General features: G+C 48.1%; 6 protein-coding genes across 12 annotated transcripts; 2 read left to right on the top strand and 4 right to left on the bottom strand.

The window, feature by feature from the left end:
- Positions 1-46,726: 46,726 nt before the first annotated feature.
- Positions 46,727-49,137, bottom strand: LOC120683422 (golgin-84-like). 2 transcript variants are annotated; one of them, XM_039965504.1, is made up of 4 exons: positions 48,146-49,137; positions 47,612-48,053; positions 47,365-47,532; positions 46,727-47,283 (listed from the first exon to the last, which is right to left on the bottom strand). In XM_039965504.1, the coding sequence occupies exons 1-4, from the start codon at positions 49,124-49,126 to the stop codon at positions 46,847-46,849; spliced, it is 2,028 nt and encodes a 675-aa protein (XP_039821438.1). In that variant the 5' UTR covers positions 49,127-49,137; the 3' UTR covers positions 46,727-46,846. The 2 variants fall into 2 exon arrangements, with proteins under 2 accessions (XP_039821438.1, XP_039821437.1); XM_039965503.1 differs by having other exon boundaries at positions 46,727-47,286; positions 48,146-49,135.
- Positions 49,138-54,406: 5,269 nt separating this feature from the next.
- LOC120680968 (putative cyclin-dependent kinase F-2) lies at positions 54,407-55,486 on the top strand. Its single transcript, XM_039962531.1, has one exon. It carries the CDS (start codon positions 54,407-54,409, stop codon positions 55,484-55,486), a length of 1,080 nt encoding a protein of 359 aa, XP_039818465.1.
- An 89-nt stretch (positions 55,487-55,575) lies between these two features.
- Positions 55,576-60,966, bottom strand: LOC120682894 (thylakoid lumenal 15.0 kDa protein 2, chloroplastic-like). Of its 5 annotated transcripts, none has more exons than XR_005678634.1 (6): positions 60,674-60,729; positions 60,373-60,476; positions 59,856-60,191; positions 59,112-59,180; positions 56,442-56,551; positions 55,576-55,821 (listed from the first exon to the last, which is right to left on the bottom strand). XR_005678634.1 is itself a non-coding variant. In XM_039964918.1 (6 exons), exons 1-6 carry the CDS (start codon positions 60,936-60,938, stop codon positions 55,832-55,834), a joined length of 669 nt encoding a protein of 222 aa, XP_039820852.1. In that variant the 5' UTR covers positions 60,939-60,966; the 3' UTR covers positions 55,576-55,831. The 5 variants fall into 5 exon arrangements, 3 of the variants coding, with proteins under 3 accessions (XP_039820852.1, XP_039820851.1, XP_039820853.1); XM_039964918.1 differs by having other exon boundaries at positions 55,576-55,861; positions 59,856-59,946; positions 60,674-60,966; XM_039964917.1 differs by having other exon boundaries at positions 55,584-55,821; positions 59,856-59,946; positions 60,674-60,966.
- A 1,078-nt stretch (positions 60,967-62,044) lies between these two features.
- LOC120682893 (vacuolar protein sorting-associated protein 54, chloroplastic-like) lies at positions 62,045-81,022 on the bottom strand. Of its 2 annotated transcripts, none has more exons than XM_039964916.1 (19): positions 80,087-81,022; positions 79,403-79,465; positions 79,126-79,205; positions 77,700-77,817; positions 77,092-77,166; positions 74,399-74,555; positions 74,216-74,304; positions 73,687-73,940; positions 73,300-73,471; positions 73,119-73,202; positions 72,379-72,716; positions 71,947-72,100; positions 66,494-66,575; positions 65,836-65,915; positions 65,552-65,713; positions 65,240-65,307; positions 63,733-63,813; positions 63,371-63,619; positions 62,045-62,519 (listed from the first exon to the last, which is right to left on the bottom strand). In XM_039964916.1, exons 1-18 carry the CDS (start codon positions 80,858-80,860, stop codon positions 63,481-63,483), a joined length of 2,970 nt encoding a protein of 989 aa, XP_039820850.1. In that variant the 5' UTR covers positions 80,861-81,022; the 3' UTR covers positions 62,045-62,519; positions 63,371-63,480. The 2 variants fall into 2 exon arrangements, with proteins under 2 accessions (XP_039820850.1, XP_039820849.1); XM_039964915.1 differs by having other exon boundaries at positions 74,399-74,564; positions 80,087-81,016.
- A 3,227-nt stretch (positions 81,023-84,249) lies between these two features.
- LOC120682300 (GDT1-like protein 2, chloroplastic) lies at positions 84,250-89,424 on the bottom strand. Its single transcript, XM_039964130.1, has 10 exons — positions 89,182-89,424; positions 88,172-88,328; positions 87,913-88,087; positions 87,347-87,394; positions 86,283-86,379; positions 85,934-86,094; positions 85,644-85,709; positions 85,480-85,530; positions 85,284-85,388; positions 84,250-84,530 (listed from the first exon to the last, which is right to left on the bottom strand). The coding sequence occupies exons 1-10, from the start codon at positions 89,309-89,311 to the stop codon at positions 84,465-84,467; spliced, it is 1,056 nt and encodes a 351-aa protein (XP_039820064.1). The 5' UTR covers positions 89,312-89,424; the 3' UTR covers positions 84,250-84,464.
- Positions 89,425-101,062: 11,638 nt separating this feature from the next.
- LOC120682187 (ABC transporter C family member 4-like) lies at positions 101,063-124,708 on the top strand. The gene is made up of 12 exons (XM_039963966.1): positions 101,063-103,203; positions 103,745-104,065; positions 104,557-104,643; positions 120,061-120,584; positions 121,429-121,540; positions 121,639-121,803; positions 121,931-122,225; positions 123,045-123,259; positions 123,338-123,643; positions 123,753-123,816; positions 123,951-124,190; positions 124,333-124,708. The coding sequence occupies exons 1-12, from the start codon at positions 101,134-101,136 to the stop codon at positions 124,446-124,448; spliced, it is 4,515 nt and encodes a 1,504-aa protein (XP_039819900.1). The 5' UTR covers positions 101,063-101,133; the 3' UTR covers positions 124,449-124,708.
- The last annotated feature ends 17,251 nt before the right edge of the window (positions 124,709-141,959 follow it).

Genomic DNA, 141,959 nt, shown 5'->3' with positions numbered 1-141,959 from the left:
CTAGTGAGATTTGCCATTAAATATATCACCATATTTGTGAAAAAAATATCCCCTGCGATTTCAAGGATATCACAAGGGATTCTAGAAATACATCATCAATGTCACTCAGGAATTGTTTGTCGGATACCAAGCTACCGAGGGAAACCCGAGGTAGTCAATTTGTTGGCAGGGTGTCACCAAGGTTAGGAACTCAATGGTGCACACAACACAAGATTTAGACAGGTTCAGGCACTGAATAACATAATATCTTACATCATGTTTGGTGGTTTGTATCGCATGAGGTTGATGATTTGCCTATTTAGCGTTGAGGTGGTTCTGGCGATATATGTACCCCTGCATTCCTTTATATACTCCAGGGGGCAGATCACTAGTTGATTACAAGGTATGAGTCTTAGTAGAGTTATAGGGTATGAGTCGATTCCCGCAGACCTCGCACATCATGCGAGCTTCCAAGGCTTGAAGTGTCTGCACGTCAAACTTCTTGAGGAGGAGATCAATTTTCATAGCGAGCATATCGGCCTCCTTGACGGAGTGCATGCCTCACTGACGTGGTTGGAGACGATCATCGCTCCAACCTTGGTTGGACTCCATCTTCTTGATTAAAGCTATTGCTCATTCAATGGCCAGCGAGAAGAAAGCTCCACCCGTAGCAGCATCCAAATGATCGCGGGATGTACGAGTCAACCCATTGTACAAGTTCAGAAGAATGAGCCAATTATCCATCTCATGGTGTAGACACGCAAGGATGTACTCCTGAAATCTCTCCCGAGACTCAGGAATTGACTCATTAGATGCCTATTGGAAACTCAAAATCCTTCCACGAAGAGCATTGGTTTTGCCCATTGGAAAGAACTTCGCGAGGAACGACTTGGCACATTTGTCCCAGGTGTCCACAACGATCTTGTTAGCATAGAACCACTGCTTCCCTCTCCCCAGAAGAGAGAACGGGAACATACGGAGCCGGATCGCATCCTGAGATACACCCTTGATAATAAAAGTACTACAGAGCTCCAAGAACTGCTGGAGATGAGCACTGGCATCCTCATTGGTCTTGCCACAGAATGGGCTGTCCTGCACCATCGTGACAAGACCCATCTTGATCTCAAAATTCTCTCCCCCTAGTGTTAAACTCAGGTTCGGTGGGAACCTAGTTAGCAGAAGGAGCAGAGTAATCACAGAGTGTCTTCTGGGCCATAGCTTGAGAAGCTGACGGTGCTTGAATGACTAGTTCGGCTACCGAGAGTTAGATCTGAGAAGGCACGCCACGAGGATGAACTCTTCTCAAAAGTGACTCTGGATTATGCGTGAAATTTTGCGGCAAGTCGAAACCGGTCATACACTACCCTATTTTCATATCAATGAAAGATAAAATAAAGTCAAGTTAGCCTATTTAGCAAGCGAATACCAATTTTTTATTTTGTTTATAACTTTTGCCTATGTAACTTCAATTTATACCTGCCCGGCAACGGCACCAAAAATGCTTGTTGGCGCCTACCAATATCACCACTAATTGACCAGCGATGAAGCTCACAGACGCTAAGGGGGTGGTAGGTATTTGTTGGGTATTTTTACATGTATACCATTACAAAAGTTGGCCCCGACGTCCATGCCACTAAAAAGTTTGGAGACACCTCTATATCAATGCGTTTTTTTATTTTGACATAAGAGATGCACAAAGACATTGCTACCCTTCTGCCTTCTAGCCCCCGACTGCACGCTATGCGCCCTGCCCTGCTGCCCGCCACACAACAGCATGCCGCGGCTGTCAACGACGATGGCTTTTGTTCGGCCAAGGGCACGACCAAGCGCCAGCCCGTGCTCGAACTCGGTGAGATCCTCGCTGAGCAGCCAGACGACGGCACACACGACACCCCACACGTGCAATGCCTTCGCTGGCGGCCTTTGCTCGCAAGGTCGAGGCCGCCCGGCGAGGGAGCACCGCCGGCTCGATCCGCGCGCACCCGCGGCCACCTGCATCGCCCGGCCTCTGCTCTCCTCGGCGTGCGGCATGGCCGGCGGAGCCGAGCTGCGCCGAGGTCTAGGCCGGGGCGCGCGCCGGAGAGGGAGGCAAGAAATGGGAGCCGGTGGCGGGCTCGGGCACGGGTGGCGTCGAGGAGCGTGGGCGGCGGCGGCGAGCAGGTGGTATTGAGGAGTGTGGGCCCAGCCTAGAGGTCGGCACCACCGCGGACACGCGGGCCCTCGCGCCACCACCCTCGCCGCAGCTGCTCCTTGCCTCGCGCCGGCCATGGGCACCGCCACTGCTCGCCGCCATAGGCCTCCCTCACCGCGCGGCGGCCCTACCCTGGCCATCCTCTCCCCAGCCAGCCTCTCGCGGCCGCCCTCACTGCTCGGCAGCCCCCCCCCCCCCCCCGCCCTCGTCACGGCCGCCCTCCCCGTGTGGCAGACCGCCCCGGCTGTCGTCGCCGCGGCCGCCCGCGCCCTGCGGCGGCCCGGCCTGGCCGCCCTCGCCACGACCGCCCTGGCGGCTGGGATTCGAGGGTGTGGGCCAGTGAGGGAGGGGCCGCACAGTGGCCTTGTCGTCGGTGGCCTCGTGCTTCTTGGCAACGGGGGCCTCGGCGGCCGGGACACAGGCACGGATGCGCCCTTCTTCTTCCTCTTGCTCTTGGGCGGCGACACAACTTCTTCTTCTTGGTCGGCGCTGCCACAGGGGACTGCCTCATGGCCAGGAGCAGGAGGCAGAGGACGACGTTGTTGCCCATGCCATTGGTATAAGCTCTTGGCAAGGGGCACAATAGACAATTCCATAGGGGGGTCCCACCTGTCAGGACTGAGAATCCGTTAAGTTTTAACAGCAGTTGGACGGAATGGCGTGTATGTCAAAATGAAAAAATGCGATGATATAGAGGTGTCTCCAAACTTTTTAGTGGCATGGACGTCGGGGCCAACTTTTGCAATGGTATACATGTAAAACCCTCCTGTTGTAGCTCTCACCTCAGAGTATTCCAAGGGTTATCGAATCCACAGGGAATGTGTGTGCACTATCTCCTAATCTAATCGATACAAGGACACACCGTGATAGGTAGAAGGGTAGAGAGGATTCCTAAGATAGCACTATAGCTAAGTTAAAGGTCGATCTCTCGGGCACAATACTCGCTTTGAATACCGTCTTACAACTGGTCTGCCAGTTGACTCCAGCCAACAGCTCTACGCTATATCCGAACGTGGAGGATTACAAAGGACCAATAGGGCTGTCACCACCTACGGCCTACCTCTAACAAACCGTGGGATATAAGGCAAACGAAGGATAACCCTTAGCCTAGACACCACATCTATGCTACTGACTACTACTGCAGTCTAACTATGTTTGACATCCTGGCACTCCGTATAAATACGGAGCGACGAACCCGCGAGTAAGAGAACTAATCTCACTCAACTACAAGCACTACTAGCATCTACTATACCAAGTAAAATACTAGAGATAGGAATCACAAATACTTACTAAAACCTGAAGAATGTAGCAGCATCCGTAGAGGTACAAGCTGGAGCAGAGTGCCGACACCCTGGCACTTCTCTCGAACTACTCCCTTACTCTCATAGAGGTACAAAATGGAGAGGAGCGCTGAAGATCGGCGCCCCTCCTGAGTACCTCTACCCTCTCCCTATTCTAAGACAACTCTAAAGCAAGAGAAGGTGTGAAGCTCACACTTGGTGGATGTGTTGAATTGGAGCCCCTCCCCTTATATATATAGGAGGGAGCCACCATCTCCTCGGGCAAGGAATGCAGCTATGCCTCTTGGAACTGACCTTGGGAGCTAGTGAGGAGCTGTCACACGTCAAAGTTGAGGTAGTGGGGCCAATGGGCTTGGTCGGCCGACCATGGTGGTCGGCCGGCTTGCCCGGGGCTCCAACCGGCCCAACTCTAGTCCTTGGGCTTTCCTAGTGTCTCTTGTCCTAAACACATGTGTAAGGCCTTGTCCTAAACTGGTTTACTTTGGTACTTGGGCCTCTTTGATCAATTTGAGCCTGATTCTCATGCTCTGATTGGTTGCGCCTTTTGCCTTGATGTGTGGAGTGTGTTTCCCTACTCATGAAGTGTGTTTTTAACTTTATTTCATCTGCATACAAATATTTACCAACACTTGTAGAAATGATTAGTAATAAACCCCTACCACTAGGTTGATGCTCACATTCTATGTATTTGTGCAGGAGTTGACGGCCTAAATTTGGTACTTTTTTTTTGCTCTCCTAAATTTGGTACTTACGAGCCATCAACAGTATTTCATGAATCACGAATAAATCCGCAAGTGCAAGAAATACTGCTGCAGCATTTTACCCGGGAGTATACCAAGGTGTCATTTATATTTCCGCAGGGAATGCGGTGAATGGAAGTACATAGGCTAGTTAATGAACCAATCTAGATTGGATATTCAATTGCATAAATAGGGGTAAAATAAATAACTGGTAGGAGGTAGTGTGACACACACACACAAACTACCCTCAACAATAAAAGTATATATTCTATAGCCAGAAGTCAGAGCTCGAGTCAAAGGTGCTAGGCTAGCTATATCTATGCTATCTTATGGTTAGATCAATAGAAGATTAAACTGGTACAATAGGGAGACCACCCTATAGCTGACGGGAGAAGCCCGTCCAACCATGTGGCTTTATGCACCTCCTACCTCCCAATCCGAACATGGAGGATTACTGGGCATGGACAGGGCTGTCACCACCTACCGGCTGCCTCTACAATCTGTGGGAAAGGGCGACATCTAGCAACACTTAACTAGTCTAGACACCACATCTACATTAGCAAGCAATACTCTAGTGTCCCACGCAGAGCACCCACCCTCCGGATGGACAGACATCACACTAGAGCAAACATACGAATACTGGAGTAGTTGCCAGAGTTCTAAAGCCAATATTTTAACCATCACAAGCATAGGGCGATTATACAATGCAAGCATTGAATGATAACGCAACCAGATCACGAAACATAAATCTGATAACTCGGAGTATACATCAAGCAGATATCGGTAACCATAGTATAAATCTATTACATCTCTCGGTCTGACTTGAACACGCCATGCAGCCGAGCGTTCCTGTGCAAGCGCCACGAAGCTGGCGGCCTAGCTGAGTCACCATTGCCAACTCTCACCCTCTCTACCAATTTTCAAAGCTCAGGCAACTAGTGTCTGTCTGCATGCTCAATCCCCTCGCGCCCGTGCTTGTTATAAACCCCAGCTGAGCTCCTTTGCCGAGCCATTCTTCCTCCTCTATCCGCCATTGCCGCGGCAAGCTCGAGCTCGCTGAGGAATCCACTCTCTCCGTCCCACATTGCCTAAAATCAGTAGCCCCAGACCTTCCTCACCTTTCTGAAAAAACCATCGAGTCTAAGCTTGATCTTTCCCCTGCGCCGGAGCGCCATCGAGCCGAGCCGACTCACTGCCATGCTCATCCTAACGCCGACCGGCCACCTCTGATTGTCTTCCTTCACCTCAAGTCCTTGTGTAGGTGAGCCTTGAATCCATGAAGCTCCTCTACCCCCTAGCTCGCAATGCCAGTAGCAGTGCTTGCTAGAACTCAGCCATGTCTTCTCTGTTCTTTTGTCCCAGACCCGACCAAGGACCTTTTGCTAGAATTCGAATCTTGTTAGGGTCTAAAGTAGAAGTTTTCTAGAGCCTGTTTGAGAACCTGAACCTAACTTTGTGAATCTTATACTACGAACTTGCAAAATACTCAGTAAATAACAGAAAAAACCTAAAAATGTAAACTAGCATGTTTTGAAATCCTTGGTTTGGAATCTGTACTTTAATCTCACATGCATGCTCGGTTTCTGTGTTTTCTGTTCTATGTTTAAAACTTGAGCTAACTGAAACATAAATGTTCTAGTAGTTCTGTGCATAAATTGAAACTAATCTCCGCATGGTAGTTTTACTTCCATAAATAGAGTCTTGCATGTTTGTTCTCAAACTAAAATCAACTAGAACTAAGTGTTTTAATCAAATCTGGTTCTAGGCTAGAGTTAGGTGCTACTTTGTTGTCTGCATGTTGTTTCTTGAAATTTTTCAGTAAGTTGTTGTCAAGTCTGAAACCTGCATAGAGGTTTTTACTACTAGCACTTGCATGCACTGCTATGTGTAGTTTGACCTTGCTAGAGTAAGCCGTTTAAGTTGTTGTCTAGTAACTTGTCTTTTGACTTGCCTCATAAACAAACTATGTTTTGTTGGATGACAACTTTATAGTGAAGAAAATAATGAACCTTTATCTTCCGCACAACTCATGCATCTGCATTTCATATAGATACAACTACTTTAGCTGACGGGACATACGAAGAAGTTGGCCGTTAATGACAAATCCATGGAGACCATCCATGCTAAGATGGATGGCTTCTCCACTGCCATCAAGAACCAGCTGAGTTTCAACAAGATGATTGAGACTCAACTCACTCAAGTGGCTGCCGCCATGCCTGTTATGGAGAACGTTAAGGTGATAACGACAAGAGGAGGTAAAACCACTCAAGATCCGCCTTATCCTAACCATGACGATAGGAAGAAGGCAAGCTCGGTGGCAGAAGAACCATCTCGAGAGGATGAACCCAAGAAGGTTCATGAAGGGAAAATGACTCCACACGAATTCTATGATACCCAAGTATTGTTGTTCCCTATGAGGACAAAAAAAACAACTGTAGATGAGCAGTTCAACCACTTTGTTGAAATGATCCAACAAGTGAACATCAATGTGCCTTGGATGGATGCGATGAAGGTCCCAACCTACGCTCACTACCTCAAGGACATAATCAACAACAAGAGGTCATTGCCAACTACTAAAGTAATCAAGCTTACTGAGGCATGCAGTGCAGCTATACTTCAACAATTGCCTGAGAAGAAAAAGGATCCAGGGTGCCCCACTATCAGACGTTCAATAGGGGCACAGAGCTTCGACAAAGCCCTATGTGATCTGGGTGCTAGTGTCAATGTGATGCCTAAGACAGTCTTTGATCAGCTCAACTACTCAGTGTTGACCCCAACACCTATGCAGTTGCAGTTGGCTGACTCCTCGCTACGACATCCAGAGGGAATTGCTGAGGATGTTCCACTGAGGGGTGCAGGACTGTTTTGTCCCAGTTGACTTTGTGGTACTTGATATGGATACGCATAAGGAAACCACCCTCATTCTAGGACGGCCATTCCTGAATACAGCAGATGCATACATCAATGTTGGGGCCGGAGAAATCCGACTCCATATCAATGGTAAAGAGGAGAAATTTGACTTCCGACCTAAAAAGGAGCAATGCTTAATGATTCGGGTGAAATTTGGGCCACATCCTCAGAAGATCAAAAAGTTGAAGTTACACATTCTCAGAAAGACAGCCTTATCTCTTTCATGAAGTTGTTCATAAAGGATGCTCAGACAAGATCAAAAAGATCTAAGAAGAAGGGTAATTCAAAGGTCGCGAAGATGGAGGATCCTACTGCTGCACCATCTACGCCACCAAAGAAGACCAAGAAGGTGTGGCGTAAGAAGAAGAAGACGTCATCGCCGCTACTACTTCTCTAGGTATGGACGAAACGAACTCAACCTGATCAGGTATGGAGAAAGGTCTGCTTTACGGACCCTAAACCAAGAGTTAGCTTGGGGGAGGTCCCCTCCCCTATGTCAATTGTATCCCTATATTTGCTTTTGAATAAATTTGATAAAAAAAACTTTCGAAACAAAATAAATATTTACTGCTTTATTTCCTTTTATCTTGCGCAGTAAGAATGTTTTAACTTCTTATGAAAGTTGAAAGGATGAGTTTTGCTTTGTTCTACCTTGTCTGTTGTGTCTAGTTTTTTGCTATAAGAGTTCTCTTAAATTTAAGTCTGTTGGCTATGTAAATGTTTTCCCATGAACCTGAAAGTTTTGTGGGTTGCATATGCTTCATCTAATTCTAAGTTGTTGCGAGTATAGATATGTTAAATAAAGTCGTACAACCTTATTCTAGTGATGCTTGAAATCTGGAGTTTTTGTTTTCAAAAAATTTTAAAAGGCAAGTTCCGCAGTGATAAGCAAGTACACATCCCCAAAGCCATATGCCATACACCATGAGAAATCTTATATATATGTTGCTTTCTATTCAGTTTTGTCAAATTTTGTGACCCTAGCGAGAATCTTTTCATACTTTCTCGATCATAAGCATGTACACATCCCCATCCACTTGTGACATTCCTACATTGGGAATTAGCATCACCCCCATCCACCAATAAATGCTCCATGTTTTGGCAAATTCTCTCATAGAACATCCCTGAAATAAAATACAGTGTTAGATTATGGTTGCCCCACCCCCCAAAAAAAGAGAAAAGATGGCATGCCAAAGAAGCATGACCCAAAAAAAGAGAAAGAGGGAGAGTAATGGTGCTCCTCACTGGGAGAGGGAGAAATTTTTGTGGGAGCAAGAATAGATGCGGGAATGGACCAAAGTCCAATCGAAGAGACAAAAGAAATCTAAAGTTTCTGGCTCCGCTAGACGTGTTCACTTTGCCACAAGACCGGTTCAACCTTCACCGACATGCAAACATCAGCCAACTCCATCTCCTGATTCGGTCACTATTGGTGCTTTCAAGATCCCAATCTTGGTTAAGGTTTCCTCAGTGTTTGATCGAATTCGATCAGATCTTGGTGTTCTTCCTTTTTGTTCATCACTGATCCGAAATTTCAGGATGTTTCAAATTCTCCGACTACCCAGAATTCAAATTTTGAAGTAAACTGTGTTTGTGCCTGTTGTTTCGCTCTGGATCACAAGGCCCAAGATTGTTTCAACCCTCGGCGTTGTAAAGTCTGCTTTAATTATGGACATAAGGCCCACTGGTGCTTCACCAAATCAAAACCAAAGCTTCTTTGGGCCCCAACAAGTGCTACACGGCCCTGCTGGTTGAGCCTTCAGCAAAGACTCCGCTGACTGTAGAAACGCCTCCCCTTGATTCTCGTGCAGCCTCTCGAAGAATCCACACTTACCATACGACTCTGCACCTTCCCCAAGCTACAGTGTAGATCGATCGCTGCACTCACCTTTGCCATCGCCGCAACCTTCCTCCTCACCACCATCGCCAGAGCCGCAATCTGCCCCCCCCCCCCACCGTCACCAATGGTGAATTTCCCTTGTAACCCAGCACTCCTCATCCCTCAAGGACTGCATGTTGAGCATGGTTGGCAGAGACCAGCTCGGGCGAGGGTAGCTCTCGTCGGAGAACCTCCTCGGCGACACGAACAATATGCAATCATCTCGGTAGAACCGGAACCTGAGTTGGCTGAAGTACCGGAGCTTCTCCAAGAGGTGACTAATTTTCTTCAACACGAGTTCCCGGTGAGAGTGCTCTCAGCTTTCCCATCTCCCCTGGGATTAGGACTTTTCCAGTTTGAGAATCCAGTTCAGCAAGAATGTTTGCTTGATGCCTCGCCTATTCAGTTTGGTCAGCAGTTGCTACTTGTCCAGAAACATGATGAAGCTAGGAATCTCAAAGCCTGTCCATACATTAGGGAAGGATGGATTATGTTTCTTGGTTTTCCTCTAGATTATCAACTGCCGGAATTTGTTTGTGCCGCTATTGTACCCTTTGGACGTTTGTTGAATTAGTTAGAAGGTCCAAACAAGTCTCATGTTCTGGAAAAATGTCTCTTACTTTCACCAGAACGTGTTCCTAGAAGCCTGGTAATTTTGCAGGGTACCCTTCTTGTTGGAATGGGTCGTTCTTGGTTAGTACCTGTATTTATTCTAAATGGTCAGTTTCCGGATGGTTTTCCTCCGAATGAAGAGCTTGTACCTTTTGATGATAATCCCCACCCAGTAAATGGAGTTGCTCATGATGCAAACCCTAATGCTCCCCAGGGCTGGCAGCATGACTTGCATGGAGCAGCACAACAAGTTCAGGCTGATCATGGGCTTAATGATATACACATGGCAGATATTCAGAATGAGCTTCAGATGCCTCTAGTTGAGGATTTACCTGAAGATGAATGGGATGCTTGGCCTGAAGTTAATCATGAAGAAGTGGTGGATCAGAATCACTTAGTCCAAGATGATATTCAGCAACAGGAGTCCATCTCTTTTGATCAATCTGGGTCTAGTGCAGAATACTTAAGGGCTTCTGGTGCTGACATTACACTGAATGTTGATGATGTTTTGGCTGGAGTCTACAATACTCCTTCACTCTCAGCTCCTGCAGAAGTCTCATTGTGCATTCCAATTGTTCAAGCGCATCCAGCTTTTTTACAAGCTTAAAGTTCAGCATTCCAGAGGCTGCATGTTGCTAACATCCCTAGGCCTTTATGCTTCCCAATGGTTGTTGACAGATTTTCTCTGCCTTCACTCAGGATTGATTCAACCTCTGCAACTCATAATACCTTTTGTGCTGCAGAGCCAAATGTTGCTCTTGCCTTGGTTCCTTACAGACCTAGTCTCCATGCAGTGCTTATTGCAATTTGGGCTACTGCTTAACCTAATCCTTTGGATGCAGAGTTGACTGAACAACATAGTGATGCCATTGTTACTGAAGACTCACTTCCTGTAACACAAGCTGACAATGCAAATCTGGCTTCTTCTACACTCTTGGCTTCTAATCCCAGTGGCTTTGTCTCCTCTGGCTCAGTCTCAAATGATCATATTGCTGCAAAGAAATGCTTGGCTCCTTTTTGCCCCCTAGAGCTACATGGAAGGTTTCTCTTCCTACTTTGGTTTCTAAAACCAAACCCAACAAGCCCCTTTCTACAGCTGCAAGTAGAAGGCGCCCAAGACTTCACACACCAGAGGGTTTTCATCATGTTCAGCTAGAGAGTACCCCACGTAAACGCAGAAGACTTCCCACCTCTACTGACTTCTCTTTGGATGCACCTCCAAAGCCCACAGATGTTGTCCTGCCTGCTCCTGTTCCCCTGGAGATTCTTCAAGGTTGGGGACTCCAATGCAATGTCCCTCCTAGTAAGGTGACACAAGATGCTTTGCTTAAAGAAAAGATGCAAAATGAAGATGATGAAGCTTAAGCTCTTTGTCCTTCTATTTTTTTTGCCTGGCCTTTTAGTTATGTGGTGAACAATTTTTCTGGTTGTGATCTCGTTGCTCTATACTGTGACCTCCCTGTGTTTGTGAGCTTATTAGTTTGGCTCCTATCTTTTGGTTGCCCTTGCATGTCACAGTTGTGCTGGACATGGGCTCTATCTCCAAGATTTTTTGGTTAATCAATGAATACCAGAAATTGGAATGTGTTATGCTGGAATATCAGAGGTCTAAATGCTAGTGATAAACATGATGCAGTCAGAAACAAAATAGAGGAGAGCGGTTGTTCCATTGTGTGTCTATAGGAAACAAAGATTCAGAGCTTTGAGTTTCCGTTAATTAAGAAATTTGCTCCAAAGTGTTTTGACAAGTTTGATTTTGTTCCTTCGATTGGTGCTTCTGGTGGTCTCTTAATTTTATGGAATAGTGTTGTCTTCTCAGGCTCTACTATTGATAAATGTTCTTTTGGCCTCACTATTACTTTCACCTCCCTTCTCAACTCGGACACTTGGAAACTCACATAAGTTTATGGTCCCTGTCAAGACCCGGCTCATACAGAATTTGTGCAATGGATCAAATCCCACACTATAACAAGTGATGAAAATTGGCTCTTTCTAGGTGACTTTAATTTCTATCATTCGTTAGAAGATAGAAATAAACCGGGAGGTAATGTGTTAGACACCTTAATCTTTAATTATGTTATTGACCATCTTGGACTTGTGGAGCTTCCACTTAAAGGCTGGGCCTTTACTTGGAGTAATATGCAACATGATCCCTTGTTGGAGCAATTGGACTAGTTCTTTACATCTGTTAATTGGACTCTCTCCTATCCAAATACCTTGGTCATGCCCATGGCTAAAATCACATCAGATCATATCCCTTGTAAAGTGGTGATTGGTACCAGCATTCCTAGAACCAACATTTTCAGATTTGATAACTTTTGGCCAGATCATTGTTGGCGGTTGTTTTCAATGATTTCTACCGCCAACATTCCTTCGGATTTCAGGCTCTCAGGACCATAATACATAAATTTTCACTAACATTAATGAATTCCACGAGTTTTGGTGCACTTATGATCTCAGGAACGAAACATATGAAATTGAGCCAAAATGGGAGAAATCCTAGTCCGGCCTTCCTACCCCTGTGCAATTTCATCGTGCAACTCCTCAGTGATGGTCCTGAGCACATTATCAAGCAAAGACCAAGTGCTTGACACAAGTACAATCAACTAAGACCGAAAGGCATGCACCAAGTCCAATTGGGTCCACTTTCAGTGACAAACCACTCAACCAAGACCCAAATCGACTTGAGGAGTAACACAAGACCCTGGATCAATGTGAAAAAGCAACGGAGGGCCAAGATTTGCCAGAGACAGGCCGACCGGCCTAGGTGAGGCCGGCCGGCCTAGGAATCACGTGGAAAATGCCGAGTAGCTCACAACCAACTCCAGGACAAAACGCAAGCCATCCAGAGGAAGGTCGGTGCCAGATGGCACGATCCCCAGGCCAGCCAGCCGGCCCCACTTGTCATCCTCTGAAGCTCCCCCTTGGCATGGAAGTTAAGCCCAACTGCCTTACCTGCTTGCAACTGACGCCAAACTCTGAACCGACCCTAAAGCACTATATATAGAGCTCCACCTCTCACTTGTAACACACACCACCCATTAAAGAAGAGTGTTCACTCTTGTGCTCTCTTTGTATTATAATAGGGAGAGAGTGAGGTGAGAGCTTTGGTGCAAACCAAGCTTAAAGGAGCGGACTCGAGTTCTCTCAGTCTTACTCCATATTTTGTATCCACTTCGGAGGAATATATCTTTGAGTAAGATCCTCGTCTCAACTTCAGTTTCTCGCTAGCTTTACTTTCTGCTTTAGTTACTTGTTTAATTAATTTCTTTGATCTGCGGGATCCTGAGTTTGTGTAAGTAGCAAGTTCTACTTATTTGAGGTTGCTTTCTATCTAAGTACACAGTAGGAGCAAGTAGCTCGATAGTTGTGGGCATGGTGCCCAGGCTTGGTTAGCTATCTCGGGTTGTGTTCCACCTCACGAAACTGTTGTGGTAGGCGGCAGGTGGTGACAGCCCTGTCCATCCCTTGTAGTCCACCACGTTCGGGTGTTTTTATAGCAGAAGTGCCGACTGCCATTGGACTCCCTGCTCACCCCAGTCTGAGTCCTTCCCTGAGGCCGCCGAAGCAGATCGAGTCAGTAGTTAGCTTGTCGCTAGGTAGAATAGTAAGTTATTTGGAGTTAGACCCTCTTACCTTTTCTCTTTTGGTGTGTCCAGTTGAGTAGTTCTAGGTTTGATCGAAGCTTTAGCGTTCCTTGGATTCGATATCCCAGGTATACTCCCTGGTGAAGGCTACATCGGTCTCTGTATGCTTGTGGAGTAATTCGTTTAGACTAAGGAGGGCCAACAAGCTTTCTGGCACCGTTGCCGGGGAACGGTAGCAACACTAGATTTAGAGTTAGTCAGCCATACGACTTTCCATCTTATCCCATGGAGTTTTCTCCTAGTTATCCGGTAGTTCCATCTAGCGAGTATTTGGAACCACGACCATCCTGCCATCCCATACTATCTGATGGTTATGAGATCCGTCCCAGTCTCGTAGCCTTGGTTCACGCTCAGTCCTTCTCTAGTAGAAAGGACGAATGCCCCTATGCTCACTTGCAGGTCTTCGAAGAGAATTGTTCTCTTCTGATTATACCCGGTATGACTCAACACACCCTACGGTGGAAGCTATTCCCGTTCTCTCTGACGGGAGAAGCAAGAATTTGGTACAACCGGAGTACAAGATGAGTTGGAGGAGATTAGATACAACTGAAGGATGAGTTCTGCTTGTTCTTCTACCCTATCTCCAAAGTGATCACTCATCGAAATCAACTGATGACATTAGAGCAAGGCGATGAATCACTTGGAGTAGCGTGGGCAAGATTCATGCATCTGGTAGAATACGGGCCACCACATCAAATCCCGAAGGAAATACTGATGCAACACTTCCTCTACGGTCTCAAGCCGGAAAGTGCATATTTCCTGGAAGTGTCCTCCGAGGGGTCAGTCATGTACAAAATAGTGGCCAAAGTCAGGACTCTCTTGAAGAAGGTCCTGAACAACACAGAATATACCGGCATATATGATGACCCCCCAGAGACAATAGAGCAGCCCAACGAGAAGCGGCAACTTCAGGTTCTATCAGCTGCATCCTCTCCACCTCCACCATATATAGAGGAAATTACCGAACCACCCAAGTCCTCAGATGAAGAGCCTCTCCATGAAGATATGTTCATACCAGATCTCTTCACAGAAGAGGAATACTTGGAACTCGGCAATGTTTCAGGCATGCTGAAGGAGCATAAGTGTGTATGCTCAAGATCTGAGGCATTCATTCCAAAAGCAACATCGCAGATAGAGGATATTTCTGCGATCATCAGTAAGGAATGGACAAAGGAAGCGGAGGCCAGCAGTAGTATCATCCAGACTACCACCGACCCAGAATACTCCTCTGTTCTATAAGGGACGCCGTACCACAAGAAATTTTTTATGATCCGAAGGTCGGGGTGAATGTGATGTCCAAAACCTTGGCAAATCACATTGCACCTGAAGAACCTCTGACCTTCTCTCGTAAGCACCTAAAGTGGGTAGATGGCCAAATAGTGGAAAGTCAAGGAATTCTGCGAGTGGTGTCCATGAAAATGAGTACCAACAAAGTCTTCCTGGACTTCCACGTCTTCGATATCCCGAAAGGTGAAGAGTTTGTGTTGATTGGACGGCCAATAGAACCACTTGTCAACCCAAATGGAGACCGAGCAACCCTCGAGATTAAGGTTGGCAAAGAAAAGATCCTGGTTAGTCTAGTCCATTCATGCAACACCATTGCAGAGGCTAGACCGGAGCAATACCCATTGGAGGAAGCAGTGAACATCAGTCAGGAAGAGCAAACTCAGCCCATTCCCGAAGAAGTTGTCTCACACTTCACCCAGGAATCAGATCCGATCGGCAAGAGTAAGCTCAGTGAAGAGGAGACACCGCAACCTCCTCTCCTAGAGCTAAAGCCGCTGCCTCCTGGTTTGAAGTATGCCTTCCTCCACAACAACAGAGCCACGCCAGTCATCATCAGTGAAAAGCTGACAGAGAGTGAGACTCGGCGGCTCGTTGTAGTCCTGAAGAAATGTAACACCCTAAAACTTTGTATTTACAACTATGCAATTTTCTTTGGATCGGGATAAGGCGCGACCGGTCGCGCTATATGCGACCGCGCGACCCTATTCTATCCTGTGCTCCCACATCTAACCAAAGCATACGCAAGCGCACCTCCCTCCCTCCTGCTGACATGTGCTCATGCATGGTTGGTCCCGGTTGATTCTCAATAGCCGCGCAGCATCTAGGAGAAGCTATCGCTTTCGGCTGACATCATTGCTGATGTCACCACTACGAAATAGGCATATTAAGTTCAAATGAGCATAACTCTCTCATCACACATCATATTTTAAATCTGTTTGTACCATTGTATTCTTTGCGAAGAGATCTACAAAACTATATCCATATTTGATATATTTTGAGACTATTTTATACAACTATCAATTTTTGTTGAATATGTAATCACAACATATGTACAACCTATGTAACAATTTCTGTTATATTTTACAAACAATAATTTGTCCTTCATGTGCACACACACATAGCAATTTAAATTAAATATATACTTTGTATCAACTTATTAGTATTGACTTATGTAGAGAATGTGTTACAACTTCTATTGCTTAACACTCATGAAAATATAGTAACAACTTATGTAGAGATAATGTATCAATTTATATAAAAAGATGAATGGCATAGAAAATTGTTACTACAATTTGTCAATGTGAATACACAAAATGATAGTCATAAATATGTGTAGGTCGATAAAATTATTAGTCAGAAGGGATGTAGGTTGATAGTCAGAGCATACATAAATTTATAGTGAACAATCTATACAAGTTGACATCAGAATGAATGTAGATTGATAGCACAATATCTAAAAAAAGTTGTGTTTGGTATATAGAACTATATAAATTATCAAATATAACCACACAAGTTTACATAATATATGACTGTAAGTTGCTACTAAACTTGCAAACAAACCATGAAAAAAAAACATGAGAAACACAAATAGAAAATTGTCATGTGTCCACATAAGATAAATCTTGTCAACCTTGACCCCTTCAACTATAGAAGTTGAGCTTGTAGCATCTCCAGATTTACCTTGATAGTCCTACACTTGTTTGCTGCATCTTCGTTTATTGAATTTTTCTTGATATTTGACAACTTGCCCTTGTCACCCTCCTCGAGGAGGGAGCATTTTTGCTATCTTGTTGGGTCGGTTGAGTTTCCTCAACTTTTATCCCAGACATTGCTCTCATCTTCCTCCACGGAGAGGGAGCAAATCTGGCATTTTAAGTTCTCTTTCTTGCCATGCTGCAAAAAAAAAATACCAGAATATATTGGTGATAGAAAAAAGACATGCAGGTTGTGATAAAAATGAAAAGGTTGTGATAAAAAAGAAAGACGTGATATATTTGACATAAGTTGACACATGACATATGAAATAATTTATATATCAAAAAAGTTAATTTGAGATTACAAAAATGATTAAGTTGATACAGGTGTACCGTAACTCCGAGATCTCAGTTGCAGTATAAAAAAAGCACAAACCAAGGTGTATCATAACTAAATGTAGAAAAAAAAGAATAACTTGATACCTCAAATAACTTAACTTGAGATTAGAAAAAATTTCCTAAGTTGATACAGGCTTACCAATAATTACAAGTGAAAATAGAATATAACTTGATACCTCATATAACTAACTTGATATTACGAATTATGTAAGTTGATACAGGTGTACCATAAAAAATTCGACACATCTCATTTGTTGTCTAAAAAAAGCACGCAAAAAAAATAAAGACCTTATTGTTCAAAGCTAGTTTTTTTTTCTAAAAAAACTCTTTGGCGAGGGGGCATCATCACTATCATCTTGTGCCTGTGAGCTCCCTCCTCTCCCACTACCACCAGCACCAACTCCCAAATCTGATTTAGAAGATGCTCTTATATTCCTTCTCGATGGAGAAGGATGATCCAAAATTTGAAATTTCTGTTTTCGAGCCATGCTGAACAGACATAGAGAAAGAGTAAAAACATGTCACTATAACACAAATAGCTTGTGGTGCAGAAAAACAGTAGATAAAAAAATATATCTATGTTGACACTTTATATTGTAGCTTTTGACGGTGCCCTTACCCTAATATGACACTATATCACGACTCTACAAACTTGATGCTACAGCGTTATGTAACTTGACACTATTAATATGCAAAAGAATAACACAACTTGTAACATTTTTTCATGAGGGGATGTTGTTCGCTAAGTGGATTAGGGCATTAAATTCACTAGGATTAGGCATCAAAATCCCCGGGAGAACATTATTCAGTTCTTAATAGCTGAATCCAGACGCTATTTGTGTGCAAAAAATTCACATAACTTGACACTAAGAGTCATGGGAAACAAAAAGCTTGCCACTGAGAGTGGATTTTGTGCATAGGTCTATCCGCTAAAAATAACATCCATTATAGCCGGCAAACCCAACAAAAGAGTATTTGAGTAACGAGTACAAAATATTCTTTGAGTAAAAAAATAAAACAAACTACAAGTCATGCTGCTCCTACAACATATAATTTGGTAAGATACAGTGAACAATTTGATAAAAAGAATTAAAATTTGCCAAGCAATTTAATAACTAAGAGTAAATACCTGAAAGCATGGTTATATATCTTAATATCTAAAATTGCTCAATGAACAAGAGGAGACTCAAGCCGGCATGGCTACTAGATCGCCATAAGGATGAATTGAAAAGCACTCTCTAGAACACAAGAATGAGTTATGTGATCAAAATTATGAAAAATTATGTTAAATTGAGTATACGACAGAGCAGAGTTTTTGGATTAGTTTGGACTTGATCTGCTGACCCCAGCAGTTTCTCCAAATCAGAAACCTAGCAAACTTTACACCATATAGTAACAATTGCTAGTTATGTCTTGTCAGAAAAAGTTTAAAAATTGATATAACAGAAGCAATTCAATCGGTGGTGGTCACTGGTCATTTTATCACTGGCACAAATTCAGCCATTGCCATTCCCATCTACGGAACCATGCAAAACCAATAGACGTCCTCACGTTCAGTTTTGCTACTTGAGCTAGCCTGTGGGTTCTAGTCCAGATGCTGCCGCTTGTAGTCGCTGGAGCCTGGAGGGTGGGCGAGCAGAACTCAAAAAGCAAAAAAGAGTTGATGCTAATTATCGGTAAGTACATAAGAGTTGCCTTGTATTGGCCGGAAGTGCAGCATATGCCATGGCCCCAAATCGGCATACCCTGTAGATCCGCCCCTGCCCCTCCACGAGACCGCGGTGGCACTCCAGCTCGGCTACGGCACCATGGCGGAGGAGGAGGGCAGGGTGAGAGGGGGGGAGGATGGGGGATTACGACTCACATTGAATCCGCAGCGGGCACGGGGGTAAGCGATCTCCCGATCCGCTCCTCAACGGGGGGACGCCGCCGCCGCTCCTCGCCGGCGGCCGGGAATCACCTCCCGTAAGGCTCCTCTCCCTACTGCTGCAGGAGGCAACCCTTGCCCGTTGGGGGAAACCGAAGGGGAGCGTGGGGCGATCTGCACCCCAACGGCCAGTTTGTGGTCTCGCTGGGCTGCCTCCGTCGAGGCTACCTGCACTACTACAGAATAGGCCTTTGTTCCAGGCCATTTGTCCCGGTTGCTTTTGGGCCCGGGACAATAGGTGGCTTTTGTCCCGGGTCCAACAGCTAGCCAGCCCAGCGGGGGGGACAGGGGCCTTTTATCCCGGTTGGTGGCTCCAACCGGGACAAAAGGATCCCCTTTTGTCCCAGTTGGTGGCTCCAACCGGGACAAAAGGATCTGGACATTTAGTCCCGGGTGGTAACACCAACCGGGACAAAAGGACCATCTTTTGTCCCGGTTGGTGGCTCCAACCCAGATAAAAGGGTCCTTCACGTGTTAGTTTAACAGGAATGCATTCATTCTAAAGTCACATGTGGTGCGTAGGTGGGGTGGTAAAGAAATTACATGCGAGGCAAGACATCTCGAGTTCGAGTTCTGGGTTGCACAAAATATTTTTTTACGTTACACATGGCCTTTAGTCCCGGTTATTTCACCCGGGACTAAAAGGGTCCGGGCCTTTTGTCCCGGCTTCATTGTCCCGGTTCCAAAACCGGGATGAAAGGGGGATTTGGAACCGGGACAAAAGCTTGTTTATGTAGTAGTGCTGGCCCGTCGCATTGGCCTGCTGGGCTGCGGGGGTCGCGCGCTCCGTTGCTGGCGCGACGGGTCGTCTATTAGACTTTGCGATTTTCTTTGTGCATTCATGTGTGCATTCATGCTGGATAGATGCATTAGGCCTTTTTGTTTTGCAAATGTGTGATCATGTTAGGACCTCGTTTATGTTTATCGTAGTGGTTAAAGCCTTGTTAGGGCCCAACTTCCCATTTCTATCTTTCTCTCTTCTTCTTTCTTTTCTAGCCAAAACAAAACCTTCCTACTGGGCCGAGCCCAACCTTGGCAGCAGCAACAGCTCGATGACCCCGTCGATCTTATCCCGCGTACGGATGTCCTCGCCGTAGCAACAACTCACAAAACTGACGCCCGTTTTCCTCTCGCTCGTGCGCGCCCACGGTGGAGGTTCCGTGGCCCTCTCTCTCTCTCTTCAAAACGAGGCGCCGCCAGTCCGCCCCTGACCTTTTCCTGAACTGCATCCCATCGCCGAGTCGTCGCAGTCCTTCCTCTTGGCTTCCGTAAGTAGCCGCCGCCACCACTAACTCGCTGTCTACAGGCGTGACGCCGCTCCGGCCCTGTCTCATCCATCTATATCTCGCCTTTTCCTCGTAGGAGGACCTCCAGGAGGAACCGCCGCTGCTCGACGTCGCTCGTCGTCGCCGTTCCAGGAACTTCCAGTTCGAGCCCTCCACGTCCCGAGATCAGCCCGCACCGTCGTAGCTCTCGCGAGTGCCCTAGGTGAGATCCCCATCCAGTGCGCGTTTCGTTTTGCCGTTCCACGCAGTTTTTGGCGCACCATAGGCCGATCTAGGGTGTAGCAGGGGGAGAACTGGGCACCTGCACAAGCGTTGCAATGGAGGATATGTTTTGATCCTGTTCGTGACCATGCAGAGGTAGAAGAAGCACTAGGAGCCGTTAGATCTAAAATCAATGGTCCATATTAGATGTGTTACATACCCCTTCGTGTGGACCTGGTTCACCATAGACCGCAGTTATAACTCTCTGGTCTATAGATCATGTAGACTCAGTCTACAAAACAGTACCGCCACCTCATCAGTGCTGTCATCATCGCCACATCATCGTAACGTCATCACTTTGACCAGTCAATGCTGACTCAGAAAATCCCTTTTCGCATATTATTTTATTCTAATTTAATTATTGTGTCATGCTGACGTTATAATTAATCTTTTTCTTTCACAAAATAAATTCCATAATTATTTTAAATGCTTTTTCGTACAGTTTTGCAGTTAAACCCTTGTATCTTATAACGCTTATATCTTTTTAACCATAGCTCTGTTCTAAACGATTCTTGCGCTCACATGTTCGTAGTGACGAGTAGAATGCATTAATTTACTTTGTGCAGTATATTGAGAATGTCTGGTGTACTGTTTCTTATTGTTTTTGTGTGCTTCTCTTTCCGGTTTGTGCGCGCGAGTAGAAAGTGAGCCGTATACCAACTTCCAAGATCAAGAGTTTGAGGTGGAAGAGCATCCACCCGCTGAAGGCAAGTGTCCTTGATCATACTCAACCGATTTATTTATTTTTATTAGAGTAGTTTACTTTTATGCATGCTGAGTCTAAATTTGAATCCCATGATATGGTTTACTAGTACTTTCTTTATACCTTCCTTGAAGCCTCGAGTTGGGGGTCAGGTAGAGTCATGCTTAGTTTGCAGTCATGGTTGGGCTGGGTGGTTAATAATAACTTGATTAATGGTCTTATGCAACCGGGTTGGTAATTTTTGTAGCAACATGGTGAACAGAGAATATGAGCAGGGGTTTGTTTTGGTGGTGGAATATGTTTTGGTGGTTTGGGTTGGTGCTAGTAACCGCTTAGGTTGGAAGGACCGGTTTATGGACAAGTGACCTAGCTTACCCGCGCAACCATGAGGTCTATGTGGCTCTAGACCTGGCTGATTAATTAGTTGTCCCACCTGTTTACATTGTCGAACGGTTAAGTGGCACAAGAGGGGGCTTCTGTAGTGGAGGGACAATAGACTCCCTGTTAGCGGTGAAACCTTAGTGGGTTTTTTACCGGTGAGAATTCACAACTTTGCAAAGGCCTTGTAGTGTGACCCTGGCGGATCACCTCAAAGGTGTGATGCGTAATGGGAAACACGACTCGTGGGGAAAGTGTGCAACCTCTGCAGAGTGTAAATATGATATATCAGTCGTGCTCACGGTGGACTTCTTTATGATTAGTGGAGTTGGGAATGGTTGGTTGGTTGGTTCGTGGTTTGGTTTGGGAACCAGACGGAATCTGGTGGTGGTGTTTGATTGTCCGGATGGAAATCAAGGTGGTGTTGGTCGAGGTGTTGGAATAATCACATTTAGTAAATAGGTGCTTTTGTTGAGTCTAGGGTGTTGGCTTAAGTGCGTGTCTAAACTTATATAAGCCTTCCTTGCTCTCAGCCTCATGTCATGTTTTCCCACACTTGCAGAGTACATTTAGATGTACTCACCGTTTTCTTTTCTACCCCTGCTATGTTCTTCTTTATCGGCGCTCAGAAGCTAGAGAGGAAGTGGAGTATCAGGGAGATGACGACTTCGACCCGGATGCTCCGTACTAGGCAGGCAATCCACCGGACGACTGCCTGTGGAATAATGGAAGACTCGCTCTTGCTGGATGTTTTTATTTATATTTGTAATTTGTTTAGGCCTACGGGTCCATTTGTACCGAATTCTATCGTTATGTAATGACACTGTAATGGTACACTTAGTCACCGTATGTATGTTTAACTGATCCTGGCATACATATGGGATACATCCGGTTTGTCCTTTGAATTCGGGTGTGATCGGTCCGTCATCGGGTATTCTCTCCAAGACTTGAAGGGGATCAGCCCCAACTTATGTACCCATCGCATCCCTATGGAACTGGAACATAAGCCATCAAGAGAACATCAACGACGGCTCAATGATGCGATGAGGGAGGTAGTCAAGAAAGAGGTACTAATACTACTACACGCGAGTATCATATACTCTGTGCAAGACAGTGAGTGGGTCAGCCCGGTTCAAGTGGTCCCAAAGAAGGGAGGCATGACAGTTGTCCGGAATGAGAGAAATGAGCTCATACCTCAGCGGTCAGTCACCGGATGGAGAATGTGTATCGATTACCGGATGCTCAACAAGGCCACCCGGAAAGATCACTTCCCTCTGCCCTTCATTGATGAGATGCTTGAACGGTTGGCAAAACACTCATATTTTTGCTACCTCGATGGATACTCTGGTTATCATCAAATTCCCATCCATCCTGATGACCAGAGTAAGACTACCTTCACATGCCCCTATGGAACATTCGCCCGGCGAATGTCGTTTGGTCTTTGCAATGCACCGGCTTGCTTTCAAAGGTGTATGATGGCAATCTTCTCGGATCTGATTGAGAACATCATGGAAGTGTTCATGGATGATTTCTCAGTCTACGGCAAAGATTTCGATCAGTGCCTTGAGAATTTGGACAAAGTTCTCAAGAGATGCCAAGAGACACACTTAGTCCTTATTTGGGAGAAGTGTCATTTCATGGTTAGAGAAGGGATAGTCCTTGGACATAGAGTATCTGAAATAGGGATAGAAGTGGATCGGACAAAGATCGATGTCATTGAACAGTTGTCACACCCGACAAGTGTCAAGGGACTCAGGAGTTTCTTGGGCCATGCTGGCTTTTACAGGAGGTTCATTAAGGACTTCTCTCGTATAGCCAGGCCCTTAACAAACTTCCGGGCAAAAGATGCCCCGTTCAACTTTGACGAGGAATGCCTTGTAGCCTTCTATACCCTCAAGAAGGCACTCATATCAGCACCCATAATTCAGCCACCCGATTGGAAACTTCCATTCAAGATCATGTGCGATGCAAGTGACTATGCAGTGGGAGCAGTGCTGGGTCAGTGCAGAGATAAGCAGCATTATGCCATATCATATGCCAGTAAGATGCTGACTGGACCCCAGCTAAACTATGCAACAACAAAGAAGGAACTTCTGGCGGTTGTATTCGCCATGGATAAGTTCAGATCCTACCTGGTCGGTGCTAAAGTGATTGTATACATGGATCATGCAGTACTGAAGTACCTCCTGACAAAGAAGGATGCTAAGCCATGACTCATCTGTTGGATTCTGCTCCTCCAAGAGTTTGACTTGGAGATAAGAGATAAGAAAGGAGCAGATAACTGCGTGGCAGATCATCTCTCAAGAATGCAAATACAAGGGTCGGACCTGCTACTCAATGACTATTTGAGAGATGATGCTCTTCTGAAGGTTACTACAACCAGTCCATGTATGCAAATCTGGTGAACTTCATGGTGACTGGGTACATACCTCCAGGAGAAGATAAGAAGAAATTGATACACCTTAGCCAATTTCACCTATGGGACGACCCATATCTTTTCAAGGTCTGTGCTGATGGTCTACTCCGCCGCTGTATCCCGACGTGTGAGACCCACAAAATTCTTGAGCGTTGTCACTCCTCACCATATGGAGGACATTACAGAGCCTTCCGTACCCATACAAAAGTTTGGCAAAGCGGATTCTTCTGGCCAAACATGTATGGAGACGCAAATAAATTTGTGCGGCGTTGCCCATGATGTCAAAAATATGGGAATATCAATTCTCGAGACGCAATGCCACTAAAGAGCAATCTTCAAGTGGAGATATTCGACATATGGGGAGTCGACTTCATGGGTCCCTTCCCAATGTCAGAGCAGTGCGAGTACATTCTTGTGGCAGTGGACTACATGTCCAAATGTGTTGAAGCACTTCCTTGTTTTGCGGCCGACTCGAAAAGCTCGAAGAAAATGTTGCAGAAAATTATATTTCCTCGCTTCGGAGTTCCTAGAGTTGTGATCAGCGATGGAGGCTCACACTTCATCGAAAAAACCTTCAGGAAGTGCCTCAACGAGTTAGGAGTGGACCACCGGGTTACTACACCATACCATCCCCAAACAAATGGTCAGCAGAGACGTCAAACAGGCAAATCAAGAACATCTTGCAAAAGACGATCAATGCCATAGGGAAGGGATGGTGAAGCAAACTACCCGAGGCGCTATGGGCCTATCGGACGGCTTACAAAACTCCGATAGGGATGACACTGTACCAACTGGTCTATGGCAAGACCTACCATCTTCCGGTTGAACTCGAGTATAAGTCCCATTGGGTGATCAAGAGGTGGAATATGGATCTCCAATCAGCCAGGATCAAACGACAAGTCCAACTGGCTAAACTGGATGAATGGAGGGAGAAGGCCTACCACAGCTCCAAGCTCTACAAGGAGCGGACGAAAAGATGGCACGATAAGCGAATCAAGATCAAGCACTTCAAAGCGGGAGATAAGATACACCTCTTCAACTCCCGCATTCATTTGTTTGGTCATGGTAAGCTTAGAAGTAAGTGGGAAGGCCCATTCTTAGTACTTAACGCCGCCGACCACGGCACTATAACCCTTCAGGATAATGACGGGAACATTTTCAAGGCCAATGGCCAAAGATTGAAAATATTCCTCGAGCCCGAAATACCGAAACTCGAAGAGGTAGATGTCTACGAGTTATCCGAGTTAGAGCACGCATCTATGGTCTTCGCCGTACCTTAAACATGTTGTATCCTAGGTTTAGTGTCTCTTCTCTTCTCCCCCATGCTTTTCTTTCCTTTTCTGGACCAAAGCACCCAAATGCCTGAAAATAGAAACTCTGAGGAAGAGCATTCTAGAAGCCCAGAGCCACACCTGACAAGGAGGGGCCGACCGGCCTAAGGGAGGCCAGCCGACTTGGCTCTGAGTCCGTTCGCCCTCATCCTTTCGTGCAATGTTCCAATCATTGTAAACGTTCATCTCCTGGGTGTACGGATCGATCAGAGTTGATTTAAACCGAGAGGCTTCCCCCTTCTTCCTCATTCCAACACTCTCCACTAGATTTCTCTTCGTTCTTCCACTCCTCCACCGAGATCACACCCATGGACTCGCAAACCTCTCCAAAAACTCCCAAATCCGCGTCCATGGAGCCTTCCACTCCAAAAGTGCCCTCGAAGTCCAGCCACTCGCGAGCGTCATCCAGCAGCGTCAGGATCCTTGGATCCCTGGAGATCGCCGCCCTCTCTCCGTCGCTGCTTGCCGGCCAGGGGCGCCAGCCCTAGGCCGGCTGGCCTAGAGGAGGCCGGCTGGCCTCACCCCGAGGCTGGGCATCTCCCGGTTCGGCATAGAGCGCTGTCTAGGGGCCAGGAGCAAGGGCCATCGTGTGCTCCCGCGTGCGCAGCCCGGTGCGACCTACAACAGGGGTTCTTTCCCCTAGAATGGTTGTTACCAAGTGCGCGGGAACATCTTCCGCGGGTCGTGTCGCACAAGTTGCTGCACTTCAAGTAGTGCAGATCGACTCATCGATGTACTCCCCGGAGTACTCCCCTGCCAGTCCTAACCCTCCACGCTATCGCGTGACCGGGGCCAAGGTCGGGCGAAGGAAGGTGCTCACCCCGCCATTGGATCGCAGCGGTGTGGTTTCCCCACCGGACACGGTGCGGCACCACATCAAGCCGCCACCGATCCGTGGCCCTCCTGAGATCCATGCCTACACGGATATTGAGGATAAAGCCGACGACGATGAGGAGGAGCCCACAGACGTCGCCTCTCTCTGTGAACAGCTCGCTGCCCTCCGGCTATGCCTCAACAACATGGATGAGCGCGTAGCCAAGTCGGAGAGACCAGATGGAATTGGGTGATCGGGTAGACACCCTTCGTAAGGCCATTTGTTCGAAGATCTAACGCCTTGCGAAGGCGATCGGGAACGAGGATCTATATCGATCCCCGGACTCGAAATAGGTGTTAGGTTTAGAAAGAGTCGTAGGTCTAGGTTTTGGTGCTGCAATTTAAATTCCTTTATTTCATTTATTTAGTTCATTCATTTGTATGCAGCAGCACCCCACTTTGTTTTGAATGAAATAAAAATAAAAAGTTGTTTCTCCTTGTGCTCTTGTAGTTGCTGCACATGTGTGTGCCAACCACACCCCTGCGCTGATCTTTCGATGAGTGCGTAGTGAATTCAAATGAGGAGAACTGAACCAACGTTCCAGAGAAATTTCAATGAATTCTAAAGGGAATTCAGGACGGGGGGGCTACATCAGGCCGGCACATCCTCTATCAAATTGGCCAAAGCAACTTCCCTGGAATAGTCTACACCGAGCCTGCACGTCTGCAAATGGGCCACGGAAATTGGCCACAGGTGCAGGCCAGCCGGCCTACCCTTCTCCAAGAATCTTCATGTGGTGCTGGTTCGACCCCTCTACTTCCCTATCCTTCCTGTTTTTGTTCAAATTCACCCTAGTTAATTTCAAATAAAATCTTGAACGAATTGCATAGGAAGAGTGAAATCGTTTCATAGAGTCGGCATGTACTAAGTCTTATTTCATATACAAGTACCTATCTACCTCGGAACACATGTTTAGGATCGCTCGCTGTCTTGCTTATTGATCTTTGCGAGATGATGACATGAGGTTGTACAAGCTCCAAATTCAAAGTCTTGGAAGTTTTTGTTTCGAAAACACAAAACAAGGCAACTCTTGTGCTCAGCTTGCCATATACCCATTCCAAAGCCTTCATATCATTTACATACAAGTTCAAACCTATAGTTGTCTTTCTCGTTCAAACGTCATGCCTCTGAAGTCGGTTATAGTCGCTCATTGCTGTGGATTATACACGTACACGATCGTCACTCCAAAGTCATCTATGTGTTCACATGAAGCTCTTCATCCCCCTAAAATTAAAAAAAAGAAATATATGAACGACATTCATGCTAGTTCAATTAAAAAATGAATGAATGAGAAGGGGAGGAATAGAGATGCTTGAGTACCACTAAGGACATACTATCCATCCACACTTGCACATGACCCGAGTGATTAACACTTTAACTACCAGAGACATTACGTTTGCACTTGCAATATGAATGTTGAAGATATGCAACCACCCTTACCTGAGCTCCACATACTCCTAGTGAGAAAAAGAACAGGCATAGTAAGGTTTGAATAAGATGAGCGAATGAGTGGTTTGAGCAGGAGAGTATGCCTTGGTTTTATAAAATCCTGAAAAAACCCTTCCAAGTGCTGAGAAGCAGCAGCTAGTTACAACTTTCATTGACTCATTCCGGAGATCAATGAGTGAAGACGGCAGTGCTAGACACCCAGAATCCATGGTATGGAGGGAAAGTTTTGAAATAACACTTATGCATACCCGATCTTATGAACCCTGGACTTTGCTTGATCTTCAGGATCTGTTTCGACTCTTTTTGCTCGGGACGAGCAAAGTATAGATGTGGGGGTGTGTTGGCGATCGTTTTCAATGATTTCTAACGCCAACATTCCTTCGGATTTCAGGTTCTCAGGACCATAATACATCAATTTTCACTAACATTAATGAGTTCCAGGAGTTTTGGTGCACTTGTGATCTCAGAAACGAAACATACAAAATTGAGCCAAAATGGGAGAAATCCTAGGCCGGCCGGCCTAGGCCAGGCCGGCCGGCCTACCCCTATGCAATTTCATCGTGAGATGGTCCTGAGCACATTATCAAGCAAAGACCAAGTGCTTGACACAAGTACAATCAACTAAGACTGAAAGGCATGCACCAAGTCCAATAGGGTCCACTTTCAGTGACAAACCACTCAACCAAGACCCAAATCAACTTGAGGAGCAACACAAGACACTGGATCAACGTGACAAAGCAATGGAGGGCCGAGATGTGCCAGAGCTAGGCTGACAGGCCTAGGTGAAGCCGGCCGGCCTAGGAATCACGTGGAAAATGCCGAGCAGCTCACAACCAACTCTAGGAGAGAACCCAAGCCATCCAGAGGAAGGTCGGTGCCAGATGGCACGATCCTCAGGCCGGCCGGCCAGCCCCACTTGTCATTCTCTGAAGCTCCCCCTTGGCGTGGAAGTTAAGCCCAACCGTCGTACCTGCTTGCAACTGACGCCAAGCTCTGAACCGACCCTGAAGCACTATATATAGAGATCCACCTCTCACTTGTAACACACACCATCCATTAGAGAAGAGTGTTCACTCTTGTGCTCTCTTTGTATTAGAATAGGGAGAGAGTGAGATGAGAGCTTTGGTGCAAACCAAGCTTAAAGGAGCGGACTCGAGTTCTCTCGGTTTTACTCCATATTTTGTATCCACCTCGGAGGAATATATCTTTGAGTAAGTTCCTCGTCTCAACTTCAGTTTCTCGCTAGCTTTACTTTCTGCTTTAGTTACTTGTTTAATTACTTTCTTTGATCTACGGGATCCTGAGTCTGCGTAAGTAGCAAGTTCTACTTATTTGAGGTTGCTTTCTATCTAAGTACACGGTAGGAGCAAGTAACTCGATAGTTGTGGGCGTGGTGCCCAGGCTTGGTTAGCTATCTCGGGTTGTGTTCCACCCCACGGAACCGTTGTGGTAGGCAGCATGTGGTGACAGCCCTGTCCATCCCTTGTAGTCCACCACATTCGGGTGTTTTCATAGCAGTAGTGCCAACTGCTGTTGGACTCCCTTCTCACCCCAGTCTGAGTCCTTCCCTGAGGCTGCCGAAGTAGATCGAGTCAGTAGTTAACTTGTCGTTAGGTAGAATAGTAAGTTATCTGGAGTTAGGCCCTCTTACCTTTTCTCTTTTGGTGTGTCCGGTTGAGTTGTTCTAGGATTGGTCGAGGTTTTATCGTTCCTTGGATTCGATATTCCAAGTATACTCCCTGGTGAAGGCTACATCAGTCTCTATACGCTTGCGGAGTAATTCGTTTAGGCTAAGGAGTGCCAACAATCATCCAGGCTTCCTTGATTCAGTCCAAGCTAGTTGGTTCCAGCCAGTCAGAAATCAATGAGATTCAGCTTCCATTTTGGCAGGGAAACTAAAGAACACTAGATATAGCTTAAAGCAATGGAGCAGAAGCCTTTCGAATCTTACTATGTCGATTGGCAACTGCAACAAAGTAATTTTCTTCATTGATGCCTTGGAGGATTGTAGAACTCTCTTTCTGCAGAATGGAACCTCAGGTTTATAATAAAGAAACATCTCCAGAATCTTTTGAGATACAAGAATATCTACTGGAAAAAGACATTCACTAGCAATAGGATTAGACTAGGTGATAAATGCACAAAATTCTTTCATGCTATGTGTAACAGCCCAACTCAGCATAACAGCAGCCAAGGGAATAGTCCCATATTTGCTTGGGCAAGGTGAGCTAGACCAGCTTAAATAGGTGGCTTGAGGTAGTTATTAACTCCGATTGCAACCTTTTGCGTGAAGCGAGGACGAAAGCGCAAGAGAGTTAATTAGCAGGTGTGATTCATTCAATGTGTAGAGTGGATTTTAGCCATTTCCTAGGCCAGGTTGTTACATTTGATATCAGAGCCAACTTTCGCTACGTCACAGGTGCGTACGGGTCAGATACACGGGCATGGTGTGCATGACGCGTGGACCCGGAGTGGTCACAGTATGGCACATGCGCCGGCACGGGACGTACGGACGTGGCCAGGAAAGTTGATGCTGAACCTGTGTCCTATTCGGGTAAGCTGGTTCAATAGCTCGACGAGGATGTCGAGTCCTTAGGGTGGGTGTGTTGTAACAGCCCAACTCAGCATAGCAGCAGCCAAGGGAATAGTCCCATATTTGCTTGGGCAAGGTGAGCTAGAACAGCTTAAATAGGTGGATTGAGGAAGTTATTAACTCCGGTTGCAACCTTTTGCGTGAAGCGAGGACGAAAGCGCAAGAGAGTTAATTAGCAGGTGTGATTCATTCAATGTGTAGAGTGGATTTTAGCCGTTTCCTAGGCCAGGTTGTTACACTATGGCCACTATGTCCTACAGGAAAAACACTATTACACAACTGAAAGATGATACTGGTATCATGGTTGCAGATCATGCTGGTAAAACTGCAATCCTCCTGCTAGCCTTCAAAAACAGGATGGGTGTTTCCTTTCAGCCATAGATGCTCTTTGACCTACCCTCCCTAATCACTGCAAATGTCAATCTGGGCTTAGTCGTTCCTTTCTCGAAGGAAGAAATTAATAGTATTGTCAAGATAATGCCTTTGGACAAAGCTCCTGGTCCAGATGGTTTTAATGGCATGTTTCTGAAAAAATGTTGGCCTCTCATAAAGGAAGATTTCTATGCTCTCTGTCAGGATTTTTATGATTGCAATATCAACCTAGAGAGCATTAATAATCCTTACATAACACTTGTCCCAAAGGTGCCCACTCCGGAAACTGTTAATGATTTCAGGCCAATTTCCTTGTTAAATTGCAGTATTGTTGACGGCCATTATTTCACATTCTGATCGTCAACTTCTCGGGAATAAATCGAGCTTTACACTATGTTCCATTCACATTTTATTTAATTCTAATAAGTTTCACAAGTTTTGGATGAGTTTTGATTTCAGGTGAATATATACAAAAAATGGGAAAAACTAGGCAAAATCCCAGGCCGACCGGCCTCTCCTAGGCCGGCCGGCCTGGCACCCCTACAAACCATGCCACATCTTCGATCTAGGGGCAATGTGACGTACTCAAGCGCCTCTGAGTCATGGATTGGATGCCGGTTCAATCGAATGGACCGAAAGGCTTGCACAAGGATCAAAGGACCCACAATTCAGTGCAAAGATATGTCCAAGTCAGCAATCCACCTCCTAGGAAGATCACAAGCATACAATTGCATCGTCAGTGCAACGGAGGGCGAAGGAGAGCCAGAGGGAGGCCGACCGGCCTCCCCTAGGCCAAACAGCCTAGCACGAGCCTACGTACAACCTAAGCAAGTTACACCGACATCCAGGAGTGATCACAGATGTCCACGCAAAGGCGGTGGCCAGATGGCCGCACCCCCAAGCCGGCCAGCATAGGGGACGCCGGCCGGCCCCACTCTGCAGCCTCTCAAGTCCTGGCTTCGCGTGGAAGCTAAGCACAACTGCCACAACTGCCTCCAACTGACGCCACGTGCTTCACCTGCTCAGAACCGACCTTGGAAGGCTATAAATAGAGAAATCATCCCTCACTTGTAACACACACTATTGGAGCTCATTCTCTCTTCACTTTCTAGAGTAGGATTAGTAGTTTGGGAGTTAGAGTCGAGTCGAGCTTACTCGGGATTCCAGAGTCCTCGAAAGTCTGGTATAGCTCTTGTATTCTTCTTTCGAATTTATTAATATAAGTTATCTTCTCTACTTTTCTGAGTCAGCTTTACTTTCCGCTTTCTTTTATCCTCTCGAGTTTGAGAATTCAGCTCGAGCGCGGAAGTTGTATCCTTTAGCTTAGGCTAAGTTATCTCTCTGATAATCGGGAATCTATCTTACGGGTTCTCTCGCCCGGACCAGAGTATCTCATGTTAGTGCTCTAGGTTGAGGGGGATTTCTCTCGAAGGCCTCGAGAGAAATTCTATCACTGAGTGCAGACATGGCGTCCGAGCTTAGTGTTAGCTAGAAAGTGTGTTCCACCCCACGGTACTGTTGTGGTAGGCGGCAGGTGGTGACAGCCCTGTCTGTCCCTTGTAGTCCACCACTTTCGGGTGCTTTCATAGTAGTAGTGCCGACTGCCGTTGGACTCCCTTCTCATCCCATTCTGAGGCCTTCCCTGAGGCCGCCGAAGTATGCTCTACCTTCCTGAAGATTAGTTAGATAGTTAGTCTGATCTAGAGATGCTAGCTCGATATTTCAAAAGTGTATCAGGTGTCTTATCTCGCTCGTTGTCCTCCCAGCTGCTACCTCTCTAAGGAGTTGAGTCTCCATGTGTCACTCGGTCATAGACTGGCCATTTATCCTATCGTTATATCTGGCTTACCCCCGTCTAGTTAGTCGGCTGATTAAGCTAGTATGGTTATCATTCGATTTACGATACTCTTTAACATAGTGCTTTCCTGAGGAAAAATACGATACCCTGGAATACTCCATGGCGAAGTGCTACAACGGTGATTCTGTGCGCTTCTGGCGCCGTTGTCAGGGAAGCAATTGGCTAAAGATATCGTAAATAGTTTGATAAACTTTACTAGTTTGTCACCGCTAATCTTAGCAGGCTTACATTGCTCTCGCTATCTTTTGATTGTTGCAGAGCAGTGCATGACCGGTTTCGACCTACCAAATAACTTCAACCCGAATCCAAAAAGAATTGGGAGAATTGTGAGACGCCGCGTCGTCCCACTTCAGAAAAGACTCACTTGGCCTATCAGTTCTCCATCCACTTCAGCCTCATAACCCATGGCCCAGAAGACTCTTCGTCAGTTCTCGGCCCCGTCCAGTACCCACATTCCTACTGGATTGAACCAAGACCAAGCCGACAATGACGGCTTTGAGCTGAAGACTGGACTAGTGAACATGGTTCAAGCAAGTCCGTTCTGTGGAAAGGCATCCGAGGATGCCAATGCCCATCTCCAAAATTTTCTGGAGGTGAGTAACACTATCAACCCCAAGGGAACTATGATTGATATCGTCTGCCTTCGGTTATTCCCGTTCTCACTGCTCGGGAAGGCCAAGACATGGTTTTACTCCAACAAGGGGGCTTTCACGACATGGGAAGCCTGTTCAAATGCATTCCTGGCCAAATACTTCCCGGTGGGCAAGATAATCCCAGAGGCCTGGGAGCGTCTGCAGTAGTACATACAAGCATGCCCACAGCACGACATGGAGGAATGGCTGATTATTCAAAACTTCTTCCACGGCCTGAATCAGCAAGCCAAGGACCATGTAGATGCAGCAGCGGGTGGTTCCTTTCTGTCTCTTCATGTTGCGGGATTGAAGACGTTGATTGACAAGATAGCCTCCAACCAAAGTTGGAGAGGTGACAAGCAGTCGGCCCGTCCAAGGGGCGTGCACTAGATCGACAATATCGACATGCTAGCTGCCAAAATGGACCTTCTCATGAAGAAACTGGAATCTCCACACAAGGAGGTAAACCAGGTTTCAGAGTCACGAATGACATGTGAAACATGTGGCGAGACTGGGCACTCGGGCACCTCGTGCCCCCTAACTCAAGAGGACGCGAACTTCGTTGGCACCAACAACAACAATCCCAATTTGGGATTCCATCCTCAGCAAGGTTGGAACTCAAAGCCCAACCTCCCCTTCGGTAATCAGCAAGGTATGAATTTTAACAATTTTCAGCCTTCATTAAAAGACCTAGTGTGCGGCCAAAAGCAAATAAATGACAACATTAGCAAGAAGTTTCTTGCTAATGACAAGATTTTGGAATCCTTGACCTCACAACTAGAGGGCTTTAGCTCTGTTATTAAGAACCAGTTCAGCTTTAACAAGATGATAGAAACTCAAGTAGCTCAGCTAGCCTCGTCCTGTCCTAACGCTAACACGGGGAAACTGCCCGGGCAACCGGAAGTTCCCTCAAAGGAAAATGTTAATGCGGTGACTACGCGTGGTGGTAAGTCCACATGGGAGCCACCTTTCCCACAGCATGCAGGAACTCGGCGGAAAGCTACATCCGCCAGCCATACTGATGCTGAAGACGAAGAGTAGGAGGAGGCCGTCGACTCCAACACAATTGCAGCCCAGGAAGACCCCGTGGAACCCCCTAGAACTTCACGGGATTACCACGACACAACTGCGTTACCGTTTCCAGAACGGATAAGGAAGCCGGTGGCCAACGAACAATTCGGCAAGTTCGTCGAGGTAATAAAGAAGCTATATGTCAATGTACCGCTTTTTGATGCTATGCAGGTGCCCACGTATGCCAAGTATATCAAAGATATTCTTGGAAACAAGAGAGCACTACCCACCATCGAGGTCGTGCAGCTAACAAAGGAGTGTAGCACCACTATACTCAATCCTCTATTGGTGAAGAAGAAGGACCTAGGCTGCCCAACCATCACATGTTCAATCGGAACTCAGCATTTCTCAAACGCTCTATGCGACTTGGGAACAGGTGTCAGCATCATGCCCAAGGTAGTCTATGACCGCCTTAACCATCATGTGCTTGCCCCTACTGCCATGTGTTTGCAGCTAGCGGACCAATCGGTTCGCTACCCCACGGGAGTAGCGGAGAACATTCTGGTGAAAATCCGGAATTTCCTGATTCCTGTTGACTTCGTCATCCTCGACATGGAAGTTGACACCAAGACACCTCTCATCCTAGGGAGGCCGTTCTTGAGCACTGCAAACGCAAGTATTGATGTGGGAGCCGGAGAAATTCAGCTCAACATCAATGGTCAAAAGGAGACGTTCGCCTTCAAACCAAAGGTCGAACAATGTTCTCAAGTCAAAGCAATCAACCGGAAGAAGAAATCCGAGAAAGAGCTGGAGAAGTCGTCCATCCCACCTATGAAGCCCTCATTAAGTACGTAGAAAGCCTACGGATTCAAGAAGAGGCGAAGCAAATCAAGCTTCACAACTACAGAAATGCGAGATGAAGAATCCAACGTAAGAAATTTCTGGAGTCGGAAAAGAAAGAGATCGAATCAAAACCCACACCCAAGAAAGTGTGGAAGAAGAAAGGGTCGTCGTCAAGAACTCCACCCAACGACGACAAACGAACCAAAGGTAGGGAGAGTCCCGCTCTGGACTTAAAACCCGAGCCCGCGCCATGAGGTTCATGGTACGTATCCATCATTGCATTGCATATAGGATAGTTTAAATTTTCCTTTTATAAACTTATCTCGTCTCTGCATAAGCATTTTTTTTGAACCAAAGCATGTTTGATTTCCCAAACTCTGCATTCAAAAGGACTTCACAAATTTTTGCGAAAAATTTCGGCAAAAATTTCAGCCCCACCTAGGCTGACCGCCCCACCTTGTTTTCATCTGGCCAGGAGCACCAGGGGATGGGGAAGAATGCATGCACATGGAGCAAAGGAAAAAGGGCGACGCACTGAGCACCCAGGAGCAGGCCGATAGGCCCCCATGAGGCCGGCCGGCTCCTCTCCACCGCTCACGTCCCGTCACCACCAACCAGTGCACATTCTTCTGAAAGTCTACAAAGTAGAGCACCGGTGTGGCTCGTTCTGCGCCGAGGAGGAGCCTCCCGGCCTACCCTAGGCCGGCCGGCGTGGCCCCTGCGCCCCTCTTTAAAAATCGATGATGGCGACGCTCCCCAATGCACCAGAAGCTCAGGTTTGCCTGTCTTAGCCCGAGCTCGTCCATCTCCACTCCCTTTCTTGAGTCTCTTTGCTTAATTAAGTTCTTTTGAACTAATCAAGTGGAGAACTCAAGTGCTAGCTCAACCAAAAACAAATAAATTCTGTAATGCTTAATGAAGTTCATAAATCTGAAAATACCAAAAATATATCCCTTGAATAAAGTCATGGAACACTGAACGACGAACGTTTGTGGCGGTGTTACACCCCGCAAGAACGACTAACCTTCCTCCTAATTGTTATATCCTTCGGGTATTGCATGCACTAACATTTTCTAGGAATCATGATCGGGAAGGCCAAAGAAAGAAGTAAGCGGGCACTCTCGAAGAGCTCGAGGGGTTCACGGAGCTCATCTTCCACGCGGGATACTATGTCGGTCGACTCCGGTCGCCAGACAAATGTATCTCGGGATGAAGAGGAAACTCCAGCAGTCCCAAGACCCCGTCTCCACATCAGGATTCAGACGATGGTTGAGCAGATCGCCGTCAAGAATGACTACGAACGGGAGGCCCTGGAGCTATTGAAGAAACAAAACTTCGGCCATGCCAAGAGGTTCCAAACTCACTTCCTCATAAAAACAGGACTCAAACAGGACATGAACAATGCCCTCACCGCTGTCGGATGGGAAAATTTTGCCGACATTGTTGAGCCAGGTTCGCAACTCTTAACCATGGAGTTTCTCATTTCTCTTGCCATTGAAGAAACCGGTGCTGAAACTAAAGTTTATTTCTGTCTCTTCAATGAACAATTTGTGATGAAACTAAAAGACTTTAGCATCGTGTTGGGCTTTCATAAAAGATGCATTCTTGACCCCAATGAGCTTGCTAAGAAACATCGTTATGATTGAAATGCATGGTGGAGTGCAATATCAAATGAACCTGTGAGTAGTAAAAATCTAAAGCTGAAGATGCCTGGGCCGCACGGGGTCATCACCGTGGGATCCACCTACTAGCATGCGTACATGTGTGAAGTGGAAAGTTGCAAGTTGGCCTCAGCGGTCCTTGCAGCTGAAGAACTCGCGCTAATCAGGGAAAGCATCCTTGTGGAGGCACCCAACTCAAATCGGAAGGTCGGGTCGTTTGAGCCCACGGAGAGCGCCAAGGAGATTTCTCTCGACCCCCAGGGGTTGGGGGAAAAGAAGCTAAGGGTTAGCACAACACTGACCCCCAAATAGGAAGGCGCGCTCGTCGACTTCCTCCGAGCGAATAAAGACATCTTTGCCTGGCAACCATCAGATATGCCGGGCATACCAAGGGAGGTCGCCGAGCACGCACTTCACATCAGGGCAGGCTCTCGTCCGGTCAAGCAGCGACTGCACCGCTTCAATGAAGAGAAGCGGCGGACCATCGGCGAAGAATTAGCTAGGCTGTTAGATGCAGGGTTCATTAAGGAAGTATATCACCCTGAATGTCTTGCTAATCCCGTTCTTGTAAAAAAGAAGAATGGGAAATGGAGAATGTGCGTTGACTACACGAATCTCAACAAGGCATGCCCAAAGGATCCATTTCCTTTGCCACACATAGATCAGGTAGTCGATTCAACATCGGGGTGCGAAACCCTCTGTTTTCTCGATGCCTATTCGTGGTATCATCAGATCATGATGAAGGAGTCCGACCAATTCGCGACTTCATTTATCACTCCGTTCGGCTCATATTGTTATGTCACGATGCCTTTCGGCATAAAAATGCTAGCGCAACCTACCAGACGGTGCATGATCAGGAACTTCGGTGATCTCATCGGGCAAATCGTGGAGGCGTATGTAGACGACATCGTGGTCAAGACAAAATAGGCCGACAACCTCGTGGCAGACCTCGAGTCAACGTTCGCTCGACTCCGCGCGAACGGAGTTCAGTTCAACCCCGAAAAATACGTTTTCGGGGAACCACGTGGCATGCTCTTGGGTTTTATCATTTCCCAGCGAGGGGTCGAAGCGAACCCTGATAACATCAACGCCATAAACAACATGGATTTTGTCGCAGAATGGACGGAAACCCAGCTGCCACCAGCCCCCATGGATCAGGAGTACTGGACTATGTACTTCGACGGGTCGGTCAGGAGGCCGGGGGCAGGGGTCGGCCTCGTTTTCGTTTCCCCACAAGATGTACAAATGAGATATGTCGTCCGCCTTCACTTAACGGCATCCAATAACATCGCGGAGTATGAAGCCCTCATCAACAGCTTGCGCACTACCACGGAGGTAGGGATCCGATGCCTGGGGATCAAATGGGACTCCCGCCTGGTCGTGGATCAGGTGATGAAGGAATCTTCTTGTCAAAGCTTGATGATGGCGGCGTACTGCCAGGCAGTGCGCCGGCTTGAGGAAAACTTCGATGGACTAGAGCTTGTCCAGATCCCTCGACGCCTCAACTTGGCGGCGGATTGTTATAGGCCAAAATTGGCAATAACCGAGGCCGGCCAGTCTGACCAGTTGGGCCGACCAGTCAGACCGGTCTGGGCCTGTAATCTGAGTAGGGTTAGGGTTTTGTGTTAAGAGTCCTATTGTAATCCGATTTGGAAGGGGTACGTCATCCCCGGCCTATAAATATAAAGGCTGCGGGTGATTGAGGATTTTCTAACCACAATCGAATAAATAAAATTGTTTTTACCCTTTTTCTCAAACCCTAAGCTTTTTCAACCTATTTGCTGTTCTTTGCTCGTCTCTACGACGTTCAAGGGCATGTTGAGTGGCCTTCCGACCTCAAGGCAACCCTAGATCTTCAAGCTCCGACGGGGTCAATCCCGAGCTTGAGGTTTTAGGTTTTCAGATGTTTCTGTGTCTAACCGGTCTGACCGGTTGGAAGGAGCGGTCTGACAGGTTGGAAGGAGCGGTCTGACTGGTCCTGTCTGAAGCCCGCTGGTGATGATCGTTTGCGATCCGCGCATTCTAGCGCGCTGGTCTGTTGACCAGATTAGCGTCAACATACTTTTTGGTGACTCCGCTGAGGAAGAAGAAGCAATCTACATCGGTTACAATGACCGGTGAAGTAGGAGATGCTTCCAAGGTAGATCCGGCGAACACCATCAATGTCAACTACGAAGATCTGCCTGAAGAACAGCGGATGAAGTTTGAGGCCGGCCTCAAACAACAGAACGAGGAGCTCAAGGAGAGGATGCTAGCGTGCTATGGAAAACTCGGCAAGGTGTGGTCGAGAAGGAGAAGTTCGTCATGCCGTCGATCTCATCCTCCACACCACCACCGCCTGTTCCTCAATTCGTCAATGTAAGTTCTTCCCCTCAAGATCTATACAGCATGTTACTATCTGATCTTGGGAAGAAGATCAACAATGCGCAACTATCCACGCAAAACACTTTGATCGATCTATCTGAGCGTATGGATAGGATGGAGAAGGGTAAGACTGTAAATACTGCATATTCTACTAAAGATCTTACCCCTAGTTCGGCAGCTCCTACATCTATAGTTAATGTGAAATTTGGGATGCCACCAAATTATTTCACTGGGCAGACACCACCGCCAGGCACCGTTCGGTCAACCACGGCCGAACCGGCCAGACCGGTCGCTTCGACCGGTCAGACCGCTGCCTCTGCGGCAGGTGCGGTCAGACCGGTCCCTCAGACCGGTCAGACCACTGCCATGGTGCTGGCCTCAGCGTCTACTCCCACACTTGCCCAATTCCGAGTTCGGCTACTGCTAGCCGAACGGATGAATTGGAGGGATTTGTACCGCCGTATACAACCAGATCATACGGCGAACCACATTTTCCACCCGCAATGCCACAGAATATTTGGGATGATTTGACGAAAAATAATCCCCATCATGCTACAGAGACGATGAGTACTACTGAACCAGCAACTAATCGTCTAGCAACCAATGCCCAAACATCTAGTAGTGGAAACTATGAGGTTGATCTTGCCAGGATGAGAGCGGATTTAAATACTTTGCTTGGTACTAAACTTAGTCAGTTGGGCATAAATCCTGGTAGAAATCGATTGTATCAAAGACCGTACCCCGATGCTTATGATTTTGTTCCTTATCCTACGGGGTGGCGCGTTCCTGATTTTATTAAATTTAGTGGGGACAATAATCGGTCAACTTGGGAGCACATAAGTCAAAATGTTGCTCAATTGGGTGAAGCTAGTTCTAGTAACTCTTTGCGAGTTCGTTTATTTTCTTTATCATTAACTGGAACTGTTTTTTCTTGGTTTTCTGCTTTACCCCCATATTCGGTCCGCTCTAGGAACGAATTAGAACAAAATATTCATGATCACTTTTATAGTGGGGATAATGAAGCAAAATTGACAGATTTGACATCGGTTAAACAAACTAGAGATGAATCGGTATCTGATTACTTCAACAGGTTTAAAGAAGTGAAAAATTGATGCTTCAATTTGTCAATTTCTAATAAGGATTTGGTAGATGTTGCCCTTAATGGTTTGCGCTCATACTTGAAAGAAAAGCTTGAAGGATTTGATTACTTTAATCTTAATGATTTGCAACTTCGGGCAATGAACCAAGAGTATAAAATTAAAATTCTAAGGATGCATATAAGCCTCATCATTCTAATACTCATGTTGTTGAATATGATTCCGATTCTTCAAACGATGAGGATAATGAGGTTTACACTGCTGAGTTTGTTTGGCCATCATCGGCCAAACCTTGTTCTTGTGCATCGCTTAAGCTGACTCAAAAGGGTCAGAAAGAAGAGATGAAATTTACATTTTATGTCTCCAAATGTGATCTTTTTTTGATGAGTTGTTGCGTTTGGGACATATTAAGATTAATCATGTCATACCGCCGCTTGAAGAGTTAAAGTGGCAAGCATATTGTAAATTTCATAATTCTCATTCTCATGCAACTAACGATTGCAATGTGTTCCGTCGCCAGGTTCAATCGGCTATGAATGAAGGACGATTGATTTTTTCTGAGATGAAGATTGATAAGACACTATTCCCTGTTCACACCAACACTCATACCATCGATCTGAGAAATGCAAAGGTGTTGCTTCGGCCTGAACCATCCGAAGGAGCAAAAGGCAAGAGCGTGGTGATTGGTGAAACAAGGCCGAAGAATGTCGATGACAAGATTCTGGCCAGGAAAGTGGTTCTGGAAAAGGCTCCTGATGGAAAGGAACTAATAAAAATTAATGTCAAAGCTCAAGTGCCCAGGGGGCAAGAAAGTTATTCCGCTGCTGCGAGTTAGTTTGCTGTCCAGGACTGACCGATCAGACCAGTTTCACCAACCGGTCAGCCCCAGGACCGACCAAGAACTTTTAAGCCCAAGCGCCCGGAAGAGGGTACTTGGAAGCAGAATGTGCCAAAGGTCCAATGGAGGATTGTTGCTTTGAAACCAAACTTTGGCCAGCTTCAGAATAAGTACTCGAAGGACGTTCAACAAGATCGGCCACTAAAAAGAGATCTTGGTCACCCCCGCATCGAGGTGGTTCTCCAATGAGGGAAGGGCCCAACAAGCTCAGAGGTGATGTCATTACCGTGTTCCCACCCCAAAAGGCATATGCTATTATGCCATGGATGCCTCTGGCATCAAATGCTACAAATCCAGTGTGCGAACATGAAGGAGTCTGGATGCAGTGTTTCCCCATGCCATATCCACAACATTATCAAGGGGAAGGCTCCAGAACGCTGGTGCATGACCGATTGGACCCACGCCAATCTGGTCAACAGCAACATGCTGCATCGGTCAGACCAGTCCAGCCCGACCGGTCAGACCGGTCTCAACAGAGGCTGGTCCAATCTCATCCTCCAAGGCAAGAATACCGTGTCAAAAAGATGGAGGATGTGCAACTCATGCAATTGGATTCTAGGAAGACTACCACCGATGATGTTGTGAAAATTGGTGATGTGAATGTGGTGGTCCAGGATGTTGGAAAGAAACTGAAGGTATTTGGTAAATCGATTCAAACTAATTTCCAGAAGCGTGTGTTGGCCAATGATCATGAGGCCGGCGGCGGCGGCTCGGCGAGCAAATATCACCAACCCAGGTGATGCCAGCCGGGTTTAAGCCACTCACAAAAGAGGACGTTGCAGCGCTTGAGGCGCCAGTAACAGAAGGATCAAGAGGCCGAGAAGCTCAAGGATGAGCACTTTAATAAATATCGGCCAATGGTTCCTCAGTGGAAAGAGTGGCGAGCCAAGCCCGCTGTGCAGTCAACAGGACTGGTCGAACCGCCCCAGGTGACTGGTCTGACCGGTGCAGAGGACCAGTCTGACCGACAGGCGCAACCGGTCAGACCGGTCGAGCCTATTGTTGAGCAGAAGGCCAAAGCAGCTACTTCGGTTTCACGCGATGAAGTTCCAGCAGTTCCTGCAGCTTTGGGTGATGAGGAATTGGTGGATTATGAGGCTTTTTCAGAACGTAGCAACATGAAGATAAATGTTGTGCGTTTCACCGAAGAATACTATGTTGTTTCAGAGGAGGAAAAGGCGGCTCATCTGGATTTCGAGCCACGTGAGGCCGTATTCCAGAAGCCTAAGGAATCGGACAATCACTTGAAGTCCCTTTACATGAGGGGTCATATCAATGGAAGGCCGATTTCTTATATGCTTGTTGATGGAGGGGCAATTGTAAATTTGATGCCCTATTCATTATACAATAAGCTTGGAGGGACGGATGAATAGCTGATCAAGACAAACATGACGGTCAGCGACATGGGTGGAGGCGACCCTATTGGTGCTAAAGGGGTGGCTTCCATGGAGTTGACCATGGGGAGCAAGACGCTAGCAACAACCTTCTTCCTCTCCAAGGTGCAAGGTAATTTTAGCTTGATACTTGGACGTGATTGGATTCATGCCAATCAATATGTGCCTTCTACCTTGCATCAAATTCTTATTCAGTGGATCGGCGATGAGATTGAGGTAGTCCATGGCGACACTTCATCCTTCATTGCAACCGCCGATTCCAACACTCTTGGTGTGCATGATGATATCAAGTGTCTCTCGGGGTTAGATTTGCCTGATTTCGAGCTGATCAGTTGCACCAAGGATGGGTTCGTGCCTGATTTCGAGATGATGGGAGAGGAGTTGGCATTGGTAATGTTCTTATCTCTCTAAGTGGTGCTGTTTTTGAGTTATCAAACCGATTGGAAGAATTTTGCACGAACAATCAAGTTGAGTATGAAGCACTTCTATTTGGCTTGGAGTTTTTGCAATCCATGGGCGTGAAACATGTTGAAGCCTTTGGTGATTCACTTATGGTGGTGCAGCAAGCATCCAAGGTATGCCAATGTTACAATGGAGCTTTAAATGCATATCTTGATAAATGCATTGATATTATCTCTTGCTTTGATGAATTTGTGATTCGACATATTCCAAGAGAAGATAATGAAAAGGCTAAAATGTGATGAAGAAATATTTCAACATTAGAAAGCCGATGCGGATTAAAGCCGAGTCACTAGTTCTGGACGAACTGGTCCGACTGGTTGATGAGACCGGTCTGACCGCTCAGACCGGTCAGACCAGTCCAGAGACTGGTCTGACCACTGAGAGCGGTGTGAGCAACAGTTCGGCTGAGATTCCTGCTCAAAAAGTTGAGGCCGAAGTGAAAGATTGGAGGGTGCCTATCATATCATATTTAAAGGATCCTAGTCGTGGTGCAGAGAGAAATATTCGGCATTTGGCATTTAAATATATTTTGGTTGACAATGAGCTTTATCGTCGAACTGCCGATGATATTCTTCTCAAGTGTTTGGGTACCGATCAAGCCTGTCTTTCTATGTGAGAAGTACATGAAGGCATCTGTGGTACACATCGATCGGCTCCTAAAATGAAATGGTTGCTTAGGAGAGCCGATTTTTATTGGCCAAGTATGATTTCGGATTGCTTTCGATAATATAAAGGATGTGAAGAATGTCAGCGGTTTGGTGATATTCAGTTAGTGCTCGCTGCGTTATTGCATCTTATCATTAAACCTTGGACATTTAGAGGATGGGGGTTTGGATTTCATTGGTCAAATTAACCCTCCTTCATCAAAGGGGCATTGATTCGTGTTGGTGGCGACGGATTACTTTACTAAATGGACCGAAGTGGTACCTTTGAAGAATATGACACATAGAGAGGTAATTGAGTTCATTATGGAGCATATTAGTCATAGATTCAGCATTCCTCAAACTTTGACAACGGATCAAGGTTCATCATTTATTTCAAAGGAGGTATGAGAATTTGCCGAATCTTACAAAATTAAGATACTCAATTCATCTCCATATTATGCTCAGGCCAATGGTCAGGCCGAGTCTAGTAACAAGATTTTGATAAGGCTCATCAAGAAAAAGATAGAAGAAAATCCTAGAAGGTGGCATGAGGTTTTATCCGAAGCATTATGGGCTCATCACATATCTAAACATGGTGCTACTAAAGTTACTCCTTTTGAGCTTGTTTATGGTCAAGAGGCCGTTTTACCCATTGAGGTAAATCTGGACGCTTATAGATTGGCTAAACAAAATGACCTTTCCGCTGTTGATTATCATAATTTGATGATGGATAATATCGATGAAGTAAGCGACAAGCGGTTGCAAGCTTTGAAGGAAATTGAGAAGGACAAGCTTCGGGTGGCTAGAGCTTACAACAAAAAGGTAAGGGCTATATCTTTTCAAGTTGGTGAGCTGGTTTGGAAGACAATTCTGCCTCTTGGGACAAAGAGCAATAAGTTTGGCAAGTGGTCGCCATGTCGGGAGGGTTCATACAAGATTGTCAAGGTTATCTTCGGAAATTCTTATATAGTGGGGACACTGCAAGGAGAACGTCTACCCAGGGCGCTGAATGGAAGATACTTGAAGAAATACTACCCAAGTATTTGGCAAGACACTTGAAGATGAAGATGGCCGGTATTTGGATATCACCCTTAGCATTATTTTTAGGCCAGTGATGGATTTGTAATTCTGTATTCTTAGAGCATGTTTAGGTATTTGCTTTTTGGCTTGCATAGCTCACCAAAAAGGCAGGGGGGCATGTGTTGGAGGCCAAAATTGGCAATAACCGAGGCCGACCGATTGGGCCGACCGGTCAGACCGTTCTGGGCCTGTAATCTGAGTAGGATTAGGGTTTTGTGTTGAGAGTCCTATTATAACCCGGTTTGGAAGGGGTACGTCCTCCCCGGCCTATAAATATAAAGGCTGCGGCCGATTGAGGGTTTTCTAACCACAATTGAATCAATAAAATCTCTTTTACCCTTTTTCTCAAACCCTAAGCTTTTCCAACCTATTTGCTGTTCTTTGCTTGTCTCTACGACGTTCAAGGGCATCTTGAGTGGCCTGCCGACCTCAAGGCAACCCTAGATCTTCAAGCTCTGACGGAGTCCCTCTCGAGCTTGAGGTTTTAGGTTTTTGCGAGTTTCTGCGTCTAACCGTTCTGACCGGTTGGAAGGAGCGGTCTGACCGGTCCTGTCTGAAGCCCGCTGGTGACGATCATTTGTGATCCGTATGTTCTAGCCCACCGGTGTGTTAACCAGATTAGCGTCAGCACGGATGAACTAGCAAAAATGGGGTCGAGACGTGAACCGGTCCCCAACAACATTTTCGCCAGCGATCAACACAAGCCCTCCATCTGACTCCCAAAAGAAGAGAAGCCCAAGGCAAGGTCCTCAGAACGCGATGTCACAGCCCCACCCGAGATGATCGTCGTACCCGACCCCAACCCACGACTAGGTCAATCAAAGGCCCAGAGCCCGATCCCAGCCGTTCTCCCCCCCCCCCCCCCCCCCGCAAGGGGCTCGGGGGCTGGGGGATCGGAATTTCCGTCGTTCGACCTCGAGGTCCTGGAATTAGAAGAGGAAAAGTGTCCGGTGCCCAGTGCCGTAGATGATAGGAAGCGACCTTACCTAGATTACCTCCTATGCGATGTCCTCCCCAGTGACAAGACGGAGGCGCGTAGGTTGGCCCGATGAGACAAGTCCTATGTCTTCATCGGGGAAGAGCTCTACATGTGAAGCCACACAGGAATCCTGTAGCGATGCATCCCCATCGAGCAGGGAAAAGAGTTGCTGATGGATATCCATGGTGGAATATGTGGACATCATGCTGCACCCAAAACTTTGGTCGGGAACGCATTCTGCCAAGGGTTCTATTGGCCGATGGCAGTCGCCGATGCCGAGCAAATCATGCGCACTTGCGAAGGGTGCCAATTCTATGCTCGGCAAATGCACATGCTGGCGCAGGCGCTCCAGACTATCCCCATCACATGGCCCTTTGCGGTCTGGGTGTTAGACATGGTTGGCCCCTTGACAAAAGCGCCCGGGGGCTACACTCATCTGCTTGTCGCCGTAGACAAGTTCACAAAATGGATCGAAGCAAGGCCGATCACGTCGCTAAAATCCGTGCAGGCTGCTACTTTCTTCCAAGACATTATCCATCGTTTCGGAGTACCGAACTCCATCATCACCGACAATGGCTCCAATTTCACAGGGAAGCATTTTCTTGAGTTTTGTGACGATCACAACATCCGTGTCGATTGGGCAGCGGTCGCACACACGCGCAAGAATATGCAAGTCGAACGAGCAAACGATATGGTCCTGCAGGGACTCAAGCCAAGAATATATGACCGGCTCAAGAAGATCGCCGGACGCTGGGTCGCGGAGCTCCCGTCCGTCCTCTGGAGTCTAAGAATGACCCCAAGCCGGGCAACTGGCTTTACACCATTCTTCATGGTTTATGGCGCGGAGGCCATTCTGCCCACCGATTTGGAGTATGGCTCCCCAAGCGTGAAGGCCTACAGCGAACTGGGGTCGGATACCACCATGGAAGACGCTCTGGACCAGCTCGAGGAAGTGCGCGATGTCGCTTTACTTCGATCAGCCAAGTATCAACAGGCGATGTGACATTACCACCACCATCGCATTAGAGGATGCACCTTCAACGTTGGAGACCTAGTACTCCGATGGGTTCAGAGCACGAAGGGCCGCCACAAGCTGTCACCACCATGGGAAGGCCCATTCGTCGTAGCAGAAGTGCTCCGCCCTGGCACATACAAGCTGCAGACTGCCGATGGCCAAGTCTTCGACCAACGCTTGGAACATTGAGCAGCTGCGTCGTTTCTACCCGTAGTCTTACTTGATGTAAAAACTGTCATATGAAATAAAGTTGTTCTCCGAAAAAGTGCCTCATTTCTTTCCATGTCGTTCCTCTTACCTTTGAGTCGTTCCCCACCCCTGCACAAACTCGGGTCGAAAATCACTCGGGGGCTGCTAGGGATCATCCCCCTTTGGGAGTTGGACTGGGGATCATCCCCTTTTTGGGAGTCGGGCGAACAGACCGGTCCCTAATTGCCATTCGAATCGAGCAAATACCAAATACCTCGATGGTTACGGCATTTTGCTCGCAGCTAAACGTTTTCGGCTCCAACAGTCTTTGATTCGCGCTCGCTTCTCCAACCCCCAAAGAACAAAATTCTTATCGAAAAAACCCTTTCGAAATCATATTACAAAGTGTGAAGCAAATCATTCAAAATATCCACAAGACAGAAGTTTCCAATAACGATAAGATACAACCCGTTCCAAGATGACCCAACTACTAATCCTCGTCATCCTCCAGCATCTTGTCAGCCAGGTTCTGGGTGAATGAGGCGGTTTCCTCCTCGAAGGCATCCAATTCGGCGTCAGCATAGTCCCCCGGGTACCCCTTGCTCAGCTCCTCCAGGTCGATGTTGACATAATGGCTGCGCGCAACAGCGAAGGCGTGGTGCACCCCAGTGTACACAGCGTCCCTCGCCGCCAAGCCTGCAACCTCGACCTCTTGACGAGTGGCCTGGACCACCTGCTTTAGTCCATCCACGCCCTCGAGGAGCTGGCTAATGAACTGACCCGGTGCAGCGGCGGCCTCTACGCCGAGGTCGTCCAACATGAGCCCCACCACAAGGCGAAGGTTGTCGCAAACAGTCACTTGGAGTTCAAGCGCTTCCTTCATCTCCAGCAACTTTGACTCTGTCTCTCGACGCAGGGAGTTTGCGGCTGCTAAGGAAACAGGGCTCACCCATTTATGCAATCCATCGAGAAGAAACCAAAAAGGGGTTGCACGATAAAGGTGCTCACTGGCTGCCTCGTCCTGGAGTCGCACGACGGTTCCCTCCAATCTCTGCTGCGTGGCGCGATGGGTAGCAACATCGACAGTCAACGAAGCCACTGCCGCTTCCACCTCTTTCCTCTGGCTGTCGACGCGAGTGAGCTCCTGGCGCAGATCCTTGGACTCATTGTGGGCGTCTAGAAAAGACAATCAGTTTTAGCACCACGAACTAAGAAAACACGCATGAAGCAACAACAAGATAGGGGTCGGAAATACTCTGCGAGCTCGAGATTGTGGTCTTCTCCCCCTCCAACGCCTCCTCCGTAGTTGATAGCGCGATGTTGCGCCTTTGGGTCTCCGCGTCGTGCTCCTGCATTGCGACATCACGCTCCTGGATTGCAGCGTCATGTTCCTGGATGGCTGAGTTGCGCCCCTGGACCGCGGCCTCACGAGCCTGCTCCACCGCCTCAAACCCGACACGTAGCTCGTCGCGCTCCTTTTGAAGCTGCTCGAGCTCTGAAGCGACGGAAGAGGACCGGGCGAGCTTTTCAATCAGCACCCGGTAGGCCTCATTGTGATCCGCCGCCCTGGCCACGCGCTCGTCTTCGAGGGATCGGCGAAGCGAAGCTAGCTCCTCCTCCATGGTCTGGCGCGCCTCCAAGAGCGTTTGACCTTGCACCCACAGAGCCAGACGCTCTTCGTCCCAAAGCTCCATCTCCTGAAATACGTCCACAAGCACAAGGGGAAAGGGCATCAGAAGCAAACCAGAAGAAGTGATCGAAGAGTCAGGATAAACGACGGAACACTCACCACGACCAACGGGCCCAAGAGGCCGTGCATTACTGTGACCACATCAATCACCACTTTGCGAAGCCATCCAAAATCAAGCTCCCGACGCGTGAAGTTCTGCGTGGTAGGGTCGAAACTCACGCCCTCCCCTCCTTGCGCTATCACTTCGGCCGTGAACCGATTGAGGACCTCCTCGCTACTTGCTATGGACGCACTGGACCCCGCCGTCGCCTTCACGGCCCTTGAAGTCTGGGCCCCCACATTGGTAGCGGCCGCCGCCATCGCTGAAGGAGTCAAGGCCGGCGTGGTCGTTGTCAATGGCCCCGCCTCCATTGACACGGGACCTGTGAGCGACAGGGTGGCATCATCTTTGGATGTCGCGCCTGTCTCCCAAGCAGGGGATGAAGCGGAGACATCTGAAGCAGGCGAGGCACCAGCTTGAGAATTGGAGGGCGGAGCAGCAGAGTCCAGGGGAAGCTTGGAGCCTGTTACGAGGGTCGAGTCCGCGGCATTGACATCGGTCTCCGGGGCGTCACCTGCCCCGGACTTGGGCCGGGCGTCATCGGAACCCGTCATCACGACTTCCTCGGCGGAGGGGCCTCTCTCCTCTTCGGCCGCCCTCACTTCTGCGTTCGGGAGCACTACGTCCGCGTTGGAGGTCAGGATCTCTACGAACGCCCCGGTATCCCGGTCCTCGGGCGAGTCGAGATTGATAACATCATCAGGAGGCGGGAGCACGGCGTGCTTTGCCTCCACTGTCCCGGCCATCGGGGAAGCTTCACTACCGGCCGCGGACTCGGGAGAGCCATCCCTTGTTTCCCCGAGGCCCGCACTAACGGGAGGCAGGGAAGGCGGACGCTCCTGGCGGGGGATCATCTCGCGGCACGGCGTCCGGATCAACAACTGACCCAGGGGAGCGGACCCTTGCTCGACCGGCCCCGCCAGAGGAGCGGCCGTAGATGTCCCTTTTTGCTTGGCCAAAGTCTTGCAGGGAGCGATCATCAGCGAGCGGGAGGTGCAGCTGTCCTGGTAAATAGCAAAAATCGATTCAAGACAAGCCAGGCAAGAAAGAGAGGGACGCCACCAGTTAAATCGATAAGCTCTTACAGGGAAGAGACGGAACACGCCCACTTCGTGACTGGCCACACGGCCACCTCTACAAGACGCTTCTTCGGCGCCCCTGCGGCTGCTCGCGGGGTCGGTGCTCGGGTGGAGCGAGCGGAGCCGTCCGTGGGTTAACGGTGGGACGACGACTTCGAGGGTCGGAAGATCTTCCTGACCTCCGGGAAGGGGAACGGCTCCTCCGCCTTGATTCCGAACGCCGGGAAGGGGAGCAGTCCCGCCCGGCGGATCTCAACCTCCGTGGGGGGAATCGCTTCGCCTCACCGACGCCGGCCTCCGTGCATCGAGCGCGACATTGCGCCGCGCGTGAAACTCCCATGGCGGAGGGGAGCCGCCGGCTCCCGCCATGGCGGATGAGGGGCCCCCATCACCTCCGATACCCTCGTGGAGGAACACCAAGTCCTGATAGGGGTTGCCACCCTCGGACTCTTCGTTGCCACCGCTGCTCGCATCGTCGGAGTCATCCTCCAGCTTGCTGAGCATCTCGGCCTCATCGCTGGAGGAGATGAGGCCTCGCGACTTGTGGCTCTAGATTTTCTTCGCAGCTTTCCTCCGATCCTCCATGCGTTCCTCCCTCTCCCTCTTCTTCGCTAATTTCGCCACAGCGGTGAGGCGATTCCTCTCATGACGAGCGACATCCTCCGGCAGTGGCACGGCGAACGAGAAGAAATCGCTCCTATCCTATAGGGCAGGCCAACCACAAAGATCAGGAAAAGAAGGGAAAAGACGGGAGGAGAGGAAGAAGGAAACATACGAGCGCGGGAGCTCCCTCGTCAGGAAGCATCGCCGGTGACTGGGGGTCGGGGTATGCGATTGGAGGGTCAAACGTCTCCCTCAACCGCCGCAGCACCTCCGCCTCGTCAATCCCCTCCGACGACATCACAGTCCCGGAGAGGTCGGCACCCTCGTTCATGTGATAGAGAGGGAGAGCCCGCGCCATGAGAGGCGCGATTCTTCGCTTGTGGTAGGCGGAGACGACACGGAACCCGTTTAGTCCGGCCTCCTACAGCTGCTGGAGCGCCCAGAAATAACCCGCTAACCTTCTCTTCTCCTTGTCCGGCACCCCCCATCCCCAAGTCTTAGGGGCCTTCGTCACAAGCCGGCCGGTGTAGCTGGGGAGGTGGGACGACTCGATGTTCTTCAGATAGAACCACTTCTTGTTCCACCCCTTGTTGGAGGTCTTCAACTTCCCCATCTCGATGAACTGGCACTGGCGTTGGTCACCGCTGCTGCGTAGATGCACACTCGCGCAGCCCGCCGAAACATCGTAGAAGGTGCCATGGAGCTTTGGTCGGTAGGGAGAGACCGCAAAGAAGTACCTCCAGAGATCGAAGACGGGAGGGATGCCGAGGAAGCCCTCACACAGGGCGACAAAGGTGGAGATGTGTTGGATCCCATTGGGATTCAGATGCTTCAGCTCGATCTTGTAGTGGTACAGCAACTCGCGGAAGAAGTCGTGAGTGGGCATCCCGAATCCCCGCTCGTGGAACTCAAGGAAGGAGACAATGTAGCCCGCGAGCGGCGACAGCGATCGCTCGCTGCCTGGGGCCACCCACTCCATTGCCGCCGTGCGAGGGCGAAGCATCCCCCGGGCCACGAGCCCCTCCAAATCTGCCTCGGAGATGGTGGATCGCGCCCACTGAGTCATGGCGGGCGAGGGGGAACCGCAAGAGGAACTTGGGGGCTATGCGACGGCGACGGAGATGAGTGGCGGTGAAAAGGTGCGACAGCTGAGGCGGTGAGGCTTTTCCGGCTTGCGTTCTGTTTTTCTCTCTCGCTTTTTGGTTTCGACTCGAATGCAAGAATAGGTGAGCCGCCGCGGCCTCCGCCATCCCTATTTAAGAAGGGGAGCAGGCAACCCGCCCCTCGAATCCCGCAGCCACATCAAGGCGTCGCTGCGCCCGATACGCCGCGTCCCGTCGAGATGTGGGCCTGCAGCTTCAACAGTCGCTGTCCGTTAGGGAATGGGCAAATCAGCCACGGGGTAAAAAAGATGGATTTACCCCCAGTCAAGACAGGCAGAACCAAACGGAAGCCCAACAAAGGCCACGACGGCCCACGACATCTCCGGGGTTCGAAAGTTGGCCCGCCGCAGGGTTCGACAGCTGCCCGGAGAACAGAAGAGCGAGGGGCAACGAAGGAAGGGTCACATGACCTCGACTCAAGCACGACCACGCGGTCTGGGCTTCCTAACCTTGTGTTCGAATCCCGATGACTATCAACTCAAGTTCCCCACGGGGGGGAGGCATCGAGCCGCCAGGGGTCAGTCACACGACTCTGGTAACTTCGAGGGTTGGAAAAGAAGGGAATAGGGGTCGGCTGCTATGCCCACTAGTCTCGCTCCCCCCGCATCGAGAGCAGGGCCCCAATCGAACTAACCCGTTATTAGCTCCAAGGCCATCACGTTTCGCCTCCTACGGAAAGCGTGGCATGCGCCAACCCTCCCACTCCGAGCAAAAAGAGCGCGTGGAAGGACGACATAGGAATGGGGGTTGGCCTGAAGAGCCCCCCCCCCCCCCCCAAATAAGCAAATGAGAGAAAAAAAACCACGCCGAGAAAATAAAAACTTCATTACTTTGCGAACGAAGATTACAAAGGGTTATCAGCTCGAAGCCATTACAAGATACAAAAGCATCGCCACCTAGGTGGCAATTTTGCCTGTCTTTGGGGAGGAGTGACCACCAATAAAGGACAATGAGTCCTCAGCGGACATGGCGGCAGACTACTTGGAAAGCACGAGAGGCAATTTCCGGACCGTACAGGTCCGAAGGAATGCCCTTCTCGCAAGCTTTCTTCTAGCCTCTCCTCCACCGAAGACCTTGCGGGGGGTCAAGCTAGCAAACAGCGCCCTCAATGCCACCTCTCCGAGAGCAACCTTGTCGCCAACAGGGACGATGCGAAGAACAGCGACAAAGCCTGGTGCTAATGTCATACCTGTGGCGCCACACCACCCCTATAAGCTGGAGGACACCATAGAAGCGGGCCCTTGCGGGCCCTATGTTCTTCTGCTGTGTCGACTGAGCTGAGAGATGGTAAGGACGCTTTCTCCAGCTATCGCTCGCCGCTCGCAAGCATTCTTCTAGCATCAAGACCTAAGGAAACCGGTCCACCCGGTCCGGGGGTCAGCCGCGAAAAACAGAGGGAGACATTATAAGCTAAGGAGGAGCGTGAAGCAGGAACTGCAAGAACTGAAGAGGAAAGGGTGCCCAAGGACCCCTATTTATAGCCAAGAGAAGGCATCTCGCCTGCGTCGACCGCAAGGGAAAAGTTTGAAGCAACCCGTGAAGGCGCGGCACCCGATGGATGGGCAGCATCCTCGACCAGCGCACCCCGAAACGACAGCGCGGGGCAGGGCCAGGCATCAGAAAGTTGAACCACGCAACATCAGCCGGGTGCAGGGCAGCAGGCACCATTATGGCTCTGGCTCGCCGCTCGCCCCGACGAGTCCCGTCACCAGAAATAAAATAAGAGGGGGGGCGCGCCCCGGAAGCCTTCCTCAGTAAGAGAACACATCACCCTCTGCGCGAATTGCCGATTCGCCAACAGGCTCGGGGGTTACACCCACTGGGTGTGCTCGCGCGCACCCAGCGGATAAGAACCACGCCATCCCATCATCTCAAGGATTAAAGATTGTCGACAGGGCCCTCTGAACGAATCACTGACTCGCCCAGAGGCTCGGGGGCAACACCCAGTGGGTGCGCTCGCGCGCACCCACAGGAAAGGAGGAGAGCGGAAAAGTTGCAGAACACGCTCGTTGCGAAAACGAGAACTCCCCCCGTGCGTTTTTCAAAAACAAACCCGCGGGAGGGTCGGGGGCTACTGTTGGGGATAAGGATTATGGGCGTCTCAACTTAGCCCATTAAGGGATAACCGGATCGGTAAAAGAATGGCATGAGGCAGCCCAAGCCAAGAGAAACAACCAAAAGGCCACGAGGCCCACAACCAAGAGGACGGCCCGATCGGATAATGGAAGTCCAACTCCAACCCGACCCTAGAAGGAAGGGGACTGCCTCGCCCGACCTCCGCGGAGGAAGGTCCGCCTCGCCCAACCCTCACCGAGGAATGTCCGCCTCGCTAGACCCTCACCGAGGAGGGTCCGCCTCGCCCGACCTCAGCGGATGAAGGTCCGCCTCGCCTGAGACCTACAGATGTGGGTCGCTGGGAAGACGAGGGACCTGTCGGGTGAGGATGAGCAGCCCAGAGTGGTCCCGAGAAGTCAGGGACACGACAGCCCTCTCCGCCGGTACGAACGGAGAGTGGGCAACGGATCCGGCCCGCGCGGATTCAGGCGGAGGCACGGCCTAGATCTGCTGTCAGAAGCCCATCCGCGCCGGGCTAAGGCCATAGGCCACGTCAGGGGAGATACGGGGTCGACGCCTAGAGACGGAGAACGCGGAAGCCGGGCGGGAATCGAGTTGGCAAGCGGATATCCCGCCTCTGCCGGATACGGGGAGAATCTTGTCAGAGGATGTACGGAAGGGGCCACCACTCAGTAGCCAAAAGGGGGTCGGGAGTCACCTGACTCCCACCTTTTGTTCTTTCCCTCTCTATCTCTCTTCCTTGTAAATCCTCACCTCTTGGGCTATAAAAGGGGAGAGGCGAGCCTCATGCAGGGGCATCTGCAACAAAACTCACATTCGCATTCACATACTCAGGCACTCGAACCAGAGACTTGGGACCCTTGTTCCCTCTCTCGCCTGTTTGTAACCCCTACTGCAAACTTTTGAGTAAAAGAGCACAAGCTCGAACTGGACATAGGGACATTCAACCCGAACCAGTATAAATCGTTGTGCCTTAGCTTGTACTACTATCCGAGCCTGTGACGCACACACAAATCTACTCGCCGGTGATACGGAACACGGACAGTTAGGCCCTTCAAAATGTGGAGTGATGTCAGTAAACATGCGAGACGCACAGAAACGAGATCGGTCGGACTCGAGTTCCGAATTCCGATCCGCCCGGGCGGGCCTAGTCCCCGCGTGTGTCCTCCGAGTCGGAGCCCAGCAGGTTCGCCACGCCTCCATATAACTGGGAACGCCCCACCTGATCCCTGTTTCAACCAGCAGCTAGCAGCCCCGCGCAGCCGCTTCAGCCGTGTCGCGTCGCGCCTTCCTTCTCCCTCCCTGCGCCCGGCGGCGCTCCAACACGGCAGGGTCATCCATGGCGGCCATCTTAGCCGAGGAGAAGGAGGAGCCGCCCGAGGTGGCGATGAAGAAAGAGCTGACCGTGCCGGCGCCCTGCGTCACCTGGCCGTCCGCCGTGGCGGAGCGGTACGAGCCCCTCGAGAAGTTAGGCGAGGGCATGTTCGGCGACGTCTACAAAGCCTGGGACCGCGTCGGCAGGCGCCTCGTCGCCGTGAAGCGCCTCAGCGGCAGGACCGACGAGCGCTTCGTGGAGACGAGCCTGCGCTACTTCGCCCGGGAGGCCATGTCCCTCGCCTCCTGCCGCGGCCACCCCTCCGTCGTCAAGCTCGTGGCCACGCACGCCGACAGCGCCCGCAGCGACGGCGACTGCTTCCTCGTCACCAAGTACGCCGGCCCTCTGAACCTGCGTCAGTACACGAGGCTCCGCTCCGCCGAGGGGCGGCCGTTCCAGGAGGCCGAGGTGCGCGACGCCATGCGCCAGCTCCTCTCCGGCGCCAGGCGCGTGCACGGCGCCGGCGTCCTGCACAGGGACATGGTGCCGGAGAACGTGATCGTCGACGGGAGGCGGGACGGCAAGAAGGTGGTCTACAGGATCTGCGGCTTCGGCGTGTCCGAGCCGGCGGCGCGGCCGAGCAGGGACGGCTCCGCGCCGCTGGCGTCGCCGAGCCCGTACCGCGCGCCGGAGATCTTCCTCGGCTCCCAGGACTACGATGACCGGGTCGACACGTGGGGGCTCGGGTGCATCATGGCCGAGCTCCTCGCCGGCAGCGGCGAGCCTTTCTTCGGCGCCGACCTGGACGCCAAGGTCTTCGAGAAGATGCAGCGCGCGGTCGGGACACAGGGCATCGTCGAGTGGCCGGGGCTGCAGAAGCTGGCGAATCGTGATCTGGTGGCCGAGCTGCGGGAGACGGGCTGCGCCACGTACACCGGCTGCCTGCGGGAGGTGTTCCCGGAAGAGATGCTCTCGGAGGCCGGCTTCGAGGTTCTGAGCGGCCTGCTCGACGCCAACCCGGAGCGCAGGCTCACCGCCAAGGCCGCACTCCGGAAGCCATGGTTCCGGCGCTTCAGCTTCGGCGGATGCTGCTTCGTGCCGTGACCGGCTGGCCGCGGAAGAAGATTGCTTGCACAAATCGACACATTCTTGCGTTTGTTTTCGGAGATTTAAGTTAATCAATTAGTTGACAGTTTTTTAGTGATCTAGTCATAGTAGTATGTGTCATTGCGCCATGATTTTATTATTTTTTCACAGAAGTAATTTGTTAATAGTTTTTTGGTATACTGGATATCGTGTTCAGAAGACTTTCCATGTTTCTTTCGGCAACGATAACCCCTTGCTTCCTATAGCACCTCCGAACAATTATTTGTCCCGCTGGGGTCTCTTAGACAGCGTGAAATTTCCGTCACGGCAGCTTCAATCGATGCATCCTCTCCCTGACCATGTTCAAGATGAACAAAAGATGTTAGTAGATTCCTACAAATCCATCCATACATGAAAGTGAAAAAAGAACAGAAAAAAAAGCTATCCTTTTCTATAAGAGTTCTAAAAGTTTACTAGTAAATCAACTCAGGAAACTGCAAATATGGTGCGTAGTTGTTTTGCTATAGATACCAGTGGCACAAACCACCAAGTTCTAGAGAAGAATAGCTTAGCTCTTTTTTATTGCTAACCACACTTCCCACATGATATATATCTCCCTCACTATTGTTAATGACCTACATTTTCCTAAACATATCTATGACTTTACTATTTGAAATTAGGGTGTCAGTCCTTTAGTAGAGACCTACATTTTCCTAAATATATCAATGACTTTACTATTTGAAATTAGGGTGTCTGTCCTTTAGTAGAGTTTACTACAATAATGGGGGGCACAAGGTATAAATTGTCCCCATGACAAATATTCAAGACTTGGTATGACTTTCAAGTTAAATTCTCACATACAAAACATATCTCTGTCGATCATTTAATCAGGACTATCAAAATGCAAGGAATAATTAACGCATTCCGATATGAATACACCAGATAATTAATAGGTCAAACGATAGAATGTAACCTTTTCTTTCCAGTAGAACATGTTCCCATACTCCCCTGAAACCTGACTCCAAAAGCTCCGAGGGACATCTAAATCAACTAATGGGCCAACGTTGAAATTTATTATGTTGCCTGCCCAAAGATTTTCAGATTAGATTCAGTACATACATCCCACCAACAAATATCACAGTGAACAAATTTCAGGTATTTTTGTAGTACACACAAGATGCCACAACAATGGGACAAACAAGAGATAAAAGGTCCTACAAAAAAAAAACACCACCTAGGACCACAGGTGGGGGTGTTGACCCAAAAAGAATACTATTACATGAAACTAGCAGGGAACGACCTGCTACTCAGTTAAATCTTCAAATAGACACAGTTATAAGATTGCTGCTAGTAACCACTACCGGAAATCGCTAGAATGCCGTGTGCTTTTTATCGGGCACACGGCAAAGAGCCACTTTGCCGGGTGCCTCAACGAAAACGCACGGCAAAAAAATACACACGGCAAAATCCATGCTTTGTCGTGTGCTGACACACGGCAAAAACTTTGCCGTGTGTTTTTTTTTTTTGCACACAGCAAAGTCAATAGTTTGCCGTGTGTTATTTTCGGCACACGGCAAAGTTATAATTTTTTTTTCTCTTCTCACCTCGAAACTTTTTCTACCCACTACATACAACATGTAGTACCCTAAGTTAAAATTGGGTACATTTTTAAATTTTTTTGCTATATATAACTAATTAATTGCATTTTAAGCAATTTTTTGAATCAAGTCATATTTGAACTACAAATGATTCAAATAATAAAATAAAATTAGTGAAAAAAATGATATTCATATTATTTAGCCCAATTTGAGGTCTTACACGTGAAATGAAAAGAAATTTTCAACATCTTGTCTAGGAAACACGGCCACGAACGTGTGTTCGAATGATTTTAAAATTCTAAAAAAAGCAAATGAAGCCTGAAAATTATGAGATTTGTCAATATCTCGTTATATCATATGTGGAGGCAGTGGTAAAAAATTGAGTAGGTTTCGTAATTTTTTCACGCACGATGCTTACAAATGGAAACATCTCCGGAGAAGATTCGGAGATTTGAGAAGGATGCAGTTAGGTTTGGAGTAAAAGTGACGGTTGAATTTGAGTTCGACTTCGAAAGTTTTTCCACTCTTCACATACAACATGTGGTACTCCATATTAAAATTTGGTATATTTTTGTATTTATTTTCTATATTTAACTAATTAAATACGTTTCAAATAAGTTTATACCAAAGTTTATACTAATTAAAATTTCAAAAAGTTTACACCAAAGTCATACAGCTCGATGGAATCTAAAACTTTGTAGTTATTAACTTTTGTATTTGACATGAATTTAGAAGAACACGTGATAAGAAAAGAAGGAAAAATGAAAATCATGTCATCTTTGCTGAGTATATTTGTGGACACTCGGCAAAGTTGCCATGTCATCGATCCGTCCCTTGAAATGGGGCTCTCCCATTGGCCCTCACGCGCTCTCTCTCTCTCTCCCTCTCCCTCAGCCTCTCTCTCTCTCTCCTGCTGCTACCTTTTCTTCTCCGCCTCCCCTGCTCCCTCCAGATCTCGGCGGCAATCAGCGTGTGGCGGCGAGGCTGGCCGAGGCGGCGAGGCACGCGCGTGCGGGCTGTGGCGGCGAGAGGCGCGCGCGGCGGGGCGGGCCCCTCCTTCTCCCGGCGGCGAGGCTCGCGGGCGGGCTGTGGCGGCGGGAGGCGCGCGCCCCTCCTGCTCCCGGCGGCGAGGCTTGAGGGCAGGCTGCGGCGGCGAGAGGTGCGCGCCCCTCCTGCTCCCGGCGGCGAGGCTCGCGGGCGGGCTGCTGCGGCGAGAGGCGGGCGCGGCGGGGCGGGGCGGGTCCCTCCTTCTTCCGGCGGCGAGGCTCGCAGGCAGGCTGCGGTGGCAAGAGGCGCGCGGCGGGGCGAGCCCCTCCTGCTCCCGGCGGCGAGGCTCGCGGGCGGGCTGCGGCAGCGAGAGGCGCGCGCGGTGGGGCGGGCCCCTCTTCTCCCGGCGGCGAGGCACGCGCGCGGCGGAGGAGCCGAGGTACCCCTGCTATGACTCGACCCGGCCGGCGCTCCCGGCCAACAAGGACCACCAGCGGCGGCCGTCCCTCCCCTCTAGCGCCGTCGCGGACCAGGAGGCGCCTGCCCCCCTCGTGCAGCGGCGACGGCCGAGACCACGACGGCGGTGGTGGGGACCAAGAGCGCGGCGGTGGCGGCGGCTCCTCCAAGCAGCGACGGCAGGGACCATGACGGCGGCCGCTACGGCTCCTCCGAGCAGTGATGCCGGACAATGGTGTCGGCAGCGGCGGACAGTGGTGCCGGCGGCGGCGCCACACGCGGCTGTTTTTTTTATTCCTTCAAAATTTGTTTGCCGAGTGCTACAAACCACACGGCAAAGAGTTTGCCGTGTGCCCGATAAATGGCACACGGCAAAGGACCTCTTTGCCGACATCTATTTGCTGTGTGTTGTTTACCGTGTGCAGCACACGGCAAACCCTTTGCCGTGAGTTTTTCACCCTTTGCCGTGTGCCAAAGGCACACGGCAAACTGCCGGCCTCCCGTAGTGAACATCATATGTGACTTGAATTAACCAGTGACAAAATAACTACAACATTTAGAAAAAAAAAACTCAACAATTATGCTGCATTTAAGTATCTTACCAAAGGTTGGATCAGCAACAAAAACAATAGTACGCTCATCAACCTGCCAAAAATCTTTGATAGCCAATCCTGAAAATATAGGGCAAAAACAAACGATCTAAAATATGATGTCACGCAGAGTCATGACAAGATAGGGATTTGCATCCTGCTACCCGAGTTCAGTCATTGGATTATGGTCCCAATCAAATGGTTTCCCTTAGACAGAAAGAAGGATCATATGGAGTATTATAACCATACACGATATATATTTGAAAATTTCATTGAAATACAGGATGCCCACTGAGCTGATGTCATAAATCAAATTTGGAACTGTAAAATAAAGAGAAACCATATAAAGAAAAAACAATCAGGAACATCATAGTGTTGCCGTTCTTGGGAGTTGGCAATGATATTGCAGAATTTTCTATTGGAACTTTACCATATGAACAGCAAACATACACAACCTAAACATCTCATGAATACTAAAAAGACATGCTATGTTATAGTTCGAACATGAAACAAGCTCCAAAAGGGTACTTTTAGTAATTTTAGTTGTAGTAAACCATATGAACGTACGAGAAACAATTTGATCATTTTCACATGGTTAATCAAGACATTGTAAAAGAAATAGGCTGTCCAAGTTAGGAATATGTGACCAAGCATACCATGATTACAAGTATTTCAGTGGAAGCATACTATGCTTACAAGTATTTGAATGGAAAGCAAGCCAAAGGCCCTACCATATATAGGCTAAAACAAACTCACCAGGGGTATCGGGATAATTTTGTGCAAGAACTCGCAGTTTGTACCCTGTATCCTTCTCCAGGTCTTCTATCTCTTGGCGCAAACGGTTTTCCTAAGAACAAACAATCCACATCTATAATTGATGTGGAAATAACAAGATGGTGCGTTTTTCAGGTGGAACAAAAGTAAGCCAGACAAGTATCCGTCTTCATTATAATATAAGAGTTGGCATGACTATTCATCAAATATATATTGCAAGATTATACGAACGGGTCATAAAGAAATCCAATCAGTAGAATGTAAAGTGCCTCCATCAGACAATTTTATCCTATATAAGCCAGAATGTTCTGCTTGTTCCTGAGAAAAAAATATGAAGGTCACTCAGGATATCAAATCCTAGACGAATAAATAATATTATGTTTTCATAAGTGCTCTCAGATTTAGCTTTCCATCATTTAGTAATCCATATTGTTCCTAAATTTCTTAAGTGTCTGCGAAGAAATAGTTGGTTGCAATGTCATGGATCGATTGAAATTACCTGGCCTGAGGAAAGAAAACCAGCAACATCAATGACGGTAGTAAATTCTTTAGGAAGCAGTTCTGGTTTGTTTACCCCAGTCCTAGCATTGGCCGAACCAACGACTGCAAGTGCCATATGTTACATGACATGACACTATATGATAAATAGAAGGCAATTTTACTGATAAAAAATATATTTATGCTTCTTTTTTCACTAGACATGCTAGCAAGAAAAGATATAAGCACCAATATCCTCCAGCCATCCTCTACTCAGGACTGTTCCACCAAGCATCGCAAACTTGAGAACGAAGCGAGCTTACAGCAAGTGAAGCAAACGGCGAGGGCGAGCGCGCCGGAGACCGCGGCCTTCCATGGCACAGAGCTGGCGAGCTCGCCGGCCCAGGAAGGAGTAGCCTCGCTAGCAGCGGCGGCGCGGTGTGAGATCCGACTGGCGCAGCAGCGGACGCGAGGGAGGGGAAGGGCTCTCGGCCGTGTCCGGGTAACGGATAATGGCGACGAGGTTGGTGCGGTTGCTCTCGAGGGTGCCAGTGGAAGAAGACGAACGGATGGGAGCGCAAGAGCCATGCTTTTTTTTTGTTTTGTTTTGCTTTTGCTTTTCTTTTGAAGTTATAGAGGAAGGGAGTAGAAGATATCTTTTACTTTTATTAGCACATTTTACTAAAATTTCTTTTTTTAAAACGACGTTTTACTAAAATTTCATTAAAACTATTTATCCTCAACTTTGTTCAAAAGAGATAATTTAAATCATATCATTGACGGAAGACACGTGTGCATGTAATTTATATGCATGAGTGTCCTTTGCGTATGTAAACATTGGATTCAGTAATTTATTTTAGAACAATAAAAAACTGTTTCAGAACTCAAATTTTTTTAACTTACTAATTTTATTTACAACTTTTATAGAACCCTCAACATACTAGAGCCCAAATAAAATCTTAGTTCTCTAAAACAATAAAAACTCACATCATAAAATGTTTTGTAGCAATTAAGCACTTTAATTGAGTTGCCTGTCATTCTTAGAAGAAGTTTTCGAAACCAATAGCAGGTAAAAAAAATAACTTGATTAAACCTTATCCTTGAAGCATACTAAAAAAAATGTAAATTTTAATACTACCAATCTTTATTAACTATAGGACGAAATCTACATTTCTAAAAATATTAAGCTAGGTAGATTCATGCCACGTCAGCAGCAGTTGAACTACAGATCGAACCAACCCGGTCCCAAAAATCGACCCATAGTAACTATTCAGAGTAGGGATGTAAACGAGTACTCATTAGTGTTTTTGGATTTCTTATTTTTGTTTATTTTCTCATCAAAACTAATTACGTAGCATGTCATTTTAATTCATTTTATCAAATTTTAGATCAACCCAATGACCCCAAAAAAAAATGGGACTGCATCCCTAATTCAGAGGCACGCAACGGTCGTATTCCTGTGCTAGCTCTCATCGTCAAAGGCATCGCCATTCATGGTTTGCAGCCTTGCAGATAATCCGTCAGAGTCATACTAACGAATTATCGGATCACTTTGGTGGATGCTCTCTTACGAATTAAAACAATCAAATCACTTATACCAACAAACAGTTGTACGTTCCGTATTCCATATTTACGTTTGTCTTTAGGTGCCCATGCAAAACCGTGAGTATCTTGTATAGTTGAATAGGCACCCAGAACAAAGTACAGGTTCTGATTAATAACACAATAAGACCTGAATATTTTTCCCTGGTCAAACAGACAGATAAATAAAAGAGACATGCCTACAAATGAACCGGAGATTTCCTGTATATAGCACTGCAGCTTGAAGCTTTGCTTGGACTAACATATAGAATTGTATTTTGCACCAAGAATAATAATTACAGACCTTACAGGGATAAAATACATGGGCTGCCGTCTCGACGGCCTATTCGATACAATGGACCTAACAGCATGATGCACCATGCCGAGAATAGGTCGTGCTGCCAAAACTCTCGACTTCCTCTATACCAGCGTCTAACCGATATCAGCTAAAATACTATTGGAAAAAACAAAGAAATATGGCCTGACATGGAAAAGCTATTGAGCCAAAACTTTAATCTTGGGAAGTGCTAGAAAATCAGTGATTATGTCATCACGGAAGCTCTCTTTCACTAACCCGCACCGCATTACCTGCATGGTGGTTGATGCTTCCATGTTAGATACCTACTACACCTAGATGACAGAATTTCTAAGTAAATAACACCTTCAGCATCATTTTTCTAAATTCCCGAATAAACAATATCTCATTACCCTACATTTGTAGTTATATGTTTCCCAAAAACAAGGCACATTAGTAATTCTTTGTGAGACACATGACACTAAGCCACCAAGATACTCTGAAAAGTAGGCAACCTATTCATATAAGATGCCTGTAGTCAGATGTTCTAAAACATGTCGATCTTTTAGTGGAAACATCGACTGTAGTAACATTTTCAAATTCTTTTTACTGCGAATTAGTTGTCTGAATGATCCAATAAAAAGTTAAAAGTTGCAGGAAGCAAAACCTAAATATAAAGAGAGGGGATGTATCAACTGAAGGCAAGCAGGAAATTATAAGGAGAGTTCCTCATCTAACCCAGGCTTGAGATTGGGCACAATCCCCTCATTCACCATGGCTCCCTAACTAGGGCCGCGACTGGCTGACACCATCGTTCAATTGAACATATGCAGTTGGACTGACTCCACAAACCCATTGATATATGGAGCAGGGTGCAAAACATTGCTACCAGCTTGATATAGCAACAGAATACACACTTCCATCAGTTTTAAACAGTTAGCGCTAGGGATTAGTTGGCTATTGCTGCGAAACATAGATGACAAGCCAGATTCATAATTTTCTTAAATTACCCTATCAAGTCCCAACTATGAAAAATCAGAAGCACAATATAATTGCAGATATTGACATCAGTGACAAAAGCAAATGCTTAAAATTGCCTACTAAGGCAGAAGGAAACAATCAGAAGGAATAGCCAAAACAGTACCTGCACAGAATTTATGACAAACATGGCAATGTCTTGGAGCACTTCCCATTTAACATATCTTCCGCCATTGAACATTTGCAGACATGAGTCAGTTCCTAATGTACAGTCAATCACTCACCAACTTTTGTCCCAAAGTTCTCAGCCAAGAATTCATCAAGAAGACCATAATTTGGAATGGTTTCTGAACTGAAGTTCTCAGCTGGCAACTTCCGGATACATGTAAGAATATGCTGAACATCTCGGCATAATCTGGGTTGCAATAATCAATACATAGTTTAGAGAGAGAGATGTAGTGAATGATAAATGCTAAAAATGGAATGTCCCTTCGGTAGAAAGGAATAACACAAGATTAAGCAGTGTACCTGTTCTTCGCTTGAGGAGTACTGACTTCCAATTTTCTAAATGCTTCTGTAATGTGTGAATGGAAAATTTGAACAACTTGCCTGCATTGCAAAAAAATAAATAAATAAATAAATAGCAGCCTGGAAACAACTAATAATAAACCATTTTTTTCTCGAACACGCAGGAGATCTGCATATCAATATACTAGAAAAATGCTGCGCCGTTGGCGCCCCCGAGAGGCCCGTCACGGATATATATATATGTGTGGTTATAAAGTTTTATTGCTGGCTCGGTCAAATTTGATTTGGGTTGTTAAATGTATGTGTGTGAGGTGTAGACTGTTGAAATATGTCTACGGATCGTCCATGCGTTCGTAGCGAGAAAGTTTGTATGTGGCAGTCATTATAGGTGTCAATGTTGTGGTATATGCAGTGTGTAAATGTGCGAGGCGCTTAAACCCGTCACAGATACACATTAAGGAGGTTGGTTTCGCAAAACTCTAGGGGGTTTTCTGTGAATTTGATGTTCGTCGAGTGCAGATTGGTTTCGCCAAGGACCAGGGGGTTTTTTCAAAAAGTTGGCATCAATAGAGTGCGTGTCGATTTCATTGAAGTTCAGGTGGTCTTTTGTAGACATTCACAAAGACCGGGGGGCTTTTTTTCTAAAATTGCCATCCATGGACTGCGGGTTGATTTTACCAAAGGTCCAAGGGGTTTTCGCCAAATTTACGTCCTCGGATCATCCATGCGTCCATAGCGAGAAAGCTTGTATATGGCAGTCATCATACGTGTCAATGTTGCGGTATATGCAGTGTGTAAATGTGTGAGGCGATTTAACCCGTCACCAATATACATTAAGCGGGTTGGTTTTGCAGAAGTCTTGGGGTGTTTTCTATAGATTTGTTATTCGTGGAGTGCAAATTGATTTCACCAAAGCTCATAGGGTTTTATGTGGAGCAACGTAGGTAGAGTGCGGGTTGATTTTATTAGAGTTCATAGGTTTTTTTTGTTTGAAAAACTATAGTAAGCCCCACATATAATTGGTTCCGTGGGCCCCACATATGGTGGGACCCACTTGTGGGTCCTGTGGGTCCATAGTGGGGCTCACTTGTGGGACCCACGTTGTCGGGTCCTAGGGGCCCACGGTGGGGCCCACATGTGGGACCCATGTCCACAGGTCCCACATATGGGGTCAAATGCTCTAGAATTGTTTCTGGTCGTTGGATCGACCGATCCGACGGCCCATACATTCTTGCCGATGTAGCCACCTCCTGGTGCAAGGAAATGCACCAGGATTAGTTATATAGATAGATAGATAGATTAAGAAGGAAGAAAGAGGGGTGTAAGAGAATTTGGGGCCTGTAACCCACCCCGTACTAACAACTAGCTAATCTCCTAAAAAGGGGAAGGAAGGATCAGACCAACTGATATATTGTGGGTAACAATTTCCAGCCAAGTGATAAAGAGGCAGTACACATAAGTTAGCAGATAAACAAATGGGAAGGAATGGTAAGAAGTGAAACTTTACCTGAATATTGTTTGCACATCGACCTCAAGCAATGTTTGAGAAAGGATACGATGCAAATAGGTTACTTCCTGCAAAATATTTTGCAAACAAAAATCTTGGTAAATTAACTGGAGAAGATAAACATCTGTACCAGTGAAAGCATATCCATTGCTTCAGTTCTGAGAGAAATCGCTGCTGCCATTTTGTACTTAGTAATACTCATCTTAAAACAACAAAGACCACTTTTCATAACTTCATATAGATGTAGATAGAAACTTGCAACTAAATTATAACAACAGAAATTTCCAATGATAATCAGCTAGAATGCAATACCTTTGTAACAGCTTTTGCAAATTGACTAGGCTGCAAATCATTATCCTCTGGGCCATTCCAGCCTTCAACAATTTGGGGTAATTTTCTAAGATTTGCAAGCAATCTCTCTCTCATTATCTGGACTAGCTTGCTGTGAATTTCATCTCGATGAACCTTGTAGTCCTGCCATTTTTTATGCACTTGTAAGAAAGGGATTCATAATAGGACAAATAAAGGATAATTGTACTCAGGATACATGAGTCACCTTAACACATGAAACACAAATATACAAATTAGAATCGCACCTGAGTGACTCTATCCAATTCAGACATCAAAAGATGTTTGCGTGCTTCAGGTATTTTCAGGAAAAGTACGCGCCGGATATCTGCAGTTTCAAGTAACAAATATAAACATTGGAAAGCCAGAATACCACATGCTCACTATGTTTTACGATGTATATCCCATCACTGAAGAGTCAGTGTGCCAGCATTACAGAATTAAGATTATAGTTGTTAGTTATTACCATGTTTCCACTAGGTTAAGCAATTGTATCGTGTGATTTAATATGGTATGGTATGCGCTGCCATTTTTCATTAACTATTTTGGCAGACTAAGTTATTTCATGGTCTGTGTATGGCCAACGATGCAAATTGTGAAACAGAAGCAGTATTTCAAAATTTTATGATTTTATAAAACGGCGATTCTAGAAGAGCATGCCAATATCGTGCACATTGTGTTCCCAGCAAGCCAGCATGACCATTTGGGTGGAGCAAAACCATGACATGATCATGTAGTAATTTATATTTTTGTCGTATCCAACATTTATGGTATCAACTTAGACATGCTGTGATAAAGACTTCTACGAAAATATTTTTAGTCTTCAGAAGTCCAGTAACTAAACATCTTGAGCACTTAAAGATATTAGAAACAAAAATCTGTTAGAAGATTTAGAATAATGTTTACCTGGAATTAAGGAATGTATAAAAGTGATTATTTGACTCGCCAAAGCTAAATGCTTAGACGTAATTGATTTAAGACCAGACACCTGAGAAGCAAATAGACAAAGCAAGACAACGCATTAGAATTATTGCAACTGAAGAAAGTTGAGCTGCGCATCAAATTAGTTCCTGAGATTCATGACAGTAAATCATGTACTCAAATACTGATACTGACAGATATAACAAAACTGTAGGAGAGAATAATGGCTTGTATTCCTCCAAACCCTAGAAGGGTGGGATATATAGATCCTATACATGGGCCTCTAGATGGGCCTCTATACATGGGCTCACATATACACCAACACACCCCCCCGACAGTCTGAACTACCAGCACAGCGGTGTTCAAAACTGGACAACAAGAAAGCCAACACCCCCCGCAGTCTGAACTACCGGCGCAGCGGTGTTCAAAACTGGACAAGAAGAGAGTACAGAGAGAGTACAAATGGCAAATACCCCCCGCAGCCACAACTAGCCACCGGCTACGTTGAGGCTGGAGCGAAACTCCGAGAAGGTCGAGGAGGGCAGTCCGATGTCAGCAAACTGTGAGGTAGTCGAGACATGGAGTACCCGAACATCGCCGATGGCGACTCTGTCGCGCACGAAGTGTAGGTCGATCTCCACATGCTTCGTCCGCTGATGTTGGACGGGGTTGGTGGAAAGGTACACGGCGCTGACGTTGTCGCAGTAGACGAGCGTGCTCTTGGCGAGCGGGCTGTGGAGCTCCGCCAAGAGCTGTCGGAGCCAAGACAGCTCCGCCACGCCGTTAGCGACAGCCCGGTATTCCGCCTCAGCACTGGAGTGGGAGACAACCGGCTGCCGCTTGGACGACCAGGAAACAAGGTTGCCGCCCAGGAAGACGGCGTAGCCGGAAGTGGAGCGGCGAGTGTCCGGGCAGCCTGCCCAGTCTGCGTCGGTGTAGACCACCAGCTCAGAGGTGGGAGAGCGGTGAAGAACCAAGCCGAAGCCAACAGTGCCACGGACGTAGCGGAGGAGAAGCTTCAGTGCAGCTAGGTGAGACTCCCGGGGATCATGCATGTGAAGACAGACCTGCTGAACGGCATAGGTGAGATCCGGCCGGATGAAAGTCAGATACTGCAAGACACCGGCAAGGCTCCGGTAGGCAGTAGGATCAGCCACGGGATCACCCAGATCAGCAGACAGCTTCGCCTGAGTATCGACAGGAGTGGAGCATGGCTTGCAATCAGTCATCCCAGCCCGCTCCAGAATGTCGAGTGCATACTGCCGCTGATGAAGGAACAGTCCAGATGGGCGAGTCTCAACAGTAACGCCCAAGAAGTGGTGGAGCTGACCAAGATCCTTCATAGCAAACTCTTGCTGCAGATAGGAGATGACGCGCTCAAGCAACTGCTGACTGGAGGCTGTGAGCACAATATCATCAACATAGAGCAGTAGGTAGGCAGTCTCATCTCCACGACGGTAGATGAACAGAGAAGTGTCAGTCTTGGCCTCGGTGAATCCCAAAGTCAGCAAAAACGTGGCGAACCGAGAGTACCAAGCCCGAGGAGCCTGCTTCAGACCATAGAGGGACTTGTTGAGCCGGCAGACCATATCCGGACGACTCGAGTCCACAAATCCTGCTGGCTGAGAGCAGTACACTGTCTCTGACAGAGTGCCGTGAAGAAAGGCATTCATCACACAATGAAGCATCGGTATCCCTTGTGGTCAAGGGAGTAACCAAGAAACACAGCCAGAGTCGAGCGGTGCGCCAGCTTGTGAGGAGCAGTGGCAGAGGTGTTAGGGTAACACGCACACCCGAAGACCCGAAGGTGGTCGTAGCGAGGAGGGGTACCGAAAAGAGCATGGTGTGGAGTGGGAGCAGGAGAAGCAGTAAACGGAAGACGATTGAGCAAGTAGGTGGCAGTGTGGAGGCTCTCAGCCCAGAAGCGCGGGGGCAGAGAGGCCTGGATCAGAAGGGTGCGCACAACGTCGTTCGTTGTGCGAATCATCCGCTCAGCCTTTCCGTTCTGAGGAGAGGTATACGGACAAGACATACGCAGCTGAACACCCCGAGAGAGGAAGAGAGAACGGGAGGTGGAGTTGTCGAACTCCCGCCCGTTGTCACACTGGACGGCCTTAACGGTGAGGCCGAACTGAGTGGACACCCAGGCAGAGAAGTGGAGGGTGGGGAAGGTCTCAGACTTGGCGCGCAAAGGAAACATCCAAGAGTAGTGCGAGAAATCATGGACCACCACCAGATAGTACTTATAGCCAGAAAGGCTAAGAACAAGAGATGTCCACAGGTCACAGTGAACAAGATCAAATGCATGCATCGCATGCGAAGAAGAAAAAAAGAGCCGAACATGACGACCGAGCTGGCACGCATGGCAGAGGGTCTCAGCAGGAGCCCTAGTACCAGGAACATCGGTACTACGACTGAGCTGAGCCAGAACGTCGCGGCCTGGGTGACCAAGACGGCGATGCCAGGTGGTGGAAGACAGCGTCGCAGCAAAAGCGACAGACCAAGACGGCCAGGGCGAAAAAGAAGGCGAGAGTGGTGCAGCGGAAGAAGAAAGGCGAAGGGTGTAAAGGGGCCCCATGCTGTCACACCGGAGTAGCAGACGCCGGGAGGCCGAATCCTTTACAGTGAGGCCAGAAGAATCAAACTCGATGGAACAAGAATTGTCAGCTATAAACTGACGAATAGAAAGAAGGTTATGAACCATCTGAGGAGAAACAAGGACATTGGGAAGACGAAAAGAGCCAAGAGCAGAACCCACGGCGGTGACAGGAAGGCAAGACCCATCACCAACCATGATGGAAGGACAAGAGGGGTGTGGGGGTCGGACAGAAGAAAAGATACCGGCATCTGGGGTGGTGTGAAAGGAGGCACCCGAGTCGGCGATCCACTCGGTGCTGATTGGCGGCGTCCGCCCCATGGCGCTGAAGGACTGCGCCAGTGCGGCCTGGTCCCACCCCCCAGGCCAGGTCGGCTGCTGGCTGGGTGGAGCGGGCGGGGTCCAGAACGGCGCGAACAGAGGACAAGCCCCCCCCCCACGGCCCCCGACCCTAAACCGGCCACATCGGGAGGTGCCCTGGCCACGGGGTGCTGAAGGATGGCCAGGGCGTACCTCCAGGGCCAGGAGCAGGAGTGTCCCGACAGCCTCCAGCACGCCCAGCACCACCACCACCATGTCCGCCCCGCCGACGACGTCGGCGTCGTCCGCCACCCCCGGTCGGGCCGGTGAGAGGAGCACCAGAGGGCAGAGCCTGGTGGGAGGACGAAGCGTCGTGCGCGGTGAAGGGGACGACGGGCGGGACAAGTGGTGCGGCTCCGCGGCGACCCGACGAGCGAGAGCGCCGGCCGTAGCAGCGTCGGAGGCGGCCTGCTGCTTGCGGAAGGCGGCGGCGGTGAACGGTGCGTCCGCGGGGGTAGCAGCAGCTGCTGCCACAGCTGCAGGGGCCGCGGGGGCAGCAGGGCAGGCCGTAGCGAGGGCTGCGGGGTCCGCGGCCGTAGACGGCGGCGGCTCTGGGCGTGCCCACGGCCAGGGCGGCGGCAGGCGCAGGCTGCACGGCCCCGGCGAAGGCGAGTGCCGCACGACCAGGGGCGACGGGCGCAGCAGCAGGGCCCGCGCAGGAGGCCTGGGTGAGCAGGCGCAGGCTCGCGCTGCCGGAGGCAGCAGCCGCGGCGTCGCGCGGTGGCGGCTCAGGGCGTGCTCGCTGCGTCGCAGCGGCGGCTGCATCCGGCGAGCAGCAGGGGCCCGCGGCCGTTGGCTCCACGCCCTGTGCAGCCGGCCTACGCCAGGAGCAGAGGCACGCAGTGCAGGACGCCGTGCGGCTCTGCAAGGGGGCGACCAGGCCAGCGTCAGGGGCAGGAGGACCAGCAGCGCGCGGAGCAGAGGAGCCCGTGCCGGCCGCGGCCGCGGGGGCTGCAGGGGCGGCGGTCGTGGCCGCACCAGCTGCGCCCGCTGCGTGGGCGGCGGCGGCGGCGGCTCTGGGGCCCCACGCGGCGGATCCAAGCGGCCCCGAAGCAGAGGAGATCCACGCTGGCGGCGCTGGCTGCCGACCAGCCAGGGAGGTGGCGGCGGCAGGGGCGCCATGGAGGCCGCCCGCAGCAGCAGCAAAGGCCGGCGGCGCTGGCTGCGCTGGCTACCGGCCAACCAGGGAGTTGGCGGCGGCAGGGGCACCATGGGGGCCGCCCGCAGCAGCGGCAAAGGCGGCTGCAGGGTGGCTCCACGCGCACGGCGCAGGAGCAAAGGAGGGAAGGGGAGGAAAGGGGAGCAGGGAAGGGGGCGCCGGTGGCCAGCCAGCCATGGCGGCGGCGGCGGCGGCAGCGGCTAAAGGAAGAGCTAGCTGATAACATGTAGGAGAGAATAATGGCTTGTATTCCTCCAAACCCTAGAAGGGTGGGATATATAAATCCTATACATGGGCCTCTAGATGGGCCTCTATACATGGGCTCACATATACACCAACAAAAACAAATTAAAGAAAATTGGTTAAAGTAGTGTCCATATAGGAACTACCTACTCCAACACATAAGTGACATTTCGGATTTGTGCACAGCCTCCAAAACACAAGTTTGACTAGTACTTTTTGCTACAGAATATTCATAAAATATGGTGAAAGTGTACTTTTATGAAACTATTTTCAAGAGAAATCAACCATATCATTTTCAGATATCCAAACTCAACACATAAAAAGTCATTTGCAAACAAAGTTTGAAATTATTGACCTAAGACAACAGCAAAATGGTCATTTATTTGTGACTGGTGTGCGTATTTTGCAAAGAAAATTTCCTATTTGACATTGCGAAAGTTACTAATTTCTTCCTTGGCCCTCAAAAGTTTAAAATTCCTTATTTGACACTAGTTCAAAGGTTCATTCCTAAATTGACACTACCATCTACTCTGTTAGTATATTCCGTTAACCCGTGAGTGAACCATGTCAGATTTTATGTGAATGGACTAAATTGGCCCCAGTTATGAAAGAGGAAAAGGAGTCCCGTGCTCTCTCCTCAGTCTTATCGTTATCGTTACCCCCCCTCACCACCATTCTTATCCCATTGCAAACCCTAGATCAGGTGCGGCGGCGGCTCCAGACAGCAGCCATGCAAGGCGACGCGGCCACGAGGGGGTGCACGGCTCACTCGCAGCCACGTGTAGCGGGGCAGTGGCCGTGCAAGGCGACGTGGAGGCTCCGGCCACGCACAGCAACGCGGGCACGCACGGGGCCGCGGCCACGCATGTGTAGGCACACGAACTGGGAATCGGGAATTCTCTTTTTGCAAATGGTTTTTCCCTGTGCAGGGAAGCATGTGGTTCATTATACAACACCACATATTATTAGAAAATGTAGACACACATTGCTACCAAGTGAAAATCTCTGTACATATTGGCATACTATTGTCAATGAAACAGAGAGCCATTGTTAATAACTGGAATGTCTGTACTACAGTACCTGCATGGCACCTGCACCGAGAACAAGTTGGCAAGTCCTTGTGTTGAAAAGCTTTAATATTTCCACAACACGTTGGACCACCTCAAAAGATAACGATGGCAAACATTTACTGATGTCAACATATTCTGATAACATCTTCAACAATATCAAACCACTGCACAGACAATAGAGTATTGTTATCGAGAGGCAAGGTTTAGAAAAGAGAAAATATGCTTTACATCAAAGATATATCTCACAAGAATGAAAATAACAAGTAAATACAAGATGGGGAACTGTATGACATACTACCCATTGCATTCGTTATATATATTTTTTTGAACAGCAAAACGAGAAATTTAAATATGGCTCTTGTTTCATTTCAGCAGTCCGAAGTTCATAAGTAGAGATAGAATATGGAATTGAACAATTAAAAGGAGAATACAGATGACTAACCAGTTTACCATATGATAGCCAACACCTCCATGTACAATAGTTTGCAAGGTTGACCTCTGATTCCCAGTGACATTATTTTCAGTCTGAGAAGTGGACTCAATCTTGCTTTCACCTGCCGCAGATGTTAACTTGCCATTATCAGTATTATTTTCAGCTGAATATGTCGTTTCTTGACTTGTTGGATCAGTGAACTTTGAGTTGTCATCTGCGCTAGGCATATCCATGCCATTAACAGAAGAATACGTGGATGAAAGCGATAGAACAATTGCTTGGAACTCTTCAGGAACATCAACAGCAACCCATGTCTCTTGGTCAAGAACAGCCTTGATTTTTGTCATCTTTAAAAAGAACAATGTTAGTATTCAGTTTGCAAAAGCAGATGAAAGACAATTTAGTTCTGCTAGCATTAACCATCAGACTTTTATACAATTCAAAATCTACATTATTTGAATGGCTCGAGATAATGAACTTCATTAAGCCTCAAAAGTATTTGACAGAAAAATCAACTCTCCCTTACAAACAAGCATTATAGCAAATTAAGTGTATATGATGTAATTTGATGGACAACCAATCAGCCATAACTGAGGGAGAAAGCTGAGTGTTTATGTTCCTTCCAATAGTATTGATTCAAGTTTCAGACCTAATGATCGTTGATAATTATTTAATAAGTTTCTAAAAAATAGATGAAATTTGAAGAATAGGGTTTAGACTTCAATGATCAAGTACGTTGTAATACTGACCCGAACGCTATGCTGATAATCAACAAACTGCTTCGACTGTTGCTGTAGAATTCCACGAATGTTGTAACCCAACCTGCCTCCAACCTACAAGAATAAGAGGCTAAGATAACGTCAACACTAGCTTCTATGCATTCAACACGAACAGTTTTGTGTGTGTATTTCAAACAGGAAAAGAAATAACCTTTTCAGTAGCAGCTATAAATTCTTCTGTTATATTGTAGATGATCAAGAATTCCTGAAGCCTTAACCTGGGATGTAGAGCAGCACGGACACCTAGGAGTTTAGCCCATCGCCCATGAGCAGCATCACATGCAGCGAAAACTGCTTCAGTGTTTTCTCTCAATACATCAGCCCTGTGTCAACGTAAATGGTCATGCGCCTTTATTTTGTATGGTAAAATATAAATAGTTCACATATGCAATGAAAAAATGCCTCAGAGTCACATTATGTGCTATTATGTTATGAGAACTGACCACAGACGTACCGTGACACCAGAAATAAACTTAGTTTCCATGTCTGTATGGAATAGACAAAATAGAGGGCACATTGCAACTAAAACAAAACTTACCGGACATTCTTTATTGAATTTATAATGGACAAATCATTTGCTTTTCCCTGGACAAAGGGGATTTTGGAATTACTCCGCGTAAGAGTATTAGATACCCGTGCAGAAACACTGTAGTCATTCTCTTGGGAAACATCAGAAACTGAACCACCATGTTGTACTGTAGGATTGCTGGCATCAATACTTAAGGTTCCAGCAAGGTTTCCCATGATCCACTCAACTATTCTTTTCACTTCGGCTGCTTGCTGTAAATGTACCTGAAATTATAAAGATGTTGATCCCATGATTTTTTTTTTGTTTTCTTTTTACAAACATATGATAATATCTAGCAGGGAGTTTGCGTCAGATATGCCCCTCCTTTAACATAAGTATATCTGCTCACGCCATAGAAGCAAATTAAATGCTAAAACGTATGGCTACAAGTAGACTACCACTGACCACAAGAAGTGGGTAAAGTCATTAAAACTAAATTTACACAGGATCTTCATCCCGAGAATAGGAAAATGGAATTCTTATGTAAGGATTGTTTTACCTGTACTATCCTGAAAATAGCAGATAAAAGTTGAACAAACCCTTCAGATGACAAACTTCGCAATTTATTTGCTAAGGACTGGCCTCCAGCTGCAGTTAAATGTTAATGTCAAAAGGACATGGGAAAGTTGAAGTAAGAAATAGAAAACTCTGAAAAGAGATCCTGAATGGGTGGAAATACTACCGTCAGCATCAGCGGCCCTGTCTCCAGTTACTGAATCAGAATCTATTGGTCTGGCAGTTAAAACTGGAAGCAACTCTGCGACTGTGGCTTTGATTGAAGCTTTCATAACAGTAATAAGTGTATCCCGGTAGATTCTGAGAACTGCAGGAAGTTTGTCCTGAAAATACTAAAAACAACATATCATTTTCGTTTCCACATAAACATTGACTATAGCACTTTATTGGGAACAAACTATAGCAGTCTTAATGGCCTTGATAAACGGTTGTTACAGATGTAGCAACTAGCAATAGGTGTAGGTCCACTTTGAGATACACTCACAGCAGTTAGATTCAAGGTTTAGCAAGCCAATTTAGCAATTAGCACACCTCTCAAGTCCTATATAGCCAAACAAAAAAAAATCTTCTTTCATGTGACTTCCATCTAGAGTCCTTCCTTTCTTTAATTACAATATTGACACAATGTAAACATAAACTTTCGAAGAGAGCGAGCTTCACTTTCTATCCAAATAATTCTTTTGCGAGAGTGAAATATTGGGACAACTCCTATTTACATGGTAGGATTTTAGTCTATCACAAGTTACAAATAATAAAATCAGGCATGTTTCATTTGTCACCGCAGTTTGGCAAACTTTAGGTATGAAAGTCTCAACAGTTGTTGAAAGTGTTTGATTCACCGCCGCACTTCTGGTGTGCTAAATGTCTTCTTCACTGGGCCTAGCTATCATTGAATCATGTTCATGCAAAACTTTGCTACAGTTGTTGAAGGTGTTTTGTCGACCACAAAAATTGTGCTTCCCACAACCAGAAAACATTGTGGCAAATTATGATAGTAATCCAAACAGGTCGAAACGCTGATTGGCAAAGTGTATAATTTGTATATTCTGATGTGACCCTACAACCCACCTTGTTAGGTTTTGAAGTATTGAATCAAATGGAGGTGTATCAACACCCAAATTGTGCACACCAACTCTCCATCTAAATCTCTATCTCTATCTCTATCTCTATCGCTATCTCTATCTCTATCTCTATCTCTACTATTTCTAAAGCAAGCAATGTTTCCTTGGTCCATCAATCGGAATCTTAATCGGAGTCCAGACAAATCAATCTGAATTCTAATCAGAACCCGGACAAATCAATTGAAATCCCAATTGGAACACAGACAATCAATATCTCGCACAATCACGGCACGGCCTGTACATGAAGTGAACGAACACAAAGTTGATGGTATTACGTAGGTCTATTATATTACCTGTTGCAACGCACGGCTCTATGCTAGTCAATACAAAAGCATGTAATGAAACGCGAGTATTATCATTTGTCATTCGTTATATTTGAATAATTTACTTCCTGAATATTTTCCATAAGATTCATACTTTTTGCTCAAACTGCAGCTTTATTTTTTACTGGAATGAGCAGGCTGCTTTTATAATGTAACTTACAAAAGTGTTGACCATGGTTTTTAAGGCGTCGCCTAGTCGTCGCCTAGGCGTCCAGGCGGAAAAAAAATTGCGGCGTCCAGGGCGCCACGAATCGTGTGCGTATGGCGTCTGGAGTCGTCGCCTAGGCGGGCATGGCGTCAATTTTCAGCAAGTCGGGCGCCGCGCGGCGCGCGCGCGGGGTGAAAACGAGGGGGCGGCGGGGGAGAGGCGCGCACGGGTGAAAAGAAGGGGGCCGCGCAGGAGAGACGCGTGTGCGCTGGATTCGGCAGAGGGAAAGAGAGGGATGGCGCGGATCCAGAACGAGAGAAGGAAACAGAGGGGAAGAGAGAGGGCGCAGGCCGCCGGCGCCTAGAACTAGAAGGGAGGAGGGCGGATTTAGAGAGGGAAGGAGAAACGGAAGGAGAAGAGGGCGGCGACACCTTGAATCCTCATCGGCAGCGCGGGGCCTCGGCCTAGGTCTGCCTGCACCTTGTCCAGCAGCTCCCATCCCGTCTACTGCAACCAATCCAGTCCGCCCACAGCTGCATCCAGGTGCTCGTCAGCTCGTGCCCCTTCTTCTCTGCCCTCTGCTCCGCCTCCTCGTCCTCCCGGCCTGCTCGCAGTGCACGTACCTCTTCCTCTCCCTTCCTCTGCTCTATTGCTTATGTTTGGTTAGCTTGGACATGGATATACTCTGCTCTGCTATGGTTCCTGCGGTAGGAGGCAAACAGAATTGGCTGCTCTGCTCCACTGCACGTATTATATAACAAGGTAGCTTTGTGTGAATGTGTGCCTGATGACTGATTCATGTGATTGCACCTTACTGCATTTTGCTTAGTTTTGCTACTTGCTACTCTCGGCTTCAGAATTGACAGCAAGAAGGTATGTTTATGCTAGTTCATCCTAGATTAGGAGATGAGTATGGCGTCGCCTCGCCGCGCACCTTACTCGCCTAGGCGTCCGGAAGGGGGTGGGTCGCCATGCCTCGCCCTACCGCCTTAAAAACCATGGTGTTGACATAACTTTCTTAATCATAGGAAAGCTATTCTTTTGTCAAACAATATGTTGTTAGCTCTAGGAAAAAGATAAGTTTGCCATGTAACAAGGAAAAGAAATTATGTAAACCGGAGTAAACTGATAAGAAGTAGCAATATGCCATACAGAGGAAAGGAACATTGAAGTTGTGTAAAATATTAGACAGAAATTCATCTGCAAGTGCAACCAAACCCAGCTGATAACAGACGCTTAATTAATTTAAGAGATAGACGGAACTAACCGTTCTCAGCAGGCAAATAATAAGAGGGAGGAGTCGATCTCTGAGAATAATGCTTTCCTCCTCATGTATGTTACCCTGCAGTAAGATGGTGAATATTGAAAGAAAGGTGCTGAAAATCTGTCACTTAAATAGTGCGGTAGATTAAACGTGAAGTAAATATTTTTTCTCTTAAAAAACGTGAAGTACAAAACACACACACACACCCCTTAAACGCGAGAAAAGGGTAGAACCCTTAAACACGAAGTAATAATTTTGCATATAATAGTCAAGTCAAGTGATGAAACAATCCATAATGTTATGTTTAATAAAAAAACATTATTCATCAAAAGTACTTGCAAGAATGAAAGAATTTTTTATTAGCCCAGTTTCTAATTTGTCAACATTGTTGTTCCCTTGTCATTGATAATCCAGTTTCCTTTTTTACAAAATGTCACAGACAGTCAAAACATGCCAGAACATGAATCCTTTGTTTTGAAAAGAAGTATCAAACAGGCTATGTACAGAATAGATGTCGGACAAACGATTGTGCCAAATACAAGATATCAGTACATCTGAGCTATAGGCCAATTTAGAGCTACATACAACTGCAAGATTCAAAATGCACACACCTCATATTCTGTCCCATTCAATGGGCTGGAAGCTTTTCTTTTCACATTTGATGAAATCATAGCATCTACAGCTTTTCCATCAGGAACAGCAGCGTGCACAAACTCTGCTGAAAGAATGCTACAAGGATGAATATTACCAAGTTAAACAGCAGTGAACTGATACTATTAACAATGCTAAGTCTATTTAATGGTTCAACATATAACAGTTCACTCAAAAGAATCACAACAGTAGAAAAGGATGGAATCCATTTTTTCACATTGGAACATGGTTTTCAAGGCGGTAAGGCGAGGCGTGGCAACCCACCCCCTTTCGGACACCTAGGCAAGTAAGGCGCGCGATGAGGCGACGCCATACTCATATCCTAATCCAGGATGAAGAAGCATAAACATACCTTGTTGCTGTCAATTCTGAAGCCGAGAGTGGCAAGTAGCAAAACTAAGCAAAATGCAGTAAGGTGCAATCACATGAATCAGTCGTCAGGAACACATTCACACAAAGCTACCTTGTTATATAATACGTGCAGTGGAGCTGAGCAGCCAATGCTGTGTGCCTCATACCGCAGGAAGCACAGCAGAGCAGAGTATATCCATGTCCAAGCTAACCAAGCATAAGCAATAGAGCAGAGGAAGGGAGAGGAAGAGGTACATGCACTGCAAGCAGACCGAGAGGACGAGGCAGAGTGGAGGACGGAGCAGAAGGGGCACGAGCCGATGAGCACCTGGATGTAGATGTGGGTGGACTGGATTGGCTGCGGCAGAAGGGATCAGAGCCGCTGGACCAAGGTGCGGGCACACCGGGGCTGAGGCCCCCCGCCACCGGTGAGGATTCCAAGTGCCACCGCCCTCTTCTCCTTCACTCTCTCTGAATCTACCCTCCTCTCTGTTCTAGGTGCCGGCGGCCGGCGCCCTCTCTCTTTCCCTCAGTGTTCTGAATCCGCGCCCTTGACCAGATATGTCGCGGCGGGAAGTTAGGTGCGCGGATTCCCCCTGCGCGCGCACACCTTTCCCACCCCCCCCCCTCCCCCCTATCAAATTGCCGCACGGCACCCGACTTGCTGAAAATCGATGCCAAGTCCGCCTAGGCAACGACTTTGGATGCCATACGCACAGGGTTCCTGGCACCCTGGACGCCGCGATATTTTTTTTTCCACCTAGACGACTACTTAGAAACCATGCATTGGAATAAATAAAATGTGAATAAAATACACCTCTTGGCTATTTCTAAAACAAGTCAGTTTATCTACATAGCTATTCTTAACTTCCAAGTCAGAGTTCACAATGTATGTTAAAGGCTCAAAGCACACAAACACATATGTTTGCATGTCAGCAGTAGCCTGCAAATATTCATGCAATCTAAAGGTCTCTCTATGGTAAACATGTGCATCCTGCTGAGTATCTGAATATATGATACTTCATCACAACATACCTGTTCACTGAATCTAATGATGTCCCCAGCTGATCTCGAATATGGCGAAAGCAATAAAGCCCAGCAAGTTCATCAGTATCCTGATTGACAAGACAAAATGTTTATGGATTGTCATATCATAAGCGATTTATGCAGCATATTTCTATGATAGCTAAGTAAAAAAATAAAATGATTATTTGTATGCATATGGTCATTGTATAATTGAAAATCCATATGATGTATCACCAGTGCATTGTATGAGATCAAGGCATCAAGCTAAACAAGTTCCGTAACTTACTAGTAAATTTTGCAAGTCATCGATGACATCAAGGGCACCAGCACAATCTGCTGCTGCAACAAGCTGCAAATGTGCAACAAGATGAATGAATGAATGAATGAATGAATGAATGAATGCAGAGCAAAAGGCACTACCAAAATGAAAAATTTGGAATAGGGTTGTAGCCGTAGTTGCAAGATTTAGTACAAGTGTACAACTTTCCTTGCTGTCACCCCAAATCTAAACAATTATGGCCACTGGCCAGGTATGCTGGGACTTACCAATACAGCATTAAAATACAGGTGTTCTAGCTGGCATGGATGAAAATGGTGATGTTCAGTTCACTAGCAAGAGATAGTGCCACTCACAAGATCAGCTCCGACAAACAGAACCATCATAACTTTTCAATAAGCAACAACTGATGGAATGGAATTGTTCTTTCCATTTATTTGTCAGTTAGGAGGTGTCATAATGGTCCATTTCCATCAATAACAGTTCATGTTTCATCTCCGCATTTTTCTCACTATAACACTCAAACAGCAACGGGCTACAATATTGTATTTCCATGGCAAGCTACATTTGTCGTTTCACATTTTTAATCGACACAGAAATATAAGATGATCGCTACCATTTCAGACAGCTACATTACTGATCAACGAGCGAGATGCAAGGCAAAAAAAAAAACATTCTGGCAAATGCACTCACCAACTTGAGTGCGGCAAGGGCCTGGCTGACGTAGAGGATGACAGTAAGCTTCTGCTGCAGTGCCACAAGGTTACCCCGCGTGGCATTGAGCTCCTGCACCTGCCTTGCTGACCCGACAAGGTCCCCCGTGAGCACTCGGACCACCTCCCTGAGCTCGCGGATCCTCCCTACTGCCGTAACAATCTCTCCATCGAGCCCACGGAGCCGGCCCTGCGCCTCGTAGAAGGACTCGGACCGGAGCGCGATCTCCCGCACGAGGTGCGCCTCCACGACATCGAGGTGGTGGCCAAGGCGCTCCTGTAGCCCGTCGTCGCCAAGCGGGCAGGCGGCCTGGAAGGTGGGCCCGTCCTCGAGCGCGAAGTCCTCCTTGAAGAAGAGCGCGGGCACCTCGCGGAGGCAGGCGGCGAGGCCGGAGGAGGCAGCCGGGGCGCCCTCGGCGTCCGAGGAGGCGGCGAGCTCGGCGGTGGCGTGGAGGCGGATGTCGGCGAAGCGAGCGTATGGGTCGGAGACGGCGGCAAGGTAGGGCGCGAAGTCGGCGCGGGTGACCTCGCAGGGGTGCGACGGCGGCGTGGCAGCAGCGTCGGGGAGAGGGATGGTGGGGGGCGGCCAGGGCAGCCAGGAGTAGGAGGAGGCGGCGGCGGAGGGGAGCGGGTTGTTGAGGAGCGCGGTGATGGACTGCGGGACGCCGCCGGGAGGCCCGGCGGAGGTGGGGGAGTCGGTGGAGGAGGAGACGGAGGCGACGGAGGTGGTGCGGAGGGGCGGGCGCGACGCCATCGCCGCGGCGGCGGCGGCGGAGTCAGCGGATGGGAGGAGGCATGGGGAGATCGGGATCTGGGAGGCGCGGCAGCGAAGGCGAGCTCGGGTGGGATGTCAGATCTGGTGCCTCGACCAAGGGGAGAAGAGAGGGAACCAGCAAGTCTCCCGGGTTTTCTTTCTATCCCGGTTTGTTCTTCGCTCTTCCTTATATTTTGACACAAATTAGCAATATGTTCCATTCATTTTCAGTTAGAAACGAGAAATCATCTCAGTTTGAAGTTAGTAATATTAGGTCTGGTTTGATTTTTTCAGTTTAAGTCATAAGTTCTATCACATCGTATGTTTAAACACCAATTAGAAGTACTAAACATAGATTTGTCACAAAATTAATTTCATAACTCGTGACTTAATCGCAGGACGAATTATTAAGCCTAATTAGTTCATAATTTGACAAATAATTACTACAGTAATCATTCGCTAATCGTACATTAATTATATTTAATAGATTCATTTAGAGCTCTAATTGCAACTTATGCAATTAGTTTTATATTAAATTAGTATCCAAACATTCAAATTGACATCCAAACATCCGATATTACTGCTACTTAAAAAACAAAATGAGACCTTACTCAAAACTATATTTCTATAGAAGTATGAGTCTATAACAGCATACAGCATTGTTCCGATCCCATATTTTGACCTAAACTTCATTTGAGTTAATTACTTTTCATTTAAAAAAACTTTTAACAAAAACCAGTTGATCTTTAGAATCCACGAATCCATTCTCCCTTGATGTATCTTAAATGTGTATATAGAATTAGAAATATAGAATTAGAAAAAAAAATTCTAAATTCAGCAACATTAAATTTTCTAAAAATGTAGTAGAAGTTTGCGACTTTACCTCACAAGTAGTAAGATGTGTCCCCATAGTACCCATGTATTGATATCCATCTAAAATATTACTCCCTCTGTTTCAAATTATAGTTTGTTTGACTTTTTTGACCCTGAGTTTGACCATTCGTCTTATTCAAAAATTTGTACAAAATATCACTTTTTATTTATGGCTTGTTTTATCAATACAGGTTCTTCAAAATTGACTTAAATTAAACTATTTTGGCATAAATTTTGTAATAAGATGAGTGGCTAAAATTGAGATTAGAAAAGTCAAATGGATTATAAGGTGAAACAGAGGGAGTATATAGCTAGAAAAAAGTAAAATTTAATTTTTCTATATCCTTCCCCAATTTACCATGCAAAAACCTAAATCAAAACGAAAAACTTTAGGAACTTGTTATTCACATGCAAATTGACTCTTTGGACAATCAAACAATAAATAAATTGCACCATCATCCAACAATTGTATGAATCAATCACTTTAGTCTAATAAATAGCAGAACACGCAAATCAATACACAAACTTGTCAAATATGTGCATGTACATCACATATACTCCATGTAGATGTATTCTGCCACCTTGGCACATAATTTAGATGGTTTTATGTATGTAAGTTGTAACCCTCTATATTGTCCTCCCTTCTCATCTTGGTCTTTACCTACATGCAACTATTATATCTTTGACATTTGTGAAAAGATTAGAAAAATTTAGTGGACCATGTATACATTTCTTTAACCAAAGTTTGACAAGATAACGCTGGCCACTTTATTTCTCATGTACACTTCATTAGTTCTTGTTTGAAGTGAAAAGATTAAAAAAAACCTTGCTACTTTAAGTAGTCCTTTTCCAATGATTTACTATGCATTTCACGAAATAAAAACAATACCATACTACTAATATACTAGTACTAGGTTTATCTAACTACAATAATCAACCATGTAAAGCGAGATAAATTTTAAAATTCTTAGGCTTCACGGTTATCATGCACGAATAATTTATGTGTCATAGTTAGATTAATGCATAGTTTGGATTAGGAAAAACTGATACACCCTGTCACATATTGTCAAAGTTTTCTAATCTTTGGAAAAAGTGTGTTTTTCATCCCTCAAGTATTGCAAGAAGTGTGACATTCATTCCGCATGTTTCATTCGGTGCAAATCAACCCCTTAACTAACTAAATCAAATCAGTGCATTTATCATCCCAGCTTAGTTTAACAACGGTTTAGTGTCATACAATATTGGTTTTAAAGACTCCCTCCATGCATCTAATCAGATGGGTTGATGAATTGACGGTGACACAAATGAGTAGATTAAACCAAGTCAAGTAGGATTATAGGGGCAGATTGGTTCATTGTTTCACTAATGATAATCCAAAAGAATTAACTCTAATATCTTGTAATAGAAACAAGATCATATGTAAAAAGAGTAGTTCTACAACGGAATAGGCTTAGACATATCAATATCGAATGTTTTCAAGTAATGATGGACTAGCAAGGATGTTTCAACCAAACTCATAGTGCAATACTGCAATTCCCACAAGAATTTAATCCGACAATCGAATCGATCCCTTATCGTGTTGGGTTAGGCTGTGCGTGTACAATTAACAAGCTTTGAGCATAAGTGATCTTGCAGTTTTAAGATGAATCATGGAAACGAAATGAAGATTGAGGTGAAATTCCGGAGATCTCCATGTGACATGTACAAAATAATTTGCTATTTCTTCTTTGATGGCCAAAGGGTGCTTAGCCTAGCGGTTAAACACTAGAGCGGCACTCCACAGGTCCTGAGTTCGAATCCATGTGGGAGCGAATTTCAGACTGTGGTTAAAAAAATCCTCTCACTGGTCTCATGTGCCAAAGCACTGGTTTAGAGCCGGCTCAGGTCGGCCCGAGGACCGTGTATGACCCAGGCAATTCCCATGGGTTACGGTTCCCAGTGCCAGGGCGGGGAGAAGCCGAGGCTTCTTCTTAGCTTAATACCGGTGGGGCAGTCTTTCCTCGCCCGGCTGAGTTTTTTTTATTTCTTCTTTGATGCAGAGGTGGCGCATTCTTTTGCGAGTTTCTGACCGAAGAGCAAAAAGACCAGGTTGCGGCGTGGATGAGGAGTGAAAAAGGGAGAAGGAACGTGTTCCTTTTCAAGACTTTATGTAAATCATTGACGTTAGTTGCCTATCTTTAGCTTTACAGGCCTCCGTTTGCCTTTCTGTCCTTGTTGTCGTCTCTCCGTGTAGTAGTTCTCTTGTTGAGGTTTGGCGAAGGCTGCGTCGTCCTCTGCACCTCTCTGTTCGTTGCCGTAGATCAGTAGATGGCATCCCTAGCCTGTGTATGTGCCGAAGCTTTATAGCTTTCTATAAAAGCAGGATGTCACTAGTTCAAAAAAATAAATAAATAGTGCTTAATTTTGTACATTGCCTTTTTTGAGTTTTTTTAACACAGTTCCTTCTGAAATTTCCTTTTGTAATCCTCACCCATAAAGGAATAATAAGCACATGGCTGACAAAACTGAACACTAGATTCAAAGACCAAAGTAGTAATTCCAATTAAACAGATGTAATTAAATCAGCGCATGGTAACGTGTTTCAACTGCCCATATATTATGGTACGTTTTCCAGTCTGATAGAAATGTATGCACATTGAAATAATCTCATGGAAAGGATAACACCTATCTACATACCACGCCTGCCAACAAGCCGACTTGGTTTTCCCTAGTCACAGATTCTTCAGATGGGTTAGAATACACCAAATAGAGTTGCTGCAGCAAAGAGCAAAAATAATACTCCTCCTAGCAGGCCAACCTGCAAAAATGTATTTCCAAGAGTCATAACTTTTGACGAACTCTCAAAAGGACATGCTGAACAAGCTGACAACAATAGGGTAAAGCATTCATAATTAGACAAGAATAAGTGACTAAAACAAGCAGTATGTTTTCCAACAGAAGCCTGTCAGAGAGAGCTCTAGCTCCAATAATTCTTGGAGCTCAAGTGGGGTGGACTGGGAGTGTTTGTGTGAGAACCTTGTTCCTATGTTAGTATAAAACCACATCCTTAAACCATTCTAGTAATAGCTCACAAGCTCTAGTGCAAGAACCCATTTTTTTCTTGGACACGCTACTGCAAGAATCCATGAGCTGGAGATCTTTCAAACAGCCCCCTAAGAAACTGCTGCTTTAAAACCCAATCTGTTCTTTGTATTGCTTAAGTAAACAGTTTGGGCAGATCTGGAGCATAATGGCCACACATACACAATTTTACTCCAGCTGCTTTCTTTCATAGATAGCATCATGTCCACACATTAAATCCAGAACGAGCTAAAACTATTATTCACAGTAAATTTCAGTGATTAAAAAAGATTCTCCCACAATAATTTCAAGTTTCATTTTTTAATTTGATATTTCTGTAGGCCTAGAACTTACAATTAGTTCATGAGAATGCCAGCACCAAATTATTTGGGTCCAGACGCTTTATTTGAGTTTACAGACATGCTGATAAATTATTTATAATAGTTAAACAGAAGATCAAATATGACCGAACAACATTTAGTTGTCTTACCAGCTTCTCGGATAGATAGTTGGCCAGGAATGCTCCCCCAACAATAGCAAGGGCAGTTGCAATCAAGTGTCCAGCTATGGCTCCACTAGCAACGCCCAAAGGAGACTACAGAAAAAAAAAGACACTTGGTCAATGCTTAAACCAGCTAAACCGAATAATTCACAAGTAAATACTGTAAAACAACTTTCAAACACACCTGTGCAGCACCCAAAGCAATTGTAGCCAGCATAGACCGATCTCCCCACTCCTACAGGTGAAGAACATTTGGGAAGCAATAAGATGGTTATTTGACAAGATTTAAGGACAAAGCTCCCAAATATTCTTGACAAACAATTTCACAGTCAATGAGAAACAACTTACCGCAAGGAAAACAAGACTGAAGGACTTCCAAAGGACCTCAAGAGGGCTGGTGAGCTTCTTAGAAACCTGTAATAAAGTCGAAGAACTTTCAGTAAAGGACATAGAAAAGCTGGAAACTTCTTTCAGTATTTCAATTTTGTCAGGAAGACAATTCAACAGAATCTAAAAACCATTGTATGCCACTGCAAAGTGCAAACTTGCACCGGCTTTCAGGTAAAAAGTGTACAATCAAAGAATTGTAGTTTTTGACAAGAATTCTGAACATAAACAATAGTATGGACAAGGACAACCTTTTCTTTGACAAGCTCCTCAGCCTCAGCCAGTTCCCCACTCTCAGAGTTTCCCTCAATGTTCCCATTGGCACTATCAGGAAGTGCCAATGCATCTTTTATTGACTTAAAACCAAAGAATGCCAGCAGAACAACTGCAGCATACTCTCCTATCGGTAACGCTGAAGGAAAACCATGGTTTCACAATTATGTTGTTAAGCATAATGGGACAAACATACCACACTAAATACAATTGGAGGAAGAATGACAAATTGTACATCACAAATTACAATGCATAGTACCACAAAAGTGTGAGCATTTCTTTCCAAAACATAATGGATTGTTTAGTAAAGTAAGTAGTTATACTAACTTGTTTGAAACTGTGTTGGTACAGACTGGAAAACCCGTCCAATTATAACACTCACAATAGTCATCAGGGAAAGGGCAGCCGTTGACCCAAGTAAAACCTGCTCATAAAATTCACAAAAAGATATATATGCTCAAACATTTGCAGAAAAAACTACATATTGTGCTATAGAAAAAAGGCAAGTCAATATCATGTATAGGAGAATATTTGAATACACATTACTCCTAAACCATGAAACCACTACTATGAAACAACAACTCTCATATATATATGCCAGTAAGAATTTTGTAGTACTAAGTAACGGAAAATATGTGTATTTATCATAAATCCAGTAACGGCTTCAACTCAAAAACTAATATTCATTGCGAAATTTCAGAGACATGTATTCATTTGTTGTTGCACCTACATTCTTCACCAACAGGCTATTTCCACCTGAGCTCAGACTGTTTCCATGCCATCAGTGGCCATGTTTAAATGCAAGCCATGCTATAAGATGGTGCTATAATCTATACTCTAGCCAGTGGCCAGTGGAACACACCAAACATGTAAGTGATGTCGCATCTAACAGGATTGCAACACCATTAACAGAATGTCGTGATCACTTGGTTCCTATTCCTTCTAGTGCAGGCAAATAGATCAGTTTGACGATGCCTGAATTATAGTTGAAACTAGTCTTTTTAGCTCTTTGGATTCCAGAAGGATCTAGGATATGTTTATCATTTACATGGAGATCTCTGCTCAACTGATCAAGTCATCAAGCAGTTAGCCCTGCTAATCTTGCAATAGTTCTGGGCTTTAGTCCATTAAAAGATTCCAATAAAGGATAAAACAGTCTTTTGCCTACGTGTATATAAAATGGAAAGGTGGCATATATGCAAGAGCCACTGCTTATGGCTAGCAGTTTTTATTATTAAATGGCAGGTACTTTGGAGTGAGATATGCACATAATTCTATATCAAAGTCAAACAAAAAAAAATGTGATATCTAGAGATGAGTAAAACGGAAAAAAATCAAATAGTTAGACAATAAAGTGAGTCAGACACTAAATTTACAGGTTCACAACTTACCAATGCTTTTTGATATTGCATTGCGAGTAGTGCGGCAATGAAAAATGTCTGCGATGACAGAAATGTCAACCCAATCAAATTCCTTTGGCCTACTTAAAAGTGCTTTAAACATATAACATGATCTCCCAATGGAAGAAAAGTAAACATATGATATCTGCTGAGCTTACAAAAGAGAGCATTGCAGAACAACTGAACAACATGTAGCTAGAACTGATAGCAATGAAAAGACAAAATAAGAACTCCAATACATGTAAGGTTGAAACTACATTATAGTAGGTAATTCACTACTGAGGAGATGCAAGTCCCATCTTATTGAGTTGACAATGAAGTCCTCAATTATCGAAATATATTAAGTTATAACTGTAGTTAAGCTGCATGCTGGTAACCTTAATGTACAATTAGAAACTCAAAGTATGTTGTGAATGTTTCTGTTACACTACAAATAAGTTTTAGGAAATGGTGGAGTATGTCTTATGTTACTGGAAAGAAGGTGAACAGGAATGTTGCAGCGTATCCGGAAGCTCAAGATCAGAGGGAGGGAGGGAGAGAGGTCACTTGAAATGTACCTTATCTCCAATCTCAGATACAAAAATCAGTGTAAATGCTGCCGTGAAACCTGATTTTGCCAGCATAGATACAACTGCAGATGGTTGTCCTTTAAAGAAAAAACCAGCTGCCAGGGTGCAGAGAAGTAGCACGGCACCAATAGATTGGAAACTAGATCCTGAAAGTGGTTTTGTTCTGTGATGCATTGTCAAAGATAGAAGAAGTTCAGTGTAGCTGGCATGAAAATCATGGGAAAAGAAGGGGAGGACTAGTACTCACGGTTTATTGGAATCTCTGGTAGCAGAATTATCCAAATGTTCTTCATGTCTATTTGCTCCATCTCCTTCATAGCTCCCAGCACCAACATTTACATTGGACATTTGCACCCTAACGTCATGTCTTATTGGTTTCATCCATGGTAACAACCTATATTTTACTGTTGAACATAAAAATACGTAATCAAAATCACATGTCAATGCCTGAGAAAGATTGAAGTAGACACCTAAAGAAACAAGGGAAGCCTTTTTGTCAATATAGGATGGTGTAGGCAGTGTTATGAATCGAAGGGCCGATTTTGCGGGTACTATTCTGCTTTCTGGAATTTAATTAGTTTTGTAAATCCTTAGTAACTTCAATAAGACTTTCTATTATGGATCCAGAAAGGATGCTTTCACTAACTGCTACATCAAGAAGTAGCAAAGAAAGGTTTGCTTTCTATGAGGTCACCGTTATGACAAATTGAACCTGAGGCTCCTTCGGCAGAAATACAATTTTGGTGCGCATGCCATGTAAAGTTTCTGTTCTTAAAAAAAATGATCAACTTGCCAACAGTGGATATCTTGCATTCAAATCTGTGCTACTAATCATGGGCAAAACAAAAGCAGTGACATCAGCTTAACAGTAACAGGGCTTCAAAGATCTTCATAGGTCAGACGGGTAGGACGGATAATTTGCCGGATTCATTTCCACAAGACTCTTGAAAGGTTGTGCTCCAACAAGGCACTGCTACAAATAAAGGATCTGCAGCACTAGCGTTCACTATTTTTAACGGCTGCCGTAATTTTCCTGACTCGCGCGCTATGCCTCGAACTTTTCACTTCAATATTACACGCTCCGCCTGGAATTGGTCTGTCCGGATGCAATTTGAATCCCTTAAAGGTCGTCTCAGGCCAAAATGGAGGTCCAGAGAGGCAGAGACATGAACCCATCACACCCATGGAGGCAGCCGCTGATCTAGCCTAGAGGTCAAACGGCCGAATCGAAACACACAGAATCCAAAAGGCGCGTACCAAACCTGGCCGTGGCCGCCTTGTGCTCGGGCTCGGCGGCGGCGCGGCAGGAGCCCCTCGCCGCCGGCGGGCGCGCCGTGGCTCCGCCGGGCCACCGCGCGGCAGTAGCCACCGCCACTGCCACCACCATCCCTGTAGACGCTCGGAGCCGCTGGGCTGCCGTCCGCCGGCGTAGCTGGGGAGCTGGGTGGGGTGGGGGAGAGGAGGAGCGGAGACCGGAGAGAGCACTCGAGGAGTCGAGGTCTCAATAGTGGATAGCCGCAGCTGTGTTTTTTTTTTGTTCCTTCCGTTTCGTGCGCTTTGTCGTCGTCGACACGGACGGGAAGGTTCGTCTGGGCTCTAGTTTGCGAGCTGGGCCGGGCCCTGGAGGGGAGCTTCGTCGGGGCCCAAAACTCTGCCCTGCCATTTGGATTTTTCTCCATTTTTATATTTAACATTTTTCGTTTATTTAAAAAAATCACCTCGAACCAGTTTTGCAAATGTATACCTGTATAGCAGGCTTAGAGCATCTTCAAGAGTATCCTATTTCTCTTCTCTATTTTTATTTTTTTTAAAAGGCAATAAAACAATCTCTAATAGGTCCCCATCCTAATTCTCTATCTTCTAACAATTAGCAAATTGGATTCCCTTGTGCGTAAAAATATGCACGCCTCCGTCGCTCCCCATCGCCCCTCCCTCGCGACTTTTTTCTGGTGCCTTCTTCTTCCCCGCGCCATCATTCCTTCGCGCCATGGGTCCAGTTTAATTCTTTTGGTTTTTTTCCACGTTCTAGGATTTAGGGTTTAGTTTCTATAGCCGCCGCCGCCGTTGGCCTACCCGCCATGGACTGCGTTCGCCGCTACTTCTTCCCGCACCAATTTCAGCCACCACGGTGCGTCACCGGCACAAGTAAGAGGTAAAACGGAACCCTCTCATCGTTCTCTTTCTTTCCCCCCAAATTTCAAGCCCTCTCGTGCCCTAAATTACCGGCAATCTGACTTGCAAGAAACTTTTGTTTGCCTGTCATGTCCGCCAGCCATGGAAGTTTCTCGTGAAATTATTTTTGTGGGGCCACAACTTCACATTTTTTAGAGAAAAATAAGAAACTATCGGAGATAGACTCTTTTTTTGCCTTTCCATATCTATTTGGGAAGTTGGCAAATAACAACTTTTAGGGAGAAAATATTAGGAACTCTTGGAAACGCTCTTACGTGGCAACCGCAAGAACACATAACGCTGTTTCAATTGGCTAACTAAATGAAATGGCGGTACTATTCTCACGTAGCTGTAATGTTAGACAATTGTGTTCTTACTCCTACTTTGGAATTCAATTGTAATTTTATTTTATTTTATTTTGCTTCGTTTGTGATTTTACCGCTACTTTTTCACTGCGAATCCTCCGTTTAGCTCTACTCTCTCCGTTCCAAAATGCAGGTCGTTTTGGCTTTTTTTAGATTCATAGTATTTGCGATGCACCTAAATATAACATATATCTAGGTACATACCAAAATATATGAATCTATAAAAGTCAAAACAACCTATATTTTAGAACGAAGGGAGTACTATTGACTATGTTAGTTACATCAAGAAATAATTACCTCAGAAAAAAAAGAAAAATCCCTTTGTTTTTTAGATAAAGGAAAATTCCAGTCTTAAACATTCACAAGTGAATGTCTATAGCCAAATATTACAAGAGTTCTTAGCCTCTAAATATCAAACGAGAAATTTCACAAAACAAGAAAGAAAGCTATAAATAAAAAAAGCTAGAAGACTAAGCTTCGAACTTCTTCGTTCCCGCTTCAACCTTGTAAAATCTTCATGCAGCGACAATTTATCACATCTCTCGTTTGCTTAGAAACTTGATGTTCATATCGTTGTTGATTGCCATATCTATTCGTAAACCTCCACTCTTGGATCTCCAGAAAGCGCATCGGCGAAGTCTTCAAGAAGAAAAACGGCACAAGAAGAGTCGCCATCGCCGGCCGGCCTGACACCATACTGGAATCTCTCCCTGCGCTCCTAGAGGCACCTTGGACACCCCCATCCACGGTCAGCACGGCACCAGCCAGTATCGCCTTGCACCAGAACCAACCGGGGGAACCTCCACGACGATGCCTGCAGGGCGGAGAGAGCAAGTCGACGCCTCCAAGAAGGTGAGTGACGTCCTCATACGCCACCGTCGAAAGCGCTGACAACATGTCGGGCACGGCTTTTGCCTTGAGCTCTTTAAGCCCCAGCATGATCGCTGGAATCGGAGTCCTCCCGGCATGAAATAGATCCGCATGGGGCGGCGGCAGTGAGGGGCAGGCACCGCAGAGCATGTAGCACCGGCTGCACCGACACATGCCTTGACGTAGCAAGGGCTGCCGCGTCGTCGTCACAGGGAGAAGAGGGGAGGAGTGGCCTCTGCGTCGCTCACCAGAGACATGGATCCGGCCATAGGAGAAGACCCTTCGTGCTGTGCCGCTGCCCCGGTTGCTGACCCGACTGTCGAGCAGCAGCAGGCGCGTGTGGCACCACGCCACGTGGCGGCCACCAGCGCGCGCACCGCGGCAGCCGCGCCCGTTGATGACAGATCCGAACACAGGGGCACCGGACCCGCGCACGAGAGCCCCGAATCCAGGCACCCAGGGGCCGCCGCCGCAGGACGACGAAGCTGCCATCGACACAAAAACCCGGCCGGGAGGGAGCCTTGAGTGGGAAAGAGAGGTCCCGACGCCGCCTTCCTCGCCGTCGCGCGGGCCTCCCGGCGACGTGCTCGAGCGGCGGCGAAGCAAGGTGGGGAGGGAGGGGGAGTGGCGGTGCGGCGGATGGACGTCCGCCCGAGTCGCCCCGGAACGGAGCGACGCGGGGAGGGTTAAGATAATTTGATGAAGAAAAAATCCCTTTGTAGTAAGCCGAAAAGATAAAAATACTCCTATCTTTTCAATCCCCGCACCATGCGGTTTCGGAGCCCGTCTCCTCTCCCCCACCATGCGTCATCCGCTCTCCCGAAGCTACCGCTGTTGTTCGCCTTGTAGGCGCATGTGGAGGTGCTTCACGTGCTCGCTGGCCATCACTGGAATAGGCTGTGCTTCACGTGCTCGGCAGCAGCAATGTTCATATTCATGTGGCTTTGCATTTAATTTTGTGCCATGGTGCTATTAAAATTTTGACAAAATTTGTCAATCCTTGCTCAGATCTTAAAAGTGTGCTATTGATTGGGGAAAAAAATTAGGAATGCTGTCCAAATATTCCATTTCAAACAGGAGTAAAATTACAAAAGTCTTGTAAAAGTACGGGCATATTTGCAAGGGCAAACTTGTCTTTGCCTAGGTCATTTGACGCCGTTACATGTTGTAATGTTCCGAAAAATTTACCAAGATAAATCACGTGCTAAATTTTTTTTTCAAAATTTCCTTTCATCGTTAAGCTCAAATCATTCCTAAACCCCTTTTCCCGACCGAGCCCCTAATCCTTCGAATTCCTTCCCGGAAATTTTCGCCGTCCCGACACCCGAATTCAATCGCCGTCCCATCCCTTTCTTTCCCTCGTTCCGCGCAACGCGCTGCGCGTCGCCGACCGGCGCGCGTGCTTGTCCGGCCGCGGTCGCCGCCGTGAATCCCGCCGCGACTCTCTCTTTTTCTCTCTCTCCCTTTCTTTTTCTTTTTCCCTTTTCTTTTTTCCCTCCTTCTCTCTCCTTCCTCCCTCTCCTCACTGCTGCGCTCTCCCGCGCGCTGCTCAGCTCGCCACTCCCCCCCACGTGCTGTACGCGCGCGTGCCTGAGCGCCCACGCGCACCACGCGGCCGCGCCGCCCGTCGTCTAGCGCAGAGCCGCGCACGGCGCCCCGCCATCACCGCCGGCCGCACAGCGCCCCACCTCCCCTGACCGCGCCTTCCCCGCTACGCGCCACGCGCCCCACGTGCCTACAGTGCCCGGCGCGCCGCTCGCCGCTGCCCGAGCTGTCTCGTCGTCCCTGTGCCACCGCGAATCGCGCCGCCGCGACACTGAGCGCCATTAAGGCCGCCCGTCGAGCTCGCCGGCCTCCACCGCGCCCCGCGCTCCCCACCGCCTTGCTCGGCCTATAAATAGGCCCCTGCGCCGCTCCCCAGCACCACAACGCCGACCACCACCTCTAGCTCTCTTTCCCGGCCCGCAGCGCCGCCGCCACTGCCGCCTCCGCCGCTCACCGCCCGCCGCCGTGGGCAGCCCTCCTCGCTGTGCCCCAGCCCGAGCCGAGGTAGGGGATAGACTCCTCTTGGCCCCCTCTCGCTTTTCCCCTCCTCCTTGGCCGCCGCCGCCCGCCACCGTGTCCGAGCCTCCATAGACCACCTCCGCCCAAATTAAGTGGGGGAATCGATCCCCAGTGGCTCCCTCTCCCTTTTCCCCCTCCCCACGGCCGCCACCGCGCCTTGGCTCGCCGGCCAGGCCGCCGCCGGCGCCCCCTCGGCCCCCTTCTCTGTTTCCCAGCGACGGGAGGAGGAAGAAAGGGCTGTTTTGCCCTTAGGCCCCTCCCTTTTCTCTTATTCTTTAAAGAGCCCCCCCACTCTCTCTAGCTCTTTTGCAAATGAAACCCTCCCCTTTATTATATTCCAAAACAAACCCTTTCACCATGTAACCTATTTATAAATAGACCCTTACCTATTTTCTATGGCCTCCCTGAACTTTCCAAAAATTACAACCAAGTCCATTATCTCCCAAGAATAATTACAAAGAGGCCCCTAAACCCCGGTTTAGCCCTAACCACTCCTTTAATCTATCATTTCATGCGCCAAACATTCCCCGATTGACCTGAAACTTTACCACGCCATTTCTAATATAGTTTCGACTGTGCCATTAGGAAAACCGCCCAAAAATATTACTCCCATCTCTATATCTTAATTGTTTCCGATTCGAGCTCAATGATAAAACCTTTATTTCTTTTTCTTGATTGTGTGCTTGCTTGTGTGCGTCGTAGATCACGGTGTGAACGAGGGAGAACCCGTTGACGAGCAGTACCGCGAGCAGGTGTGCGAGGACCAGTACCGCAATCCCGAACCCGAAGGACATCACCTCGATCAGGAACTCCCGGAAGGATTCGAAGACGGCATGTTCAATCTCATCCTTTGATTGTATATTTGACCCAGTTTTATAACCACAACCTATTGGCCTTTTTTACAAAATTGCATATGCTTTGACTACTGAAAATATAGTTGGATAGCCACCCCTTGATTTGTTATAACCATTCCTTGACCACCTAGATTAACGTCTAAATATGATTTATTCTATTTGGATGTTAGTCGCTGCTAGAATGCTGCTTAGGATCCCGTGCTTATAAAAATAGTTACAACATGTTTTAAAAAATGAAAATGCGTGAGTTTGTGTAAAGGGAAAAATGAAATATTTGATAATTTAGAGAAAAGAAAGTTAGGATGGGATGGATGGATGGCATTTCTATGTGGATTGCCATTTTGGAGGCTCGTACCTTTGTGGTTGAGTGAGAAGGTTGGGAGATATCCATCCTGTCACAATTAAGGACCGAGTTGATGTGTCATCTTGTCTAACTCAACTATCGTGCAAACCACTCGACCGTTGTATGTGGCAACGGCTTAGCATAAACCCCACTAGTTAGACTGATAGCCATCAGGAGAGCTGAGAGCAACGGATGACCAAGGAGAAGGGATAAGGTCGTGGTGAGTTATGCCCTGGTTAAACCTCAGTATTAGGTCAATGGTCCCTTGGTGGAGTTCGTGTTGTCTAGTCAGGTCTAGCTAAGGTGGGTAATGGCTTTGTTGGGATCCGCACCGATACTAAGGTGATTGTGATGTGGTACCCCACTTGTGGGTAAAGTTGCACACCTCTGCAGAGTTTAAAATCTATTGGAATAGTCGTGCCTACGGTATTGGGCGAGTTACGGTTTGGTCACACAACTAGACTTTTGGGAGGGATGTTTTCATGGTGTGAGTTGTTTTGTAAAGGTGTCTGGCAGTTGTGCCGAGAGCTACTACGGACGGGGAGTCTGGTAGCATTAAAACTTGGATTCTTTGTGTAGGATCAACCCCACTCAATATACGGTCAAGTAAAGAATTGTTTTGAGAAAACTCTTTTAAAAAATAAACCCTTGCATGAGTAAAATCTAGCTTTACTGCTAATAAACCTCAGCCTTATTCTTGATTTATCCTGTGCATATCTGTGTTGTACCCCCTCCGCGAATGGGGTTGAACTTGTTGAGTACTTTTGTACTCACCCGATATGTATTTGTGGTTTTTCTTCAGAAGAAGATCCGGACTACGCTATTGAAGACGTTGAGTAGAGGTTGCGTCCGAACCCCAACCTTGCCTGTGGTGTTGGCCCTCTGCAAGATGTTTCTGCTAGCGCATCATTCTGAGCCCGAGCTGGAGACCGTCTGGGTCGTACTTTGGTGTATCACCGTAGCTGTTTTATTACTTATCATCATTTGTATCGAGTGTCCGTCTCCTTGGAGGTTTGTACGGTGACTGTACCACTTGATGAATAAATATGTTATCATCCTCTTGGGACTGATAATTGTATCACATTTAGTCTATACTTATGTGGGGACGCTTCACATGTTCACGGAGTAGGGGTAAAAAGAGGTTTCGCATTGAAAAAGTCAGGGTAAAATCACGAACGGAGCAAAAAAGAGGGCAAAAATCACAATTGGATTTTAAAGTAGGGGCAAGAACACAATTGCCCCTTCATAAAACTGTTATAGCATGTTTGGAATTTTGTTTTGTTTCTTTCCACCAACTAAAGCGTTGGTTTTTATTGGTTTTAAAAAATAAAAATGGTGTAAGTTGTATAGGTAGATCCTCAAATTTTATGAATTTATTCTAGAATTTGACAACGAGATGTCTACGGTGACGAGGTCACTCTCGAGGATCTGCCGACTCTATCTCTCGGAGGTGCTCATAGGTGTAGGATTGCATGTGTGATTTTATATGGTTAAGTGTGTGTGAGAGCTTCTACGTCTGTACTATGTATTGATAAAAAAATCCTCATATATATGTATTGATAAAAATGGTTTAAGTTGTATAAGTAGATTCTCAAATTTTATGAATTTATTCTAGAATTTGACAACGAGATGTCTATGGTGACATTGTCACTCTCGAGGATCTACCGGCTCTGTCTCTCAGAGGTGCTCATATGTATGGAGTTGTGTGTCAGATTTTATATGGTTAAGTATGTGTGTGTCTATATATATAAAAGCTTCTACGTCTGTACTATGTATTGATAAAAAAATTCTCAAATTTTTGCTCACGCCGTTTGTCTCCAAATTTCTGTATACACACCTAAGCCTCTTTCTTTTCTTTTTCATCATCAAATGGAGATCTAGCGATGAAAGCTGAAAGCGGATATTGCATGTGTTTTAATTCAAAAAAGTATTGTACATGCATCATAAAAACCAGGGTTCAAGTGACCAGACATGTATGGCTGGGCATATTACCTAAAATCCATACCCGCATAACCTGAACACGAAAATCCGATCACTACTTCAGTTAGCAAGTTCTGTCATCCGAAATTATTAGGAGTAATTAGGGCATTGAACCTAAAATACCCGAAAACCCGAAGTGCCCACCACCCAGCCCAACAAGAGTGCTTCCTAGCCGGTACAAGAAGCCCAACAACACGTACTAACAACCCAATACTTAGAGATGGTAATGGGTCATGACTCTAATAGCCTTTTCACAGTCCAATATAATTCTTAAATATTTTAATTTAAAATTATATAAAACTAGAGCCCGTCCCTTTTAAGACTCAACTCTTAGATTCTTTATGCCAAATTTCAAAACCCTTTACCACCGCTACCAACACCACACTCATGACTCACCGCTACCCCCCCCACCCCAAACACCCGCACACAAGCTGACAGGCCCACTCACCGCCACCATCTCTTCGTCGTCATTGGTTTAATTTATTTGCGATGAGGAGTAGGAGTTTCATGGGTTATTTGCCGTTGCAGACGTACTCTACACCCACTCCGACTTGACTACTACTGCCTAAAAAATTGGCATAATGTGACTTTTGCTTCACATTCCTTTTTGTTTACATTCTCGTTTGGACCAGCACCAGCGGCGCCCTCTTTCACTTCTTCTTTGAGAATTTGGCTTTCTCGTCGAAGATAGGCATCCACCTGCGCCTTCTTTATTGGTGCTTCCTCACACGTGCTACCTTCCCAAGACATACCTTGGTTAGCAACTTGACATGGTTTCGAGGCCAGTCTATGCAGAATTTTATTGCACCGTTATCAAAACTGTCACATCGGATTTATAGAGAAATGAAACTATCTCTCAGTGCATAGTTTTATAAACAGACTGTAGTATTTTATTATTGAATAATGTTGTGAGTTGTGACCAAATATGGCACGTAAAATATGTGCCCCCCTTGTACGATGAGATTGCAGCAGGAAAGTTTGATCGCAAGAAAAACTATAAGAAGCGACCTATCCATGAATTTGCGATAGCTAGTCAAATTCAGATTGCATCTTGGGAAGTATAAAAAAAATTGACAGACCACGTAGCCCATAGCTACGAGTCAAACAGATCAAACAAATGGCTGGCGCTCGCGAACGCCTTGACGGGCTCCGTGAGCGCGGCCTCGCGGGCGCTGAGGCAGCGGATCGCGGCTGGGAGCTCGTGACGGGCGTAGACCGGAAGGGACGGTAACAACACGGGCAGCATGCATGCATGCAAGACGAGCGCCGAGCGGAGTTCCCCGCCGAGCCAGGAGAGCGCGGAGCGGCCAACGCCGGGTCGCCACGGGGGTAGGGTGGTAAAGGCCAAATATTTTAAATTAGAAAATCTAAGAGCCGGATTCTAAAATAGCCGAGCTCTAATTTTATATAATTTTAAATTAAATAATTTAAATAATTTAAATGTCTTGTTGGATTGTGAAGAGGCCACTAAGCCGGATTGAGCGCGAGGGGCCGGTGTCGGTGCGGGTTTCATTGAGTTTCAACCAATTTGATGATTAGGGTGTTGTGGTGATAAAACACTTTCTACTTCTCTCCTCTTAATTTTTTAATGAGAAATTTGTCTCTAGGACATTGAAAGAGTATGGTATGGTCTGTATAGCACACGGTACGTGCCAATTTTATACGATGGACACTACGATTTTGTGGTGTAGCGGATTTATCTCTCACGTCAACTTGCTAAAGTGGTTTCAAGTAGGCTTAAAATCTGAAAATTCATAAAATAAGAACAAAAGAGAAATACAATTGCCAACTTTCCTGCTTAGTTTCATTTTAGAAAAAAGGAGCCAGACACTGAAAAGTGGCACACTAGTACAAAACACATGAGTGAGGCCACAAATGTTCCTCCCGTAATATGAAATCTACAGTATATGCAAACGGGATCCATACGGGCTCACTGCCAAGGCGGCAGGCGGCCAGGCACGAGGTGGATGGTTCATAAATTTCATTACATTTGAGATATTATTTTCCAACTTTTGAAAAAAGAGAAATATTATTTCCTGGATATTCAGGTTAATTTTGGAGCTGGGATTTATTCAAGCTTAGATCTTAAACTAGAAACTTGGCGCGCCCTTTCTGAGGTCACCAGCGTATATTTTCTTAGATTTGGTAGATCAGTATCAGCCCATATAGCTTGTAATAGAGGTGTAAGCCGCTCAGCAAAGTATTGATTTCCTCGTCTTGGAGAGTGTATTGGATTCCATTGTTCTTTTCTTTATATAAATATCAAAAGTTTTATTTCTTTTTGGTTTATTTAGATTTAGAAATTACATTCAGTATTAGTTATAGCTCATCTGGTGGAACAATCCTAATAGCTAGTTGTGGCATTGTAATTTCTCTTTGGCATTCCGACACAAAGTTTCTGTGCCATTGGGCTGATCCCTTTGACTTTCTGTTTCATCTTCAGCAAATTCTTCAACATCTTCATCTTCAGACATATTATTAGCATCGCCATCAAATTCCTCGTACTCTTCATCAACCTCAACGTGACGCTTCCGACGTAGAGGAGGCATCGCAGCTCAAATAACATAAAGATCAAAAATATCAGTAAGCGGTGCAACAAACAAAAAAATGATGTTACAAATATCTTAATTTCATAAAGAAAATTTACAAAGTACAAAAACCTAAAATTACAGCTGAAACTGTCAAATACTGTAAATTCTGCAGCATCAAACATGGCTTGCATCATATATAATAAACAGCACACTAATACAACAATAAATAATTAATTTGAGATATAATGTCCAATATGAAGTAATCATAAAAACAAAAAGGCAGTTATTACTTATTGTAACATGAAAATGACATTTCACATACCCTGTGAGTAAAGAGCACACCGCTATTGTGTTGCTTACTTACATGAAGCCACAAAAAAGAGGAGAACAGGAACTATAGGAGGAAACATAATAACAGACAAATAAATGCTGAGCTGCAGGCCATTGCAAAATAAATTGCTATGTATGACGCCAACAGTGAGAAATCTAAGCAATGTGTTGTTAAACCGTCAATAACAGATAGCTCAAAAACATCTATTCGCGACCCACTAAGACACCTATTCTCGCTGCAGAGGAAGGCCAAATCTCTTAGCAACACTAAAAGATGAAAACCAAATCTCTTAGCAACACCAACAGAACAGCCATTTCGAGTATCCCATATAACGAACATGACTATAGTAACAGATCAAACACAACACATCACGAGCATACGCGCAATACAAACTAATTTTGCAGGTGATTTGAAGCCCCATGTCAGATCCAAACCCTAAAAAGTCGCACGCAGAATAGAAGCAAAAGGAAAGGCAATCCAATGAACTCACCGGTCTTCAAGTGCTCTGGCAGAGCCCCCCACGAGAAGGGCAGCCCCTCGTCACCAATCTCTCCACCCCGACGAGCCGCCGCGCCCTAGTCGCCGCAATCTCCGCCACGACGATGAGATCCGCCCTAGTCGCCGCTCTCTCCGCCTCGTATTCAACCAACAGGGAAAAACACAGAGCGGCCGAGACACACCTGGAGCGGATAACATAAATGCCAAACAGGTTTCAGTCCAACACAGTGTTAAACCCAATAACGTGTCCAAACGGGCCAACAATAGTAGAAGCGGGCCCGTTAAGCAACATGACGGGTCACAACAAGACATCAGGCGGGCCCGACATCAAAACTCCACATCAATCGATCTCAACCATCCGCAGCCCATCCGACGGTCAGAGCTTGTGACTTACACCAAAACAAGATTTCAGTCACCTTAAAAGTAGTAAATCTGTTTCTTTTATGCAATAGGTTTGTGAAGATCTGGCCCGCTAACGGATTCAGGTCCCATGTGCCAAAGAAGCAGCTGATGCATATTCTAGTGTGATAGCAGAAAATACCACCTTCGATAAGGATCAGCCACCGGATCACAGTTGGGTTTAATCAAGTACATGTACTCTGTTTGGCAACGTTTATTTCAGTTTGGCTTCACCTGTTTTACGCAAATCAAGATATTATGTAACGCTTTAAAATGAACGAGAAATTAGGTGCTAAACTTGGCCAGTTTTGGCTCGACTTGACCAGTGAAACTCTTCCAAACGGCCCATGATGGAGAACTGGTGCCAGCTCGTTCCTCAAAGTTGCCGTCCCATTTCTGTTCTCACACACGACAATTTCTGCAGTCTAGCTTCATTCGCTGATGCGACATCGTCTTTAGAAGCAAGGCAGGATCACAATGGATTTTTAAGTAGGATCGTATTATGACAACGAATGCAACCTAGCATATATGTATGTACTTGGGAAACAATCAAGCCAATGCCATTGTTTGAAACAAGAAAAGAAATATTTTATTAGATAGGGTCAAGGTCAAGAACGAGAGTGACATTTTGTTCGGAAAAAAAAAGAACAAGAGTGACAGACCGAGTAGTCTAGTACGAAGAATCCGGGAGCTCCCAACGGATTTCGCTTCCCCAATGGAGGAGTAGCCTCTGTGAATCGAATCCCGACGGATCCCCACCCCCACAACGAGCTCCTCGCGGTCGCAGCCGGGCGCACACGGGATGGCGCTCCCCTGGTGGCTCGCCACCACGGCGTGCGCGCTCCTCGGCGCCGTCGACCTCGTGTTCCTCGCCGCCTGCCTCGTCCTCCTCGCCCGCGGCCTCCGCAGGGGAGGCTCGACTGCGGCGGCGGCTGCTCCTGCCGAGCGCGAGGCGCTGCTGCGGAAGCCGGATCACCCGTCGCCGCGGGCCTTCCGCTACGTGGTCGCTCTCGGGGCCTCCGCGGTCATCGCGGCGGCGTCCGTCGTGCTCCTCGCACTCGCGGTCTTGCTCCTGCCGAGCACGCCGTGGCGCGCCGCGGAGGCGGCCTTCCTCGCCGTCCACGCCGTCGCGCATGGAGCGGCCGCGTGGACCGTCGCCGCGTCGCGGACGGCGGGGGCTGCCCCCAACGCGCACCACGCACACCTCCGCGTGTTCTGGCTCGCCACTGCGCTCGGTGCCCTGCTCTTCTCCGCCTCGGCGGTGGTCCGCGGCGCCCACGGCTCGCTGCTCTTCCCCGACGACGCGGTCGCCTTCGCCGGTCTGCTCGTCTCGCTGCCACTGGCATACATCGCGGTCACTGGCTTCGCCCGCCGTGGCACCGGCGCGGGGGACGTGGAACCAGGAGAGCATGGCGGCGAGGAGGCGCCCGCGTCGCCGTACGTGACCGCGTCGTTCCTCTCGCGCGCGACCTTCAGCTGGATCATCTCCCTCATCAACAAGGCCTACGCAGCCGAGTCCCTCACGGCCAACGACGTGCCGCCGGTGCCCCCCAGCCACCGCGCCGAGGCGGCGCACGCCCTGTTCATGTCCAAATGGCCGGCGTCGCCGGCGTCGCGGCACCCGGTGGGCGTCGCGCTGTGGCTATCTTTCTGGCCGCAGCTCGTGCTGACTGCGTTTCTCGGCCTCGCGCGCCTCGCGGCCATGTACGTCGGCCCGTCGCTCATCGACCGGTTCGTCGAGTTCATCCGCCTCGGCGGGACGCCATGGGAGGGCCTCCGGCTCGTCATCATCCTGCTCGTCGGCAAGGCGGCCCAGACGCTGGCGTCGCACCACTACAACTTCCAGGGGCAGCTCCTGGGCATGCGCATCCGCGGTGCGCTGCAGACCGCGCTGTACCGCAAGTCGCTGCGCCTCACCGCCGGCGCCCGCCGAGCGCACGGCGCCGGCTCCATCGTGAACTACATGCAGGTGGACGCTGGGATCGTGTCCTTCGCCATGCACGGGCTCCACGGGCTGTGGCTGATGCCGCTGCAGATCGTGGTGGCGCTCCTCCTCCTCTACACCTACCTCGGCCCCGCCGTGCTGATGACGCTCGCCGTGATCACCACGGTGACCGTGATCACCGCGTTCGCCAACAAGCTCAACCTGGCGTACCAGCTCAAGTTCCTGGGCGTCCGCGACAGACGCGTCAAGGCCATCACCGAGATGCTCAACCACATGCGCGTCATCAAGCTGCAGGCGTGGGAGGAGAAGTTCGGCGGCAAGGTGAGCGACATCCGGAAGGAGGAGCTCGGGTGGCTCGCCAAGATCATGCTCTTCATGTGCGGCAACACGGTGGTATTCTCGAGCGGCCCGCTCGCCATGACGGTGCTCGTGTTCGGGACCTACATCGCCTCCGGCGGGCAGCTGGACGCCGGCAAGGTGTTCACGGCGACGGCGTTCTTCCGCATGCTGGAAGGCCCCATGCAGAACTTCCCGCAGACGATCGTCATGTCCATGCAGGCGTTCGTGTCGCTCGGCAGGCTGAACAAGTTCCTGACGGACGCCGAGATCGACACGACGGCCGTGGAGCGCGTCGAGAGCGGCGGCGCCGAGGAACCCGTGGCGGTCAAGGTGCAAGCTGGGGTGTTTGCGTGGGACGTGCCGGCCGGCGAGGAGACGAGGGACAAGGTCAACAGCCAGGCCCAAGTCCGCCATGGCGCAGCGGAGACGAATGGGCAAGGAAATGGGGCGGATTTGGTGACGGTGCTGAGGGGGATTGACGTGGAGGTGAGGAGGGGCGAGCTCACGGCCGTGGTCGGGACGGTGGGCTCCGGCAAGTCGTCGCTGCTGTCCTGCATCATGGGGGAGATGCACAAGGTCTCCGGCAAGGTGAGTGTGCTGACTCTAGTGGCGTTTTGATCCAAATCTGATTGCAGCATGTAGGTAGCCACGTAGTGAAATCCGCGCCGTCCAAATTTAATTGTCATTTTCTGATTCCGGCCTCCTAAGGTGTGATAGGTTGGTAGCGACGTCAACGTGGGGATATGGTTGGAATTGGATACCATGGACGGCCGTGGTTTGGATTCTGGTTGGACTTGGACCCCCAACTTTTTGATTGTCTATTGCAGTTGTAGCGCATTGCTTGGCCCACATTCTAATTACAGGCCGCTGTTATAATGCGTAGTAGTTGGTTGGGTTCGAGAACCTGCTAGAAACTCTGGTATACTCGAAGAATACATGACCAACTTGACAGTCACCGTTTGGATTCTCATGGTTTTTTTTTTTTGCTTTAGCACTCCAAACATTTATGGTTTAACCGTTTAAGCATATTATTTGTAGAGAAATAACATATTCATTCAAATCTACTATGCCAATATCGTTTTTCAGATCAGTTTACTCTTGTCTTATCTCCATTTTCTATGTGGTTTAGGTTAGCATATTTGGAAGCACAGCATATGTTGCTCAGACCGCTTGGATCCGAAATGGAACCATTCAAGAGAACATTTTATTCGGAAAGCCAATGTACCCAGAGAGATATTCACAAATCATAAATGCTTGCTGCCTGGAAAAGGATTTGGAAATGATGGATTTTGGTGATAAGACTGAAATAGGTGAGCGAGGGATCAATCTCAGTGGGGGTCAGAAACAGCGCATCCAGCTTGCAAGGGCAGTTTACCAAGATTGCGATATATACCTTCTTGATGACATATTTAGTGCAGTTGATGCTCATACTGGATCAACTATTTTCACGGTGAAGCCTAATCTCTTCCGTTTCATTTTTTTATATTAGGTTCTGGCAAAATCATTCAGTTATTTAAATTTGAAACAAGTAATATACTTTAGAAAACTTGTGGAAATGCTCAATTGCTCAGTGGCTTGTATTCCTTTCCTATGTTTCTGTGTTTAAAACCAATGTGCAGTGACTCTTCAGACCATGCAAATTACACATTTTGACATGCCCTGTATGAGATTTTATTAGAGAAGTTGACAGAAGATTTATAAACAGACAGAACCTTGCATCACAATCTGTAGAATTCAGCAAGCTAGCATGCATAGGTTATGCAGAACTATGATGATATGGAATCTGTTTGTAATAAGGTGGATTCATGACCTACTTGATTGACCAATGCTATTTATTGTTTTTTGGTTACTACGAAGAAAAATCTTCTAAGCAAGTAGAATTGTGGTCAGTGTTTGATTACAGTTCTTAAGCTGTACTCTATAACTTGGCTATGTATGCAGGAATGTCTGAAAGGCATACTCAAGAATAAGACTGTGTTGCTTGTGACTCACCAAGTGGACTTCTTGCAAAATGTGGATACTATAACTGTAAGTCTTTTTGAACTGTCCATGTTATATTCTGATGGAACAGATTAGTAATGCATTCTTCCATCACCATGTAAACTTAGCAAAACTTTGCCTTTATTATAGTTAGTGTTAGAATGAGAGCGAAGGAGGAAGATGACTGAATGAATGAATGTATGTATTTAATATCCCCAAATGGGGTATATATATAGTACATGAGAGTTCGAACCTTAGACTAGAGTATAATGACAATAATACCCTTAACACCCCCATCAAATGCAAGGCATATTGTCGGTACCCTGTAGCAGGGATACCCACTCTTGCCGCAGCAAGGCAGGACCCGCGTAGTTATCCATAACTACGCGTAAGGACGGAGTAGCCAGGCCCCACCGGTCAGGCTCTTTCCTCACCAGGCCAACGGCCCCGGACCCGCTCCCCGCCTGGGGATGGGTCCGGAGACGCCACGTGTCTCTGAGGAAGGGAACCTCCGAGCTGGCAGCCGAGGCCGCGGACCCCCCCATAGGGGTCCGGGACCTCCTGCGCCATCCGGACCCCCCTTTTTACCGTGTGGGGGTCCAGAGCCGCCACGTGCCCCGGTGGCAAGGGCGCGGGCTCGTGCGCGAGTCCTCCGCAAGGAGACTCGCCCACCCACCGCATTTAATGCGGGTGGTTGAGGCATGCTCTGTCGCCGCAGCATGCGGGACAGCCTTTGTCAGGCCTCACTGTGCACCGCGTATTACCAAGGTGCACAGTGCGGCCGCCTGTGCCGCGCCCGCGCAGAGCCCGTCTGCAGCATTAAATGGATACGACGGCACGGCACTTTTCCATCATGACCGCCTACGCCGCTCCCTACACAGCCGTTCAGCTACGTGGCAGGCGACGCCACTAGCTACGTCTGGCATCGTCCCGACAAGACGGCGCCTGGACATGCTGAACGAGGGACACCAGGAGCAGGCAAGGGATTACAGAAGAGAGATCCCCGCTGCCTGCAACGCCATGATGTATGAACAGTACGTTAGTTTATACTACACCGTTGGGCCCACTTGTCGGGGACCCAACAGCCATGTACGCGTCTCCCTTGAGATATAAAAGGGAGGCGCTCGCTGCGCACGGGGGACTGGAAGCTCTCCACACACACACCAGCCCTGGTGAGCTCGCTCGCTCTCGTGGAAAGGCAATACAACACACAGTGGACGTAGGGTATTACGCTCCGGCGGCCCGAACCACTCTAGATCGTGTGTTCTTGTGTCCTTATCTCAGAGCAAGATCAGCCCAATCGCCTAGTACCTTCCCGAGCACTCCCTCTCTGGGAATAGGCGGGTGCGTTCCGCTATCCGGCTGTGGGTACCCTAGAAATCCCATGACATTTGGCGCGCCAGGTAGGAGAATTAGCTGGTTGCAGTTCATCTCCTCTTCGTCCCCATGGTTCGTGTGGACGACGTAGAGATGACGGAGGGTGTGGCGTCCTCCACGCCACACGCCCCTCGTGTTCCTGCTCCAGGGGCAACTGTGCCTGCGGAGCAGCCACCGTCGGCGGCAGCGCGCGCTGCTCGCCGGCAAGAGTCAGGGCGCCCATCAAGGGCCCCCTTACAAGCTGCGAGCGGCGGAGCGCTGGCAGCGGCTAGGGAGTTGCTTCGCAACCCCTCGGCTGAGACAGCCTCGCCAGACGCCCTGAAGCAGTGGCGGGACGACGTTGACCGTCTCCTCCACCTGGCTCAGGCCTCCCCCAGTTCTGCAAGGACTGGGCAACGACCTCCGCCCGGCAACGCGGTGGTACCTTACCACCAGCGTCAGGGTGGTGCGTCGGCGTCCGTGCGCTCCCCTACCGTGAGGGGTGCACGAACAGAAGACCTGCGGGCGGAGCTCAACCGCCGGTGCGCGGGAGAGGATGCCCGCGTCTCCGTTGAGAGGGCGCGAGAGCGCCGTCTTAACATTGAGGGCCGTAACCTCAACGCCGACTTGGACGTGGTGGCACCCAAGCCCCCGGTGAACGCCCGGATACAGCCAGGCGCACCAGTTGCTGGGGTGGGCTGCGCTGCGCTGGCGGACCACCTCCGAGCAGTGGCATGTCCATCCAAGTTCCGCCCCCACCTGCCGGAAAAGTACGACGGTACCACTAACCCGTCGGAGTTCCTGCAGGTGTACGTTACTGCCATCACAGCGGCTGGTGGTAACGGCGCCGTCATGGCAAGCTACTTTCATGTAGCCTTGTCTGGGCCAACCGGACCTGGCTCATGAACCTCACACCCGGGATGATCCAGTCCTGGGAAGACCTCTGTGCGAGGTTCACAGCGAACTTCGCCAGTGCGTACCAGCAGCATGGTGTGGAGGCACACCTCCACGCCGTGAGGCAAAAACCCGGAGAAACGCTCCGGGCCTTCATCTCGCGCTTCACCAAGGTACGGGGTACCATTCCTCGTATCTCAGATGCATCTATTATCACTGCTTTCCGCCAGGGGGTACGTGACGAGAAGATGCTCGAGAAGCTGGCGACGCACGAGGTGGAAAGCGTCACTACGCTTTTCTCCCTGGCAGACAAGTGTGCCAGGGCCGCTGAGGGTCGTGCATGGCACTCAGCCCCCCATAGCGGAGACGCCAAGGCTGGCGGCTCCAGTGCTACCGCTCAGGGCGGTGGCAAGAAGAAGAAGAACAAGAACCGGAATCGCGGGGAACCGCAATCTGGCGAACCAGTCGTTGCAGCGGTGGAGCCAGCGGCGGCGCCGGCTGCGGCAGCAGCGGCTGGGGGCCAAAATGCACATGGCAAACGCCCTCGCCAGCAAGGTGGGAGCGGAGGTTCATGCCCAGTGCATCCCACCGCTCACCACAGCGCCGCTGACTGCCGCGAGATCCAGAAGCTCGCGAAGCGGGTCAGTGGGCGGCGTGAGCAGTCCTCCAAAGACGACTCACCTCCTCCTCGCCAGCGGGCCGGCAAGGAGAAGGCCTCCGACAGCGGGGCCGCCGCCGGGGAGAAGGAGCTGGGGTACCAATCCCCCGCTCGAGAGCTGAAGGGCGTCTACCACGACGACGACTCCGATTCCGACAACGGCGACCGCCGCAAGAAGCTGTATGTAATGTACGGCGGAAGCTGGGAGCTTGTCTCCTGACGGGACGTGAAGACCCTTCGCCGAGAGGTCCTCTCGGTGAAGCCGGGGGTCCCGAAGGCGGCGCCGCACCAGAGGTGGATGAACACCACCATCTCTTTCGGGCCATCCGACTGCCCGGAGAATATGGCCGGAGCTGGTGTACTACCTCTAGTCACCGCTCCCGTCATATCCAACGTAAGGCTCTATCACGTGCTGATTGACGGAGGGGCTGGCCTCAATGTCATCAGCTATGCAGCGTTCAAGCAGCTGCAGATCCCGGAGTCCAAGTTGACTCCCTCTCGCCCATTCTCTGGAGTGGGCCCACACCCGGTGTTCCCTCTGGGGAGCATCACATTGCCGGTCACATTCGGGACCGAGGACAACTTCCGCACAAAGAGCGTTCTGTTCGATGTTGCGGAAGTAAACCTCCCGTTCAACGCCATCATTGGCCGGCCGGCGCTCTACCGCTTCATGGCCATTGCTCATTATGGGTATTTGGTCTTGAAGATGCCTTCCCCTGCCGGAGTCCTCACCGTGCAGGGCGACCGCACCGCTGCCATCGCTGCAGTTGAGAGACTGCATGCTCAGGCGGCAGAGGCTGCACGTTCCGAGGAGGATCCGTCCACCTCGCAACTCAAGGCGCCTGCAAAGGTTCCCAAGGTCCAACCGTCCGATCCGGACCATGTTCCCGTGAAGACGGTGCAGATTGGAGCGGACTCCACCAGGACCACCCGCATCGCGGGGAACCTGGAGGAGAAATAGGAAGACGCGCTCATCGCTTTCCTCCGGGCAAATGTCAACGTGTTCGCCTGGGAACCGTCACAGATGCCCGGGATCCCCAGGGAAGTGATCGAGCACAATCTGAGGATCTACCCCGACGCCACGCCGGTGCGCCAGAAGCCTCGGAAGCAGTCCATGGAGCGACAAAACTTCATCCGCGAAGAAGTCCAAAAGCTCCTACATGCCGGCTTCATCGAGGAGGTCCACCACCCCGAGTGGTTGACCAATCCGGTCGTCGTCCCAAAGGCCAACGGGAAGCTTCGGATGTGCATCGACTACACCAGCCTCAACAAGGCATGTCCTAGAGACCCCTATCCTCTTCCGCGTATCGATCAGATCGTGGACTCCACCTCCGGGTGTGACCTTTTGTCTTTCCTAGATGCATACTCTGGTTTCCACTAGATTCAGATGTCTAGAGAGGATATGAAGCATACTGCCTTTGTAACAGTAGATGGGCTTTATTGCTACATTGTCATGCCGTATGGTCTAAGGAATGCCTTACCCACATTTGTACGAGCTATGAACAAAACCTTCTGTAATCTAATTAGAGATGTTGTTGAGGTTTATGTCGATGACATTGTGGTCAAGACTAAGGTAGGGTCAACACTAGTGGAGGACCTGTCCCTCGTCTTCGACCGGCTCCGCGCCACGCGCACGAAGCTGAATCCCGAGAAGTGCATCTTCGGCGTCTCAGCAGGGAAGCTGCTGGGTTTCCTGGTCTCACATCGAGGCATCGAGGCAAACCCAGCCAAGATCAAGGCGATCAAAGCGATGAGGCCTCCTGGCCGCATCAAGGATGTCCAGAAGCTCACTGGATCTCTCGCTGCTCTTAGCCGCTTCATATCGAGGCTAGCAGAGAGGGCCCTCCCCTTCTTCAAACTATTGAGGAGGTCCGGTCCATTTTCTTGGACCGAAGAGGCTGAACAGGCCTTCCTGGAGCTGAAGTAGCACCTCACCTCGCTGCCAGTATTGGTGGCTCCAGAGCCCGGTGAGCCGTTGTTTCTGTATCTTGCTGCGTCTGCGGAGGCAGTCAGCATGGTGCTGGTCGCCGAAAGGACGGAGCAAGCTCGCCAGGGGGACACCAGGGTCTCCCCGGCCAAAGATGGTGAGCCAGACCCCGGACACGGGTGCCCGTCAGCCTCACCTCTGCCTGAAGCCCCGAACCCCGCACAAGGGGGTCCGGACGAGCCTTGTGCCAGTGGGTACCCAGAGCCGCTGGGGGCCCGAGGACCTGATGTGGTGGATAAGGGCGAGCCGGACCCGGTAACCAGGGTCCGGACCATCCAAAAGCCAGTTTACTACGTCAGTGAAGTCCTCCACGAGGCGAAGGCCAGGTATCTTGAGACGCATAAGCTTATCTATGCAATACTTATTGCGTCTAGGAAACTGCGCGACTACTTTCAGGCACATCGAGTTGTCGTAGTGACCTCTTACCCGTTAAGAGCGATCCTGCACAACTCCAACGCCACAGGCAATATCGCCAAGTGGGCGGCAGAGCTGGCCGAGTTCCAACTGGACTTCCAGCCACGCCATGCAGTCAAGAGCCAGATCCTGGCCGATTTCATAGCAGAATGGACTCCTTCCCCAAGCAATCCTGGGGGTCCGGTCGTCAACGCTGGACCCCCGGAGCCGGAAATCAAGGCACCAGTCTTCACCGAGCCCCACTGGACACTCTTCTTCGACGGGTCCGCCCGCGAAAAGTGGGCTAGAGCTGGTGTGGTCCTCATCGACCCAAATGGAGATCAGCTGAAGTACATGGTGCACCTTGAGTTCAAGGCCACCAACAACATGGCGCAGTACGAAGCTCTGATCTTTGGCCTGACGCAAGCCCTCTCATTGGGGGTCCGGCAGCTCCTGGTGAACGGGGACTCCCAGCTAATCATCAAGCAGGTCCGAGGGGATTGCAACTGCAACAATCCCCAGCTCGCGGCATACCTCATACACGTGAGGAAGCTCGAGAAGGACTTCGACGCCTTGGAACTACAACACGTTCCCCGCGAGCACAACTCAGCAGCAGATGATCTCTCTGCAAGAGCATCTACCTGGGCACCCGTGCCCGAGGGTGTCTTCGAAAGACGGCTGCTGAGACCTACCGCCCAGCCTGCCGAGCTGGGCGAAGGGGATCAAGCTAGCACCTCAAAGCCAGCGGTCCCGGTAGCACTCCACCTGTGGTGCCCAACCTGGGCCGTGTGCCCTGTTGAGGATCCTGGTGACCTCACAGAGCCACACCCACCTACTCAGGGAGCTCCAGATGCATGGATCTCCGAGATCCGGGACTACCTGAAAGATAACATCCTCCCTGATGACGATGTGTCCGCTGAGCGCATAGTCCGATTGGCTAAACGCTACGCGGTGGTAGAAGGGGATCTCTACCGCCGTGGCGCCAACAGTGTCCTCATGCGGTGCATTTCCCAGGGAGAGGGCCGCGAGTTGCTCGCGGAGATCCATGGAGGCGAGTGCGGAAGTCATTCCTCCTCTCGCACGCTTGTTGGCAAGGCCTTTCGGCATGGCTTCTACTGGCCAACAGCACTCCAGGATGCGGCTGAGCTGGTGAGGTCCTGCAAAGCATGCCAATTCCATGCAAAGCAAATACACACCCCGGCTCAAGCTCTGCAGATGATTCCGCCCTCATGGCCATTCGCTGTGTGGGGTGTGGATATCCTGGGGCCATTCCCCCGGGCTGTTGGCGGGTACCGGTTCCTCTATGTCGCCATCGACAAGTTCACCAAGTGGTCGGAAGTTACCCCTGTGGTGAATATCACTAAGAAATCAGCAGTCGCCTTCCTCAGGTCCATTGTATGCAGATTTGGCGTCCCAAGCCGCATCATCGTGGATAACGGGACCCAATTCAAAAGCAGACTCTTCCAAGAGTACTGTGAGGACATTGGCATCCAGCTATGCTTTGCGTCCGTAGCACATCCTCGCAGCAATGGACAAGTTGAGAGAGCGAATGCAGAGATCCTCAGGGGACTCAAGATCCACACCTACAACTGCTTGAAGAAGCATGGTGCCAAATGGGTGGACGAGCTTCCATGCGTGCTATGGGGCAATCGGACCACACCCAGCCGAGCCACCGGGGAGACTCCGTTCTTCCTGGTCTACGGGGCTGAAGCATGCCTTCCCCCAGGAATTCACCTGGGCTCACCACTGGTCCAGGCCTTTGACGAATCCATGCAGGAACAGCTGCGGCGCGACGACATGGACTTCGTTGATGAGCGGAGGTGGCGAGCAGCAATCCGAAATGCACGCTACAACCAGGCGCTCCGGCGCTATCATCAACGGTTCGTGCACGGCAGGGAGCTCCGGGCTGGCGACCTCGTCCTCAGACGGATCCTGAGCCGAGCAGGGCTCCACAAATTTTCCCCCAGCTGGGAGGGGCCCTTCAAGGTTACAGAGGTATGCCGGCCCGGATGCGTTCGCCTCGCCACAGAAGATGGAGTGCCGCTGCCCAACCCATGGAACATAGAGCATCTGCGTAAGTTCTACACCTAGGCAGAGCCGGAAAATAATCCTTTCCTTTGTAATAAGATAGAGTTACCGTGCGGCCCAGAGCGGTTGGGGGCCACCCTCGTAAACCCGACCTCTGGCATCCATCGCACCGTCGGCTAACGCGCGGCCCAGAACGGTAGAGGTCTGACCTCGTAAACCCGGTCTCTGGCATCCATCGCGCAAGCCATGTACATCAAGATTGCAAAGGAAATAATTTCTCCCAGTTCTGTCTTTGTGTCAAAATTTAAATTCGCATGCCGATTCTCAAGTTTTTACCTCTCTAACCCCCACGGGGACCTCTGCCCTTGTTGCTACAACTAAGATCTGAGCTGAGTTGCTGGATTGCCGTACAGATCCGGACCCTCTTGCTGCTGGAGAGGAGTCCAGACCCTTAGGGACCTACTCTGGAGAGCGGGTGCTTGTTTCCTGGGGTGGTCCGGAGTCCTGTGTAGCCGCTTAGCTGGTTCCGTACCCAAAAGCCTACACACTCCACCACCCTGTAACGAGTACTCTAGTACCTGGAGTCGGGTAATTAAGGGCCTGGACCCCGTTCCAGCTCAAGAGCTGGTTTCCTAAGTCCAACACGGCATGTCTAGTCCTATATCTCAAAAGATCGAGTACAACAAAGTGACCTTGCCACTGCTGCGAGAGGCCTGGGATGATGAAGCCAGGTCCGGGAAGATCGTGCTGTTTCCTGGAATGGCCCGGAGCCTTGTGTAGCGCCTTAGCCTGGTCCCGTACCCTAAGCCTACACACTCCACCACTCTGTAACAAGCGCTGAGCAACCTGGACCTGCGCATCTAGAGCCCCGGACCTTGTACCAGCCTGGCACTGGTCAGGGATGAGTCCCGCGGGCCTGTTACTAAGCTGTATATTTGAAGTGGTGCACAGGTTAAGTCCGGACTGGTGGTAGCCAGCCTCAAACCATTGAGCCTACCTACCAGGGGGTCCTAGCATCTGCTTCAAAGCCTTCATGCAGATCAAGGTCCAGTCTCAATGGTAGACAGACTCAAAACAACTGAGTCTATCTCCCAGGGGGCCCGGAGCATCCGCTTTGTCCCACACATCACGAACGGATTCTGCATGCGTCAAGCAGCTAAAGTACAGTATCATTGCTACTATATAAGTGAGTTTGATTCTTTTCTCTGTAGTTCTGTATCCTACACAGGGAACAAGGCGCTTGTTCGGCTTACAAACTATGCAGCCCTATGCCCAACGAGGTCCGGAGTATCTTCTACGCCTCAAGTGGCAGACAGGTCCAAGCAACTGCACCTATCCGCCAGGGGGCCAAGGCACCGGGGTGCTGCATACCGCAAATCAACAACTGACAAACAACTAAGTTGAAGTTTCCTCTATTTCAAAAATTTCAGCTAATACAATGTTTGTTACATAGTGCAAAAAGGGAAAAGATACAATCCCCAGCCTAAGGGTCCGCAGGCTCTCGCTTGAAGTAGGCGGCGACGAAGTCAACGACCTCCCGCACGCTGTCCCGAGCGGCAGCCTCCGTCTCCGCTACAGGGCCATCGACCACGGGCGCCAACGAGATGGTCGGGTCGTGGCTCCGAAGGCAGGTCAGGATGTGCTCCGCCACCATCCGGATCAGCTCGCGGCCCTCGGTTTCGAGCTGTCCAGCAAGGACCGGCCCAAGGCGCTGGAGCCTATCCGAAGCAGAGCTCAGCACTGGGAGGGCGTCAGCTATCGAAGCTGGCGGCTCCGCCACCTGGATTGGGCTCATCCCAAATGGCACCAGTGCGAGGCTCGCTTCGGCCGCCCAGTCAGCGATCCACTGGGCTCCCGCGCGCTGGTCCTCCTGGTGCTTCCGGACCGCCTCCTGGACCGCATCTCGCACCCGGGTGTCCAGAGCCGCTTTGGCCACCTCCACCTCGCGGGACCTTTCCTCGAGCCCGCGGGATCTCTCCTCGAGCTCGGCCTCCCTCTCCTCCGCCCGGTCCTTCAACTTCTTGAGCGACTCACGCTGGCGCCCGAGTTCCTTTTCTATGCCGGTGGCGTGGGCCTCCCGCTTGGCGAGGGATTTCCGGCCCTCCTCCAAAACCGCCTCGTCGGCAGTCAGCTGGCGGGCTCTCTCATGCAGTTGTTCACGCCATCCCTGCAGAGTCGCAGAGAAGACGTCGAGCTCCTGCCTCCGGACCTCAAGGTCCTCGCTGCGAGTCTCCAGCTCGGACTGTCGAGCCGCGAGGTGGGCCTCGAAGTCGGACCGCTGAGCCGCGAAGCCAACAACCTCCAGAGTGAAATCCTGCTCCCGCTGCGCCAGGGATTTCTCTCGGTTTGACACTGCGAGCTCCCGGTCAAACACCTTCCTAAGGTTGGCTCGGTAGGCCTCTTGGTCTGCCTTGAGCTTTGACCGAGTTTCTGCAGCGCGGGAGGCTTCAGCCTTCGTATGCGCTTCCAGGCGGGTGTGCCAGTCGGAGAGGCGCTGACGCTCGCTCTCCAGGGCAGACCACTCCCGCCGGAAGGCCGTCTCGACGGAGGAGGTTGCCTCTTCGATCGACCGCCGGACCTGGAACATCACCTGGGGGAGGGGAGTCACATCCTCCTCCGGGAGTTGGTGCTGTAGGAGCCGCCTGCCAAAGACCACCTCCAACTCCTCCTCTGCAACAGGACCGGAGCTGGAGGTGGGGGCTTTTTGTGCAGCACTTGTCTGCTCCGCCGCCACCGCCGCGTCGGATGCGGCAGCGCCCAGCACCGGCGTCGCCTCCGCCACCGCCGCGTCGGGTGCGGCTGCACCCAGCGCCGGCGCCTCCGCCGCCGCCGCGTCGGATGCAGCTGCGCCCAGCACCGGCATCGCCTCCGCCACCGCCGCGTCGGGTGCGGCTGCGCCCAACACCGGCGTCGCCTCCGCCACCGCCGCGTCGGGTGCGGCTGCACCCAGCACCGGTGCCGCCTCCGCCGCCGTCGCGTCGGGTGCGGCTGCGCCCAGAGCCGGCATCTCAGCCGCCGCGGCATCGGGTGCGGATGCCCCCAGCGCCTGCGCCTCAGCCATCGCTGCGTCGGGTACGGCTGCACCCAGCACCGGCATTTCCACCGCCGCTGTGTCTGCTGCCTCTGCCGCAGGTGCCTCCACCGCCGCGGCATTGTGCGCTGCTGAGCCTGGAAATGACACGCCTGTCAGCTCCACGTCACACACCACTGGGCTGGCATAGGTCGCTGTACCTGAGGGTCCCGCATCCGCTGTCGCCGTTGCTGTCAGCACTGAGGCCGCGGCCGCCTGGGCACCAGCTGACGAACCGGCGATGGTAGAGGAACCACTGGGGCGAGGAGCCCTGGTAACAATGCGGAGAAGCCTTCAGGAAAAAAGCAGAGCACCGGCGTAAAGGAAGAAAGCAGGATAACACTAACCCAGAAGTACCGGGCACCCAGCGTCCTCGGAGCCCTGGCCTCTTCTCCTGCGGCTGCTGCTGCCCTTGCAGCTGCGATGCAGGCGCAACCCGGGCCTGTTCCTGCTGCTGCTGTCCCCGAGGCTGCAGCACGGGCGCGACCCGGGGTTGCACCTGTTGCTGCTGTTGCCGCCCTCGTGCCTGTTGCCGCTGCTCTTGCGGCTGCTGCTGCTGCTGCTGTTGCTGCCGGCGGGAGGAATTCCTCGACGGCGATGGTGGTGGCGCGGCTGCCCCAGAGGATGCGTGGGGGCCGACAGCCCGGGAGCTACCCTGGCCCGCGCCCTCAGAAGACCTCTGGTGCTTCGCGGCGGGCTCTGAGACCAGGGTCCCGTCGCCCCTGAGTAGCCTGCGCCGGCCTGCGTCTCCCGACGATGCACCGGAGTTTCCCTGTGCCCGGCTGGAACCGGCTGCGGCCGCGATGCTAACCGCGGCCTGCTTCCCCTTCGTGGTGGCGCCGGACCCCGCAGCGCTCAGCGTAGCCTGATCCCCGGATGCGCCAGGGATCCGGAGCCCACGGTTCGCGTCGCCTCCGGTCTGGCGTGGGGCCAGTCCCCCGTCGTCCAGAGTCGGCAGGGTTGCCAGCACCGCCACCCTCGCGAGGTCCTCGCAGAGGGGGACTATGCTCTGCGGGAGGATCAGGTTCTCCGGGATGAAGGCGTCCCCCGTCACGTTCCGCACCAGAACCTCCAAGGCCTCCTGGGTCAGGTCGCTCCCCTCTCCGCGTTGGGTCCTGCTGCAGTCGTTGAGGCCGGTGAAGTTCCACGCAGCACGCGGCCGCTGCTTCAGGGGAGGGATCCGGTGCTTCACGAAGTCTCCGAGCACGTGCCACGAGGTGAGGCCGCTCTCCGCCAGCGACCTGATCTTGTCCAGCATGGAGTCGAACTCCGGCTGCAGCGACGGCTTGGCCCTCCAGGATGCCTTGTCGGAGGCGGGCCCCTCGGTCGGCAGGGTGAGGCGCTCGTTGGCTTCGGTGGTGGCGATCACCCAATCCCTGCGCCACTCCTCCCACTTTCCGCCAGCAAGGCCGGGAATGTAAGGAGTCACCAGGTCACTCCTCACCTGGAAGTAGTACCCTCCCACCTCGTCCTTGCTCCTTCCGGACCTCACCAGAATGAAGAAGTAGCGGAAGAGGATGACGCAGGGCCGAACTCCCACGAACATCTCGCATAAGTGCACGAAGATGGACGTCAGGAGGAGGGAGTGCGGCGTCAGATGCTGAAGTTGGAGGCCGAAGTCTTCCAGCAGCAGCAGCAGGAACGAGGAAATCGGCAGTCCCACGCCAGTGGAGATGTGCGAGATGAATAGCACAAACTCCCCGGCGCGGAGGTTGCCAAGGGGAACCGAGCCTGCTCGCACCCCCCAGCCGGTCTCCTGAGCACTCCATCCCAGCAGACGGCGCACTGTGTTCAACTCTCCCTCGGTCTGGTAGCGGCGGGGATGAACAAGGGACGCCATCTCTCGGTGGGGTGAGTAGCAGCCTGTGCGGGGGAGAAAGGGGCAAGGGGAGCTCGAAGGCAAAGGGGCGCAAAGGTTGGAAGGAAGAAGGCGAATGCGGAAAAGTAACCGCGGAATGCGGTTCACCCCATTATAAAGCCTGACTCAACCGGCACACCCCGGAACCGTCGCCGGAACCCAAGCGACGCCCGCGCCTGGTGTTAACCGCTCAGTCCATGACATGGGGGCCCAGGCCCACCTGTCGGGGTGAGCGGGTAACCAACAAGGGTGCGAAAAGACGGGATCTGAACCAACGCCCGCGCATGCGCGGAGCGAGGCGGAAGCCGAGCTGACGTGCGCGTATTAAGCGCTGGCGTGGCCGAGCTTTTCGGGAACTGCGCCGGTAGTAAATGATCCGTTTACTCCGGCCGCAAGAATGCCGAGCGTCGCGCGCGTGACTAGGTGTACCACTGTGCGTGGGGGCCACGAGTCAATAAGCCGTTGCGATATGATGAGGCAGCGGACAATCCGATGGATGGTCAAAGCCGGTCAAGACCTCTGCAGCAAGAAGCTTCAAGCTATGCAGAAGCCAAATCGCAGTAGTGGCCCCACCTGCGGGTTCGTACCTCCCCCAAGGTGGGCCCGGGGGCCACTGTCGGTACCATGTAGCAGGGATACCCACTCTTGCCGCAGCAAGGCAGGACCCGCGTAGTTATCCATAACTACGCGTAAGGACGGACTAGCCAGGCCCCACCAGTCATGCTCTTTCCTCACCAGGCCAACGGCCCCGGACCCGCTCCCCGCCTGGGGATGGGTCCGGAGACGCCACGTGTCTCTGAGGAAGGGAAGCTCCGAACTGGCAGCCGAGGCCTCGGACCCCCCCATAGGGGTCCGGGACCTCCTGCGCCATCCGGACCCCCCCCCTTTACCGTGTGGGGGTCTAGAGCCGCCACGTGCCCCGGTGGCACGGGCGCGGGCTCGTGCGCGAGTCCTCCGCAAGGAGACTCGCCCACCCACCGCATTTAATGCGGGTGGTTGAGGCGTGCTCTGTCGCCGCGGCATGCGGGACAATCTTTGTCAGGCCTCACTGTGCACCGCGTATTACCAAGGTGCACAGTGCGGCCGCCTGTGCCGCGCCCGCGCAGAGCCCGTCTGCAGCATTAAATGGATACGACGGCACGACACTTTTCCATCATGACCGCCTACGCCGCTCCCTACACAGCCGTTCAGCTACGTGGCAGGCGACGCCACTAGCTACGTCTGGCATCGTCCCGACAAGACGGCGCCTGGACATGCTGAACGAGGGACACCAGGAGCAGGCAAGGGATTACAGAAGAGAGATCCCCGCTGCCTGCAACGCCATGATGTATGAACAGTACGTTAGTTTATACTACACCGTTGGGCCCACTTGTCGGGGACCCAACAGCCATGTACGCGCCTCCCTTGAGATATAAAAGGGAGGCGCTCGCTGCGCACGGGGGACTGGAAGCTCTCCACACACACACCAGCCCTGGTGAGCTCGCTCGCTCTCGTGGAAAGGCAATACAATACACAGTGGACGTAGGGTATTACGCTCCGGCGGCCCGAACCACTCTAAATCTGGCTGTTCTTGAGTGTTCTTGGGTGAGATCTAACTGGGACTAGCTAACCCCCGAGTACACACCCTCTGGGCTAGGGCGGGTGCCTTCCGCCACCCGGCCGTGGTTTGCAGCACCACGACACATATGCAATTGCATTGCATTTGGAAGAAAGAGAACATTAAGCACTAGAATTAGACACATTACAACACTATGATGACTGAAACATCCAAGTTCGAGTCTCCAATATGTCGTAGTGGCATGCGAGTTTTGAAACCTTGCCAAGCCAAGGAGGTGTGAAGAGTAGCACAAAGGTAGAGAGTCGTGACGATGAACGTGCCTTAGTCAAAGACTCGCGGACTCGCGAAGGAGGCGACAAGGAGCAGCAAGGTGCAAACCGACGAGCCATCACCGCACAGATCTGGACGGAGACAGATCCACACTCATCCGGATGGGCATAGCCGCACAAATCTGTGACAACCAAAACTGCGGCAGCAGTCGGAGACTACATGACTGAAAGGGAGAGTCGCATCGACGACGACTATAAAAGATGTGGACAACTATAAAGAAAAAGATAGCAGTCGGCTGTTTGGCAAAGATTTTGTCGACTCGAATGGCAAGAACGAGATGAAGGAGCAAGATTAGTGGATTCAGATGGACACCTCAAGGAAATAAAGACTTGATACTAGCAGCAAGCAGAGCAGAAAACCTGCTCGGGCGCATTGCAGAGCAGAGCAGCGCACCAGTGCCAGGTTAGAGAGAGCAGAGCACATCAGAGCAGGGTGGAGTAGCATGGCAGATCCATCGGCTTGGAGAAGAGGGCCCATCCATCCCGTCGTAGTCGGAGAGCAGAGCGGACAGCGGCCACCGGTGAAGTTGAGGCCGCGACGGAGGCCTGAGATGCGACCACGGCGGCGCAGAAGGAGGCCGGAAGGACAGCGCAGGAGACCACAACGAGCGGCGACGGAGGGAGGCCGTGATGAGCGACGGACAGGGTTTAGGTTTTAAGGTTTAGGAGCGCATAAGGCACTGAACGGTGCCGCGCGACGGCGGGGATGGATCGCCGCAACGGGCGGCGAGCAAAGGACGGCGGTGACGGATCCATGATGGGCAGGGGTTGCTGCTCCGGATCGATGTCAGCGGGTGGCAGTTGGCATGTGACGGGGAAAAATATGGGTAAGCTGCTCTGTGCTGCTGTGATTCAATAACTATGAAAAAATGGGTTTGGGGCTTGTGGATGCCGCCCCGGGGAGGGAAGATTGATCCTTCCGGGGATGACGCAGCAGAGACCGACGAGGGTGGGGGGCCGGATCGAGATCTAGAGCTATAGCTCTGTTACCATGTTAGAATTAGAGGGAAGGAGGAAGATGGCTGAATGAATGTATACCGTGAACATCTCTAAATGGGATATAGAGTACATGAGAGCCAACTCTAGACTAGAGTACAATGACAATAATACCCTTAACAGTTAGTAGCAATGTTTTCTTTCTTGGTATATGGAATTAACAGTTATATTCACATCAATGGTTACTTTAAAATATAGATATATCTTAATGCACGTTTATCTTCAGATTTCTTGCTGAACATATGCTATATAATCATATTACACTGATGGTACCATGCTTATGTTGATATGATGGCTACTAGAAATTAAACTACATTGACTCGTGTGTCAACATGCAGGTAATGAAAGATGGGTTAGTCATCCAGTCAGGGATCTATCGTGAGTTACTAGCATCATGCTCAGATTTTTCAGATCTTGTTGCTGCTCATCATAGTTCCATGGACACAACAGGGGGACAAGGTTACCATGTTCAGAATACAGAGAGCTCCGATGCTTCCACTGGATCTTTAGATGTCCCATCTGTTAACTCCAAATCCAATAATGAAAATGGTGAAACAGTTGGCACTGCAATAAACAAAGAAGCAGGTTCTTCTAAACTGATCCAGGAAGAGGAAAAGGAGAGTGGCCGAGTAAGCTGGCGTGTGTACAAGCTATACATGACACAGGCCTGGGGATGGTGGGGGGTTGTGGTCATTTTGGTTGTGACACTACTCTCGGAGGGCTCCAGTATGGCTAGTAACTACTGGCTGTCATATGAAACATCAGGAGGCCCTGTATTTAATACTTCCGTATTTCTTGGTGTTTATGTTTCGATAGTTGCTACAACGATTATATTGGAAATGATCACCACTATTATTGTGACATTCTTGGCAGTGGCGGAGCCAGAATTTTGTAGTTGGGTATTCCCACTTTCTAAAAAATCCAATAAAAATACAAGTTCAGAATATCGACAATTAAAGATACAAGCTCATTTTTTGGATCTTACTTCATATTCAACAATGAACTAGTTCATATACTAGGTGAACAACCTATAGTTAGTTAAGTCTAGCGCTGATTTGTAAAGATTGTAATTGTTCAGTCCCAAATTTGATCATAAGTCTGCTCTTAAGTTTGCTCTGATGGGTAAAGGAGCATTTAAATGTTCAAACTACACATAATTAGCTAAAAATACGCAGCTTCTTCTATCAAAATTTGGTACCTATAGCTTGTTCAGATAAGCTGCAATATATGATTGCCACAGACTGAACCATATTATCTCAGGGTAATCAACAATGGTGTCATGATGCCTGAAGCCTCCGCCTGTTCTACCGTGGGTGCAGCCACACCGCCGTCCCTGGCAGCCTTGCCTCAGGCTCCCTAACCCTAATGCATTGCTAGCTTACGGCGGCTGGTCCCTCCCCTTCACCCTAAGCACCGACTACATGCAGCTATCTGCATCCTTGCAACTGGGTTTTGGTTTTTGGGAACCAGGACGCGGTTGTACAAGAACGTGCGTGAGATGGATTGAATTGATACATGGACAGAGAGAGGATTTGTGGGCGATGGGACCTCTAAAGATCGTATTTGGCTGATTTCTAACCTAGAGAACAGAGAATATAACCTAATATAAGTTATACATATATACATACTTCAAATGTACATGATTGTTTGGGGAAAAAGTTGGGTATTCCTAGGAATACCCAGGCATCCACCTAGCTCCGCCCATGATTCTTGGGGCTTCAATCAGCCCAGGCCTTTTTCAACAAGATGTTTGACAGCATTCTACGAGCCCCAATGTCATTTTTCGACACCACTCCTTCCGGAAGGATCCTAAGCCGGGTATGTGTTGTATATCCAACTAAGCATAGGATCTATTTTTTGTACTTTGTGTACATATTTACTACTTGAAAAGCAATGTTAACTTTTACTTTTCACAGGCATCATCTGACCAATCGAAAATTGATACTTCCCTTGTGTTCTATGTTGGTTATGCCACATCAATGTGTATTTCAGTGGTTACCACTATTGCTGTTACTTGCCAAGTTGCATGGCCGTCAGTCATAGCAGTGCTTCCTCTACTGCTTTTGAACCTCTGGTACCGGGTATGATCCAAATACCAAAATGCATCCCCGATGACTGTAATCACTGTTCAAACTACTCAACATCAATACAACACTCAGTAACGAAATTAATATAAATTGGTTTGCTTTCTTTTCATCTTGTTTTCAGAATCGTTATATTGCAACATCTCGAGAGCTTACTCGTCTTCAAGGAGTAACAAGGGCTCCAATTATTGATCACTTCACAGAAACCTTTTTGGGTGCCCCAACTGTAAGGTGCTTCAGAAAGGAGGATGAGTTCTACCAGACAAACTTGGACAGGATCAATTCGAATTTGCGTATGTCTTTCAATAATTATGCAGCTAATGAGTGGCTTGGATTTCGCCTGGAGCTAATTGGCACACTTATTTTGTCTATAACCGCTTTTCTCATGATCAGCTTGCCTAGCAATTTCATCAAGAAAGGTAATGTTGTAATCTCAATTAGTCGCATACTCATAAAATGGTGTGGATCATGGGGTAGAGTAGAATTGATACTCATGTCCCATGGTAAGTATAGAGGTTTTGATGAAACCTCTAATTGGTGTGCCTGTTATGAAGTCCTTTTTTTTTGGTATGTGATTGTATGACAAAGACAATTAACCTTAAATGGTATGTTAGGCCTTGGTTTGGACATTTAAACTTTCTCTAATGGAATAATTTTTCTTATCTTTTCTCTAGAATGAATTGTAATACTCCCTCCGTTTCAAATTATAGGTTGTTTGACTTTTTTGACACCAAGTTTGATCACTCGTCTTATTCAAAAAAAATTGTGCAAACATAGTCAAATTTAAGTTATTCTTGGAGAACTTGTATTGATAAAGCAAGCTACAACAAAAGAAGTGATATTTTGTACAAATTTTTTAATAAGACGAGTGGTCAAACTTGGGGTCAAAAAAGTCAAACGACCTATAATTTGGAATGGAGGGAGTAGATGTCACATTTAGGAAAAATGTCTAGGAAAAAAATATTTGCTATGTATGAATAAATTGTGTCACTGGGGCGAATCCGATAGCATGGCTAATTGTTTGAATATCCAAACCTTGAGTGCAATCCTTCGTAGATGTTCTATCAATAATGAAGCATTAATAGTTTGTTGAAAGCATGTCATGTATTAAGAGTTTGCTGTTACATCATCTTAAATACGACTCAAAAAGGGTAACTGATGAATTCTATTAAAAGTTGTATCACTATATGTTTTCTGTTTGATCCTTTGGGAGCTTAATAAATACAATTTTGATGCAGAATTTGTCGGCATGTCCCTTTCCTATGGTCTTTCTCTTAATTCATTGGTGTACTACACAATTTCCATAAGCTGTATGATCGAAAATGATATGGTAGCTGTGGAGAGGGTACATCAGTACAGTGCCCTCCCTTCTGAGGCAGCATGGGAAGTTGCAGATTGTCTTCCCTCACCAAATTGGCCGGACCGAGGAGATATTGATGTGAAAGATCTGAAGGTCAGTATTATTTTGCTTGTATCTCTACCTAGTACCTTTAAGTGATGATGGATGAGCAATAAGTTGAACTCTTTTCAGGTTCGGTATCGGCAAAATACACCTTTAATCTTGAAAGGTATTACTGTAAGCATTAAGGGTGGGGAAAAGATTGGAGTTGTGGGAAGGACTGGCAGTGGCAAGTCGACTCTAGTCCAAGCTTTATTCAGGATTGTGGAGCCTGCAGAGGGCCGAATCATTATCGACGGTGTTGATATCTGCACTTTGGGGCTTCATGATCTGAGGTCTCGCTTCGGTGTGATTCCTCAAGAACCTGTGCTCTTTGAGGGAACTGTAAGGAGCAACATAGACCCAACTGGGAGGTATTCTGAGGCTGAAATATGGCAGGTAGTACAAGCTTTGTTTTTCAAAACATGAACTTCCTCTTGGATGCATAACTATTTCTTTTTTCCTTCTATCAAGCCTGTTTTGTTTATATATTTTTTTTTTCCTGCAGGCTCTCGAGCGTTGCCAGCTGAAGGATATAGTAGCTTCAAAACCAGAAAAGCTTGATGCACTAGGTTTGCTATTTCGTGAACAAGATGATCTTGTTTTATAGAAAAGATAAATTGTGCTCCAAGTTGGCTCAATATTTTCTTCTTAGTATTGACAACAGATGAATAACGTTTTCTTGCTCACTGCTTGTTCATCACAGTTGCCGACATGGGGGAGAACTGGAGTGTAGGGCAGAAGCAGCTCCTCTGCTTCGGTCGTGTCATACTGAAACGCAGCCGGATCCTCTTCATTGATGAGGCAACGGCTTCGGTTGATTCTCAAACAGATGCAGCCATCCAGAGGATCATCCGAGAGGAATTCTCGGAATGTACCATCATCAGCATTGCACATCGTATACCAACTGTCATGGACAGCGACCGAGTTCTGGTCTTGGATGCAGGTAGGACTCTGCACTGATCTTGCCTACCTTTCCTACATTAGTTTAGACTTTAGACTTTCATGGAGAACCGATTGCCTGTATTAAGATTTTGTGCCTCTTAGCCTCTGTCCAACCTTTGTCTATGTGTTTATCTCTGTATCAGGGCTAGTATCAGAGTTCGACGCACCCTCCAAGTTGATGGGGAGGCCATCACTCTTCGGCGCGATGGTTCAGGAGTATGCAAATCGGTCTTCTAGCTCGCAGGGAACGGATGAATGAGACCATGTTGTCCTGGCAAAGACGGCAGTATATATAGGATAAATTTAGGCATACTAGCATACACAGCATCTAAAGAAAGGAAAAATAAATTGTAGGAGTAAGCTTGCAAGCACAAAGCGTTGTATTGCCCTGTTTGCCATCACATGAGCAACTTACATGCAGCAACAACATATCTTATGTTACATAGAAATGGACTACTTGGTTAACATTCCCACCAATTTTGTATCTGATGAAAAGCTCAATTGGAGTCGCCCTGCAAATTGGCTCGGATCCACAATGTACTCACACCAACCCATACGTAGCATACAATAATTAATATACCCACCCCAAACCTATTTATCAATGCATAAATCCAAATCACACCGAACTACGACTTCCTTTCACCTCGTAACTATCCAAACCAATGCTTTATCCATGGGTTCAACCCATTAAAAAACCATTTCCAAAACCACCACCACACTCTCTTCTGCACCAGAGGCGCGCACGCACCGTCCCCTCCCGGGAACTTCCTGGTGAGTGGTGACGGCAAAATTCCTGCAACCTGATTACATGGCTAGCTATTATTACATGCCCAATCCACCAACACTAGCAATTACAAGACCCGGCGCATGATTACCACAGAGGCGGACAGATCCAACAGAGAGAGGGAGAGAGAGAGAGAGAGAGGGAGAGGGAGAGAGAGAGAGAGCGAGCCACCAAATCAGTCGGTGACACTGCGAAGCTAGAAGATGTCTCTGGATTGACCGATTCATTCGGTTGTTGCCATGAAGACTACCACCGAATCAATCAATGGCTTGGAAGGAAGAACGGCTCTAGATTGACCGATAAATTTGATCAAGGCCATTAGAGCACGACTGAATCAGTCAATTAGGCTCATGGCCCCACCGAATCAGTCGGTCAGGCTCATGCCCCCAGATGTCAGCCACCCAACGGTTCTATTGCACATTAGGATCGATTCATTCGGTCAATGCATTAGGAAGAGACCGAATCGGACGGTCAAGGTAGATTTTCTGCCCGTTGGAGTAACGGCTAGTTTCTTTGGTTGAGGCTATAAATACTCTTCATCTGGCTATTTCAAATGTGTTAGAACTTATGGAAGTTGTAGACTTATGTTCCACGTATATTCATGTGCTCTATCGACCAAAGTGCTCAAGAGAAGATTATGGCAATTAGCAAAAGTCTTAGTGTGGGATCGGAACAGGCTACTAGAGGGGTGAATGGGAGCCTTTAAAAATTCTTCATTAGAACAAGGTCTATGTTCTGAATTCAACCCGACACACCTCTCTTCTAACCGCTAAGATGACACAAGGTAACTCGTGACGAGCTCACTCTAGGAACGGTTAGAAAAAACTCGACGCAAAGCAGAAGTAAAAATTAAGCAACAGCAAAAGCTCGAGACAAAACGGAAGCCAATGTAAACCGATCTTCTCGAGCAAAGCTACCAATAATTTCACTTAACAAAGCATGCAATGATTTAACAAAAAATAGCACATCTCAAATCCAAGTGGAAGCAAAATGAGAAGCAATCAACTCGAGCAAGAATTAATACCAAAGCTTCACTTAAACCAGCATGCAAAGGTCTAATAGCAAATGATTTAACAATGGGTATAAGCAAGTCGGCAAGCAAGAAGTGCTAATAAACTAGTCTAAATAAGAGGGCAACAAATAAATTGCGAGTGCAAACGAAAATGCAAACCGACCCTTGAGAAATCTTCTCGTGTTGCTTGTCTCGCTTGCTGTTGCTGGCCGGCAGCTGCTGTTCCTGCACCAAAACAATTTCTTGTACTCAGAACACAAGCTGCCTCCGCGTCACCCTCCGCTCGGGGCGACTCGGCGGCGTAGCCTCAGGGGCGGGCCCAGGATTTTAAGTTTGGGTATTCAAAATTTTTAAAGGGTGAAAAAAAATTTGACAGCCTAAAGAACACAAAGATATAGTCATATAGATGTACTCAATGATCAACATAGCAAATGACAATATCTCAAATATATAGAGGGTACAATCATAAAGGAAAACATCAAAAGAAATGGATGAAGAAGCTTACAAATTTTATGTTTATATGCACAACATCAATGTAGAAAGCACCAGCACAACTGAAAAATTCAAATCAATAGGCAGTGCAGGCAATTCCTGATGTTGCTAAATTGTGCAATTCACTAGGGTTCAATGCACAGATATCATAAGCAAGGAATCCAAATTTTGTACAGTTTTAGTTAAGATAAAGGAGACAAAAAGTTAAACATCAGGCTTCTTATTTTGCATAGCAGGGATAGCGTGAGCCATTGATCGTGGAAACAAACAACAATGACAAATTCCTTCCAGAGGGTATCGGACGTAATGATGTCCTTTCAGAGGCGATGCAGATGAGATGAGCAAAGAGAATTTGAGAAATTTACCTTACAACTGTCCAAGTTTGACTAAAGAACAGGTGATGTCGATGAGATGAGCAGAGATTGGAGGCTGGCGCCTAGCGGATACATGCGCCGCCCGCAGCACAAGCTATGAGCGCGAGCTGCCTTCTGGCTGCCGCCGTGCCGCGCCGCCGCTGAGAGCGGGTGCTTGCGGCCGCAAGCCGCTGCTCGCCTAGGCGCCTGGCGCCAGCCCTCCGCCTCTCCCCGGCTCGCTGCCTCGCTCCTCCTCCAAGCTCCAACCTTCGCGCGGTGCGTGCAACGTCGCAGATCGCCGGCTCGCCGCCCGCCGCCGCCGCTTTGCCTGCAGTCCACCGCTCCGCCGCCGCCGCCGGCCTAGGGAAGTAGGGTTGGAGAGGCTATTGTTCGAGTGAGGGAGACAGAGGGGGGCTCGTGCACGGGCCGGCAGGAGAGGACTGGCTATTGGGCCGATTATTGCTTATTGGGCTGTTTGACCCAATTCGAGGAAGGAGGTGAGCTGCACGTTGAATACCCTGATTTTTTCAATTGTTTCAATATACATACACCTATATACTATATATACTTATTATTTTTGCAAAAATAATGGGTATTCAATGAATACCCTTGAATACCAAGTGGGCCTGCCCCTGCGTAGCCTCCTCCTCCTCCTCTCTCTCTCTGGCCGTCAGAGGAGTCTGCCCAGAAGCCCGCGCGCTGGCGGCCTCGGCATGGGGCGTGCTGCCCTCGCCTGGCGGCGGCCTTTGTGCGGGGGCGTGCGGCGGGCGTGCGTGCGGCGGCGGCGGCATCGGTGCAGAGCGACGTCGGGCGACGCTGCTAGCAGTGAAATGATCTTGATCACGTGATGTCGTAGCCTAGATGGGGGTGAATAGGCGTTTCTTCAAAAATTGGCGCTTAATCCCTGCTGGGACTGCCTGGACCGGTCAGACTGGTCTACCATACCGGTCAGACCGGTCTTTGCAGGCAGACAGCCCAGTCAGCAGGAACAAGTCCCCTCTCGAGCTTGAACCTATAAGAAACTTGGGATATGTGTCTTGCAGAGTATTTCTAACAAAATAAACAAGTCCCTACGCACAAGTAGAGCACACCCAAGTAGATCGAGTGGAAGCACAATTCAAACTCTAAACTCTAAATGCAAGGTAAGTAAATCAAACCAAAACAGAGATGATGCAATGAAGACACGGTGATTTGTTTGACCGAAGTTCGGATTCACCCCGTGCACCCACGTGTGAATCCTACTCTCCGTTGAGGAAGCTCGTAGTGACCCCAAGGTCAAGCTATCTCCTCTTCTCCACTATATGACCATGCGCCCTCTTGACACACGATCGAAGCCGCAACAAACTTGCCGCTGCTCACCACAACCTTGGGAGCTAGCCGGCAACGCCTAGCCGTCTAGGAGCCGATGCTCCAAGAGTAACAAATGCTTCAATCGAGTTGGCCGACGCAACCTCAAGTGCTCAAAACTCGAGATGTTTCTCTCTTGCTCAAATGGCTCTCAAGGAATGGATTCACTCAACCCAACTCAAAGATTCACCTTGAATCAAGCAACTCTCACAAAGAGAGATTGGGGAGGACTCTCCAAGTGCTCACAAGGCTCTCAAGATGTTCTGAAATGTTTTGACATCAGCACCCCCGAATGGGTGAAGTCATGTGGTATAAATACCCCTTCTCACAAAACTAGCCGTTGCCCTGTCAGTGTCAGACCGGTCAGACCGGTCTGTTTTGAAAACTAGCCATTGGCGGCTCACCCTGCTCAGACCGGTCCCTCTCTATTTTCTACAGTTAGCTCTCACTCCTTAGGCTAAACTTTCTAGGGACTAGTTTGAGCGCTTTTGGTATTGTCTAAACCTACTGATGTTGCATCCCTCTTTATAGTACGGCATACCTATACTCAAGTGCATAAATGAAATATACAATTTCCACGATTACTTGAGCTTCTTCATAATATGATCATGCCGACTTTTCTTCGATCAATACCGTGAGGGCATCAACATCTTCTTTCTTTTGAGCATACCCGCTTTGAGCTAGTGACTTTGAATCTTTGAATTGTATAGGAATGAAATCCACCTTAATTCACAAGTCACCTTCTTTTCTTGAATAATGACACTCTTCAACATAGAGCTCTCCATGACTCTAGGATCTCCGGCCTTTGACCCGTATCGGTTTCTTTGCTCCCTCCCAAGCCATCGCTTGCGTAGCCTCTTGAAACACGCCTCTCGGTCCTCTACCTTTATCCTAACCGTCCATCTTGAACTCATATTTATTTGTGTCATGCATGAAATCTTCATTATCAATTCGAATTCTCAATTCAATCTTATATGCAAGCTTTCCGATTTGAGACATCATATATGCATCAACTCATGTCTCATTCTCTTTTGCCTTGCTTGCTTGCTTCTTAAGTTAACATCCATTTTATCACATGTGACAAGATCTTCTATATTTGAGACTATGCATAAGCATATCACATCTCATTCACAAAATCTTTACTTGTCACTTTGAATCCCATCATAGATCGAAACAAGCCTTCGCAAATATTAGAGCCTTTATATCAATCATGAATACTTTGCTCTATTTTTCTTTTCTTGTTTTGCTTGTCACATACACATTATACCAATGGGATAAACACGCTTGCTTGCAACACATGAGCCATCTCTTTTAATACGCATTTCATAATTAAATACCTGTTCATAATCTCATGCAAATAAGTTAGTCCTTTAATCGTGTTGTCAATCAATGCTCCAAAACCCACTAGGGCCTAGATGCTCTTTCAAGCAGTGATCAAAGCGGAAGTGGATTTCGGACGGGATGTCATGGCTTTGGTGTCGGTTTGCCCTGCCGTGCGAGTGAACCATGGGGTTGGGATGCTCCGGGCGAAAGCCCTCACCGGCGTTACAGGTGGGATGACGGCGCCGTTGTCCCTATTGGGGGTGTTATTTTGGAGCTAAAACTTTATTGCACGGGGTTCTCTGGGTGAAAACCCTATTATTTGGATGAGCGACGGCGGCTTTTTTTAGCATCGTGCCCTTCTTGAAGGTGTCGTCTCAAGAGACCCAGCTCGGTGAGTGACTTTGCCGGTCCTTTGTCCATAGCGGCTTCAGCTAGGGTTGATATTTCGGCTGCGTGCAAGCTAGAATGTTGCCGCCAAGCCCACGCGGAAGCGATCATTATCTTGGTTGCGGCCATGAGTTGTTGATTGGTTGCTAGTTGACTGCTTGCAGCGAATCGCGGCGTCTGGCGTTGCTTGGTAATTGTCGGTGTTTAGCCGCCAAGTCTGCTCAGGGATACCCTTAGCAGTAGGATTGTAGGCAAGGGATCGACAAGCTCTGGAACTTGATGGTGCAAGGAACACAAGAATTTAGACAGATTCGGGCCGCGAGGTGCGTAATACCCTACGTCCTATGTGGTTGCTTGTATTGCCTTAGGTGTTGTTATGGTTGTCTATGTTTTGAGGGGTCCCTGCCCACCGTTTATATACTCTGGGGGATAGAGTTACATGAAAAGTTCTAACCGAGTACTGTTGGAGTCCAACTACAGTCTGGTCGGGTAGTTTCCTTGTACTACAGCTAGTTCTACGCCTATTCAGGTAGTTACAAAAGAGGTAAGGTACATCCATTTGCTATCCATTACTCTAGAATATTCATGCCTATATGCAGTCCTGCTGCCCTGGGTCTAACAGTAATGGTTAGTGTGGTGTGGGACAACGTCGGAGGATAGCGCTTGCGGCATCGTCATCGTGGGACAACTAGACTTGCAGCGGACTGCGGCAGGTTGCTCAGCCTGGGACCACCTGGTGTGGTACAACTCGGAAGATGGCGCAAGCGACTTCCTAGGCTGTTGCTATGGTGGCGGTGGCTAGATGCGAGGGTAAATCAACGAGGCGAAGTCGAAACCGCGGCGGTGACTTGGTTGTTTGATAGAGAACCGGGGGAGCGGGGCATCTTTGCGCACTACTCCGACGGCGACTTCTGAAACGGATCCTGGGCATGGAGTTATATGGCGGGTGTGGCGAGGCCCATGTGCGCAGTGTTCTCTTTGAGGCGATGCAAGTGGTGGAGTCCAACGACGGAAGCGGCAAGGTCCCCTGCGCGTTGTGTTTGTCGGGGCGGCGACTGCGTGGCAGTCTACGAGTGCCTCGAATCTAATATCGTTCACTCCCTCGGGTGGTGTGTTTTGTTGCAGCGGCATCGCGGCGAAAGGTCCTGCAAGGCGGCGACCCTCTTGGTGCGGTGGTGTCCACTTTCTTCGTTCTCTATTGACATGGGTCACGCCGAGGTTTTTTGATGACTACAAGAGTGTGGAGTGCGGGTGGGTGCTGCAGTACTGCTTTGTCTTTTGCTACTGTCTTTGAGTGGAGTGGTGTGACCTCATTTGAGTATAGTTTGAGTGGAGCTATGTAGTCGTGTTGACTGGCTTGAGCTGTTTGGCTTGCGTTGAAGTCTCAATCTAACCAGACTGAGTTGCGTTTATCTGAGTTGAGCTCGATGCGGGTTTGATGCCCCAATCCAATCCATGGCTTCTTTTTTTTATTATGACCTCCTATGAATATAATTTTGTACATTTTATGTTATATTACTAGAAACACAGTTGTCGAGTGTCGTTTGTTAAAAAAAAAACAGAAGCTGCAATTACCTGCGTGGGCTGCTCCTTGGCTGGGCTGCTGCCTGCCTGATCAATCGCCTGCTGCTCCTCTTGGGCTGTGCACCCGTGCCTTGGTGCAGCCTGGGCCACCAACGGAGCTGGGCTGCAACAGCTGTGGGCTTCGAGCCGCAAGTGCCAGCTAGGCCGTGAGTGCCCTAATCTGGCTCACGTGGCTGGCTGTGGGCCCGCGAGACGCCGGGCTGCTGCCACGCTTGCCTCGCACGCCCTGCTTGGGTGCGCCGCTTGCCTGGCTGGCTGCGCCGCGCCGCCATCCGCCCCTCGCGCCGCCGGTTGCCGCCTTGCGCGGCAGCGCCCGCTGCTCTGGGCGCCTCGTGCTGCGCCCCGGTTACAGAACAGAGGAAAGGGATAAGAACAATAACAACAAGAACATCCGAAATTTCAAACTTAAATTATTTCCACAAACTTTATGGATCTGAACAAAATTTGAACTGTAGATTTCGGCTAAGAGATCTAACTGATTCAATTCGTGGCTACGAGATCTAACAGATTCAAAAAAAAGAAAGTAAAAAGATGAAGTAAATCTTCGAAACAAAAATCATCAGAAAAAAGAGATGCAAAGATGAGAGGATCTCACTTAAAGAGATGCAAAGAGATAGAATACCCCTCCCCCCACACACACACATATATATATATATATATATATATGGGAACGTATCCAGTGCAAACCAAGTTTTGGTGCAAACTCCGTGCAAACCTACTAAAAAATATTTCAAAAAATTCTGAAAAAAAATCATGAATGTGCTTCTCATCTTACCTCATATATATATAAATTTTCATGGTCGAATTCATCTTACCCTAGAAGTTACAAAAAAAACAAATTTTCTGACAAACAGTAATGGTTCAAATGCACCCCAAATTTGTCTTTTTTGTAACTTCTAGGGTAAGATGAATTTGACCATGAAATTTTATATATAGGTGAGGTAAGTTGAGAAGCACATTCATGATTATTTTCAGAATTTTTTGAAATATTTTTTAGTAGGTTTGCACGGGGTTTGCACCAAAATTGGGTTTGCACCGGATATGTTCCCTATATGGGAACGTATCCAGTGCAAACCAAGTTTTGGTGCAAACTCCGTGCAAACCTACTAAAAAATATTTCAAAAAATTCTGAAAAAAATCATGAATGTGCTTCTCATCTTACCTCATATATATATAAATTTTCATGGTCGAATTCATCTTACCCTAGAAGTTACAAAAAAAACAAATTTTCTGACAAACAGTAATGGTTCAAATGCACCCCAAATTTGTCTTTTTTGTAACTTCTAGGGTAAGATGAATTTGACCATGAAATTTTATATATAGGTGAGGTAAGTTGAGAAGCACATTCATGATTATTTTCAGAATTTTTTGAAATATTTTTTAGTAGGTTTGCACGGGGTTTGCACCAAAATTGGGTTTGCACCGGATATGTTCCCTATATGGGAACGTATCCAGTGCAAACCAAGTTTTGGTGCAAACTCCGTGCAAACCTACTAAAAAATATTTCAAAAAATTCTGAAAAAAATCATGAATGTGCTTCTCATCTTACCTCATATATATATAAATTTTCATGGTCGAATTCATCTTACCCTAGAAGTTACAAAAAAAACAAATTTTCTGACAAACAGTAATGGTTCAAATGCACCCCAAATTTGTCTTTTTTGTAACTTCTAGGGTAAGATGAATTTGACCATGAAATTTTATATATAGGTGAGGTAAGTTGAGAAGCACATTCATGATTATTTTCAGAATTTTTTGAAATATTTTTTAGTAGGTTTGCACGGGGTTTGCACCAAAATTGGGTTTGCACCGGATATGTTCCCTATATGGGAACGTATCCAGTGCAAACCAAGTTTTGGTGCAAACTCCGTGCAAACCTACTAAAAAATATTTCAAAAAATTCTGAAAAAAATCATGAATGTGCTTCTCATCTTACCTCATATATATATAAATTTTCATGGTCGAATTCATCTTACCCTAGAAGTTACAAAAAAAACAAATTTTCTGACAAACAGTAATGGTTCAAATGCACCCCAAATTTGTCTTTTTTGTAACTTCTAGGGTAAGATGAATTTGACCATGAAATTTTATATATAGGTGAGGTAAGTTGAGAAGCACATTCATGATTATTTTCAGAATTTTTTGAAATATTTTTTAGTAGGTTTGCACGGGGTTTGCACCAAAATTGGGTTTGCACCGGATATGTTCCCTATATGGGAACGTATCCAGTGCAAACCAAGTTTTGGTGCAAACTCCGTGCAAACCTACTAAAAAATATTTCAAAAAATTCTGAAAAAAATCATGAATGTGCTTCTCATCTTACCTCATATATATAAATTTTCATGGTCGAATTCATCTTACCCTAGAAGTTACAAAAAAAACAAATTTTCTGACAAACAGTAATGGTTCAAATGCACCCCAAATTTGTCTTTTTTGTAACTTCTAGGGTAAGATGAATTTGACCATGAAATTTTATATATAGGTGAGGTAAGTTGAGAAGCACATTCATGATTATTTTCAGAATTTTTTGAAATATTTTTTAGTAGGTTTGCACGGGGTTTGCACCAAAATTGGGTTTGCACCGGATATGTTCCCTATATGGGAACGTATCCAGTGCAAACCAAGTTTTGGTGCAAACTCCGTGCAAACCTACTAAAAAATATTTCAAAAAATTCTGAAAAAAATCATGAATGTGCTTCTCATCTTACCTCATATATATATAAATTTTCATGGTCGAATTCATCTTACCCTAGAAGTTACAAAAAAAACAAATTTTCTGACAAACAGTAATGGTTCAAATGCACCCCAAATTTGTCTTTTTTGTAACTTCTAGGGTAAGATGAATTTGACCATGAAATTTTATATATAGGTGAGGTAAGTTGAGAAGCACATTCATGATTATTTTCAGAATTTTTTGAAATATTTTTTAGTAGGTTTGCACGGGGTTTGCACCAAAATTGGGTTTGCACCGGATATGTTCCCTATATGGGAACGTATCCAGTGCAAACCAAGTTTTGGTGCAAACTCCGTGCAAACCTACTAAAAAATATTTCAAAAAATTCTGAAAAAAATCATGAATGTGCTTCTCATCTTACCTCATATATATATATAAATTTTCATGGTCGAATTCATCTTACCCTAGAAGTTACAAAAAAAACAAATTTTCTGACAAACAGTAATGGTTCAAATGCACCCCAAATTTGTCTTTTTTGTAACTTCTAGGGTAAGATGAATTTGACCATGAAATTTTATATATAGGTGAGGTAAGTTGAGAAGCACATTCATGATTATTTTCAGAATTTTTTGAAATATTTTTTAGTAGGTTTGCACGGGGTTTGCACCAAAATTGGGTTTGCACCGGATATGTTCCCTATATATATATATATATATATATATATATATATATATATATATATATATATATATATATATATATATATATATATATATAGGCATCTGGTGGATAACTAAAATACCCTTATATGAATCATATAACCCAAATACCCCTCAACAGTAAAACTATCCAAATTTTTACTGGACCATCGGACGGATCCGTCGCCTTCACGACTTCGCTTAGCCTCGACACAAGCTTCGTAATGATACTATGTGCCCTCAGCAACTGCCATCCAACCGCACCGGACGTGCCCCTGGTTTTAAGGCTCAAACAGCTAAACTGGTCTGCGCCCAGTTTTAAGGCCCAAATCGACAAACCTGCCACTTTCGATGTCGATGCATGTACGACCTCCGCAAGCTTCGACGCCTTCAAGTCTTCCGCGCTCCCGCCACATGGGTAGCCTACTCGAGCTTGCCATCGCCTATCTAATTAACTTGACCGACACCATCTTCATCATATTTTCGCTCTTCATGCACTTGTGCTCTGATCGTGCACATTGTGAACTGTCAGGCCCGGGGCAGCGGGACTGGTTATAGGCATAGAATGTTCTAGAGTAAGGGATAGCTCATGTATGTACCTTACCTCTTTTGTAACTACCCGAATAGGTGTAGAACTAGCTGCAGTACGAAGGAAACCATCCGATTATGTTGTAGTAGGACTCCAACTGTACTCGGCTAGGACTTTCCATGTAACCATGTCCCCCCGGATATATAAGGGCGGGTAGGGACCCCCTCCAAACAATTAACAGCTAAGGCAATACAAACCACCACACAGGACGTAGGGTATTACGCAACTCGTGGCCCGAACCTGTCTAAATCTTTGTGTTCCTTGCACCATCGAGTTCCAGAGCCGCCGATTCCTACCTACAAACCTTACTGCTAAGGGTATCCCTGAGCAGGCTTGGCGGTAAACACCGACAGCTGACGCGCCAGGTAGGGGATTCGGCGAGTTCATCAGCGAATTCGATGGCCGGGTCAAGCGATGCCAACAACGTGCCGGAAGGCACAACCCTCGTTTTCGGTTCCTGGGCATGCACGGCTGATGGATCGGGCGGCTTCTCCAGCCACCTTGTCACGCCAAACTCGCCTAAACCGAAAACCACCTCCCAAGCCGCCGACAGCCGCAAGTCTGCGGATCTCGACGGAATAAGAGTTCCACTCGAACTCGACTCGGACAACCCAGAAAACGTGTCGACTCCAACCCGAACTCTCGTTTCAGTCGAGTTCGACACAGACTTTGATTCCAAAAAACCCTCACTTTTCCAAAACTCTTGGGAAATAGTTGACTCATCTCAAGATGATCAAACACCATATGGTCAAAAACTCAGAATTACTTGACGGAGTAAATCGAGTCTCACGGTCAATTGAGGGCTGCATCAAACTCGCAGAAACTGCTCTTGGCACACCTAAATCACAGAACCCAGAAGTGTTGAACCCACTGCAGAAAAGGTCGGGCGATATACTCTCAGGGATCGATCGAGTGGATTCCAAGTTCATCGACTGTATCAAGTTAGCTAAAAGCACCCTGTAAAACAAGGAGCAGAAAATGGGAGGAGAAATCTGCGGGGAATCTGGTGAGACAAACCCCCGGCTTGTTCGGATGGGACCGTCTATCTCCAGGATACCTCAGAGCTCTTCACCGAAACCTGCTCACATTCAGACTTCGGAACCAGTCGAGACCTTGTTCGATTAGGATTTCGATCGCTTCACGAACAGCCTCGAGAACTTCGAGCCATTCGATGATCTCGAGGATTGGTCCGACAACATCGACTTGTTCATGGACGCTATGTCCAACCCACCTGAGCATACTGACGCTCTCTGGGAACTGGCCAAACTTAAAAAGGGAAAAGCCAAAGCTTTAGAACAATCCAGTGAGTCTATCTTCGACAAACCCTGGATCAAGGAGCCTAAAGGGCTGACTCCTACTCAATCATGGCTACACTGGATGAACGAGAATGCCCTCCGTGTTGAGATGGGCATTCCACTCCTTGCTCACCCTAAGCACACATACTCTAAAATTGGTGGATTAACCGATTCCGAATCCGAGTACTCTTCCAACTCGGAGGACGTGCTAGATGACCTAATCCAGTACAGCAAGCAAGTCGAGTCCAACTCGGCTAAAAACTCCAAGTCCGATCAGGACTCCTTCCCTAACTTGGTCATATATGCAACACCGCAAGAACGGACAGTGCGCCTCAGGCTCGCAGCCAATGGATCTGGCTTACCAACAGAGCACCCCCCTAGACCCGTCCTCAAGCAAACAAGACCAAGGAATTCAAGATCTTTGCCGTGAAATCCTCATGGTTCGCATCTCCGAATTTTCGGAACCTAAGGGTGATCCCACAGAGCATCTCAACCTCGACGACTACAACTCTGATGATTTCGACGAGTACCTTTCCGACAACATGGAAACTACTCCCACAATTATAGAAGCCTAGGCTACTACCAAGCAAGACCCGCCTGCTCCTCCAGCAATAACTGTCACTATCCAAATGGAAGAGCAGGATCTAGCAGAAGATCTCTACGAGCGTCATCGCCTGCTTAACCGGAAAAGGGCGTTCAGGCGCCAGCGTCTCGCCAATAACCAGCAGGAACAGCAGGGCGACAACTACGACTACTCCAACTGCGACCTTCACAATGTGTCAACGTTGGTCGCGACGCACGCAACATTATCATCTCAATGAGAAAGGAGCGTGAGGAAGTCGAGGCTTACAGCCCTTCCTCCAACTACCGCATCCCACCAAAGGCTTCCGCATCCTTCAAGAAGCACAAACCGGCAACCATCGGTACCCGTCCTCGGGGTAAACTGCGCACCCCGCACCAAGGAGAATCGTCTCAGGGGGGGAACAGGATCAATAAAGTACTGCTACGCAAGTGCTTCATCCACCCAAAGAGCTCCCACACGATCTTTCAGTGTGACTCACTCCGCAAGGCCCTTGGGGCACCTCTCCTGATGGAGACCTTACCTCAAATCTAGTCGACTACCATATCGACTAGTTTTTATCTTCGAATAGGTTCTATTCAGTCATATAAACCATTGTCCGTGTCCAACGGGCAAGGGGTAGGTCTTAAGAGTCAGAGTCTGTCACTTTACAACTACTGTAATTTCGACAAATCCAAATAAAAGTTGATTTCTCCTATAAATTGACTACTTGGCTTTCGCTCATACGATCGATACCCCATCTCAAAAGTTACGCTCAGCATTGGAGCAGCTATCGAGTAGTTTTTATGGTTTACACTCGAGTAGGTTTTGGATATCTTTCTGACATTTACGTCTTGGGCAACCCGACGGGGTTTGTACCTAACAGTTCTGTCTTAAGGATTACTCCAGTCCTTGGTTAAAGGACACCCTACTCGCCTCGCTCGAGTAGGTTTTGGGATATCCCTTCGACATTTACGTCTTGGGCAACCCGACGGGGTTCGTACCTAACAGTTCTGTCTTACGGATTACTCCAGTCCTTGGTTAAAAGGACACCCTACTCGCCCTGCTCGAGTAGGTTTTGGGTATCTTTATGACATTTACGTCTTGGGCTACCCGACGGGGTTCGTACCTAACAGTTCTGTCTTAAGGATTACTCCAGTCCTTGGTTAAAAGGACACCCTGCTCACTTGCTCGAGTAGGTCTTGGATACCAATAAGATTTCACCAGCCCAAGTACATGTAGGAATATGGGGTAGCAAAAACAAAAATTTCTACCACATAAACCAAGATTACTGCAGTTATAGATCACAGGATTACCACTAGACGCGCGGTTGCGGAACTTCTGTAGCGCGTCAGGGTAGTGTAGATGGAACCCGGCAGTGCAGTTGCGTGAACCTCCTCACGTGCGGCTCGTCCTTGTGCAGCAGATGCGGCACCTCCAAGGTATCCACACGTATGGGAAGAAGCGTCGCGATCTGGATTGCTAGATCCGCGAAGGCGACCTAGGGCTTGGGCGCAAAGGAGGGGTACTGTAGCGGAGCGCGAACAGTAAACAGGTACTGTAGCGGCGCGTGAACAGTAAAACCTGAGATCCCTCCCTTGGCCTCCCTCTTTGCTTATATAGCCCCGGGGCGCCCCCTTTAGATGGGCTTGGGCTTTCCTTTAATGGGCTTGCCCTAGGGTGGCCCCCTAATGGGCTAACCCTATAGCGCCCCCTAATGGGCTTCTCCATTGAGGCCCATTATTGCAACTAAGCCCAGTCTGATTTGGATCTCATCCTCATTAGGCTTCTTTCCCTTAAGTGTGTGACCCTATAGGCTCACGTGCGAATAGACATGGCCTGAGTTCTCTTACTCGGCCCAATAGCAGACAGTGGCCTCTAGCAAGACATGTCAACTCCTATGCACACGCAAAGATCATATCAGACGAGCCGTCACAATGTCATATACATGTTGTTCCCTTTGCCTCACGATATTTGGTCTAGCTTGAAGCCGACCACTCTTTCTCGATCCAGTGATTCGGAATCCTTGGTTAACTCTTAACCCTAGCATGGCCATGCATTTCTTGATCCGAATCACTCGAGGGGCCCAGAGATATCTCTCTCTTGTAGAGAGGGGCAAATCCCATCTTGACCAACCATGTCTCACAGCATGCTTCTTGACAGACCCGAAAGCCACCTTTATAACTACCCAGTTACGGTGCAGCGTTTGATGGCTCCTAAGTAAGTCGGTTCACATCTTGAGTACATACGACGATCTCAGGTCTTTGGACACAGCGTACATATTGTGTAATGAGAAGTCATCATCTCGTGTTGGGTCAGTTCAATCTCATGTCTCACATGAGCCCACATTATTAGTTTGACATCCCCATGTCCATGACTTGTAAAACGTAGTTAATCAACTAATACATGTGCTAGTCTAATATTCATGTGTGTCCTCACATAAACTCCGACTAGGAACACTTTAGAATATCCATACAAGTAAAGAGTTTCACAAATACTTTACATAAGCATTAATCAATACAAGTTGTCATCCATGGATATTCAAGGAACACTTTGTTAATCATGAATACAAGGAAATATGATTGCCTCTAGGGCATATTTCCAACAGTCTCCCACTTGCACTAGAGTCAATCCAGAATGTATCTAATACCCATTGCTCTTGTGTGCCACTCATGCTTGGGCTGTGGAAGGGGTTTTGTCAACGGATCTGAAATGTTCAGGTCCATGTGTATTTTGCATATCTTGATCTCACCCCGATCGATGAACTCTCGAATGAGATGAAATCACCGCATAACGTGTTTGCTCTTCTGGTGATTCCTTGGCTCCTTGGCTTGCGCAATGGCTCCACTGTTGTCACAGTAGAGATCTAGCGGGCTAGAGGCATTAAGGAACACACCAAGCTCAATAAGGAACTTCCTTATCCAAACACCTTCCTTCGCAGCTTCCGAAGCTGCGATGTACTCGGCTTCTGTTGTAGAATCGGCCACCGTCTCCTGCTTGGAACTCTTTCAGCTAACAGGACCACCATTTATTGTGAACACGTAACCTGATTGTGACTTTGAATCATCTTTGTCAGTTTGGAAGCTAGCGTCGGTGTAACCCATTACAACGAGCTCTTCCTCACCTCCATAGACCAAAAACACATTCTTAATTCTTCTTAAGTACTTAAGAATGTTCTTCACAGCTGTCCAGTGACTCTCACCCGGATCAGACTGGTATCTGCTTGTAACACTTAGAGCATAAGAAACATCTGGGCGTGTACTTTTCATTGCATACATGATAGATCCAATTACTGAGGCATATGAAACTTTGCTCATGCGCTCTCACTCATCAGTCGTCGTAGGACACTGAGTCTTGCTAAGATGTATGCCATGTGACATAGGCAAGAACCCTTTCTTCGCCTCTTCCATGTTGAACCGCTTCAACACTTTGTCGATGTAAGTATATTGGCTTAATTCTATAAGCCTCTTTGATCTATCTCTATAGATCTTGATGCCTAGTATGTATGCTGCTTCTCCTAAATCCTTCATCGAAAAACTATTTTTCAATAAAGTCTTTACGGACTCAAGCATAGGAATATTATTTCCAATCAGCAGTATGTCATCTACATACAGGATTAGAAATGCAACAGAGCTCCCACTTTCCTTCTTGTAAACACAAGCTTTTTCTTCATTTTTAATGAAGTCAAACCCTTTGACTACTTCATCAAAACAAATATCCCAACTCCGAGATGCTTGCTTTAATCCATAAATGGATTTTTGAAGCTTGCATATCTTTCCAGCATGTCAGATTTCCATTAAGGAAAGCTGTTTTGACATCCATCTGCCATATTTCATAAAAGAAATATGCAGAAATAGCTAGAAAAATCCGAACAGATTTAAGCATCGCTACGGGCGAGAAAGTCTCGTCGTAGTCAACTCCTTGAACTTGTCGAAAACCTTTTGCGATAAGTCGAGCTTTATAGATGTGAACATTTCCATCTATATCTTTCTTCTTCTTATAGATCCATTTGCACTCGATGGTTCTCACACCATCAGGCGGGTCTATCAAGTTCCAAACTTGATTTTCCTTCATGGATTCTATTTCGAATTTCATGGCATCTTGCCATTTCTCAGAGTCAGGGTCTGCCATCGCCTCTGCATATGTTGCAGGCTCATCATTGTCTAACAATAATAATTCCCGCGCTGCGCGGAGCCTTGCTGACCTTCGTGGTTGCGGAGGTGCTTCTGTTGCCATAGGCATCTCAACTTGTTCAGCTACATTAGCGTCACTTGTAGAGTCTTGTCCTATTGACTCATCTCAAACTTCTTCGAGTTGCACCGTTCTTCCACTTTTCTCTCCTTTGAGAAACTCTTTCTCTAGGAAAACTCCGTTCCGAGCGACAAACACTTTGCCCTCAGATCGATTGTAGAAGTAATACCCGAAGGTCTCCTTTGGGTATCCCATGAATATGCACTTATCCGATTTGGGTGCAAGCTTGTCAGACTGGAGTCGTTTGACAAATGCTTCACAACCCCAAATCTTTAGAAAAGACAAACTGGGAGTCTTGCCAGTCCATATCTCATATGGTGTCTTATCTACGGATTTTGATGGCACCCTATTTAATGTGAAAGCTGCTGTTTCTAGAGCGTAACCCCAAAACAATAATGGTAGGTCCGACTGGCTCATCATTG

This window comes from Panicum virgatum, chromosome 7N, assembly GCF_016808335.1.
Source record: "Panicum virgatum strain AP13 chromosome 7N, P.virgatum_v5, whole genome shotgun sequence".
NCBI classification, from domain to species: Eukaryota; Viridiplantae; Streptophyta; class Magnoliopsida; order Poales; family Poaceae; genus Panicum; species Panicum virgatum.
The sequence above is the reverse complement of the archived record's forward strand: the minus strand, read 5'-3'. Positions and strand labels throughout refer to the sequence as shown.

What these genes read in the sequence shown, in the direction of transcription:
- LOC120682893 (XM_039964915.1), bottom strand. Translation starts at nt 80,860, where the DNA reads ATGGCGTCGCGCCCGCCCCTCCGCACCACCTCCGTCGCCTCCGTCTCC. An exon ending in CCCTTGCCGCACTCAAGTTG is followed by an intron (nt 79,466 to 80,086) that starts GTGAGTGCATTT and finishes GCACATTTGCAG; the next exon opens with CTTGTTGCAGCAGCAGATTG. An exon ending in CTATTTTCAGGATAGTACAG is followed by an intron (nt 73,941 to 74,215) that starts GTAAAACAATCC and finishes TTATAATTTCAG; the next exon opens with GTACATTTACAGCAAGCAGC.
- LOC120682300 (XM_039964130.1), bottom strand. Translation starts at nt 89,311, where the DNA reads ATGGTGGTGGCAGTGGCGGTGGCTACTGCCGCGCGGTGGCCCGGCGGA. An exon ending in TGCAATATCAAAAAGCATTG is followed by an intron (nt 86,380 to 87,346) that starts GTAAGTTGTGAA and finishes TTTTATGAGCAG; the next exon opens with GTTTTACTTGGGTCAACGGC. An exon ending in ACCAACACAGTTTCAAACAA is followed by an intron (nt 86,095 to 86,282) that starts GTTAGTATAACT and finishes GTTTTCCTTCAG; the next exon opens with CGTTACCGATAGGAGAGTAT.
- LOC120683422 (XM_039965503.1), bottom strand. Translation starts at nt 49,126, where the DNA reads ATGATCGCTCCCTGCAAGACTTTGGCCAAGCAAAAAGGGACATCTACG. An exon ending in CACAATCTCGAGCTCGCAGA is followed by an intron (nt 47,533 to 47,611) that starts GTATTTCCGACC and finishes TGTCTTTTCTAG; the next exon opens with ACGCCCACAATGAGTCCAAG. An exon ending in ACTCCAGGACGAGGCAGCCA is followed by an intron (nt 47,287 to 47,364) that starts GTGAGCACCTTT and finishes CTGTTTCCTTAG; the next exon opens with CAGCCGCAAACTCCCTGCGT.
- LOC120680968 (XM_039962531.1), top strand. Translation starts at nt 54,407, where the DNA reads ATGGCGGCCATCTTAGCCGAGGAGAAGGAGGAGCCGCCCGAGGTGGCG.
- LOC120682894 (XM_039964917.1), bottom strand. Translation starts at nt 60,938, where the DNA reads ATGGCTCTTGCGCTCCCATCCGTTCGTCTTCTTCCACTGGCACCCTCG. An exon ending in AAATTATCCCGATACCCCTG is followed by an intron (nt 59,181 to 59,855) that starts GTGAGTTTGTTT and finishes CTATATTTTCAG; the next exon opens with GATTGGCTATCAAAGATTTT. An exon ending in TGTTGCTGATCCAACCTTTG is followed by an intron (nt 56,552 to 59,111) that starts GTAAGATACTTA and finishes ATCTTTGGGCAG; the next exon opens with GCAACATAATAAATTTCAAC.
- LOC120682187 (XM_039963966.1), top strand. Translation starts at nt 101,134, where the DNA reads ATGGCGCTCCCCTGGTGGCTCGCCACCACGGCGTGCGCGCTCCTCGGC. An exon ending in AAAATGTGGATACTATAACT is followed by an intron (nt 104,644 to 120,060) that starts GTAAGTCTTTTT and finishes GTCAACATGCAG; the next exon opens with GTAATGAAAGATGGGTTAGT. An exon ending in TTTTGAACCTCTGGTACCGG is followed by an intron (nt 121,804 to 121,930) that starts GTATGATCCAAA and finishes TCTTGTTTTCAG; the next exon opens with AATCGTTATATTGCAACATC.